The following is a 144,179-nucleotide window of genomic DNA, read 5'->3' as shown; positions in this document are numbered from 1 at the left end:
TTTTATAATTTAAATGTTTTATTTCTTAATATTCTATTCTACAAAGAAAATATTTCTTCTTTTATATATTTCGCTCTTGTCAGATTTACTGAGTTGTAGTTAATACACAGTTACAATAAAACTAGACGAGTTTGTTATCATTAATTAACATTGCTTATTAGTTAAGACATTTTTGTAAACAACAGTTTCAATTATCATAATAATCATCCAGAAAACAAGATCCAGAAAAGAATATCCTTCCAGACACGGCAAAACCACAACGTTGTTGGAAGATCAGTTTCCATCAAGATATTATTCCTTAATTCCCACCGATTATTTGTTTAAAATATTTTGTAAAAGTAATTTTAATGATTGGAAATCGATTTGGCAAGAATGTAGATGAACTAATAGGCATCTCGGTTGTAGCAAATCACGTTTATGTTAACATAAAGTATAGTTTACATGAACAAATGTATGTCAATCGCATGTGAACTTTAGAACCTAAATTGATGAGTAATTTCTGGTTTCAGTTATAGACGCATATACTATTTAAATGGAATTTAAAATGAAATCATTGTTTTTGTTTTTGAATATCTATATAAACGAAATAGTGTCACTAACTAATTACGAAATCTCAGAAACGGTATCAGGTACAGGTAGGTTCTTTATAGGTAGAGATCCGCTAACAACGGATTTTACGAAACCACACCAAAGAGAAGTAAGTTGGTATGAAATTTTTCTGATTCTGAAATAAAAGACTGGACATTTAAAATGTATGCTATATAAATGGCGTGGAGGTGAAATCATAATGTATCTTTAGAAATTAACTCCCTCCCTTTTGGGGTTAAAACAGAGGGTGGCAGTGTATGAAATATAATATATACATAATATGATCGGAATATAAATGGAATCATACTAGACTGACCGTGGTTTCAGTACCCAAAAAATATATTTAATTCTGCCAAATAATTATAAATAGTTAAAGTAAATACAAAATAGTTAAAATGCCATAATATAGATGCTCTATTTATGAAATCATTTTTTTTACTTATATAACCTTATCTAATATTAATAATTAATACATAATATTATTCAAACATTTTTTTTTTATATTCAGTTTAGTTAAATAAAAACATTTTAAAATATTTTGTAGTTCATTATAATATAGTTAGTCGTATTTTGCCCGATTCTGTATAAATGACTTTACTGAAGGGTATTAGAATCACTAGTTTTTTTAATTTGTGAAAATTGCACCTCCTGAGTTTCTAGGCTAAAACTCAGTTAGACTGCTATAATTTCGTTCCTTGGGTTTTCTGGAAAGATTATTTAAAATTGCTACATTCCTGTGCCTTGTAGAACACGTAAAGCTATAGATTAATTGATATATCTCTGGGATCGTTTTGGTTTGTCATCCAGTCGGTGGATGAGAGTTTGTACTCCTAGTTAACTCTACATCGCCTGCTCAATAGGCATCGTCACCGGGAAAGGAGTGCCAATAATTTTATGTTTTGTTTCCACTAAACTTAAGAATTTCTATTTCTATACGATTTATAGGAATAGACGCATGTTTTAACACACAATTTTCTTCACACAAACAGGCAGGTGTATTTGTATAAGTTAATTAATTAATAAGAAAATGTACTATTATAACATTAATAAGAATCATGATTCTTATTTGGACATAAAAAAAGTACTTTTAAATTATTTTTCGCTATACACGTAACGTTATATACGTCGGTATATTTACGGTCATTCGTGTAAGTGAAAGGAAACACTAAGATGTCATGAACTCTTGTTAAAGTTAAGTTGTTGCAAGAACGATTATATTTTTTTATGAATACAGACTATATACAAATTGATTATCTTCTGATAGACGATTTTGGTTTGCGAGAGGCATTGTATTAATTTTAAATCTATGACAACACGTGTCAAGATGTTTCTTCGAATTAGTTGTTATCAAAGAATAATATAACATAAAAAAATCTGTAATTTGTACATAACTTATAAAAAGAATACCACAAAAATATATACAACAATTAATTTTACTAAATAATAAAAACGATTAAAATATTTATTGATTTTAAAAAAAATATCAATTTTTATTAAAGTAATTGTCTTGTGGTTTACATCAAATCAATTTTATTATTATAAGACTATAATGTATTCCTTGAAAAGCAATTTATCAAATGAATATGAGGAAAATATTTCAAATAAACACTGTATTATCTGAGATATATATGTGTCCACAATTCCTTAGAGGAAACTACTTCATTGTTATCAATCAGATCTTTGGTTACCTTTCCCATAGAATTGATCTCAATCATAAAACCATCTGCAAAATTATATATACAATTTGTTTAGTGTTCGTGAGCCTCTTGAACGTAAAAAATGTTGTAACGTAAATTTATGTCCATCACTAAATGTCATCACCAACGTTCTTAGCAAGTTGTATTGATCAGATATTTATACATTAAATATATATTAGGAATAGGGTTCTCAATAACAAGTTTAAAAACTGACACATGACATCAAATATTGATGGATTTCATAAGTAAAGGGAACAACTTAGACCACTCGATCCTAAAGATGCTTCACGACACTACTGTTTTATAGTAAAACTAATTGGTGCCACTGATAAATATTCAATCAAGAAAATTTATAACATCATATACATTCGTTTGCGAATCTTGACATCGCGATTTAGAAATTTACATATTTTGACATAACGCCATATAGTAACTGCAAGCTACATTAATTACGTGTACAAAGGGTCTATTAACAAGAAAGAATCTGATTTCGAATACTTATTTATCCATAATTATACTCTATTCTACCAGTTTAAAGACACGTCCTGGAAGTAATACGAATAAGTATATTACTTGATAAAAAAAACACACAGTGACAACCTTAATATATGAAAAATCGTTGGATATTTGATTACGCTAGAGTTTAATAATTAATTAAAGCATCAATAGTTTAACTTAAATGACAGATAGGTTGAAGTCTCTAATTAGCACTTCAGAAATCAGCGTCAAAGATCAAAGATGATCTATCGAAGTACCCTCAACTGACAACTATAATTGCGATCATATCGGATAAAATTACGATTAACCAATCGAAAACTTTGATCTGCGATTGGCTAACCGATATTAGGGCGGTTCTTATTCAAAAGGTCATATGACCTTAAGTGTATTTTGTAAAATACTTTTCTAGAAAGAGTATATTCAATTATGTATATTGATCTCCTGAGAAATTTTACATTTTCATTTAGTAGTATTGCCTCTATTATATATTTTTTTTATAAAAATAATATAACTGATACTTGCTTGGTCTTCTCGATATAATTTATAATCTGAACCAAAAGCTTTACTTAAAATTAAATCCTGTAACAGGGTAAAATCAAAATCCGAATATACTTCATACAAATCGGCTTTTACAAGCTCATTTCAATCGTTATTTTATAGAACTATATTAAGTAAAGCTAGTACCGGTTCGGAATGTAGATTTTACCTACAAGAATCGGCAAGAAACTCAGTAGTTACTTTTGTCCCATAATGTTACTTTAATTTCATATTTTGTTAACAAACATAAGAATATTTTGTTTGTGATAAATAATAAAAGAATTAAATACTATATATATATATATATATATATATATATATATATATATATATATATATATATCGTCAGAATACATTTATTTTTATGCCTGGCTAACTAATGTTAGCCGGACATAAAAATCTAAAACCACAACAAAAATAAACTCAAACAAGATAATAGATCGATACACGAAAGGCACGAACCAATGTTTTGATTATTAAAAAAACAGCTTTAGCGAAAATGTGTCATATTAAATATTAAATTAAAGTTTACAATGATGACCATATTAATAAGTAAATATAAATTAAATGACTAGTTAACTTGAATTGCGAAATTGCTTTAGCTCTGTCATTAACTCCCAGTCTATTTGCGAATCTATATGTATTTATATATATGTATAATTACATAATGTTGGTTTTCTTTGTGCGCTATTTACGTAATTACTAACGAAATCGTCGGTAGATTGTTATGGTTATGGAATACTCAGCGATTCGGCCGGGTAAAAACTTTTCACTTATACAAAGAAATAAGCTGAAATTGAATAACCATAGCTATAACTTAATTAAGTTATTAATATATTTTTTTATGATATTGAGTAAATTATACTATAATAAAATACCTAGTAGCTACAATATCTGAATATTTCAAAAGAGTATCTTCATAAACAAGCGTTACCATTTTAGTCGAAAGACAAAGTTTTGTTTCAATATTTATACCATACGACAAATAATTAATATTTATTATTTAAAACACATATGCATCAGATTGGATAAGTGGTGTGACATACAGTTACACACACGCATTTATGGTATTTGCTTTTATTTCCGTTGGCATAGTGAATTACCGTTAAGAAAAACTATTATTGTTTTAAATCAGACGCTCACACTATTGTGCTAAAAAAATATAATCGTATTGTATTTAGCTGAAAAAAGTTATTCTATTGTTTCATATAATTAAATGTGTATCTTGAGTATCATTGTGTGATGGGATGTCGTGAATAATATATCGTATATTATAAAAGAAATCTATTTGAGAAGTTTATATTCATGGTCGACCGGTTCTACAAACTTCTGAATAATAATTTGAATTGGATATATCGGGCGCATCATTATATATTATATTATTATTTGAATAACATTATTGGAATGTTAAATAACCTTTTTGTATAATAATATACATGTATGTCTTATGGTATCTTCAAATAGAGGAATTTATTTACAAATATTATTAACTAATGGTTTTTTCTTAATGCTTTCAAAGTTAACTTAATCGACAATGGTTTACGTTTACGACATAAGACAAATAAATGAGCTCTATTTGTTAGTGTGCCGCAATGAACACAATGAGCCATCTGGGAGTAAGTGGTCACACCTATTTTCACTATCCCTTAAAATTGGTAACTAAGACGTTATGCTGATTTATTCAAACTCATAACAACTCTAGAAAGTACTGTTGGTAGAATATAATTATGTACCTATAACAAAAACATACAATTCAGTAACAGTTACTGAAAAACTATAAAAGCTCAAAAAAAATTAATTATAATTAATATAAAAGTCACAAATTTCGGGTTACTAGGTTGGAGTTGCTATTTACTACTAGAACTAGGCTAGGCTAGGCCCGAGGGTTTTTTTTACGTTAAAGCATGGCCATCCAATACCTATCACTTGTGCGTCACAATGATGGCGGTATATTTAAGATGTTTATTTATTCATTTGAATGATAATTCAACCGTATTATCAGTTTCAATCTTTAGCCATTGTCTTTTTTTGTTTTTAAATATCGTTCTCGATATCCGGGGAATTGTGATGGTATGTAAATGCTAAGCTTAGTACTGATATCCGGGATTTGTGACGTCATACTGACAGCTAAACTCTTGATCGGCTGAGGAAGTTGTATGAAAATTGATCTTTAATTCTCTAAAGGTCACGTGTTTGCGCAGTGAGTTTTTTTAAGTCGTTAATTAATATGTATATTTAATTCGTACTCTGCAATATAAAAAAACATCGTCAGGAAATCTACATACTTATAAAATATTCTTAAAATTTTCTTAATATATATAATTTGCTCCTAGCTCAGAGATCGACTAAAGGGAAACGTGTTGATAATTAAATACGTTTGCTTAGCAAGAGGTCAGACTCCGTTGAAAATAACCTGAAAAAAGAAAATTAAAACAAAAGAAGTGAAAGGAACGCTTTAACAGAGAGAATCTTAACAGGAAAATCTTGTTAAATATAATTCATTTCTGTTAATAATTTGTATTTATATAGTTATATATCCAATGTATTTAACAGTAATGTTTGTAAATTATTTTTTTATATATGTATTATAAAAATAATATTAAGATAAGATTCTATAGATACCTCACAGTTGGATAAATAACTCTTCTCTTGACGGTAGTCTAGAGCTTTTACACTGCACTAAGTTGCTTACTTTTACTTTTATTATACTAATGAGCAAAAGGTTTCCCTGAAAATGAATGATGCTTGCACACATTCATACAAAGACAATTATTGATATAAAAATTCACAATACCAGCATTTTGCCTGAAACATACACATGGTTTTTGAAGATCCTTCACCAGTTTACACGAACTGAATTTTAAACACAAATAATACACGTAAAATACTCGTCCCGGATTGAAATTTATATGCGATAACGACTGTAATCTTATACAAATAGTTAACTATCATATACAATTCACTAATTCAATTATATTCTTGAAAAAATATATAAACTAACTAATATGATTGTGAAATAAATAAGGGACATAGCTATCATAAAAAATAAACATAAATCAAGTAATCTTAACCTAAGACACAATTAATTTTATATTAAACTGTACAAATTATATGCGCATAAATTAAATTAATTATAATAAAATTAATATTTACGACCAAAAGAGATAGATTTTACTAAACATATATATATATATTAAAAATGTCGTTATGTAAATTATAAATAAAATATAAATATATATAATTTAAGTATTGATGTAAAACATATTGTTATTATGATTTTAGACGAAGGCTGGATATTTTAAATAACTTAACAAATAAATGGAAGGTCTTAATAATTATTATGTGAATACGATATGACATTGCATTCTCTGAACGAATAAACTTATAAAAAAATATATATTGGGTGGTCATTTATATAGTGTTATGTAAAAACATTTTATTGATTATTTTACGTAATAGAGGTCATTAAAGTAAACTGAGCTGAGATGGCCCTGTGGTTAGAACGCGTGCATCTTAACAGATGATTGCGGGTTCAAACCCAGACAAGCACCGCTATATATATGTGCTTAATTTGTGTTCATAATTCATCTCGTGCTCAGTGGTGAAGGAAAACGTCGTTAAGAAACCTGCATGTGTCTGTTTTTCTCGAAATTCTGTCACATGTGCATTCCACCGACCCGCATTTGAGCAGCGTGGTGGAATATGTTCCAAACCCTCTACTTAATGGAAGAGGAGGCCTTATCTCAGCAGTGGGAAATTTCTACTACTAATACTATAAAGTAAATAACTCTTTTTTAATTTATTATGATCGATGATCGGAAGATCAGAATTCAATAGCAGGGAATGGGATACATTTGTGATCCTCGTATAAGACTTGAGTTCAGTTGTAGGTTACGATTGCGGTTAAACTAATTGACGTAATTGTTTTAATCATATAATTTTTTTGCAATATTTATAATACATGCACAAGCATGTTGGTCTCACCTATAAAGGTAAGACCATCATATTAAGTTTATATAGTTTTAGAAGAAAAGTACAATTGAGAGTGCGTCTGCTTTATACAGGTTATACGTTACCTACTTCTTATTCATAATTACACACTACTAACATAGATAGTAAATGGTAACCACAGAACATAGATAATGGTACTATTAAAGTGCACTACCAATCTTGAGAACTAAAATAATATGATCCTTTAGCGATCCTTTTTTAGTTACTTGAATAACTCAGGGTGAGTTAAACTGGAACAGAACAATACTCTGTATTGTTATTTCGAGGCGGTATATAATAGCGGTGACGGGGTTGGTGATACCTCCCAGTTGGACAATCCCTACCGACGAGTAAAACGCGTATGATACCCTCTCATACACAAAGCATAATTCCAATTCTAATAAAACGTCCATTTGAAGAAAATTCTGGCCTTAGAGGGAGTTTTGCTGGCTATCTAAAATGATAGTGATAGTGCTGTAGAAAACTAAACCATGTTGTAAGGTTATGACGTTCTATTTTGGTAGAGCGATAGCTGTGAAGTATTTCCATGGTTACCTTCTAATTCTGAATTGCTCACAATGATTGTCAATTGTTTTTCAGGGAGTCTTGAAAAATTGTATGAACGCTAGTATATAGGGTCTTAGTTGTTTTTTTTTACATTACCCCAAATAATAAAAAAGCCTGAATTAGATATTCAGTTCAAAGACTATCCTGAGAATAATAGTTAGAATTTTTTTATTTCTGTCGTTTCGAGGATAATTTTAACCATCTCATATATTATATGAACAAATAATTTTGTAACCATTTTCTGACAAATTTTAAGACCATTACGAAACCATTTGACTCACTACATAAAAACGCAAATACGTGATACAAACCGTAATATGCAAAGCGCAATTTGACTTCTTAAAAATTACCAAGTATTTATAGCAGAAAAACCATGCAAATAATTTGTTTAATATTAAACTAACGAGTGTAAAAAACCAGAACGACAATTCATTGATGAGGTAATTACCCGAAATGGCTTTTCGTTTACAAATAAACGTAATACTTATTATTATGGCTTTACATTTAAATATTACGGCGGTATTCTTAGAAAAAACTACTACTACATTCGCAGATCCGTCACATTCAATCTTGTCTTATTGATAATAATTCGTAATACTTTTACTTCGTATGCGGTCGTATCCATTTCAGTTTTCATATTTCGTCTCAATCGTTTAAGTACACTTTTTTTTAATATATAAGAGTATTAAGAATAGTGTTGTGACGAATACGAATTAAAGATATCTCTATTTCGTCACGACAATTCCAAAATACCAATCGTACTAAGTCCATCGTACGCTTTATACGATTTATCGTACGGACAATTTGCGAAGAGCTTTAAGTAAATATCACGTTCTTATACATAATTAAACACAGGATGCTTTGTGATTATTACATTAAAGTATGTAAAACATCCTCTAATTACTCATTATTATAAATCATTATATATCAATTACATAGCATTTAACATTTAAAGATATTATATATAGTTCCGTGATAAATTAAGATATCAATGAGAATGTTAATATTATTTATTTCTCGACTGTGACTTGTTATTTCTATGCTAGGAAACAATAATAAGAAGGTATTTCTAATGTTATGAACCATTAAATGACCATTTTATTTAATCGCTTAATATCTTCACGGTATTTACTAGATCTAGAGCTGAGATGGCCCAGTGGTTAGAACGCGTGCATCTTAACCGATGATTGCGGGTCAAACCCAGGCAAGCACCACTATGTATATGTGCTTAATTTGTGTTGTGAAGATGAAGGAAAACATCGTGAGGAAACCTGCATTTTTCTAATTTCATCGAAATTCTGCCACGTGTGCATTCCACCAACCCGCATTGAAACAGCGTGGAATATGTTCCGAACGCTCTCCTTAATGTAACAGGAGGCCTTATTCTAACATTTACAGGCTGTTACTTTATTCTTTTCTGCTAGACCATAAAAATTAGACTTGACGAAGTCTACTTTTTTCGAAAATCTAAAATATTTTCTTTCCAATTATTTCAATTTTATATATTTATGTACATGTAAATGTAATCGTACAAAAAGACGTATAGTACGACACAACTTAGATGTAGCATCGGCAAAATTCGTAAAACTGCCGATACTGCCGATTTATACAACCAATAGCGCCATTCGACGCTATTCGTCGCTATAGATTCGCGCATCAGAGAAAACAAGTGCATGTAAGTCGACGTGTCAAATTGACAAATACATTAGATCATATGATATTACAAGTTATTACATTTGAGTAAAGATTATATTCACATAAGAAATAAATATTGATAATTGGAGATAGCCTACTTCATTCGGATATGATCGGTTTTGCAAATTTTGCCGATGCTACATCTAAGTTGGGTCGTGCTTTTTAAATGACTGATTTCGATTTTATTATAATAATATTGATTTATCGTGCGGGCCAGATCATACTAAATTAATTTTAATATTCGTTGTGATTTTATTTTAAATACTAAAAAAAGAGACCTTCGATGTTGATCTTCAAAAATAATAAATTTACTGTTTATTTCTTTTGTAAATAGCAGTCATCAATGTAGATAGGTAATAATCTTAGACGTAGTTTCGCATAATAAAATAATATAAAAATATGATTATCTTTAAACTTTAAAACACCTTCATGGCCATATCAAATGGTCTTTATTACGATCAAATAATTGAAATGTCTTTAAAAATTTAACATTACGCAAGGGTAATCGTTAACAAAATATCATTAATAGTTAAAACTAAATAAATTTGTATTAAAATCTGGTTTGACTAGTCAAGGTGAATAACTATGAGATGATCGTTTAAGTACTTAAGGACATATAGATCGATTTATGTTTAAATAAACATATTAATATATTATTATTTTTAAATGGCATTAAGAAGGTTTTATTTGATTTTCAGCCAGCTTCTCCGCTATAAAACCATACGCAATACATTTTATTACAAACTCCTTTGTTTTTTCGGTAGAATCTACATTTCCAACCGGTGAAAAATTTCATTGTATTCTTCCCTAGAATTATCCACGCAAACAAATTATGTATTAGTTCTATTTCTAATATGAACACTTACTTAAACTAATGGTATGTTACAAAGTAACTGTGAGCATTGAGCCTAACGCCGCACGTGTTTGATCTCTTGTAAATGATCTACAAACGCACTTATGCCATAAACGAATGGAAACATTTCAAGAATTTACGCGTGTGCACTATTAGTACTTCTATACTTGCTTATCGCAATCAGTTCACATGCAAATTGAATAACAGATGTCTTTTTTAAGTCCCAAACTACGCTATACAAGTCTTTGACTAATATCATCCTTCCCCCATTATCTAGATGGATTCCAAAAATTTATGAAATTTTCTTTGGCATTCGGTCAGTTGTTATTTGTTTAGAAAATAGTTCCACATCAAAGAACTCTAGTGCTACAATGTGTAATAATTACTTATCTCTAGTAGGTACATTGGACACCAAAGCTTGAATATTCAATAGTTATCTCTGCATATATATACATCAATTGGATTGAAGCCATATTTACTAATTGGTATTCCTGGCAATGCTAGATGCGTAATTTGTCTAAATAATTACATAACACTGGTACACACAGCATTATGTGGTTGTAAGTTATGAAGTTTTTGACTTACTTGGTGAATATGCAATTGGTTCTTTCGTCAGGATCTTGTATTTGAATTCATGTTTTGTACCTAATATGCAATATTATATGTGTGTTAGAGTTATTTTTTGTTACACATTGTATAACTATAATTTATTGTAATAATTTAGTTAATAATGTCGATTGACTATTTTTAGAATATTGTAATGTAATGTTTTAATTCTTCATGATTAATACTGGCCGATTGTCTGATACTGACCTGTAAGAAAGAGAATGTCAAGAAATCGAATGCGGCGGCAATGTTTGGTGATATTTATATTATTAATTTGGAAATAATGAGAATGAGAGGCTAAATTTAGATATAAAATACGGGATGTATTGTAAAACACGAATTAGTGGATAAAATGAATGTAAAATAGTGCTAATAAATGAATCTAGAAGAATATCGTTGTTTAAACTCGTGACCATCCTAAAATGTGATTGTTCATGGTCTTGAATCGTGTAATATATAAAAGTTACTGTTCATTACTGTTTTCTTTTCCTAGTTCCATGTCGTATCAGGGTCTGTTACTATATTCTGCTCGAATAACCTAGAGCTGATGGTATTCTTGTTTTTATACATTCCAACTTCCGTAATTCCCTTAAGGTTAGATTACTTACTTATTCTTAGGTGGGTACATGAAATAATTACTATATAAAGTCTATATTTGGCTATCCAAATTTTTTAAGTTAACTCGTGAAGGCGTGTGGTCTAGACCGACTACCGACCCGACCTAATAAGCATTGTTATTATTATTAGCTCTTATATCGTCTCTGTCTACTGCCGTACTCTTCTCTCTTTTCAACCGACTTCAAAAAGGAGGAGGTTATCAATTCGTCTGGTTTTTTTTATGTGTGAGCTTGATATACCTATGTATAGATAACATTATACTATGATGCTGTTATTTTATTTCCTTTAATAATAAATGATTAGTTTCAGTTCCTCACACCGGACGTCCCGTGAGGGTCATATTTTTTATTATTAATAACTAACAAGCAAATATGTAAATTTTGTTCAATATGTATTATAAATTACGCAAAGTATAACTTGAACTGACCTGTACCTCAACCTGATAACTGCTAAATGCCAATCGATATAATATGAAATCACTTATGTTGTGATGAAATGTATTATTTTGTTTCCTTTTTAGATTTTTTTATTCAATCAATTTTAATGAATAAACAAAACTAATAAAACACTGTATATGGAAAGGTTACATTGAGACGGAAAGGGCACTAATAAAAATTTACGTAATTTTTTGTTTTTATTTAAATAATTAGTTAGTTACTCTTATTATAGGGTTAAGACACGTATTTATATTTAAAGATTTTAATCGTGGGATTATTTAAGTAACGTTTTATTTTTAACATGATCGATGTCAGTACGTATGTTTATACAAATACATAGATGGCTGATTTGTCATTCCTTATAATGTTAACGGATAGGTACATGGGCCACTTAATGTTAAGTAGGACATTGGCCAAATTATCAGCGCATTTAGAAATTTATATTACACCAATCCGCTACCTGTTAATAATTGTATACATATAATAATACATAGTGATAAAAATCATCTGTTTTGTTTTAAAGTAACGTTTTTGCCAATTTTTGTTAAGCTCTCATTTATTTTGGCAAAATCGCTGTATGTAATTTGATTAACTACTCATTTACATAGAGAGCGTTTGTGTTGATTACGTTAATTATACATTTCTATTTTCTGCCATTTATTTTCATATATTTGTCTAACTTTTGTATACTTTATTGCTACATTTTAAAGCAACCTAATATCACTTCCAGAACTTTTTATGGGCCTCAAAAAAAATTTCCGGCTTTCCAGAGTACAGTAGGTTCGACTGCCACCTATATCTATTATAAAATTAGATCTTGAATTATGGTTTTCATTGCCATTCGCAGTTCATTTTCAGATATCAGAGTATTTTTTAAGTAGGGCAACCTAGTCCCCGATTGTATACATACATATGTATTATAAATTAACATGATTCTAGTTCCTCCATGACCTTACGACACTTGAAAATGACATTGCTATTTCATTGACATATATGTACAAATTTGATTGTATGTACAAGGCACCTTTATTTGTATATATTGGTGAAGCATTTAAGTTGGTACCATTAACATGAGTTCAAGACCACTGTGGTCAGCTAAATAAACACGATGGATTATTTGATTTGCTTGCGACTTTACCCGCTGATGTTTAGCTATTAAATATTATTTTCTATGTATATACATAGATATATATGTGCGTCCATATCGCGGATAAAGTCACCCAATTAGTTGTTTTATTTTGTTTTCAAGTCTTTCGTAGTTACTTGATATTATATTTAAAGAAACATTATTTTCAATTAGTCACATACATTTTAACTATTTTTTTTTTTCAATCGAATTGGGGTAAATGTTATCTGAAATATAATTATGTCAGTACATTTTTTTTAATATATAATTGGTGGAGTGTATAATAGATGGGTTTCAAATGGAATACTTAATGCTGAGAAGGTCCAACAGTCCATGCTACCGGAACTCCTTCTGCGCCTGGTCGGGGAACTCTTTCCCCACCCAGGCGAGCATGTCCCTCCACAGATGGCCCCCAGCTCCGTGACTGAAGACGCAGTGGCTTCACCACTGATCACGGAGCGGGAGTTGGAGATGGCCCTCGGTCGCTTGAGGGCCAAAAAGACGACTCCGGGTCCGGACGGGGTTCCTGGGCGTGTTCTGTGCGACCCCCTGGAATACCTAAGTGCTAGGCTTCGGGAGCTGTTCGAAGAGTATCTGTGCAGTGGGCAATTTCCGAAGTCTTGGAAAGAAGGGAAGTCCTGTTGCCGAAGGAAGGTCGGCCGTTGGTTTCACCTTCGGCATACATGCTAATCGTGCTGCTGAACGAGACGGGAAAACTTTTCGAGGAGATCGACCTCGCGGAGGCTCAGTACGGGTTCAGGGCAGGCCGGTCGACGCCCTGAAGACTCGGACGACGGAAGCGGTGGCCCAGGAGCAAGTCGTCTTGGCGGTTTCGCTCGACATGGCTAACGCCTTCAACAGTCTCCCCTTTGAGACTATACGGGAGGCACTTCGATACCATGAGGTGCCGTCTTATCCCAGGAGGCTGCTGGAGGCGTACCTTCAGGACAGGGAGATCTTCTGGGAGGCTCATCCGGCATCGAGCGGGCTGCGGCGTTCCACAAGGGTCGGTTCTCGGCCCAATTCCGTGGAATGTCAGTTTCGACTGGCTCCTGCGAGCTCCCGTCCTTCCCGGGATGGGGGTGTTGTGCTACGCCGATGACACCCTCGTCACGGCAATTGGGCGGGACTTCCGTCAGGCGGCTCGCCTCGCCGAAGTCGTAACGGCTCTCACAGTGGACCGCATGGGAATGCTGGGCTTGAGGGTCTCCGTATCCAAAACGGAGGCCCTCAATTCCGGAGGTTCCGTGAGGTCGATGGTGCTTTATGGTGCCCCAAACAGGATAGACGCCCTTACCACTAAAAATCGGGCCCTGCTGCGAAAGCATGAAATATTAACCAATTCCTGTCATCGCCAATGCCCCAATCTCGACAACTTCTTTGTTTCTGTAGTTTCACAGTCAGGGTCAGTAACCCTAAGTTAGTCTGTGAAACTGGAACAAAACAATACTGATACTGTTGCTTTGCAGGAGGACATGTGATGCTGAAATAATGGGCACTAAGCCCTAGTACTAAGTAAAAGCAAACAATTTATAAAAATATATAATTTTAGGAGTATGGAATATGGATTAGTAAAAAATATTTCTAAATATATTAATCAACCAATAGCCATGATTGATATAAATAAAGAGGCTAGACAAATAAATATGCCACAGACTTTCCTCTTTGAGGGTTGAGAGTTATTCCACCACGTTGCTCCATTGCGGGTTGAAGTAAATTCCAGTGGAATTAGATACCATGCTTCCTCATGATGTTATCCTTTATCATCGAGTACGATATTAATTATAAACACAAAAAACAATTAAAAAATAATGTGGCGCGCGCTTAGGCTTTGAACCCACAATCATCAGATGCGGCACGCGGTCAGACTACTGGTCCAAAAGTTTTTATAGCGGTCTGAGGCAAAGACATTTGACGAAAATTAAATATATTTTCGAACCTTACATACATAATTATTTAAGTCATTTTCATTAGGTACAGTCGGGTTAAGAAAATGTTCGTCATCTTAAGATCTATTTTCGTGTGCTCAGTATTAGCGATAATCTGCTCAACCGATCGAGAATGACATACTCGGTCGATGATGATTTGATTTTTAGATTCAAAAGGTATTAAGAGTTTAAGACTTGATAAAGGAATGAATGAAAATGAAAGAATTGAAGATGATTTTATTACACTGACTGTACATTGTTTTTTACAGTAATTCTAAGAAATGATCGTTTATCCGCATTTCGGCTGATTCGTTATAACCGAAAAATTATGAATCCTTGAAGTAAACCTCTTAGCAATAAAACGTCACTAATTATTCTCATATTAGTGGGATACGTTGCGAAATAGGTCGAATAACAGTGAGTAAATAAATGGAAGGTGAATATTCTTAAGATATGCGATATTACTTATAATTTTTATATAACTTTTGAGGCTGCTTATAATAAACCTAGTTCTATTAACACCATGTTTGGGCTTGATAATAAGATATATTTTTATATAAATATACAGTGGTGATCGACGCCTGTCAGTTTCTAAATATATTAATGAGTAGATGCTCACTTTGCTCATCATTATCTTTTATCAACCACTAATAACTCATCTAGTTAAAGTATGATTAATATAAGAGTCCCAATGTTACTATATTTTATAGTCAGTCTCATACGATAAATAGAATACTTCGTTGGTATGATTACAAAGGTATACAGAATTATAAGCTTTATTGCATGGATATAATAACATAACCCGTTGTGGTCTGATACAAATTAACAATCAATAACAATGTTAGTTGTTAAAGATTGTACGGGACTGAAAAAGAAAAATCAATGGGGAAAATTATTTACATTATAAACAGTTATATATTACATTCACTAGTAACTGTAGTACTAATGTGTTTATATGAATACCTAAGATCTTCTATCGAGCGAGAATCTGGTCTAAGCCAACTTTAGTAGGAGAAATTATTGCGGGCCAAAGTTTACTTGGCCATGCTTACACTCTTGCGCTTCCAAAAGCATCTCAACTCTTTGAAATCCTGTTCTATTAGAAGAGTTAGGGAACGCGCACTAGTACAATAATTTCTTTAATTTAGTAATCATCACTATCTAAAACAATATCAGTGTATGATATATTTATTGATTTTTATAAAAGACAATAGTTTAAATGTCTCAATATAGGAATATAGAAACGTATTGTATTACTCGACATATCGAATGATTGCAAAATCGACATCTTTATATAGATGTCATCACTGGAGCTTATGATCACAAACATTCAACAAGGCGTGAATAAATTTGTAGCGAGTACGTTGGTGAGGTCGCAGAGCTGACCTTTCCGGAAGCAAGGCCGTGTCTCGAATTATTAACTTGGATATTCCGGAAAATTTCATAGTAAAGATGATGCGTATCAAACAATCGACAAAAAAACCTGTCCGGTGTCAGAATATTCTTTGTTCAAGTAAGTTTGTACGAGCGCTTTTAGATCGACGTTTTTCAGAATCATACATTTATTAACATAAGAATTAATAACATTAAATGTTTAAATATATACAAATATGAACTAAAACTAGTTACTGTATAAATCTTGACCGGGTTGGAATGGTGGCAAGAATGCTAGCAGCATTTCCCTGTTGAATTGCAATTCCGATCCTCTAGGCAAAAAACGAACCAGCCCTCCTTTTCAGAATTTTTCAGAATTGTGTTACATGTAAAGCAATCACAGTTCGAAATGTAGTTTTTGTCGACATACAAGAAACTCAGTATTTACTATTTTACACGATTTATGATATGTATCTTCCTTGAATGTCAACAAATACTAAAGACAAGTTTATGTTTTGTAATATTATGTTTAATTACCATTGTAGCTGTGGTATATTCATTTTACTATTACAACGGGATCTGAAATGACTCAAATATGACTTAGGATACATGGACTCGAATTTGATGAAACGTCAAAACGACCTACTACCTACCTACCTACGTCATGGTGGCTACATTTATACTTTAAGGAAAACTGGGAATAAAAGTATGCTACCTGAAATACACTGCACCTCAACGATTGATGAAAGTCAAGAAAGTCTCATTAATCATAAGCTTGAAAGTGACACCGGTAACCCAGATGGTATGGGCATGTTATGCGGAGGTATGAGGACCATGTCGTGATGAAGATCTTGAGCATGGACGTGGATAGATAAGTATAGTAAGGGGATGACCTAAGAAACCATGGATGATTTATGTGAAAGACGATATAGCTGGAAAGAATGTTACTTGTGAAGTGACGTCAGACAGAAAAGTATGGAAGAACTGCAAAGACCCCACATAAAAGTGTCTTAAGAGCAGGAAGATGCTGATGATTAAGTTCGTATAATCCGTTCTGATCTGTCTACACCCTACAAGAAAGCTACCTTTAAATTTCTAGTTAGGTAGACGTTATAATACTTTACGCTCTTGCTCCATAGTGAACTGATTACTAGTGATTGTACCGAAGACACGTCACCAACAATATAATTAAAACGTAACGTCATATTAGATGTTGATATTTGCAAGATAAAATTAAATTCATATTAATAGTACAGATTCAATTCTAAATTTTATGCGAGATAACTATCGATATATCTTAATATTTTCTTTTTTTATAGTCCATAAATATATAAACACAGGCGAATGTCTAAATTAAACATGTGCTTTATAAAAACCATAGCTAATCAAGTTGTTATTTGTATATAAAAAAGCTAAATGGATATACGAGTTTTATATTAAGAAACGGATTTATTAATCCAATTATTATGACCTAAAATACAATTAACTGACCTTCGTAAAATTTATTACAATTCTAAGCTTATTTTATGTAAATTAAATCAAAATAAAATCGGTCTTCATCATTCCAAATCTAACACAATAGTATTCTAAAATAGACACCGTTACGATGTATTTGTTTATTTATTGTTGTAGAACAAAATAGATTTGATTTCAATGATTTCAGGTTAGGTTTACAGAATTTAAAATTAAAATATATATAATAGTATTTCATTTATATAATAAGAAATAATTTTTACATTAAATGATTATTTTTTATATACAATCAAGAATATTACAATTTAAACAATAAAGTGAATATAATATTAAGTTAAAGAGAGAGCAATTAAAAATAAAAGACAACAAAAATTGTCTACAATTTTTCCGTTTTTTATTTTACGCTACTGCATATTACACTGAATAGAATTTGTAATAATATTTCAATCAGAATGTGTAAAGTTGTGCCGATTTAATATTTTAATTTTCTTATATGTTTATAGTGTTGGTGGCCAGTATTCGAGTTCCAATATTACTTTTATAAGTGTATTTATAGTTTGAAGTTAGCGGTTCATCCGCATTTTTGACCATATATTCTCAGTAAAAAAAATTACAGACGAAATGATAACCTTCTCCTTTTTGAAGTCGGTTAAAAAGAGTGGCTACTAAGGTTCTTGTAAGTAAAATCTATAGGTTTGTCGAATCGGTGGTACTAGCTTCACATTTAATTGAAAAGTGTTGATTAAAATCGCATAACCAATTCTCTCATAGAATACTGGAAGATACAACATGCCTTAGATGCACATAACTGGCAACATTGAAACAGATGAACCTTATATCAAATGGCTGCGAAATTTCCATTTTCCAATTTACTAACAAAACTATATTAAATTATAACTTATTGATAACCGGTAACCATAAACCTAGCGCGTATAATAGAATGTGGCGCTTCCATTAACTCCTACACATTCTTTTACTACCCACGTAATACCTTCTCGATATAAACGCTGTTTACCTTTTAAACACAGTGATGACAGAATAGACTAGTATTCTACATAAATAACGTGAAGCAACGATACAAAAAGGGGTAATTATATAAATTACATAATAATAAATGATTATTACCTTTTGATATATAATGTATTGTTTACGCTTACCCCATAATAAATACTATATTATATGTAACTTGCGATTAGTTTCAATTGGTCTACATATTCTTAGCCAGGTATGTGCGTCATCATTGAATATTTTATATATCGACTCGTGAAATACATTGTTGTTACATACCTTTGTAATTTAATTCTGCTTTTAATAGATGTATAACGTTAAGCTCTATTTAAGCTTATGACATAATATAAAGATATTCATATCTTTATTTAGAGTAATTTTAAAGTCCAATAAAAAAAATACCTTAATTATATCGACTGGCTTAATTGTTAAGAAAAAAAATTTCTGCTTTTATAATTTAACATGCACGAAAAATAAGAATGTATTACGCAAGTTCTACGGCTAGTTATTTAACTTTATAATAATGTATATCCTTATAATCAACGACATTGTAAAAAAACTTAAGAAACCACATTATGGTTCTATAAAAATACCTATAATTCTTTAGTTTGTTTAAACGGTAGATGGTACACCTTGACGTAAAGAAATCTGTAATGGCGTTTTATTAAAGCAGTAATTAATGGTTAGTTAAAAGGCCAAAGCTATATAAAATGATAAACTAATTTTGTTAAAATGACAGCAGATTTCCGGGAGGCTTTTGATATTTTGATATGATTTGTGGTATAGTTCCAACTTCCAATAATTTTGCTACAGTTTATTTTTTAAATTAATGGCGTTTAAGAACTATAAAATATGGTTTGTATCACAAACAGGAAACTAAAAATTATTTTTTTAGTATAATAAATATTAACAAATATAAATAAATACATGTTAAATACTCTATGAAACTCTCGTGTGTAATATCTGTTAAATACTCTATAAACCTAGCTAAATAATAAAACCGATACAGTTTGTTTCAATAGGTTCACTATCTAAATAACCGAAACAATGGTTATTATATCTAGTAAGTAGTAGTTAGTAGGGCTCTGTGCAGACCTATTTGAGTAGATACCACTAGTCATATTTTCGTCGTCGTACGTCGTCTTCCGGTTTGCAGAGTGAGTGAACCAATGTAACTATAGGCTTAAGCAACAACATTATCGGTCCCAAGATTGGTAAGGCATTGGTGACATAAGAAAAGGCCACTTCCAAACAAGGTATGTGCCAGACTGTATACCGATTATGTGTGGCAAATATTTTTTTTGAAACAATCAATGTTTTAAACAAAATTGCTCAGAATTTTTCTGTAGGATCAGTACAATTGGATTTAAGTCCCTTTTAAAAAATAATTGCAATTTCATACAACTGTTATAACGCATATATGTTTTCAAAAGTAACTCATACATTTGTTTTTAATTATATATTACATAATTTGTTTAATAATAATTGGTAACAACTATGTATTGATATCTATTAAAACATGATTAGTTAATATTTAATACATAAACACTCGGGTGGAGTGTTGTATGTATTATATAGTAAACTTAAGAATTAGACGTAGGCAAAAACACTCCTTTATGACACATTCCAACCTCACTGAAAATTTCATCTGGAATCTACGACTTCTAATGTAGACCCATGTTTATATCGTATTCGAATACCATGAATAGGAAATTAAAAAAAAAGCCTTGAACTTGAATTATGATGCTGCCTAGGTGTTCTAAATTTGAAAGATTGGATACACCAAAGGAAAAACAAGGACATCTGGGTATCGCACTAAAGTATAAATAAATTTAAAAAAAAAACTGGCAATCATGCAAAAAGAATTTTTTCGTTGAAATGCAATTCTTCCTTGGCCGAAAATGAACTAACCTATCATCAGTACAGGCAATAAGGCGTTATATGGCAGATATTTATGTTCTTAGTTTATTACTAGTATGAAATCCCCTGTACTCAAACGTCTCATTACTGTAAGACCTTCGTAATAATGTGGAAATAGCCGTTTTCGGTCTCGGTGACAATTCTCAACGAAAACTTGCACCCACTATTCGATCACTCATAATCCAATAAAACATTAAATCGTTACGACCGGACAGAGTTCAAGCACAGGGCTAACATCTCTTCGAGCTTTCCATGGCTAGGTGTTGCTAACAATGATTACTTTCAAAGTTTCGGCTATTTCTGAGAATTTATTGACAGAATAACTCTAAATGATAATCTATGGAAAAACTGAATAATGTAGTGCCTGTTCAAACCGTTCAGGGCGTTATTTTGAAATTATCGTGATTTTTCCACTTTAATTATATCTGAATTTCTGTATATATGACCTTATTTGGCGGAAATTGGACAAAACTCTTTAATGCATATCATATATAATGAATGGGAATCACAGAATGGCAATCTGTAAACAATTAAAAATAATTTCAGACTCATTTCTCTTATTATTTATTTTTGCGTTCATTCCAACCCCTACTTACAATCAATGGTTTTTAAAAAAAATTCAATGAAATTTTATGATGACCAAATTATATTATAAAACTCAATAGTCTTTTAGATAATGTTAGTCATTTATTCTTCTTAACATTACTTAATTAGATATTGTATTAAAATAATAAAATAATTGACTGTATAAAAATGATTTATTTTTGAGATATATATTTTATTAATTTTTTAATTGTCTGTTTTCACTGTATTCATTTATCAGCAAGAACTTTGTAAATATTTAAATGTATATTGTTTGAGTAAATGTTTATGAAATTGTTTCATATAATTTTTTATGTCAAAAAATCGAGAGGTAAGTGATAAAGAAAATTAAACCTTGCATTTTATTCACAACTTATGAAATAATTAATTTATTCAGAATCAAGCTCATTCGACAAAATACGTAATATCAAAGAGGTAATATATTTTTTCTTTACTCTAGAAATCATTATTTATATAATAGTTGAACTACATTACACATAATATATAATTAATATAAAATAAGGCAAGTAGTTGAAAGCTCTATTCGTAGATTTTTTTATACAAAGAAAACAAAATATATAAAATCACTGTAAAAATAGTTGTAAATCAATTCGATCCCTTCCATCCTATATTTTAATTCTTTTAATTCTCGATTATTTTTATTCTTTGATTAATGACATATATTGTATTTAAAATGCACACCAGAATTACTAACATATAATATCGAGAGAACAGTTGAATGAAAATTATAATATGACACAATTGAAAATTGCTGCTAAATAACACAATTAATATTCTGTTAAGCGAATGAGAAAATATTTAAAAACCCTGTCAACGTATTTGACAGGATTATATCCGTAATATTAAAATTAAACTATAAATTGCATTCTTAATAAATATACTCGTAATCTATACTAAACTCAAATAATACAATACTTAGTTTATCCTTTAAATGTCTTTGGAAATCTTAAATCAGCCTCTTAATACAATCTTCGTTGATATTTACCACCAGTAACCGTGGCCGTAATATCCACCATAGGGCCAGCCTCCATACCACCCATAGCTCGGATATCCCCACCCGTAGCCATAGTGTGGATAATACCCGTAACCACCCCAACCGCCGTAACCTCCGTAGTGTCCACCCCAGTGTGAGGCTGCGGTCTGTAGATCTTCCTTCTCAGACGAGACGAGATCTTTTTCCTGCGCAGGCGCAGATAATACCACTGCTATCAGGCATACGAAAGTGAATAGGGCAATCTAAAAAGAAAATTAACAAACATCAAAAATAAAATAAAGGATCACGATTGTATAATCTCTAGGAATATGATGATTTAAAAGTTTTCGACAACTACATATATATTTATTTACTATAGCTACTTTTTAAATAAACAGAAATCAAAGTAAAAAAACGACAAAAAATACATACAATTTTTTAAAAAACTATTTGTACAAATTTAGGAGCAGTATTCAATCAAAATTATCGATAATAATAAGAAAAATAATGTAAGTGAAACAAAAATATTTTTAATATAAAATAAATGAACAACATTACATAACAGCCATATGAGTATATTTAGGATAAAATTAGGACTTACGGTTCTGGAAGCCATCTTGGTTCAGGTCCTGTGTCGCACTGTCCGCAGTTCTGAAGACGATCGTTTTATATGAACGTTGCGTCCTAGACGTGTACGGTCGACTGAGCTTCCTTCCATGGTGCCATTGACCTCCATGGTGTTTGGATTAGCACGCAATGCCGAAACGAAGAGACTACCAGGGAATGTATGTGCTGATATTATGGGTAATGATTTCTCACATTCCTTTTTCAATTTATTACAAACTGATTCCCAGATGATTTATATCATACTTATATCGTACACTATCGTACGTTCTTAAATTTTAAATTTCGAAGCATAATTTTGGAAATACATTATACTTACCTAAGTAATTTTATTTGTGGAACGAAGTAACTCATTTCACTGCTGGATCTCATTGATTGTAACAAAGAGCTCGTAAGTGTCGACTTTTATTATTATATATAAGTTTTGTTTTGTTTTTGACAAATTGAAAAATCAAGTTCAGTTACTTCAATGTCTTGTTTTATACCAAGTACCAAAATGGACACCTGATTAATTAATCACGTAAGATTAAGTTACATTTTTTGTAAAGATATAAATAAAATTATATATATTTTGTCAAATTTATCTGTGCTAAATCGCTGTTAAAAATACTTGCAAGTTAATGTCGCAGATGGAACAAATCGCATAATTTTATTACTTATTGTTTTTATTTTTACAGGACGATCCTTCATTGAGAAAGTTTTGAGCAGACAATATTCTAATCTTATTTCGCATACAAAATAAGGAGACTTTAGTTAACTTACATACATGTAGTTCTGAGTTAGTATTCTGTGTACCTGTAGAGAGACTGTCAATTACGTCAACGCTTCGAAAAGCCATAAATTATAATGTCCCCAAACCACGCTCATTAAACTAAACAACTTTAACATTGTCATTAATACGTATTGAACACTATTTTAAATGAAATAAGAGTAACTGCAAAATATAATCGTGCTATTGGCCGAGAATATAGACGATATAATTCTTCAGAGCAATAATAACACAGTTTACATGTGCTTAAATAAATCATTGTGGTAACCTGCATATCGCATATAATTCTATTGAGTGTGTGTGGTACCTGGATCATTGATCACTTTCAATAGTAGATAGGCTCTTTTCTTCAGGCAGACATCCTTTGGCAATTAATTTTAGTTTTTTACTTATATTAAATTGTTGTATCAACTGTATTGTCTTTGATATCAAGTACAATGTAGTGTATTAACAAAAAACATACATTGTAACGTCATTTCGTGTTGTTGTAATCAGGGGCGGTCCGTAATTAGATAAGTAGGGTCGTTTAACACAATGGGTGCTGTTTCCTCGAGAATGGCAATTGTTCACATACCATAGACGAAAGCGATTATATTAAAAAAAAAAAAAAAAACAAATATCGAGTCTTTTTTAAATATTTTTATTTATATTGATAATGTGTCGATCGATACATTATCAATATAAATAAAAATACCGTAACCTGTTAGGTTCAATTTCCGTTCTTTTTTTATTATATTATTTTTAAATATAAAATTAATTTTTAATTCCGATATGTTGACTACTTGTATATGGCTTATCAACAAAAAATATAAATAAGGGATTTTTGTATATACACGTACCGTCCATACAGGCGATCAATACAACCACGCAGGCCGACTGCCATAAAAGTTCGTCATTTTTTTATTACAATTTTAAAGAACATACTAAGATGAACGAAAAGGTGTTAAAGAAATTATATGATATAAATATAACTAAAAAAAAATTGAGTACTGCTATTAGTTCCATATATTATTAAAACTCTTAGATAACAAACTGCCTAGATATGTTTCCCATCTCGCTTCGCTTATAACTATATCCAGGGGTAGAGAACGAACGCAGTCGGCGGCTCCATCCTTCCTCGCGCGTTTCTCTTCATTACATCTGTCATTGAGATGGCTTTTGTTAATTTTATTCACTAATCACTACACGGTGTATTACATGCGACATTGACTATACGATTTTCGATTATTCGATTTTTTTTATTCTTCGATTTCTAGATTCGTCTAAGCTGTAAAGGTTTTTTACACTGTGAGAGGTATAAATAATCTATTCGAAAACCTTTATCTTTTAATTTTTTTTATTTCTACTTGGTAGACGGCAAATGTTGATACTTGGTCACTACTTCCCAAAGAATTTGGTACTGCAAAAAAAATATTAAATATTCCTTACATCGCCTACGTGCAACCGACCTTGGGAACTAAAATTTTATGTCCCTTGTCTATAGTTATGCGGGTTAAGTCGTCCTTCAAAACGCAACGAAATAATACCAAGTAACGTTTATGTACCATTAGGTCCGCCTGTGGACATGACGATTAATTGAATTTAAATTTATTTGTATATACCTAAGTAAGAAAATCAAAAACACTGCCACGAGTACCAAAATATTATTTATTGAATTTGGCTTATAAAAGCACTTTCAATATGATACAGTGTTAAATTGAATGTAAAGATACCACAGGTTCGGGAAGTCAATTCTACCGGAAAGAACCGACTAGAAATACTAAAGTTACTTTTTTCCACCATTTCAATTTCACGTTTCATCTCCTAAATAATATTTTTCTGAGGAATACTTAATTACAAAGATAAAGTGAAAAAATCCTAATATTATTAGTAGCTGTCTATTTGCTTAGTAAATCCCATAATTCTCATCTATACAGAGAATAAATAAATAGGAAGGTTGATATGTACATATACTAAATACGTGTTATATTACGGAATGGATAGCTAGTTCAATGATAACTCTGAAAACCAGACTAGGTGTAGGGCTTGTCTAAAAGCATTGATTACACCCATATAATTGCAATCAATCCTTAAATTGAACCATACATTTGCATGAAGGTGATTGATATTGTATTATAATTTATTCTATTAGTAACATAATACCTTGTCCATGACATTTTTTGAGTATATATATATATATAACTCAAAAAACCGTATTATTTTTTATCTGTCATTTTTAACAATGTGTAATGCTTTTCTCCGAAGCATTATCGCGTTATAATGTATTTCCAAATATATTACATTGACCGCTAAAAAATACCGCATCCATACATGTACCGAATTACCAATGAACATACAGTTGGTAGCAGAGAAGATATTTCGTAACTTATATAAGTGACTAAAGTCTTTATCACAATACAATAAGTTTTATAATGCCATGAAGTGTTTTTATGAATGTGGACTGTAATATGAAGTCGATTATGGAATTGTCAAACACGTGCTCGCGTCACGGGAGCCACTTGAAAAGTTCTCAATGAATGTAAGAAGATTCTCCGTGTACGGAATATTTATTGCTTCTAATATATGGTTGGGATTTTCGTGTGATTTTTTTTAGTAAAATAACAAATTCATTCAACTTATTCTTAAGTAGTACACATGGATGTTGGTTTCGGGTTAGTAAGTTAGTGGGTATGAAGTATGTTAAGTTGGTCAGATTCTGATTTCGTTTACCTACCCTCAGTTTAAAGTCATAAAATTGATATATTATTGTTACTACGTGATGGTACGGATTTTTGCAAGCCCTGGTAGATACCATCTACTCATACGTTCTGCCGTAAAACAATACATAGTCGTTTTGTGTTTAATATACATTGAATAAATAAATACCAAAACTATTTTCCTTGATAGGAGATAGATCGACAATATAAAGAACATCTAACCACCATCATTCACCATATCCCACCAGGACCACCTTTTATCAAAAGAGATAAAGAAACCCATGGTGACCTCAGTATTTTATGTGTAGCTAAAAGAAATATGCTCGTCATTTTGTTTGCTGACATAATATAGTTACTAGGCCTACCGTTACGCATCGTCACTCACTTGCGAGTGTACCATTAGATTACCTAAACTCAGTAATGAACGCCTGTTGGTAACACAAAACCGATAATCTGAATTTATCACGTTTCAAAACTAGCAATATGCTACTATTTTTATTTTGTAACGGATCTATTCTGAAATCAGTGTTATATTTATTATATAGTTATAAATCAACACTTTTACTATAATTGTGTAAGTACTGATGTCTGTTGTAGCGTGAAAAGTTACGTGCGACATTTATTATAATATTCATAATTTATATATATATAATAATTGAATATATACCGAGTCAGTTGTGGCCTTTTGACTAGAGCGATACGAAATTGACTAGTATAAAATCGCATTGCTAAAACTCAATAAAGTTCAATTGTGCTTATGGATAATTATTTTTAATATGTGGCGAGTATTCCCATTAATTAAGAATTATTAATAATATAGTATGTAGCTGCGCTATAATCTATGTAGTTGTATAGTCGCTTGTAATGCGTTAATCTAGGGTTTGTGTATTCCTACATTATGTCGTGATCAGTAACTTAAAGGAAGAGTGTGTAAAAGATTTAACAAAAAATCTTATACATTTATGTTTAATGCAATTTCAACTCATTATAACATAAAATCATTTACTTGGTGGCAGGGCCTTGTGCAAGCTCGTCTGGGTAGGTACCACCCACTCATCAATTATTCTACCGCCAGATAACAGTACCTACTCAGTATTGTTGTGTTCCGGTTTGAAGGGTGAGTGAGCCAGTGTAACTACAGGCTCAAGAGACATAACAGCTTAGTTCCCAAGGTTGGTGGCCCATATGCTCGTCCGCCAACCTATACCATAAAAAAATCGCAGTAATAGATTTAACCATTGCTACGATTATAATAATAATAAGTATTTTATTTTATCCGCAACAGCTTACCGGATACCTGCGGGCTGAGAGACTTCGCGTTTTATATAGCCTTTTCTATATAGATATTTCCAGTGGCGTAGCTATCGTAGGGCCAGATGGTGCTTTGCGCCAGGGCCCCGGGGTACTGGGGGCCCTCTTAACTAAACCTTAAGCTTCTGAAGCTAGAAAATCATGACCCTGAGCGCAAGATTTCTTATATGGTATCTATAATTTTAAAGACTAATTATTATTAGTTAAAGAGTGTTCGGAAAGAGGGGGTGAGGGACCGATTCTTTTTCAATGCACCCGAGGCCCTTTATCACCTAGCTACGCCACTGGGTCTTAATAAAAATAATTTTAAAACATATTTAACTATAATAAAATCTGCAATGTACATAAATAGTTGATTATAATTTCTTTTGAAACGTGCGTATCAACTGTCAATAGCGGTTTGGTCAAGAGACCATAAGTCTACAAGCATAATACTCGTATTGTATTTTGAATATTCCCACGAGTGTCCAATACTATTGTCATGTAACAAATTACATGTTAATTTCAAATCACATTGATATTTATATTGATGGATGACACTTATATTGTACATAGTTACTGGATAATGTACTTGTATAGACCAGGGACGTTTCAAAACGAAAATACACTGTAGGTATTTGTGAATATTATAAGTAACTTCGCTATGAAATTAAACCATCGCATATATTATGGTAAAAACTGCTCTCTTTGTTCCGTTAACCAATAAAAATCTTAAAAATATAAAACATATTTTTAAGATTTTTAACGTTCAAAAACTATGACTTTTCAAACTCTGTGTATGAAATTATCTTATTTCATGAAAATAACTTCATATAATTGTAAAGTAAAGCAGGATGACAATTAGCAATCCCCGCTCGCAATCAAATAAAATCATATTGAAAGACTTTTCATTGACTTTTTTTCAAATTACCCTTTGTTTCTTAGACTTAAGAAACCGGTTTTACTTAATTGTAGGATACATACCTATGTTTATAAAATGTGCAGTTGGTAACAAATTAAAATTGAATCGGAAGTAGCTGCGCGCATAAGCTTACTTAGAGATTAGTTTAAATTATTAAGTGGACACTTAATAATTTAAACTAATCTCTAAGAAGCTGTGCTAAAAAGTTTTAATGATGATCATCTTTATTTTTTTCACACGCTTGAAGTAAAAATTACAAATCACAACATCAAATACATAAGTACTTTGATTGTAATCACATAGTTTAGAGATTTATTTCTGGATAGCCAGTGAGGTGAGGTCAAGCTCTTTGTCATGTTAGAAATATGAGGAATGTCAGCTGCCAAGAAATAGATGACAGATGGTGTCGCAGCCTATGAAATATTATAAAAATAAATATACGATAATCTAGCTATCGATTTGTTGTATTGACGATGACGATGACCCCGACACAAACAATCATGCCAGCTTATAATTAATGAAATATATATAGTAAAAAATATTTTACTAAAATTATGTATATTTAACAATCACTTAATTATGTAACATGAATACTCAAAACAAATAAAATATATTTGCCGAGAGCATGAATAAAAAACTATATAAAAATAAATTAAATATATCTATTATCAGCGCCATCTATTATAAAAACTGTTCAATCGGCGCGTAATTTATTGCAGCGGCGCTGTGCAAGTTTCCTCCTCGTCCGATAGATGGCCCTTGCTGTCTGAAGTATTCAGCTACGTTGCCGCTCATACTGCCATAGGGAATGCCACCTATAAAGGTAATAAATGTTACAAATATGTTGTTTTACATGTCAGGACAGAGCTTTACTTATCCAAATATTTGTCATCTTTGTAAGAAAATTGATGAGACCGCGATGGTCTAGTGAGAAAAAATGCCTTAGCCCAGCTGTGTTAGTCTGTTACTTTTTTACCACGCTCTCGAAATTGTGGATTAGGTATTTCATTCGCTTTGTACTAAGTACGTGTAATATACTAACTATTTAAAAAGGTATGATAAAAGTATGTCGCATTATACGTTGGTAAGATTTTTAAATTTAGCTTCTGTGGTAGATTATATTAAATACTCTTAAAATAAATATTACCATATGAAAGTCCCGGTCCAGGTAGCGGAGCATGGCCCGCGCTGTCTGGTCTCGCCTCGCAGAACACGAACACAGCGTACGAAACGAAAATCAAAACCAATATCTGTAACGTATACAAAAAAATATATATGATAAATAATGAATCTTGACTCCACAAAACAGATTTCACTCATGGTATTAATCCAGGAATGCTCTACATGTTTCGTAATATCGGATTAATGAATAATAATTTAATAAACAATAATAACAAACGTGGAAACTAATGTTTATATTTCTTATAAATACGTTATACTTGTCTTGGTAGAGTCGAGATGGCCCAGTGGTCAGAACGCGCGCATCTTAACCGATGATTGTGGGTTCAAACCCAGGCAAGCACCGCTGATTCATGTGCTTAATTTGTCTTTATAATTCATCTCGTGCTCAGCGGTGAAGGAAAGCATCGTGAGGAAACCTGCATGTGACAAATTTTATAGAAATTCTGCCACATGTGTATTCCACGAACCCGCATTGGGACAGCGTGGTGGAATGTGTTCCAAACCTTCTCCTCAAAGGGAGAGGAGGCCTTTAGCCCAGCTGTGGGAATTTACAGGCTGTTGTTATTGTTGTCTTGGTAATTAAACGCTTTTTTACTGGAATAGTGTCCTGGTAAAGATGTCATAAGAGTTTCTTTTTAGAACCGTACTAGCTAGATAGGTCGTATATTAAGTAAGTACCACTATTTTCTTCTTGAAGAGAAAACCTTCAAAAAGATATCCGTGCCAATTGGAGACGGAAACTGGATTATGTGGGATGCTAACCTAGTACCTTCAAAGCCTACGAGATTTAAATCGAACTTGCATCATCCACAAGGCTAAGTAAATCATTAAGCCATTGAAGTTATATCTATTAATCGCGTGAACAACCTTTTATTCCTATATAAGGCATGAAGTGACCTAATTTCTATATTAATTTTTACATCAGACCATGAACGTACAAACAATGTCATATAACGTAACAATAAACTTACATAAGATTATATATCTCAACGGTGACGACGTGTATCTTAAGACCTTAGCTAAACTACATACAGCCTCATAGTACACAGAACAAAAACAAGTATAGAAGTAGCATTCGATATATCGATAAAGATCGGAATGTCGTACTTTATCAATATATCAAAATGATGAAAACCGATTCCCGCGTGAACACCATTATCTATAAAAACCGTAAGAAAACTTTTGTTGGCTTAAAAATATTTTTTCGTATTTGCTGTTATAAGAGCAACAGACAGTCCAGTGACAGACGGACATCGGAGTCTTAGTAATAGTCCTGTTAAGCTCTCTGGTTTGGCGCAAAAATAAGAATGGTCCCATTGACCTCTTTGGTTCGGTACGAACTCTAAAAAGAAGTCATTTTTTAACAACTTCAAAGCTATGACATTTTACCATTTGGATTAATCAATAATATAGATATTATATATACATTTTTATTACAAAACTTCTAACCAGTTAAAAAATCATAGTAGTATATATGAACGTCTTGGTGTGTCTGATTATCTTATGGTGCTACTAATACAATTATTACATTCTGTCTCGGTCCAAACGTACTTATAAAATATTTGCTGTTATTTAAACTCTATATTATTTCTATTAAACTTTTTGCGCTAAGTAAAACTCCACGAGTTAGTTAACGATTGACATTAATGGTAATGACATTTACTGGAACAAACCTTGGCTAGTTGGAGATAACTATAAGTAAAATATAAAGAGTGTTGTTTATTTGGATCAATCTTTTGGGCCAATATTTGAAAATTGTTCAATTGTAGCTGGCTCTATATCCAATAGATATGTTCCAATCTTTCACATACGGAGAGGAGGTCTCATTCTAGATGTGGAAGCTTTAAAGGCTGTTACTTTAACTGTGGTGTAATCTTTTCAGTGTTTCTAGATTTTAATTTTGACTCGTTTGTCTAATAGCTAATATAGAGAAGTGTTCCTTTGAAGCCCTGATCGGGGGAATAAGATATGAGATTGTCATCCACATATGCAGGAATAGAGATAATAATGATACATGAGCTACATTTATCTGTCAGCAATGTTTGGGGCGGCCAGGCGTAGTCGTTAAATCTTGCTAGTGCGAAAAGCACTTTTCTGGTGGTTGTTTTAGCAGAATTTGTGTAGCCTTTGACAACAATTATAACCCAATTCTAAAAACCATTTTGTGGAATGTAAGCGGTAATTGAATTATATTGACTTAACCTAGAAATCGAACCTTGAACTTAAGGCTTATGTACAATGCCAGCAACTATTGCGAATATAAATATTAATACTTTACTTCCTGCTTAAAATAATTATAGTTTCGAATTTTATTAAACATTTAAAGATTAAGAAAGGAATTGCAGCACAAAAAGTATAAGTAAATTTAAATGGAAATATAAAAAATCAACAAAAATAAATCAGAATATTTTATTGTTCTGGTTTCATTAAAAATAAATAAATTGGACGTAATTGTTTTACTTACTTTGTACGATTACTTTTCGAGGCGACGCGTCACTACATATTTTATTGTGAGTGCACTTCACACTGAGCCCAACAATTGTACATACAACAACAGCCTGTAAATTTCCCACTGTTGGGCTAAGGCCCTTTGAGAAGAAGGTTTGAAACATATGCCACCACGCTGTTCCAATGCGATGAATTATAAGTACAAATTAAACACATGAATATTCAGTGGTACTTGCATGGGTTTGAACAAATCAGTCATCGGTTCAGATGCACGATTTCTAAATACTGGGCCATCTCGCCACTACTAACTCACACTCACATTTCCGATTCTATTTCTATTTGAGTTCGACTCTCACAATAATAAACCTCAATTAATCGTAGGTGAGTACCAATTTCGATTTATTTATGTCGAAGTAGAGCTCAATAAAACTACTAAGTATCGGTAAACTTTTAAGTACTGATATGAAATATTATTTGTACTACGCTTTTTAATCTCAATAAAAAACTGTAACCTAAATTTGTACTACGCATTTTTTAAGACTCAATAAAATACTATAATCTAATATAAAAAATTAAAACAAATTCTACGAAATCTTACGAAGCTCACTTAGCTTATTATGGAAATATGTATTCGAATATAAATCGTAATAAAAATAGCAATCATTAGAAGACGAACATAATCCTCTTCATATGGACATATTATTTGACACACATACACTCGCTATTTTTGGCTTGCATTTTACTAAAATAAGGTTTTAGTACAAAAGTGGTATTTGATTAAAATTATTCATCCTCTGATATGTAATTTTTATGGTCAGGATGATTCAGATTACTTGTAACGTATTTGCACATTGCTACACGTCCCAGCCCATGAGTACAGTTAAGGTATATTACAAATTTTAGATTATTGAACAAACATAAAAAGAAACTTATTTTATTTTTTCCTTTTAATTTAATTTCTTAATGTTTCTGTACTATAACAGACATGTTTAATCTCAGAGTATAGATTTATTTTATGCTATGTACACTATGTGAAGATAATAAAAGACAATGTATGCGAAAATAATACAGCATTGTCACAATGTTAAACACTATTATAATTATAATAATACTTTTGTTATTTTATAAGATTGTCCGACCATTTCCAGACACCGGTAAAATTAAATTTTATATGAGTACATTTCTCTATAAGTGCGCGAGTCCTATCATAGACAGAATTCAATTTTTACAAGCCGACGAATTCGCGACGAAGCTTTCTAGTTATTTATGAATATATAATATTTTCGGGTTATAGCAAAACAAGTTTAACACAAGTTGCTCTCTACCCTTCTGTTTCTATAATATAACAAAATCAAATACGATCGGAACTAAAACAAGCTCACCACTTAGTCCTGAGTTTTTCAGTGCTACTAAGTATTTACTGACCCTAATTTCAATACACAGTTAGAGGTGATCAGATGAGCTCGTAAATAGTGGTAGTTTTACTCAGTAGTCACTTTACATACAAACATAATACTGAAACTCATGTCATCACATTAAACAATATTAATAAACGAAATTTCTTCCGACACTTGAAGGTTTCCTCACGATACTGCCCTTCACCATCGCACAACGTGATTAATAACACACACTTAATATATTGACAAACTCAATCGTGCCTTTCCTTTAAATCAACCTTAGATAGCGTTCCAAATGCTTAATCTGTAATGTATCATAAAAGTACAATCACAGACAGATACAGATCAGTGGGGTCAAGAATATTACATTTAGTCTAACAAACTATATAAATAGCACTAAAAGTAAGGTTGTTAAAAATAATTATATTACTTATATAATATAAATAAGTAGTTGTAAGTAGATCTATGTAATATGAAAATATAAATTGCGTTTTACGAAAAAGATAAACTTGTAAATAATCGATATTTTAATTACTCTCGGTAATGACAGGACACAAAATAAAATGATTATTAATAATAAGTTCACTATAAAATAAAACTTTAAGTCAAATAAGGGACAGTAATAAATCCTGTCCTAACTTTGAGAAGAGGCAGCAGCCAACAATGCTGGAGATATAACAATACACAAATGTATTCTCAAACGTGGATACAGTGCTTCTCTGAGTACAAAAAACCAAGTGCATAAATCTAGGCCTCTACTACGAATTTTATACATAAAATAATTCTTATTGATCCAGTTACTCAAACAGAATCATTCTTTCAGATTTATTTATACTTGAACGACACCAGGGATTGGTGTATTTAAATTCTATATTACATTTTTTTCATGTGGTCATAGAAAATGGATCCTGAGGTTCACTGACTATCGCTAGAGCTTCGCTCCTTACTTTAACACGAACTGGATTCTTGGACAATGGCTACTTAAAAAAGATACTTTACACAAAATTATATTCATTGTCGCCCTATTAGCACTGCCTTAAATTAAATATAGATAAAATTCAACGAACCTGTTTAATCGCGAGCATGGTGGTCACGGGCTGTTTATACTGACACTAGATATTAAATAAACAACGCGCGCGGTGCCTGCGCTCTATTTATACAGAAAGATGCGACCCTCGAATGAGTAACTTATTCTGATTTTCATATGCACTTATATTTAATTAAATTTTCGGGAAAATTATTCATTCATTCGTTCGTAGCAACACATTACAATATTAATTATTATTAATAGTATTTCTTAATAATTGTAATCTTACATATTAATAACGTAAGTCGAATTTTGTCCCAATGATTATGGAACGATAGCTGCACTTAAAGAACCCACTAGGCGAACTAAAAATATATATTTCAGTAGGTTTACTATATCATCGACCGTGACTGTAATTGTTTAAAATCAATCAATAAAAAAACTTGATCACGACCAATGGATACATTAACGGTTTTGGATACATAATTGGTTTTGTAAAGATATACCTATTTGATTCATTTAGAAAAATAAGAAAAACACTATGCGTGTATTTCTAAAACAAACTGCCCGACAAATTTGTATTGAAAAATTCATATTCATTCAGACATACGATTTTCCACACCTAAAGTTAAAACTTCCAAAAAATATTCATAGGTATATACCAATTTTTAAGTAGTGTATATTTGATAAACAAAACGATTTTATAAGTACAGATTTACAAAAAATAACCAACATCCAAATGGTTGTATTAACACAGCCTATATTGTAGTATAATATTTACGTTACTATAAAAATATTTCGTTCTATATTTAAATATATTTTTACAGCCTCAACGTGTATGCACTAACAAAGCTATTTTAACATTCAGAAAGTCATTTAAAAGCTTTACAAGGATTTATATGTAAATTGGATGATTATTATCCATAATCAAAATATAAATTTGAAAGTAAGTCTATCTGTCTGTTACTCTTGCATGGCTAAATCACTTAAGCGATTTTGATGTAATGAGCTTCATATATTGAGCTTTGAATAGGAGTAAGATTAAACCTCAAGGAAAGATATGTATATTTTTATGTGCCCATTAAAATAGGGATGATGTTTTGTTTGATCAAAATAATTGCTTAGAAAATTGTTTTGAATAAAAGTTTTAAAAGATCGTTGCTTAGGACAGTGTACAACGTGTATTTAATATCCGTCATCATAAAAAATAACATAACAAGGACTTTCGTTAAAGCATGAATGTTGTAGATAGCTTAACTTTTAGCTCGAGTTTGTATTCATATGATTAAATATGACGAATCACATAAATAACATTGATAAAAAGCAAACTTTTTAATTACGCTATAGTTCAAATAAACTAGCTAAATAAAATCGCTTCTCAGTGTGTTGTAAAAGGCCGCTTCTAACATCATTATGTAGAAACTTCTTGGACAGCTCAAGTTTACGATTACGTCTTTCGTTGTTCTAAGTCTGAATTATTAAAAATTATATTCTAAATGAATGACGATAGTGAACGACTCGGATTTATGAATAATTACTTTCCCTTTTTATATCGTATTATAGCGAATGTTATGTTATGTATTTTGCAGCTGTATTTTTACGATAGGCAAATAAACTGGATATATGACGTAATTAATTTTATGTAACTCTAAAAAATATTTAACGAAATCTAAGATTCATATTGTTCAGTAACCCATTGAATATAAAATAATTTGATCTATCATAAATACCCTTTGCTCGAAATTATGGTTTTGGTTGAATTTTCGGCTAACTCATATAATATTTATTCTATTTTAGGGGTCATCTCGGCTCTTATATTTATATACTAATTTATATCCTACCAATCTAAATGAAGGTTACCTAATAAAGAAATTTGATAATCTTGTTGCTTACTTACAACGCTTACTTATAATCATTTTTAACTCATAGTACATGTTAGCAAAAATCACCGCTAAACTAAGCAGCTCTCTTCAAATGAGACTTAATTTGAATAAGTTTTCTCAAGTAATGTCCACTTGTCAAGTTTACGACGCCATGTGTCCGGAATATTCTAAATTCAAAAACAAAATTCTATTTCCATTATACGATAGACTTTATTGCCATTGATTTTATGTGTCAATTACAAAATAATATCTAACTAGAGTTAAAGAACCTATGTTATTATAATATTTAGCACATGTCACTTCTACTTCAGTTATGAGGCTAGTAAAAAGCCTTGACAAACAAATTCCAACAGCTAATACCACAGTTAAGCTTGTACTTATTAAGCAAGCTCTACATAATATGAATATCAAGCGATACGAACGTTAGTTTGTTTTTACGGTAATTTAAATCTATAACAGCTTATCTGTTAATATAAACAATTTGTAGATAAAGACGACTAGTAATCACCGCCCTATACTTTGAATATTAAGAAATATTAACTTATAACTTGGTGGTAGGGCTTTGTGCAAGCCTGTCTGGGTAGGTACCACCCACTCATCAGTTATACTACCGCCAAAAACATACTGAGTACAGTATTGTTGAATTTCGGTTTGAAGGGTGAGTGAGCCAGTGTAACTACAGGCACAAGGGACATGAAATCTTAGTAGTAGGTTGGTAGCACATTGACGATGTAAAGAATTGTAATATTTCTTACAGCGTCATTGTCTATGGGTGTTGGTGACCACTTCCCATTAGGTGGCCCATATGCTCGTCCGCCAAAAAATTTCATAAAAAAAATAACATAATTAAGACGGGAATTGAGATGTTATATCCCTTGTGCCTTTAGTTACACTGGCACAACTGGCTGTCAAATCGGAATCGGATCAACAATACTTAGAATTCATGTTTGAATATGTAATGTGTTGGTTTTATATGTATTTACCATTAACGGTTCAATATATATCCGAAACCTGTATTAATTCTTACAAAGGTTTTTTTTTTTTTAAATCAGCTTATTTAATTGAAATGAAACATCAGGTCGATCGCCTTAAACTTTTTAAGTCATGCAATGTTTTTGTTCGATCATTTTCAGCCAAATAGTTTTTACCCAGACTCTTGAAATTAATAAGAAAAGTTAAGGCTTTTTCAATCGGTTCGTTTTAAAAAAAATCAATACCAAAATAAATTTTACTCACGTCGGCTTTTACAAGCACTTTTGAATCGTCAATTAACAATTAAGTGAAACCACCGGTTCGGAAAGTAGATTCTACCGAGAAGAACCGGCAAGAAGCAACATTTAAAAATACAGAGTCATGTTAGTTAATACATTTATTTAAATTAATATATCCTGCGTGGAAGTCAGCAGGTATGGTTTTGAATGTCATGTGAACTTTAAATGTTTAAAAATAGAACAATTGTCTTCGCTTAAGTGTTTCAATAAGATTTTTCGTAAATGTGATCGTTTACATTGCCACGTGAGTCGAGATGGCCCAGTGGTTAGAACGCGTGCATCTTAACCGATGATTGCGGGTTCAAACCCAGGCAAGCACCGCTGATTCATGTGCTTAATTTGTCTTTATAATTCATCTCGTGCTCAGCGGTGAAGGAAAACATCGTGAGGAAACCTGCATGTGACAAATTTCATAGAAATTCTGCCACATGTGTATTCCACCAACCCGCACTGGAACAGCGTGGTGGAATATGTTCCGAACCTTCTCCTCAAAGGGAGAGGAGGCCTTTAGCCCAGCAGTGGGAATTTACAGGCTGTTGTTATTTGTTGTTGTTAAAAAAGTAATAATAACAGTCCAATTTCCTAGTTCTGAGCAAAGACGTTGCTCCAAATGGATTGGTTTTTATTAAATATATTAGATAAACAAAATGGTGACAATCATGAAGGAGACTTGCGATATTGTATAGTAATTGTTCTTTATTAGTGTATTGTTTATACATATACACATATATGATATGTGTATATGTATAAACAATAAAATGTTATAGCCAGGGCCGTATTTAGGGGAGGGCAACCGGGGTAACTGCCCTGGGGCCTCCACATTAGTGGGGGCCACAGTTTTCACCAAGTTAACAAATACCGAGATATAGTCAAATTATAATAATGTTATTATTTAATATTTTTAAAGTTAACGATACAAGTAAATAAATCATAGCTTACTGATTGAAATAAAAAAGTAATTAATTCATGATAATATAATTATCTATTAGTTTGTTCACGCTTCTGTTTGTGTAGGACCCCCACTGCTTTGTGGCCCGGGGTCCTCCAGACAATTAAATCCGACTCTGGTTATAGGATATCTCGAAATAAACTTTTATTAATTCTAAAAATGTCACGTCGATACTCGCAACTAGTACATGCATATAAGGGACTATTTATTCAACTGAGTGAGCATAAATAACAGTTCGAGTAGTACGGTTTTTTGACAGTTGAATGGCAATCCAATTAACCAAAGAGCACGTACTAGCATTCAATTGAAATTTTCAGTAGAGCATTTCAAAATTTCAGTCGAGCATTACTGTAAGAACAAATTCGAAACTCGTCACAGAAAATGATCGTGTAATATCAGAACGTGATACTTGTACAATACTTTAACTGTATTAACGATTACAAAATAGCGTATCATCGTAAGGTAGGTTAGTTTGCAATGTTTCACGAGTGAGAAACGGTTTAAGACGTGAGCTCTGAAACAAAACAAGAAAATATGCGAGTTACTTTAATTAGTCAATTATTAAAAACTATTTATTTTTACCTACCTAATGTATATTTGCATTCGTTATGGTCTGCGTATTTAACATTGATGGTAGTTACTGTACTCAAAACCTTCACGCATGCTTTAACCAAAACTGTACAAAATATTAATTTATTAAACTAGCTTAATACCTAATGCGATTGAACTTATAGAATACGAACAAATTATGTAATTTTTATACGGATAAAAATGTATTTTTTAAATTTATGTACAAAGGAATTATCGTCATTAACTCTTCAACAACAAGAAAGAAAGAAAAATAGTTACTGTACAAATCATGATTGTAACGTACGGTGGCAAGAATACTAGCAGCATTTCCCTGTTGAATCGCTTATAAATAATTCATTATATTAGTAACTATTATAAATTATAAGCTATTCCGATCATCAGAAATGAAAGTTTTTCAATCTAGATCATAATGAAACCTAAAGTATAATAATAACATATCCATAAAATAATTACACATTTTCTAATTAGAATCTGTGGCAAAGTTAATATACAATAGGCAAAGTTAATATCAATGAGTGATACACAGTACACAGGCCTAAGTAAATATTAAATTATTATTAATAATTCATATAGGTTTAATATAACAGTGGCCTTTACATATATCTTCATTGCAAACTAGTTTTGGCCCGCGTTTCCGTATGATAACAGAGGTCGCTAATATTATTTGTTTTATAATACAATGTTTTACATTCGTGTCTGTAAAGTGTAATAAGTAAGTATAAAATAAATAATACTAGGTATTTTATAATATTTTATTTGTTATATAAGCCTATTGTGTATTTGCGTATATGATAATAGGTAAAGACCGTTTTTTGTTTAAATAATTTGATAAATAAAGTGGATATTTGTAAATTTATTTACACTTAAACGAATAAAATACACTGTATTTGATTGTATTGCTGGTAATGTATTCTTGAAGTTATTTGAAATATTAATATTATCATGCTTACGTTATATACACTGACTTTCTCATTTTGACTCTAAGTATTACCCATAAAGTAAATAATAATTATATTTGGCATTATAGTTATATAGTACATATATATAGAGTCGAGATGGCCCAGTGGTTAGAACGCGTGCATCTTAACCGATGATTGCGGGTTCAAACCCAGGCAGGCACCGCTGATTCATGTGCTTAATTTGTCTATTTGTTAATTTGCTGTTGTTGTACATATAATATATTACATCAATGCTTTCGAAGGAGCTTACATAATATGTTATCTCGAAAAATAAACCTTCAGAATAATATCTGTTGTAAACATCAACTTATTTTTTCTCATTGTTTTGAGCTATATAAACTACGTGTCAATATTTAAACACAACCTGAATACCATAATAAGCGGTTAATAAGTGAAAAGTCGAGGAAATTGCTCAACATTACATAACTTTTTATTATGAGCTGTTATCAGAAGTAAATTCATTTTAGAATCATAAATCGTAAAGTGAAAAGGGCTACATGTTGTTTTCCAGTGTAAGCTAAGCTGTAATATAAATTTATGTAATATATATATATGTACTGAAATAACTTTAATATTGTTTTCGAATCAAAATTAAGATAAAATCTACACAATCCTTAACCTCATCCTTAAATTCTTAAAACTGGATACGTGAAATAATCCAGCTTTGACAATAGCTTCGAATCAATTATTAATCCTGCTAGCCCCCTGGTGCTGCTAGCCCCCTGGTCCATGGGCGGGGGTAGTCTTTTTTGTCGGGACTTTCGATCAGGTGAACCTACAGCTCATAAGTCACAATCTCACATTAAAAAAATCACAAATAATTTCCTTTTTAGAAAATATTAAAAACTATAAATAAATAATCTCCAAGACAAACTTGTGATATCTCAAAGTGATGACTCAAAGGATTGTATCCGTAACTAATAAATCGACAGCTTGTCGCAATCGAATCGAAACGTAATCGTTGTTGTTCTACAATCGCAACGATAGCGGTTCGGCCAAAGTTGGAACTAAATAAGTAGAAATGATCCTAAGTAACGATTAAGCTGAATATAATTTATGTAAATAATAGTCGAAATTAATCGGAACAGAATAGGGATATCATTATTGTTAGACGTTAGTAGAATTGCCCCCAGTAAGTATTTTACTGACAAATATAAAAACATTATAAAGCGTTTCATGTCAGCTATACTTTCTAGATATACAGCCAAAAATGATCATCAAATTCATCTTTAATGTATATATTTCAACAGACAACGTTACATTTGATTTTGTATTATTAGTATAATAAAATAAATGAGGTAGCCCAGTGGTTAAAACGACAACCTATCTATCCTAACCTAAAACCTAACGTGGTTATCTTAACCTATAATTGTGGGTAAATTTGTGGTTGAACCCCAGGTAAACACCACTGAATTTTCATGTTATTAATTTGTATTCATAATTTGTCTCGTGCTCCACGTTGACAGAAAACATCTTAGGAAAACCTGCAAGTGTCTAATTTCAACGATATTCTACCACATGTGACCAACTAACCCACATTGGAGCAGCGTGGTGGAATATACTTGTAACCTTCTCCTGAAAGAGCGAGAAAGCCTTAGTTCAACAGTGGGAAATTTACATGCTTCTAATTTACATGTTATATGTTGTATAGATTCTCTCTATTAACGCAAGTCTTTTTTCAGTATCGCCGATAGTCTATAGACGCCCTTAGTATGAACTCTTATTTAACTCATTATAGAGCAAAAACTTTATTAACTGCAACATTTTCTTGACTTACGTTTTTCAATCAAGATATTTCGAAACATAGATTCTCTTTGGTCGTTGTTGAAATAACAAATAAAGACTAGACACTAAGGAAAATAATATAGATAAGTACGTGTCAGATCGCACGAACGATAGGGTTCCGCAGTAATATACATTTTAAGAAACCAAGTAATGTTGAGAAAACCATAGTGTGGGAAAGAGTTTTCATCCGAAATCGAATATTTTAGGAGTTTTTTATTAAAAGGCTTTTCTTTAAGTTTTGATTTTTGGAAAAGTGCCAACCGCCATCTTCAGAACCTTTGTTTTAAAGAATATCATATACACATACATAATATTTTCTTCAATATACATACGAGTATATTGTTCGAGCTATAGTCACATGTATGTAAAAAAACAGGAGAATATTAAAGATAAACTTGACTGACTCTATATCAAGTAGTACTTCTTAAGAAGAAAAAACGTATCCAAATTTATTTCATTTTATTTTTATAGTCTCCGTTTATGACATTATTTTATGAATACGTGTTTTCGGCAGCACTAGAACTCACTCTTTAAAGAAATAACTACGCTTTAAATATGTATATATTAAGTGAAAATTCTAAAAGTTGATCATGTTTTTCAGCAACAGCATTTTAATTGTATATACGATATTTAGAACATAATGTCATATTATATTTTCCAAACTGCTGAAATACTTATTACGTAGTAAATATTAAATAAGTTTAATAATTAGTATATAAGTTTTCATAAGACTATGAAGCTTTTTTGATTATAGCAAGCCTCTCAGCGTAAATGTATTATTGTGCCTTTAGTTTTAAATACTACAATATTACGAACCACCGCTTAAGAAATAAAATTTCAACAGGCGAAGAGCCTATATTTTCCTTATATACAAATAATAAGACACGACTATGGTGATAAATTAATTAAATAAATTGTTACCAGTGTCACTCAGGATAATGAATGGATTAATAGATTCTCCTGAAATCGAAATCGATCCAAATACACCCAAATCTATTTACGTATTTAAAAGTCATGTTTGGATAAGGTAACTCATACATATGGAGCTGTAAATTTACATACACACTTTTTTTAGACGGCTTTGTAAATAATCATTGTGAGGAACTATATACAAGTTGTCAGAAAAATCTTGCCTCGACCTACCAGAAGTGGAGTATCACAGCTCAGTTTCTTCTTAAAGAGGAAGGAGCCAGGAAATCTTCAATAAAACAAGTATCTGCTAAATTTCTCACGTTTATTTTTGATGATACGGATTAAATAGACGGAATTTAGAATACCTCAAGTTGATAATTAATTTGTTACGGTGTATGTACAGTATATAGTAATAATTTTTAAATGGGTGATTTTTTCATTCATATTTTATTGTATTGTATTAAAGTGATACTGTATTTTTTATATAAACTTCCAATAGGAACATTAGTAATTGTAACTAAGTATATTTTTATAGATAGAGCCTTTACAGAGACTATAATAAGACAGTTGTATCACAATATATTTCAATAGACTACATAATTATCTGTGTAACGATTTCATAAATAAAAATTACATGCATAAATTGAATACTGAAAATAAAAATGAAACGAATTTAATTGCATAAAAATCAAAAACGTTTTGTACATATTTGAATACGGATTCAAAATAAACAACCGGTCTGTACGAACTAAAACGAGAGCGGATCTAATGCATTGATACAATCAAATTATCGACGGTAGCAGGTTCTATGCAAGATTCAACTTTCGTCTGACCCATAGTAAATTGTTCTAGATGATTACAACTATTTTGTAAGGGAATCCAAGGACTTGTTTCTCGCAATTATAATTATTAAAAAAATTGCTGCGAAACATAACTAAAAAAATTGTAATATTCTAGAAACCGCCATGATCAAATGAATAGAAACCTATCGCAGTATCATTGCGATGAAAAGAATCGTTAATATTTCTTACAGCGCCAATGTCTATGGGCGGTGATAACCATTATTTTATTTTAAACAAAAAAAAATCTATCATTTATATGTCTAGATAGACTTTCAATGCTGAGAACGTATCGAAAAAATAATGTCCAACAGTGGGCCACTAAGTACATGTACACTAGTAAAGTAATATTAAGCTCTGCGAGTGTCAAGCGTATCTATCACGTATACGGTATACCAATGTAATGAAGTTTAGTCGTTTCTTTTAGTTCGTGTATAGTACGAGAATCTATCTATATATTTAAAATATTATAAAAAATGTAGGATTCTAATAGTTACTGTAATTTATCTGTTAAACAAGAGGAGTACTAGAATACTGTTGAAGATTTTCTAATTTAGAAATCAGCAATAATAAAATTCTAAAATAACATTTTAATATTAATACCACCAAAGAAATTAGATACTTTTGGTATCTCAACTTTTTTTCTATACCTTGTTTTAAATGATTCGCATTAAATTGAAGTTTGAAGTCGATTATATGAAAAAGATCTATAGAATTTTAGCCTTTAAAACTAGCCTACTTATATTAAGCACTATGACTTAAGTTTTTTAAACGTCGGAGTTCGCGTTTACATTATTTAAATTGCACATTTTTTTTATATACAGTATTTAATGGTTTCTGTTTTCTAATCGATATCAAAATTAAGCAATAATATTGTAATTGTAAATAAATAATTATCTACGGAATCTAACCTAGACCCCTCGTCCGGTTCAATGCCACAAGCTACGATCTAAAAAATAGATTTATTATTAACATTTATATATATTAATATAAAATTAATGAATGAAAGACAGCTGCATGTAGCGGATATGAAAAGATTGTGAAGAATGTTTAGTTTTAGGCGAATGTATAGAGTAAGGATAGAATTCTGAAAGTGGCACCGGTAACCGAGAAGTTATGTGGGAGCTGGCTGTCATGGTATGGGCATATTATGCGGAGAAATGAGGACCATGTTGTGAGGAAGGTCTTGAACATAGACGTGGAAGGATATAGAGGAAGGAGATGACCAACAATACGATGAATGCATTGTGAGAAAGACCATATGGCTGTAAAGAATGATACGTGGGACATGACGTCAGACAGAGAAGTATGGGAGAAGACATGCTGCGTTGACCCCAAATAAAATTAGAATAAGAGCAGGAGAATGGATGGAGATATTTATATAAAAGTCCACCTGATTACAAGAACGTATATAAATAACAAAATTTTACTTTCAAATGAGCTTAGGATTTATACTAAAGGTTTTATTTGAAACTTCAATTGAAATGAGACCGACTCATATACCGTAACAGCAAAAGGCAGGATCAGGTCTTATATTTTACCGTTTCGCATATTTCATACTGCTTTGTGTGCGCATATACAATGTACCTACTTCGTTGCTGTATATTATTCTATAATAAGAAATATTTAACAGTTTGATTAGGGAAATACAACCTCTTTATTTATTTTAGTGCGTACTAATTTATTACTTCTCTTGGTCATAAATTTCGATATTTTAGTGAAGACGATTGTATATAAAGTATTTTAAAAAATCTGTCTGTTATTGATTTTCTCCATATTATAATCACTGGATGGACTGTTTGAAATTCCATCGAAATCTTCGATTTTTAAAATTGAAAAGTTTAATTTTGTTAATTTACACAACACTTATGACCGCTACAGTTATTAATGTACTAGTGACTATAGATGCTATGGTTATGATAATTCTAGATGTGGTCCGTGACTTCATTTTGATGTTGAAAACAGAAAACAAGTTCTCAGTTGGCTAACTTAGTTCTCATGAAATAAGCTATATAAATTAAATCGTTCACAAAACTAAAAGGTGTGTCCTTTATCGGTATTTTATGTAGTATTTATTATCATTGCATCTGAGAGACATTGTTGTGAAATCAATTCTGAGTTAACGTCCATTTACGTTTACTCTATAAACAATTAACATTGCGACTCGGGTCCATGGGAATATAATACAATCTTTACGAATAATACAATACAGAATAGCATACCAATTGCTCCACCACTGGACAAGAAGGTAAACCACCATACTGCCCAACTGTAGTTTAGTAGATAGACATATGCATAGGTGTAGTACTTTGGCAGAATTTCATTCAAGACATCTAGGTTTGATTGCGATGTTAAATTAAAATCTCGGATTGTAAAAACAAAAACTTTGAATTCGTTTTTACTTCACTTACATTACCGGTATCATTAAAGTTAATTATGTCATGTGACGAAATGTTTTTGACATTTTTGAAAAGGATTTTGGAAAGGTATATAAGATAATTTACTCGATTTGAAAGACAAGGTCTGCTTTTTTTATTTATTTTAAACTGAAAACTTATCAATGAAATCGTACATTAACGAAAAAATTCTAAGCTACCTAAAATCTAATTAGGTAATTCAATTGGAAATGTTTGATTGAAATTTACGTGTGGGAGCTAGTGAACAGCTTGACCCACATTTATTAATATTTAGCAAAATTAAAGCTCCCACCGCATCTATATATTTGTATGATTGCTAATCTCAGAAAATGCAAGACCAATTTACTAAAATTATTATAATTTATTTCATAATTGTTGAATATTATACCAAATTAGATATTTTTATATTGAATACTTTCAAGACATCTGCTTCTCAGTCCTGATTCCAAGTACTCCTAAGCAGGTATTAAAAATATAAAAGAAGACACGGGTTGCCGTCTGTTGTAATATGTTACCATATGGACCTCCTCACTCATTCGAAGTAAATGAAATAAATGTTCTCAGATGTTTCTTTCGATCTCCTTTATACTATTGATAAACGATACATTTCAGATTTGAACAATCCTAAAGTAATTGTGTTACGTCAATTCGATCAATTGTCCGGCCGATTGCCAAGTACCGTTACATAAAGGAACCCTGGTTAGTTGTTGGTTGCACAAACTGTTACCACTAAAACTTGTTGCGTCAAACCTGTTAAGCTTTTTGGTTTAAATTAGGCCATGTGTACAGAGCTGAAATAACTATAAAAAATAATATGTTTTAAATAACAAATGTTAAATTTTAGACTGACAGTCGATTGTGTACAGCCGTCTTTAGTTCGTTTTTTAGTATCGATAAAATTAATTATGCAAACTTTTCTTTTCTTTTCATTACATTAATTTAACAACCTAACGTTCCTTTGAACTTATGTAATTTTAATATTTGCAACTAATTATATATTTTATATTGAGAAAATTACTGATCCATATCATGGTATTAGAAATCGTAATAATGAAATGTTCATTGTTACGTCTGATAGGACGATATAATGCTTAGTTTTCTTTGTTGCAAGTTCTATATTGTCTCGCTCCGTTTTACGCAAATCGATCAAAAAATTTGAAGATGCTTGGTCAATGATTGTTTAACGAAAGAGTCCGTTGCTTATTTAAAGACGCTCAACTTTTATCTTAATTGTTTATCCGAGCGACTATAATTGTTGAACATTGCTTTAAAAAATTATTGTAAATAATGTTTTAAGTCTCACATTTATGTTATTTATTGTCATTATTTCATGTTGTTTTATGTAATAATTGACATTTTTATATTAAAATTGATTTTTAATAAGATTGTTTTTGTACGACCTAAATAAAAATATGTACTTTCCATTAATTTTGTTTTCAGTTCCTCAATTTTTTTTAAACTTATTACAGCTATTTTACAAAGCATATGTCACTGGGATCTTAGTAAGTCACGTAGAATCATACAAGTAGCTTTCACAATGTATCCGGCTTTGTATTCAAAGAAATTATCTATTTCGTTAATCGTCAAAGTTGAACATGATTTTTTATCTCAATTTCACTAAACTACAAGTAACTTGGTTCAAAGCAAAAGCCACATGACCTCAATACTCATATACGGGCATGTTAGCTTAAAATAATACAAACGTGTATTAAAATTAGCTTGAAATAATATGTTTTATTAAAATATGTACCTTATATTATGACATATCCAGTTTTATAAAGTATTTAATGAATAACTGTATCCGTGTAAGGAGATATTTTTTTACGTTGTAAATGTAATAAAATAATAACGACATTAAGTATTAATGTATACTTATAAATTGATATCAAAAAGCTTTTGCTTTTTTTGACGCTTCCATTCATAATTTGGACCAAAAGGTTTAAACAAAGTGCACGATCACTAGCTATCGGTCGGCAATGCCTGACCGAGGAGATAAATACAGTGATCGGCGCGCCGGCCCGGTTAGTTGACCGCTGTATTCGCCCGCGATCCGTGATGTGAACAATGCACAAGAAAATAGTGTTCACATTTCTAGTGCTCCAGTGTACGCTCTGCCTAACCATCCGAGTGCCCGTGGACTGGAATGATGATAGTGAAGTGAAAGATGGTCAGTTTGTGGTAACAAAAGACAAAAGTCAAACGCCACAACCGCCGATATATAATGAATACTTTCAATACACTGCGCATAAACCACAATTCGCGATTGATGTTGCTGCCGCACACGGCGCGCAGTCGCCGGAAAAACACTTCGAATCGCATCCCGTTAGACCTCACACAGGTTTGACGAAACCTGTATTGGGACAGCATCAAATTTTAAATCCCGATATGAATAAATATGAATCGTACCAACCATTCCTTCAAAATGCTGGTTACTCGAATTATGTAACCCCCGCGTCTACATCATTTGAAGTATACCACCCATATAAAGATGAACAGCAGGCTTTGAAAGAAATATATAAAGATCCCGTTTTAGATAAAATAAGAAATGATTTACGCGATAGCAAAAACCGATTGCAGAAATATGAAAATGAAGCAGGAGAAGTGGATAAAGATGAATACCTAGAGACCCCTGAACAAACTGATCGTAAAAAACAACCACAAAAAAATATACCAGCTCAGTTTGAAATACATAGACCGCAGCGTCGTCCCGTATATTACCGTATGCCATTTAGACCTAATTATAGGGAACAAGTATTGAATCATAAACTAAGACATCCTTGGAATCAGAATATTGCTAAAGTAACGCCAAACCATTATCGTCCTGTTAAAAATCATTTATCTAGACTGAGGCAGCAACATGCTATGAAATATGACGACGAACATAATGAATATCCTCAATTGCCCGCTCCAGAAGGTTATAACGAACGTCCAGATGGTTACGATATATATGAAAAAAATAAAGGAAAATATGTACAGCTCAGAAATAATTTTGATGAGACTATGAATAAGGTCGTCCAGCAAAATAGACCCTATACTAATAATAAGATAGAGCTACAAAGTGGATATGCCAATGATGATTTAAATAATGGTCAAGATGAAGAACTCTTTGTACCCATTAAAAACTACGCACAGGTAAGAAAAACTGAAACTACCAAACATCTTCCAAGAAAAGCGGCGCTTCAAGATGCTCAAAATATTGAAGAAATCCAAAATGCACCACGCCTTCGAGAAGCCATTAAAAGCACAAAGGCACAAATAGTTTACTCAGAAGAGGGCTACGAAGATGCTGCCTATGACCATGCTGGTGAACAAAAACATGCATCTGATCATGAAAGACATGGTGGTTATCTTAAAGAAAATGAAATAAGTGGTGGTAAATATAAAACACCGTCTGTTAGTGACAAATACGAGGATAGCAGAGGCTTAGTACACAGGGATCAAATATTACACGGAGAAAAATGGAAAGACAGTAAAAAGGAAACTGAAGACGAAAAAGAATCTAATGACTACTCTGAAGATGAAAATGAAGAGGATCTTAGTACTGTTATTATAGACAACTTAAATATCGATAACGATAGTGATCGCAACAAGCGAAACAGTGACGACTTCGAAACGGAAAGTGCTGCCGAACGTCTTTTGGAAAATGAAAAAAAAGAAATCCCTGATAACTCATCTGCAAATAATTCGCAACATGAGGTTATAAAACGGGAAACGTCTTTTAAAATTCCAGAATTTGATTTCAATTCAACGCTACCTTCAGATGATGAAATTTTAAAGCTTTCTAAAACTAACGTGACCCTTCAAAAACTAAAAACAGAAGACTTAACTAAAAATAATAAAAAAATTAAATATCCCTATTATTCAAAAAATATTAAAATCTTAAATAAAAATTCACCTCTTCGTTACGCTGAAAATATTGATTTCATTCCTAAAAAATCTAAGGGCGGGACTGAATTCTACGACTCACGTTCGAAACATGAATGTTCTGAAGTTGAAGATAATGTAGAAGTTATACCTGAAAAACTAAATAAAGATGGTGACCCGGATGATGATGAAAACTCAGATGGAGAAACCAACGAAAAGAAAATCGATAACAATCTGAAGAAGAAACAGCGACTCAAAGGACTTGGTGATAAAATTGATTGTTTCAAGGTGAAGTACTTCGGTGAAAACCCATTAGACAGCCCATTTTTTAATGAAGAAATAATTGAAAACCCAGAGCCTATAACAAAACCAAACTTGAAAGTATTTGAAACCAAAAAACTTAACGATAAGTCAAATAATAAATTAATTAATTATGATACTGATATATTTACCATCCTAGAAAAGGTACAGAATAAAAATAATAAATTCACGAATCCATTAAAAAATGATTTATCAATTAAAAGGAACAGCACATTAACAAACAATACTTTACTCTTACATCAATCAAATCCTCTTTTGGAGGTTTTGAATGACACTAATAACGCTTTACAAAAAAATGTTAAATTATTAGAAAACATACAGGATTCTAATCTATTAAATAGACCAATAGATTTATCAAATGTAACGTATAAACATTTTCAAAATAAAGAGGATGTTACACAACCTCCTCTATCTATTAGAAAAAAGAGAGCAACGCCTTTTTTGTATGAGCCTTACAAAATTATAAGAGACAGTCAAGTGCAAGATTCGAAAAAAACAACAACTTCAAGTAATATAAGTCCTTTGATTAAACAATTACAATCAAGCAGAGTCATCGACAAAGTTACAACAAATATAGATAAAGATCAAGGTAAAAAGAATTCAAAAATTTACAAAGATATCGGGAAGGTCGATAGACAAAAATTTCCTAATGAACAAATCGTTGATACTAAAAATTCAAGTTTCGTAGATATTAGCTCAGGTAAACGTCGTGGGGAGCCCCGTTACGAATTGCGACCAACAAATCATAAAACTACTTACTCGCCAGTGGAAAACAAAAGAGCAATATCAGCCGAAGATTATAAATCACAAATTAGTAATGATGCCACAGAAACAAACACAAAACAAGTACATTCCACGACACCAAAACGATCTATATCATCGAAAATGACCTCCAGACCTTACTTTGATGTATCTAAATATTTACCGGAAGTTATAGAAACTCAAAATATTGCTGCATCAAATACAATACGAAAAGTTATTCGTACAACCACCCCAGAAGTAACAACAGATAAACAAAAATATAATGATGAACATGATGAAAATGAGGAATATGATGAGTATGAAGATGAAGATGATGATGAAGATAATGAAGAAGAAATTAATATCACAACAACGACAACAACGACAACGACTACGAGAAAACCTACAACAAGAAAAAGAACAAGAGGTACAACCACCATTAAACCAATTCAAATAGAAAAAGAAACTGAACCACCGAAGTTACGTTTGACTACAAGATTCCGTAATTCTCCATCTATGATGAAATCTTCTTCACACCACCATGAAGAAGACAAAGATCCTATTCAAAAGGTATCCAAAGCAGAAAATGATTCTGCAAATTATACAGAAAAGAAGAGAAAGTCAACAAAGAGCACATTAGTTACAGATACAAAAAGTTACGGAGAAGATGATGATGATATGACAAGAAAAGAGGTAGATGCCTTATTACGTGTTAAACAAGATATGGAGGAGTATATGCCACGTTATGAAAAAGAAAATACTAATGAAAATAAAAAAGATAGAAATCACTCTGATGACAGCGCTGATGAGGTTTCTGATAAGAATGAAAATGAAGAGGACGAGGAAGAAGATGAAGATGATGAAGATGATGATGATGACGATGACGATGAATTTGATGATGAAGAAGAAGAAGACAACGACCAAGATGATAAAGATGATTCCAAACATAAAAATAAAAAAAGTAAATTAGAAATTACAACTTCAGAACCTACTAAAAGAACTCTTATTAGAACAACAGTGGCTCCTGCAACGACAACTGAATCAAGAAGTGCTAGAATAGAATTAAAACCTACTGTATTAAAAAAGAAATATGAAATGCATCAAGAATTGCCAATCAATAGGTCATCTCCACATATTACTCAATTTAAGCAGGATATTAAAGAAATTGAAATTATTAAAGAAATGAAACCGAAACTTAAGAAAAAGAATCATAAGAATTTAGAAGCTTTAGATTTGTTTCGAGATGAAAAATTAGCTGAAGAGATAAATAAGTTAGGAGATGTAGAAGTTTTTAGAGAAAATTTGAATCTGAAATCAGGACCTAAACATGGCGGAAACTATAGAAGTCTTACGTCAGAAGATATACAAAAAGAAATAGGTGCCAATAAAGTACGAAATAGTGCAAAAATGGACGACGTCGAGACTTCCCCGACACAACCTAGAAAACGCATAAAATTAAATGAAGAACGCACCTCTAGACGTAATCAAAATTTTGCCTCAAGAGGTCAGTCATCTTCTAACGATAATGCTAAAAATATAAAATTAACTGATGTAGATGTTATTGACACACGTTTGAATACTGGCAGCTTAAAATCAAAAAGCAAGGATACAAGACAGAATAATAAAAGTGCAAAATTAATTGAACTTGATGTCGATGACGAAGATGATACATCGAGGATGCATGGAGGCAATTATAAATCATATGAAAACAGAAATACCGGTCGTCAGATGCATGGAGGCAACTATAAAAGTGCAAAAATCATTCAACCCGAAGACAGTAATAAATCAAAATCTAGAAGCAATATCAGAGACGCGAGAACTAATGCAGCATCTCTATTAAATGACTACGCGCGTGCCGTACCTATACTCACAACAGCTCCCCCTTTCATTTTAGATCCTAGTAAGCGTATGTACTATTACGTAGATTCTTAAAAATCCTATGGTGTTCTTTAAATGTACTTATTTAATGCTTAAATATAACATTTAAAAGTAGAAAGTGCCACAAAATTTACTTCGAATCACTTTCGTGACAAAAATTGTGAAAGTGTTTTTTATTACTTTTAAAGCTTATTAGATGTGACAACGTTAAATAATAACATGTGTATTATAAAAGTATTAATTTTAAGATTCTGTGATAAATATATTGTTAGACTTTTTTACTTAAAATTTATATTTATACTGTTGAATTTATGAATAAAGATCATTGACTTGTATCTTGTATTTATTTATTAAAAATATGATGTAGATCATTTATTTATTGCGTGTCTATAGTCAATGGTTGCAAATCGCGTAGTTTTCAGTTAAGCCTTACAACTCATTCAATTTGTTGAACTACAATATACATTTGTCCATCGATTAAATCCAGACAGGTCAAGCCACAATTTCAACATTCAAAACGAGTAATATGTAATAGTTAACTGTTCAAAGTAAGGCAGTGTAAACAAATTATTGCTCTAGATTCCATTTTGTCTCGAACGTTCACCTTATTACAGAAACTCCACTTTCACTTTTGATGGCATTTAAAGAAAAAATATTGTCACAATTCATACGCGCAAAGTCATTGTATTTCCTTATAACGTTTCATTACATGCTGTTGTAGATAGATTCCTTTCTCTGGATACTATTACAAAAAATAACCATATTTGCTCGTAGTACTATATTTTTTTATTTATGTTACCTACATGATAAAAAGGGAAATTAAACATAAATCAAACTTCAAAGTTTTTATTTTAATTGGCAAGTTTTTAAAATTATAATAAATATGTATATAAATAGTAAAATAACTTAATATAAATAAAAGCAATAACTTAAATAATTTACATTGCAAATTAAATTTGGCTTCGTTTTTGTTTACAAACTATATTGCCACATGCACTTAAAGCTAGTTAAACAATAACATTCGTGGTTCACAAAGACAACAAATGTATTGTGATTTTAACTTATATTTTATAGCTCACCTAAATTAATTTAATACTATAGTATTTAAAGACAACTACTTGTGCTTTTTTCGCTCTATTTTGTTTGTAGATTTAACATCTGAAGTTGGACGGCTTATGGGTTTCCATTCCGATTCGGGGGACACCTCATATGTTTCAACGTTATCTTCTCTATCGATTGGATCATCTTCTTTATCGCCTTTGCCAAAGAAATCAATAATAGGATGATAATTATAATTAACTTTTTTAGCATGTGCTGTTTCATCATTTATCATTTTAATTTGATCAGAAGTAAATGTAGTAAAGTTTCTATCAGTCGTGACAGCATAAAGTTTTGGAGCTATAGTTGCTCTTGGGTTGAAGCTAGAACTAACATTTTCTATTTCAGAGTCTTCTAAATCCTCATTAAACTCTTCCGCGGTTTCCAAATCATCACTAACATATGCACCTATAGCTGATGTTCCTGATGATACTAAGTCTTCCGGACCACTAGATATCTTTTTTCTAATCGGCCTTCGACTTGGTCTGATAGGACCTCTTTTAAATTGACTATCAATTATTTTATACTTGTTTATATTATCTTTCGAAAATGAAAATGATGATGATGATGCAGATGGTGTAGGCGGTTCTAAATAACTGGGTAATGTAACCGAATCTAATCCGAGTATTCCACCAGGGTTACGAGGTCCAGGCCTTTTCATGTTTCTTACGGAACTCGCCTGATTAAATGAATCAGGTAAATACGTGTTTCCATAGGAGTCCATAGTATTTGACGGTATGTTATTAAATTCGTCGTCATCACTTAGTTTGGCTTTATTGTGATTTGATCCTGGTATTGAATTATGATTATCGACGAACGGTGGGAATGTTTCTAATGGCTTATTAAAACTAAATGGTGGTGTTTTAGATATACTTGGTCTTTGTACACTAGATTGTATAGATTCAAAGGCCTGATTTTCGCGTTCCGACGACAAGTCTTCGCCTGGGAAATGTTCAGATGACGTTTCATGAACTCTGTGACCGACCGGTGGAAAAGATACACTGTAGCCTTCGATGTGACAGGAACAGCAAGTAGGCACCTATAAACCATAATATGAAATAAAAAATTAATAAACATTATGATATCCAGACTAATCTTAGAATCTAATATTCAAAATTTAAAAAACATATACAATGATTTGATATGAGCTTTAACTGATATAAAATGATCTCTTGTAAAAGTTTAGATATATCTTTTGTCCTTTTTTTATACGTAAACTCACTTTGAATATATCCATATGTAACCCATTTTGTTGATCCCAAGTCAGAAGTCTATGGTAATTATAAACTTGAACGCACTTCGATTTAAAATTATCAGTCAAATAGGTGCACGATTCTTTTGGTTTTCTGAAACAAAAAGTTGAAACTCTTAAACAAAAGAATTCGCAAAATCATACACTATTATCCTAAAGAAGAATATCATTACGGGTAAAAAAATGTACTGACTTATATTAATCAAGATATTGTTACAACTAAATCTTGTAGGGTAACAAGATCGTATGTACTCACATAATCAAACCTTATAATATTAGAATAATATAACACCCATAAATCCATACAAAAATATAATTGTTATTCATAATTAACCAAATTTTATTCACTGTCGACATACATATGTAACTACGCCTTAAAGTATTAAACATGAAGCCTACTTACAAACATTTCTCTAATCGCAACGTTTGCGTGTGCTCCCCAGTATTTACGATGTATTTCCATTGTCCTGACGTTGCTCTAGCTCGCTGTGGTCTCGCGTATTTCACAGTGCTTGGACACATAAATCCAGCCTCTCCAGCTCCGGCGAAGTCACGGTTGGCTGTGTCTCCTCGCCTAGTGGTAAGATCGTTATGTTTGAAGACAGAATGTATAATATTCTTTAAGTAAAAGTAAAGTAAAGTAACAGCCTGTATATTCCCACTGCTGAGATAAGGCCTCCTCTTCCATTAAGGCGAGGGTTTGGAACATATTCCACCACGCTGTTCCAATGCGGGTTGGTGGAATGCACATGTGGCAGAATTTCGATGAAATTAGACACATGCAGGTTTCCTCACGATGTTTTCCTTCACCGCCGAGCACGAGATGAATTATAAACACAAATTAAGCACATGAATCAGCGGTGCTTGCCTGGGTTTGAATCCGCAACCATCGGTTAAGATGCACGCGTTCTAACCACTGGGCCATCTCGACTCGTATATATATATACTATTCGATAATATTCTTACTCATTGTATATAGATCTATATTTATATTTAGATTATATACTTTTATTTTATATGTATTGATAACATAATTTACTAATTGATATATAATTTGTGTATTCTATATTTACATTTATACATAGTTTTAATAATAGACTTATGTTATTTTATTTATTATTACAGCACCAACCACCTCATATTCTATGAGCTATCCTAACCAACTTCCGTTGTCTGGAAGATATGTAGCGATAAGGTCGCCAAAATTGTATGCCTGTTCTATTAAGGCCAAATCTATGTATTATTTATTTTTATTTTTATTGGTGTACAAAAAAGAATACAAACAAACAACTAAAGATATAATAAAAGTCATCACAATACATAATTTGAATACTAGTAAAGACATTCTAGTCGAAACGTAGGAAATGGTTTATTGATCATACTACAATAACAATTTGTATAGACGAGAACGGATGGTCTAAAATCATTTACCTGTTCGATACAAGATAATGGTCAGCGGTATACTTCGCTTCCTGAGCAGCTGTGATCCCATCCACAGCACCTTCACCTTGGTCCTTATAATCAGCAAGCAAGGCTCCAGCAGCTGCTTTGTTACGGCGGATTGACTGCACTATTGCTTCTCTATAAAAATAAATTATCTATATTAAAATCTAACAAGCTTAAACGATTCAGCTGAAATCAGCCATTGGTTTAGAATACTGTGTGTCATTTGTTTATAATTTCAGAACCTATTAGAAACCTGTACATATCAGGTGAAAATAGTTCGGTTTTCTCAATGAGGATAGGACTTCGTAAAAGACATATCAGCTCAGATGTTTATGAACAGTCACTTATTATGTTCCAATAGAACATACTATTTATTTATATTTTATTATTACGTGGTTACGCTTCGTACTTCATCGGTATTATTACATACAAAACTTGGTCATAAAAACTCAACCACAAAAACCGTTACTTTTAAAATTCCCTACATTCCAAATCAGGTTTTGCTTTTCAAACTGACCAGTGACATATCACTTTCGCTTTTGTGCGCCGCTCCGACGCGGCAAAATTCTTTTTTTTTTAAACACTTTTGCCTTCGTTTGTGATCTACTTCATAAGTCGTTGACCTATGTTTTTTGTATTTGCAAATGATTTGTATAATTTCTATTGCTGTATCGAGTACACATTCGAGTATATTAAAAATAAAGAATATTTAGATAATTATTTAAGGTTCCAGGTCTCATGAACATAATTTAAATAGACTTTATGTAGGTATTACTCACGTAGGGTAATCATCGGAATGTAAGCACAAGGTGTTAGTGAATAGCTCGCATTTCGACTGATCGCTGACTACAGGTAGTTTTCTAGCAGGCATCGGTCTGCGACGAATGAGGGGGCCAAGCGTCGGTTCAGCAGTTGTCCGACGTGATGCAGGCGAAGGCTTTGGATACATGCCACGGCGTACTATGTTACCTGCGAAATAATTAATAATTATTATCATTATAATATTATCACTTAGATGCAGAGTTCTGTGCTAGATCATTTGGTTAGGGTACTATCCACTGATCATTCTACCGCAAGCAGCAGTACTACTCCACTTAACCTTCAAGCCAGACACAAAGAAAGCACCTAAGATTGATGGCGCATTGGAGTTATGACGAATGATTAATATTTCTTACAATAATGTAGAGGTAGGATGAGTAGTTAGGGTAGAGGTGACCATTTACTATGATGTGGCCAATTTGCTACACTGTATACTTTTCAGCGTTTTTTTTTTTTTTTGATGACTTTTAGTTTAACTTTTTACTTGTTGAATATTTTGTAAAATCGTATAGATCAGGTGAAGAACAAAGAATTTAACGTACCTTTTCTGTCCATATATCTATTTAACGAACGAAGCTTCTCGGGTACAGGTAGGTCTTGAATAAGAGTCATGTTCGTCGCATCTGCTGATAGGTCCAAAGTGCTGTTATCGAGAACACGATCAATATCGTCAAATCTTGATTTAATAGTCGCTTCTGTTGTCAAATATTGTGCTCTTGTTTGATTCCTCTGGAAAAATTGTTTTCACAACATACAATAAAGTGCAATAAACTTAAAAATTAAATTTCAATTAATTTAAAAGATACCATTAATTACACTTTACAAAATTATGACATATCTGCCCAATTGGGATATCTGGTAACACTACATTCAACTCGACTACACTAACAAAAAAATTAAAATAGAATGAGTAATTTGGTCGGAGATGAAAAAGATTGATAATATGAAGTGGTATATAGAATATAATTTTCAAAATCGGCACAATCAAGTGACAGATTTATGTAACATAATGAGTTTAATATAAACAAAAAATCCTTTTTTTGTAATCGGATGAATTGTTTTTGACCTAGTAACATTAATGCTAAGCATCGCTGAGCACAAAATGAATTTTTATAAATATAAAAAAAAAAATGTTACAAGCTACAGACACTGTCAAAATAAATAATTTTAAATTACAATAATTAACAAAATAAGTTAGTACCTACATATTCTGGAAAATAACAATTTAAGGAGTAAATCATATCTTGCAATGGTAAAAGTTGGTTCTTAATTTAACAGTCTCGTAGCATGCGATATGGAAAGTTCAAATATTGACTCATTTTTAGTAAATAGAACTAGTCTACATATCTCTTTCCAGCTTTCATCTCATACAACTTAAAGTAACTATATAAATGAGCCATCTCTTTCGATAACTTCGATGTGTAACATCTGTAATAATATTCTTGTATAATAGAAGATTTTGTAAAATGTGTGGATGTTTAATATTTACTTTTTTTATCGGCAATTTCAAAAGGCATTTATTAACGATGAATAGCCAATGATAAGCATAAACAAATTCTGAGACATTTGTATAATATTTATTTTTGCACAATTCTAATAGTGATTAATCGATCAGAAGATAGATATTTGAGATCAAATTGTATTAGCATAGTGTGCGTATGGTCTACACTCACCGCTTTTCCTAAAAACTTAAAAAAATATGTGTGCAGCGACTCGTAACTAATTTATGACCGGCTAGATTAGATTTTACCTACTTTTCAATCCTATTATTAAATTATATTTATTAATATTCGCCTCACATACTTACATTCTCATCATTATCATAACCATCGTGTGTAGTGTCTTTAAGTTTTTCGTTTTGCGTGTCATTTGTAATTTTACTATCACGTGAATGTTCTTTGATTGGGTTTGTTGTATTTATTTTAAATTGTACTCTTTGTGATCTTGTTCTGAAGTTACGATATTTTTGTATGATAGATTGTGTGGTTGTGCTTGATTCGTCTTCTCCACTATCGAATAAATCACCGTTCAGTGATGTGTCTTCATCAAACGATCTTCTTTGGAATTGTGTTTGTGGGGTTTTTACTTCTCGCGGTTCTTTACCCGGTCTCATCGAACGACGAATCAAATTAGCCGTGTCCAATAGGATTGGTAACATCAAATCAGAAGTCGTGTTGTTATTGAACATTGATCTCACCTGAAATTAAATTAAATATTATTAAAAAACAAATAAATACAGAATTGTTTATTTAAATACATAAATTACGTAAAGGAAAACATAATTGCAAAAGATTTTCTCTTCTAGTCATATTGATGTTGAAAGGTGCAAATGAAACAGACAAAAGAAAGGATTTATAAAGAATTCGTAAATAAATCTAAAAAAGTGAATACACACTTTTGTTCTAATAACAATAAGACCAAAACAAATTGACTCAATTGCGACCACAATGAAAAGGGGAAGAAAGTGTTTGAAGTTTATCAGTTATACCCTAAATTATATTGTTTAAAGTTTAACTAGATTAATCATTCATTAATTTAATTATCATTATATCATAAAAATAAACATATGTATATATCTTATTCATTTTCCAATTAATTGTAAGCTTGTTTACGATAAAAATTTATGTAAAATTGTGTTTTGAATTGTCTAATTTAAGCTATTGTGCATAAAACTATTCAATCGTCATGCGAAAAATTACTTCAAATTGTGGGACAGCTTTCTTGAGCTCATTATCCACACTACAATGTAAATTTGATTCACATTTTTTAGAATAATAATCTTAATATTTGTTTAATTAAGGTCTGTTATTGTATGATTTATCTCGGATGGCCTACACCGCTAGTTTGGTAAGGTCATTTTTATCCAAGATTCTAGTTCAAGTTCTGAAGTATATTGTTTTATATTATAAAATACTACAATGGTTAAGCGTGAGAGGTCAGTTAGTTTTAAAACCGTGAGATTGATTCCCGCCGGTGCATAATTTGGCTCTGTTTGATAACAATAACATTGTGTTATCAAGGTCTTATCAACATATAACACATAGAACTACACATTTTTTAACGTTAAATTACAAAAAAATAATAATAATACAGTTACATTCATTTGAAAATCGAATAGCTATTCAACGAAACAGTACTTCTGATTAATTTGTTAAATATGTTGTTATTTATTTTTTATTGTATATTATATATGGCGGATGTCATCATCACAGACATTATAGAAATTTTAACCCATTTCTTACAACGCCATAACTCCAACAGCCTTGGGAACTATAAGTCCTTTTTTAAATTTTGGCGAGTAGTAGAACTAAAATTAAAATTAAAAAAAAACTATTCGAACACAGACATTTTTTGCGTGAATATGTCAAGTATGAAGTCTTATTTGATAAAAACGAAAAAAGAGCATCTGATTAAACTAACACAGCCATGTCACTATTTCAATTTTTAAAAGTGTTTAATACAAATCATACTTTAAGTCTCCTGAGTAGAATATAATATTAAAATTCATCATACAACAACAGCCTGTAAATTCCCACTGCTGGGCTAAAGGCCTCCTCTCCCTTTGAGGAGAAGGTTTGGAACATTTTCCAACACGCTGTTCCAATGTGGGTTGGTGGAATACACATGTGGCAGAATTTCTATGAAATTTGTCACATGCAGGTTTCCTCACGATGTTTTCCTTCACCGCAGAGCACGAGATGAATTATAAAGACAAATTAAGCACATGAAACAGAGGTGCTTGCCTGGGTTTGAACCCGCAACCATCGGTTAAGAGCGTTCTAATTACTGGGCCTAAAATATTTAATAAAAAATTAAAATTCATCATATTCAAATTTATTTATCCCCTAAATGTAATCGAATCTAGCATCGATAATCGATTAATTTATTCGAAAGAACTAACATTTTTTTGTCAAATAAGGATTTCTTATATTACGAATACAAATTCAGGGTATTTATTTGGTAATTGTGTTTAGTTTACCGCCATTTTACGTTCTCTATTTCTTTGTTTACACATATACAATTCTACCTACCACAAAGAAGAATAAAATAGGGTGGGCAAATTATAATTATGTAGAGTAAAGACTGGTATACGACTTCTGTCTGATCAACCACTAAAAATATTATACGAGTTAATATCTAAATAAAAGTAGACTAGAATCATTATATTTTACAATCATTGATTTAGTAAGTCGCTTTTAATTACTTCGATATAATGGAATTATTATTCAAAGTAATCAAAAGCTATCGAATAGATCGATTTACGAAATATTATAAATACAATTGGCAATTCGAAAACTGCCCTGATTCATACAAAATATTAGAAAAGGCAATTATAAATCAATACAATTACTATTTTCAATGCGATATTAACTACAATGTTCGGCTGAGTTACGTTAGATGCAATAATTATTAGTTTAATTTATTAAAATAATCTACATATGACATTTTTACTACAAGGCAATTTTGAAGCGAGAGAGAGTTCGAGCTCAGGTTCAACGTACTTGAATACGACACGGAACACTGAAAACTGTACTGGCAGATATATTTTAGTGACCCTTATAATGAACCTAGAACCTGCGAAACCGCAACCTTATATGCTAGCCACTAAGCCAACGAGACAGTCGGATATTTCTATTACGTTATGAAATACAGCGGAACTCAATCTTCCTTCGCTGCACTCACTGGTCATCTTAATTATCGTGTAAGTATATGGCTGAATATTTATGGGAAGAAAATTGTTGGACGCCGCTCATCTGTGTCGAATGTGACACTTCGGTGTAAGAATTTTTATTAACAATTTGATGTCTTACAAAGCAGTAAGCTAAAATGCCTCAGTGTAGATACCAGCTCAGTTATTTTTTTTTTTAATAATAATCATATAATAATAACGTTTTAGGGGTTTGTTTGTAGGATTAAGCAAAAAAGTAGCCTATGTACATCCTTGGAGTTCTAGTTTTCTTTAAACCTCATCAAATTCTGTTCATTGGTTTCGTCGTGAAAAAGCGATAGACAGACAGACAGATTATAAACATATTTGCTTTAGATCAGGAGGAATAAGCGCCGTACATTTGCCTTAAAAAAACGATCTGAAGTCTTAGCCAAGCAGTGTGAAATTTATAGACTATTTCTTTTTAAAAGCATGATAGTCATTTAATTTAATTTCAAAACCATTTCTTTTTTTAAAAACACTTATTATGAAAATATACCGTAAAAATAACAACATAATTGCACATTTCATAATAGTGATAAAAACTGACAAATGCTTGTAAAACCGTTTTACAACAGTGAATAACCTAGATTAGATTTCTGAAATGAGAATTCTTTTTAAGAATTCTGTCTGATTAAAAAATGTTTCATGCACTTTACTAAACTAACAGTAGCAAATTTTAAATTAACATGGCTTTTTTTCTGTGCGAGAGTCTTGTGAACAAGACATTCGTAGATAATGTCGAAATATCGAGTTCCACCGAACAAAAATAAAAAACATGGTAAATATCCCGAAATTAATACCTTTAGTAATAACAGTAGCAGTTTCAATTACCGTTCATTAAAGCTATATACATAGATCATCATCCTCCTGCCCTTTTCCCAATTTTTATTTGGGGTCAGCGCAGCATGTCTTCTCCTTCCATACTTCTCTGTCAGACGTCATCTCACAACTTACATTCTATCTAACCATATCGTCTTTCACACAATCCATCCATCGTTTTCTTGGTCGTCCTCTACCTCTATATCCATCCACATCCATGCTCAAAGCCTTACTCACAATATGTTCCTCGCTATATACATACATATTTCTTGTATTTTCAAATTAGGTGAAGGGGTACAGACATTGGCGCTGTAAGAAATATTAACAGTTCCTTACATCGCCAGTCCTTCAGTATCTTTGGTACATAAAGCTTTATGTCCTTTGGAACCTAACAATCCTAGTTATTGCTGTTTATCGGTAGGATAACCTACCCAGAGGAAATTACACAAATGTTACTAAGTGAACATAAGAACACTTCTCTGTCTAGATGCACGCGTCTCTTCTTTGTATATTTTTTTAAAGTCATTGTCGAAGAAGAGGTAATATTTAAAAATCTTTAAATGAATTCCTTAAGTATTACATTTTTTCCTTAATTTTCCTCAAGTTTTCACTAATGTTTACTGTCAAATTTTGTCCGCTGAGCGAAAAATTGCATCGATAAATGCATAACTTCTCGGTTGCGCCGGAGTCGCGTAATAAACAATCTTACTCGGTCCAATTGCCGCCGTACAATACATGTGAGAATTTACATCGCGGGACAAAAAAACGACCCCGTTCCGGATCTCGAATGAAACTTGCGGATGGAAGATAATTCGATACACTCTGTTGAACAATGCGTTTATGTCGAAACGATTTATTGAAATTGTGAAGATTTTTAGTAAATATTGATTGATTGACTTTCAGAATTGCTGTTACATTGCACCAATATTTTTGCAATTCTGTTTTTCATTTATAGTGAAACTATGGAAATATCTTCCGCAATTACAATGCAATTATTTCAAATACTTATTATATCCTAATCGAAAATATCAACCTAAATAAAAGTAAAACATAAGTCAGTTATCATTACGAGTAAATAAACAATAAAACTCCTGAGCCTCAATAGTAACTTATTTTAAATTTGATATACACTGCTTGTTTTATTCTAGTTTAAAATTCTTTGGTTAGAGAAAACGAACAATCGTTATTATATAAGTAGGAACATCAAATTAAAAGAAAAATTGTCATCGATCGCGATTCGCGTTTCCAATTCACACAGAGATTGCAACATGATTAAATGTTGAGAGTAAAAAGTTTAACACTTGTGGGAATAGATTTCGCTGTTATAAATGTTGTAAAATAGAAGTTTTTATTTTTTGTCGGCCTGCCGTGTAACAAATGAAAACCTTTGTCACTGTTAAATTTACACAAGTTGTAAAAGTAATACTTGTCTACATTTTTACTTTTCGTTTTATTAGCTTACATAAATAGAATTATTGTATTTAATATTTTATAAAAATGATTTATTTTGACGACGATCTGCCGGGAAGTGTTTCGTTAAAAGATATACATATAAATAAAACTATTTATATATCGTATAGGCAAGTGGAACATTTAAAATAGATAAACATAATAAACGATGGATCTGAAAACTGTGCTTATTAAAATTTACGTTAAATAACGAATGTTTTTAAATAGTTGCCCCTGCAAAATTATTAACTTACTGTTAATTATGAATTATTGTATTAGATAATATTATTCTCAGGGATAAGTGGGATATTCAGGCTATGAAAATACTTGATACATTCTAAAACCGTCCATTAAAGTCAAATCACAATCCCTAGTTTCAAGTCTATCCCCGATAGAACGAAGTATGGTAGATAACATAGATATTATAGCTTCCAAAGAGGTTCAATATATTGTTTCGAATTCAGACGCTAAATAATTATTTGATTAGTGTGAAGCTTTCACATAAGAATACCTTATTGTCAACTCAATGCAATTACGTTCGCTTTTCTAACGAGCTCTGGGAAAAATAAAACAAATATGTATAAAAATTTCAAAAGAAATTCTCTACAAAAAATTCTAAGAATGAAAATTTATAGCTGTAGTCATAATGACTATATTCATTATAAAAGCTGAAATTAAGATATTAATATATATACAGTAATCTTGATAAGATATATTTCACGCGTGTGTACATATCATTATATAAGAAGAGAGAGCAGTTCTAAATTGTAAAAATATTTAAACTGTTAATCATATTTACTGTTAGGATCGTATTTAACGCATGTTCGATGTTAATTAGTCCAGTTATGAAACATTCTTTAGTATAATTATTATATAAATTGGTGTTTCTAGTTCGACATAAATACAATACGACATATTTTATATGTGTGTATGTGTGTCTGTGAATCTGGATTATTTAGAAACGTGGCTAATCCCACTTGTAAAATACGCTTCAAGAAACGTAACACTTTTTGTAAAATAAAATATACTATATTTATTTATGATAATTTATTATCCATAAATAACCTACTAATGTTTTTTATACTTTTTCTTTTTTTTTTTATTTAATAACTTATTTATTTATGGTTTCGTGTATGATTACCGATAAGATACGAGTTATCCGATTCTACTTTGATAGCCTGAACAAAAGTATGGACAATAAATATACTACAAAAACCAAGTATAGTACGTCTCAACTTAGATGTAACATCGGCAAATTCAATAAAAACGATTACTGCCGATTTACAAAACCAATAGAAATAGCTCCCTATCGCGCCATTCGACGCTATTCGTCGCTATGTATTCTCGCGTCATTTCAACCCGAAAAGCAAGTGCATGTTAATCGCGTGTCAAATTGAATATTTAATTAGGTCATATGATATTACAAGTTATTACGTTTGTGTAAAAATCTAATGCACATATACAAATAAATATTGATAATTTGGGATAGCGGACTTAATTGTGATCGGTTTTACGAATCATGTCGATGATACATGTAAGTTGTGTCGTACTATACGTATACAGCTTTATGTTCTTCTTTAGTTCTCATTTCGTAAGTTCGATGCAATTATTATACGCTAATAAGAAGGTATTTATCCAACCCGTAAGAAAAAACCAATAATTATTTGATCCGTTATCCGCGATCCGCGATTACAAATATCAGTCAAATAATGTCGGTCTGTAGTTGGCGAGGTTCTGAGATTTCAATCCCAGAGTCTCGCCGACTACAGACTTTTATTCCTACGTATTGCACAAATGAAGGAGCCGGTGAAATACTACCTGTACTAGAGTACGCGAACAAGCAACACCGCGAAAAATATTTTTAAGTCAGCTGCTTTTTTTTATTATACAAAATTAGTTTTGATGGGATATTTGACCACTGTGAGGGCAATTTTATTTGACATTGAACCCACACTTTGACATAACGGTTAAAATTCCTTAAGTTCGTGTTCTAAAGGTATCTTCGGCTACCAGGTATAGATAATGAACCTATAATGATATAAATGACAAATATATAATGAATAGTCAGTGTATAATAGTCAATTTGACAAATATTTCAACATATAGGAAATATAAACAAACATAACGAATCAGAAATCATGACACTGTTAGTTATTTTTGGGTTATAGTGGGAGTCAGTGCTAATTCAAAGATTACCCTTAACAGAGGGGAAACTTGAAGCATCAATAATAACGAATGACCGAAATTTCTTTTATAATTATCATCAGGAATATATTATAATATACGATTTTAAATTGATCAAAACGTATGCAATGTTTTAATGAAATGCAATCTTCTGTAATTGGTAATACTTTAACTGTAATAATCAGTTTCTCGATACGCACATTGGTGACAATTTATATGTGATTATATAAGCATGCTTTCCACTTGAAACAGATCGCTAGTGAAAGTAATCATATTTTTATTATTTTCATGTTGTTTAATTACATAAATGTAAACCTATGTGGTTCATTTTATTAGTAATTATAAAATTTAATATGCAAACTTAAGCACACAAGTCATAAAAAGTCACCTTTTCACCAAAACTGTTTAATTGGTATATTGGATCTTTCATATATTATATTTTATATATATAAGACTTCAATTGTGTATTGCCATTGGCAATATGATTTGATGTTGTGTCAGGAAAATAATTATTTATAAGTTACTTTATTACTCCTCTCTCAATCCTGACCACACTCAAAGAGCGTCTTACTAATATATTTATGAATACATAAGCATATATTTATGAATAAGCTGATTAATACGTAGGTCTCTGGTTTGCAGAACTTTGAATCAGTTACGAATTCCGGTTCTTTATTTGGTAGGCCAGAATTTCTGTTAACCTGAGCTTGTTGTTTATCGTCTTGTATACTATGTGCACCGGTGGCCGGTTTTGACATTACCTTTTGTGGCCAAATATCTTGTAAATAAAAAAACAATGCACATTACTAAAATTTAAAACCAATTTATAACCCTATATACTTCTATTATAATGCTGTTTGGTAATAAAATGATACAGGCTTATAAATAAAAACTAAAATTGACGAATACGATATGAATATAACAAAAAAAAAAATCATAAAACAACGATAACGAAATACCAACAATGTTTAATATATTTTTTAATTAGTAATATTTTATTCGATAGTTTTTCATCATCTTCCCATTATTGTGGATGTGCACTACATTATATCATCTTCCCATGATGATATAATGTAGTGAAATAAATATTCTAATATATAAATACCTCTTTAAAAGCTATTTATGAATACGAAATATTAAAAAAAAAATTGGCGTGTTTAACTTTTGTTACATAATGTTTTGTTTAATATGACCTATAATATGTTGTACCACAGACCTACATATTATTCAGCTCTTTAATATATAAGTATGTAAGATGCTCCTTGAGTGTGGTCAGGATCGGTAAAGGAGAATAAACTAATGTATAAATAACTAGCTGTATCCGCGACCTTGTACGCGTTTGAATTTAAGAAAAAAAATATTATAGCCTAAGTTACTACCAGCATAGGTTTAATTTTATGTATCTGCATAGACTTACTATTCATATTTGTCCCTTCTTTATTATTTAAGTTGATCAACAACAATTTAATAACATCTACAGACTATATATCATGAATTTATACTAATATTTATATTACCTAAATGCGTGGAGTTTCTGCATAGGATTTTAAATAAGGAATACTTATATAGATTACCTGAGACAAACTGAGGGGCTGTCTACCAGGTGGTGTAGTAACTTGACTGGCGACCAGTGACGCGAGTGCCACCCGCTGGTTTCCAGACATCGCCCTGATGATTGGTAGGATCTGCGCGAACTTCCCAACATGGTCTTTTCTCTCCAGTGCTCTCAGCACCGCATCTCTTATCATTCCATCCTTGTTCTTCTTACTTTTATAATTCTTTACCAAAGCCTTCTTTGTTGTCACATCATCGTTAAATTGTGAACTGTCTGCTTCCAAAGAATCTAAATTGTACTGTGGTCTATGCGAATTCGTGACGCCGTTAGGCTTAAGGATCCTGACAGGTGGTTTGACGACCGTCTCGTAATGCCTAGATTCCTGTGCTATTAATAGTTCATTTGGCTCAGAAAACTCAAAATCTTTTAAGTCATCGGCTTTTGAAATAGCCAATAGCGTTATCAATAAATAAAGCTTTAGATTCGCCATCGTATTCAATATTAAACTCTAACTGCAATATGACATTATTACATAAAAACACTAAACACAGCACACTGCCAATTCACATGTCAGTCTTTTTTTTTGTTTAGGCAGAGATGCGCGCGCGCAGCTTTCTGCCTCGAAGCCGAATGAGCGCGTGCGCGGTAACCACACGCATACAACTCTCACGTATTTACAGGTGTCAGATAATACCGGAACTCACAACTTTCTCCCATACAAGGGTCAAAATGCGACCTATCAAAAAGTGCAAAATCACCCTTAAAACGTACCTCGACAAAATTATTGTCTAATCAATTCGAAGACGGCCAATACAAAACAATACGACCAGGCTGAAATCGAATACATACGATAATGTATCATATTTCTTACAATATGGAAATCAGTTTTGTTTGGCTCAAAGTATTATGTATCGTTTTTAAAGAGATGCTTTCACACAGTTACGTCAGTTATGAAAGCCTTCTATAGGTCGATAATATCGAAACTATTATTAACTATTATTAGCTTTGTCATTCATAAATGGATATGTGTTTAAAGTGTCTATTATGAGTACAATAGATTTTAGTGGATTATATGCAATATTTAAAATGTACATGCTTACGCTAAGGCGTTTTTCCTTGTTAAAAAACAAGAAATATAAAAAAAAATAAACTTTAGTAATATAATAATAGTACTAATATTCATTTTACTATATTATACATATAAAAATACTAGCTTTAAGTAATTATTTAAGATCAAATAAGTGAAGATAAAAAAAAATATAAATATCATTAGTAAGAAAGAAAATACAAGTATTTTAGAATACTATAATTGTACCTCAAACATATTTTTATGATATATGTAGGCCACCTGATGGGCCACCTGATGGGCCACCCGATAATAAGTGATCACCACAGCCCATAGACTTACCTTTCATCACTAATGTTATACTAACTCTTATTAACTCTTATTATTAATTGATTTTTTTGAAAAGAAGAAATTTGATGTCAATGTCAAAATAAATTTCGGTTTTAATTTTATTATAATAAAATTATTTATCGATCCATTTCTTATTAAATTGACATCAAGTTTATTCTTAACATCAAATTATTCGAAATAAATATTTAGAATTTCATGATTTACTGATTTCGCTTTTTGTTCTCAGGGGTCGTGACGAGTGAGGCGATGCCGAGCAAGTCAAGCGTCCCTACGATGAGCCGCTTGCTGTAATGCTGTGCTGGTGACACTCTAGCGGCATAATAGTGACTTTATGTGTTTATAGTGTTTATAAGTTTATACAGTTAAATGTTATATTCTAATAATGATAGGACAATCATTAATTCCCAGCCGGACCTCTTAACATGTCCCCAATGTACTAATGGGAGGCTATTCAGAAGCCAAAAAGGCTTAAAAATTTATACAACCCGCTGTCATAGCCTTCCATTAGAAAAATCAAATGATACTTTTTCTATTTTACCTACAAATTCGAACAGTGATACAGATTCAATTAATTTTGAAAATCTATTAACAAAATGTCACAAAAATATACCTTTAGTAAAAAGAATCCCTAGGGGAGCGAGAATATCTCTAGCTAGATCTTTATTCATTGTACTTAAAAATTGTCTTTCTAATAGTAATTCGGCATGGCAAAATCTTTTTACGTTTTCTTTTAAGTTTTTTCATGTCGATAAAACCAAAAATGGTTCCTTATCGACCAAATTAAAACAAAATAGTTTATTAGATAAACAAATTTCAATTCCAAAATACTCATCACGACCTCAAAAATTTAATTTAAAGAAAAATGTTGAGAATAAAGCAATGGATGGAGATTTTAAGAATGCAGCTCGCATTCTTTTTTCTAGCGATACCATCGCACCTTTTAATGATATAACGTTAGAATCCTTGCAAGAAAAGCATCCTTTGCCATACCCAACAACTGTGCTTCCGCCCCCGCCTACACAGAACAATTTTTTACAGGTTAAGGATGAAGATACCTATGCCGCCATTATGTCATTTTCTAGCGGGTCTGCTAGTGGCATTGATGGTATCACTCCACAACATCTTAAAGATCTTGTGAGTGCCTCGGCCGGTGACGCTGGCAGGGCCCTATTAAGTGACATAACTAATCTTTGCAATTTTATGCTATCTGGTAAGGTGATTTCATCCTTTTTACCACATCTTTATGGTGCAAGACTTTGTGCCTTTAATAAAAAAGACGGAAGTATCCGTCCAATAGCAATCGGGACCACTTTTCGCCGTTTGGCATCTAAATTAGCATGTAGGCACATAGTCTCCACCCTAAAAACCAAATTTCAACCAATTCAACTCGGTTTTGGAAGCAGAGGTGGTTGTGAAGCAGCAGTACACTCTACCCGTACCTTTCTAAAAGGAAACGAGGCCGAGGTACTTCTGAAAGTTGATGTAAAGAATGCTTTTAACTCCTTAGATAGAGGAACCTTGCTTAACGAAGTCTTCTCTAATCTGCCTGAAATTTACCCATACGTTTGGCAATGTTATAGTTCACCTTCCAAATTATTTTTTGGTGAAGATACAATTCATTCTAATGTAGGTGTTCAGCAAGGAGATCCATTGGGTCCTGCTCTTTTTAGCTTAGGTATTCATAGCTGCATTTCGAATTTAAAATCTAAATTAAACGTTTGGTACCTAGATGATGGAACTATAGGAGGTAAAGTAGATGACGTTATTGAAGATTTAATTAAAATTAAAGAACAATTTGATAAAATTGGTCTTAAATTGAATTTTTCAAAATGTGAAATTTTTTTTACGGACAATTTAACTCACAAAAATATTAGTTTGGCAATAGATAAATTTAATAAAATTGCACCTAACATAAAAATTCTTCATAAAGATACACTTTGCCTCCTTGGTGCACCACTATTTGATGAGGGCATAGAGCCTTCTCTTAACGAAAAAATTAAAATATTTTCGGACAATTTTGACAGACTGGGCATTTTAAATTCTCATATAGCTTATACAATCTTAAAACATTGCCTTTTCGTTCCAAAATTAATGTACATTCTACGTGCGAGCCCAATCTGGAAATATCCTAGTCTTACCAATCAAATCGATGCCACCCTTAAAAAAGCTTTAGAAAAAATTCTAAATTTATCTCTTGATGAATATTCTTGGACTCAAGCTACACTTCCCATTCCTTTTGGTGGCATCGGCGTGAGAAAAATATCAAGTGTTGCCCTCCCGGCCTTTCTCTCTTCTGTACATAGCATTTCAGACCTTTGTTCAGAAATTTTAAAATCAAAATCTGTAAAAATCATGAATGTTACTGAGGCGATAGAGACCTGGAAGGTAAAGTGCCCTAATGATGATATCCCTAAGGAAGTTACAAAACAAAAACTTTGGGATTCTTCATTGGTTCACGCTACACTACACAGTTTGACACAAAATTTAACAAGTGCTCAAGACCGTGCCAGGCTTCTAGCGTTATCATCTAAAGAGTCTAGTCACTGGTTGAATTCATTACCCTCTAAAAATCTTGGGACACTTTTAGATAATGAATGTTTTCGCATATCGATTGGTCTCCGACTGGGAACACCTCTGTGTTCTGAACACAGATGCCCGTGTGGAAAGGAGGTAGACTCTTTCGGTTTACATGGTCTCTCTTGCCCAAGGAGTTCAGGTAGGCTTTTCCGCCACGGTTCTCTTAATGACATAATAAAAAGGGCTCTTGCCACCATCGACGTTCCTGCTCTTACTGAGCCTCGTGGAATTAGTCGTGATGATGGTAAGAGACCTGATGGATTAACATTGGTTCCCTGGGAACGAGGTCGGGCCCTTGTGTGGGACGCTACATGTGTTGACACGTTGGCCCCATCTCATATTCGAGAAACAATGTTAAGAGCCGGTGCCGCTGCGGAAAAAGCTGAAGCCAAAAAAATAACTAAATATTCGTGTATTATGTCTAATTACTTTTTTGTTCCATTTGCTGTCGAAACGCTTGGCCCTTGGAGTAGTGGTGCAAAAAGCTTCATCAAAAGTATAACACCTCGCCTCATTGCCTCCACTGGTGACAGGAGGGCTGGTTCGTTTTTTGCCCAGAGGATCGGAATTGCGATTCAACGGGGAAATGCTGCTAGCATTCTTGCCACCATTCCACGCGGTCAAGATTTATACAGTAACTAGTTTTAGTTCATATTTGTATATATATATTTAAGCATTTAATGTTGTTAATTCATACCTACTTATGTTGACTCAAACTCAAACTCAAATAACTTTATTCAATATAGAAGCATTACACTTTCTTATTGATGATCAATTGAAACACTACCACCGGTTCGGAAAAGAAAATACCCTGACCTGAGAAAAACCGGCGAAAGAAACTCAGCGGGTTTTTTTTTGTTTGTCTCGTATATTATATTAACAATTTAATACGAAATGAAATAGCCAGGAGCCGATCGTTTCATTCCTAAGGTGTGCTATCGATCATAAACTCATTAATTGTATAATAACCTTTTGCACACAAGCGTTCCTTAATATTTTTTTTTAATTTGGCAACAGAGGCGTTTTGAACGCTTTCTGGGATCCTGTTGTAAAACCGTATACATTGCCCCACAAAGGAGTTACTGACTCTATGCAGTCGAGTAACAGGAGTAACAAGTTTGTGTTTGTTCCTTGTACCAATTCTATGAGTATCACATTTTCTCATGAAATCATTAATATTCGTACTTTTCGTACGTACATAACATTGCAGAATATATATTGAGAAGCAACAGTGAATATCATGATTTCTTTAAATTTATTCCTTAACGATTTTTTAGCTCCTAGGTTATAGATTGCGCGAATAGCCCTCTTCTGTAACACAAATATACATAGTATGGATAGCGGCAGCGTTGCCCCACAGCACAATACCGTATGACATAATACTGTGGAAGTAGCTGAAATATACTAAGCGAGCCGTATCAACATCGGTACATAATCTAATTTTTTTGACCGCGAATGCCGCAGAACTCAGTCACTAGCACCAATCCGCTAATATGGGGGCCCCATTGCAACTTGGCATCAACAGTAAGGCAAGGAACTCAGCAAAATCAATTGGATCCATCGATTCCCCGTTGATGAGTACATTGGCTTAGAATATTATGATTTTTGCAGATGATGAATGTATGTACATTATAGTGAACTACAAGAATGTGATTCAACAATATTTATGCGATTTATTTTTCAAAATTTAATTATTATAAATTCGTTAAACTTATTAACACTCTCACCAATAATTAAAAACTAGTAACAAATCATGGAATGGAAAAAAAATTCAAAAACAAACATTTGTATAGTTTCTTGTCAAATGAGAGATGGTTGACATTACCACTAGCAGCTGGGCCGTATGTGTTTCAGTCCAAACGGTAGCATCCATTTCTTATCGCGAAATGCTTAGTAATCAAACCAGAATAACATTATCATAAGAATCATTGGAATTTCTGAATACAGCTTGCATGATTAGCGATTAGATTATGAGGTCAGTAGGTATCAAGTCCTAGAGAGAAGATCACTACTCAGCAAATGCCGCATAGGACATCCTTTGACAGGTAGACCGATGAATTAAAGAACATGGCCGAACTGACTGACTGGATGAACCGAAGAGAATCTTTTAATTAATTATCAAAATTAAAATTACGATGAATGTAGTCATGATGTAACGACGCATGGATTGAAGAAAAAAACTTACATTTAATCAATATTATCATAATAAATTATAAGATAAGTAGTTAAAATTATATTTATATAAAAAAATTTACGGGAGTATGCTAGATTATTAAATACAATACATACTTAATATATAATAATACAGCGTATAACTATTTAAAAAAACTAGATTTTAAACATTTTTAACTAAAATGTGCATAGTTTATAGTCCTAATTCACTTTAAATCAACCTGAAAAAAGAAGACTGAAGCGAGGAAATTAAAAAAAAAACTAATTTCCCGCGCGTCGAAAGGCGCGAAGTTGGGTTAGATAGTTAGTTTCGTAAGAATCTCATGAAACGAAAATATAACTTACATGGAACGTAAAAACATAAACTAAATAGAAGCTAACAATTGATTTTCATTTCAGCACACAATAGATTATAAGTGGTTACGCCACTTCGCACTTTCCTTTTAACCGCAGATTGACCCGACCGCATTATCTGAGTTTGTAATTTGTTTTGTATACATGATGCTTAAAACAAATATAAGCCCTGAAAATATTAAAATGTGATATGACAATAGACTACAGCATATACATAGTCCATTTTTAAAATATTAACATTAAAAATATCCATGCAAAAATATCTACAAATTATACCTACGCACTAGCACTAATATTGGTGAGATCTACCACCTTTTAATTTGTCAGTTAAAAATAATACAAGGTACCTATACTTATTATACCTGTTACCTTTTATGAAGAAGGGAAGTAGGGAAGAAATAGGAACGCAATAAGAAAAAGGAACGCAAAAATTACTTTTATGAGTTAGTAGAATTTCTCTGGACTATTAACTAATTAATAAACTGTAGTGTGTGAGCACCGTAAGGCTTTTAATATATTTGTAAAAATAAAGATAAGATTCCGCTGAGCCCCTAGTAATCGATTCCAATACAAACGTACTAACATGCTAGTATCATTAAAAACATACATCGCTCTCATTTTTTTGGCAACGCACGAGCGTATTTGTGTTTAGTGTTTATCGTTAATGAGCAACGCATTTGCAGTAGTGATCTTGAGTTTAAGTTTTAATGAGTAAGACAGTAAAATAGGCAAAGGGTCTGCTTAAATAGGGCGCAGTTATAGCTCGCACACTGCGCAGAAAAGGCTATTTACGGCAACCAATTGATTCCAACCTTCATTTCCAAATTCAACAACCTTTATCTTCTTAACATAGTAGGTATAAAACAAAGTCGCTTACCGCTGTCTGTCCCTATTTATGTTTAGATCTTTGAAATTACGCAACGGATTTTGATGCGGGTTTTTTAAATAGATAAGAGTGTTTCAAGGGGAAGGTTTTTTTATATAATAAATGTACAATATAATAAAAAAACGCCGACAATTTTAGGGATTTCTAATGTGATGTCGTATACAAACAAATTCTGTTGTATTGAGTTGTTACTGAGCACCAGCATTACACCCGTGCGAAGCCAGGGCGAGTCGCAAGTATAATGATAAAAACCATTATATTATTTTAATATAATATAAAGAAATCACTCTGTAAGCGGATAACAATTCAGTGAACAATGGTTCAAAGCAAAGAAAGTAACAAGTCATATCTTTTAACCGCAGGCGTTTAATTTTAATATCTTATCGCCTAAGGTTTGCTATTTTGCTATAATGGTAAATGAATTGGCATAAGCAAACTTGAACCCTGCCAGTCAATTTATAAAGTTTAAATTCACATGTATTTGTTATAAATGCTTCTAAATATTTCGAAATCCGGCATTACTATAAATGATTATCTTTGACATTTCAAGATTGAATTAAATTATCTTTTAAAAAGTATTTAAATTAGTCAATGATTTACCTAATTGTAGTTTAACGTTAGTTTCGGAAATTGTTTTATTTTTGCATCATCATTCCCTGTCTTTGTTGTCTTTGGTTACTGCATTATTTAATATTCGCTAATTTATTGGCAAATTTTGTCTAAGAAATCAGTCAACTTTTATCGAATATTTGAGAATTTAATCTAGGCATAAATTCTTAAAGTAATTCCATTCCAAATTGTCACTAAGAAATATGGGCTATTCACCCTTTACACCAGAACACAACAGCAGTAGGTATTACTGATTGCTGGTAGAATAGAAGATTTAGTGGTGGTGGTATATATAATATACTTTTTTTTTTTGGTAGTAGAAGGCGTGATTATATAATATAATCTATATAATAATATAAACTAAAAATAACATACAGATTGGAATATTTATTATAGGAGACTTCGAAAGGTTAAAACAGATATACTTTATAAATTTGTGCAATTTATTAGATCATTCCTGATATAACGGAACAATATGAGTAGGAGCATATTTATATTTTAATATTATTAATCTATAACTATAAAAAAACTTTTATTAAAAAAATATTACATAAAATTTATTCCTAAGAATTAATAGTAGCAGCATCTTAAAATTTAACTATAAACATTTGAATGATCTTTAACAAATACAGCGACATATATGCCGACAGCATATTATAAATATATGACAAAATAATTCATCTCTATTTCATAAATAAATACAAAACATCCTGTAAACTCTCAACGTGTTTTAGTCCCCTGACTAAGAACCATAAATTAAATATAATTATACTTAATTACACGACTTTATAAGAGATTTTGTCTCAAAATATCAAGCGTAATGGAGACCTTCAACTAGTCATATGGCACGAAAACGACTATAGGAACCAAATGACCCCACGATCGAACTTCAGGCGAGGCTGAGGAAATAGAAGGCAAGCAGCGACAGCGCATAGAATGCGCCGCTGAAGGCGAGCAGTGCGCGCACCGCCGCCCGCTGCGCACGCGACCCACGTCGCCGCGCACCGTTGTTGTATCGTTCCGTATTCAGAACCTTGCGGCGAAGCACCGCGCTCACACCCCGCGGCCTTTGCACCTCCTCCTTTGTTGGTGCGCCGTACGCCTCATAAGTCGCATAAGCGCCCGACACTTGCGACTCCCTCGATACGCCGTATGAACGCTCGTCAGCGGACGGCGCTGCGCTCGGTGGCCGTGACGGGGACGGCGCCTCGTCCGGTAACGCGAACTCGGGGCGCGGTGCCGACTCAGTCGCGGAAGTACGCCGACTCGTCGGTGATTCACGACGCCACCTACGCTCAGCGGCAGACAACCGCGTGCCGAGCGGCTCGACGCCCTCCGCCGGTTGACGATAATCGAGCGGAAGGTATCTTGCGGGATACTCGCCTGGGGCAGACTCGCCAGGACGAGTCTCTAGCGACGGCGCGAAAATGCGAGGTAGATCCCGCCGACCACGACGCAGCGGAGCGTAGCGAGGTGAGAGACGGGGGATCGAGGAACTCGCATCCAGCAATACGCCGGCGCGTGGCGCCTGTGTCGGCGGAGGCGCGCGCAGTGGCACGTGATGAGCGCGAGCACGCGGAGAAGCGGGCGGCATCACGCGAAGGGGCAGACCGTAGCGGAAGTAGCGGTCGCTGTACACGACCGTGGACAGCGCGCCGACGCGGGCGGCTGGCAGTAAGTTATAGACGACGCGCGAGAGACGCGAAGTGCGGGCGCGACGGCGACGTGGCAGCAGGCGACGCAGGGCGGCGGCGCGGCGTACGGGCGGGGGCGGGCGCTCGTATGGCTCGGCGTATAGTCGGCGTGGTGAAGGTGAGCGCGGCGCGTGGCGCACGCGGCGCGGGCGGCCGCGGAGGGGCCGTCAGTCGGCGGGGAGGGGACGCGTGCGACGCGCTAGCTCGAGCTCATGCAGCACCTCAAGCACGCAGCCCGAGCTCCATGCCTGCGTGCGACACGAGTCGGCGCAGAAGGCGCCACTAGCATTAGTTAATTCAGGCAAACCGCGCCAGGGCGATGAACGTATTTCGGCCACGTGGGGCGCCAGCGCTGCGTAGACGGACGCGATCGTCTTTGCATATTGTCCGTTCTCATGAGCGAATGCGAGGCGGGCTCGTAGATAGAAGCCGATCGGCCACACCCACTCGGGGCCTTGGTGATAGTTGAATCCGTGTGCAACGCTTGGATCGTCGCTGTTGTTAGAGTTGTCGTAGTCGCTCCGATATGCCCAGTCGGCCGGATCGAGAGTCTTCACACCGAGCGGACCGAGCAGAAGTCGCTCGACGCTATCGAGGGCGAGCCAGGCGTGTTTCGGGTCGAAGAGATCGGGTGCAACTGCCATTGCAACGGGATAGTTACAGCGAAGCTGGTAGTCCGCCCAGGGCCGCGTGGCGCCATGCGTATCTTTATAGATGGCGCGACGGTGAACAAGGTCGGGGCGCGCGTCGGCCGCTGAAGGCGCGGCCGGCACCCAGAAGTGTCGCTCGAAGGAACGATGGATGCGGTCAGCCCACTGCGCGAAGGTCCACGCCGTAAGGGAGCCATCGCGATGTCTGCGCGCCACGCCAGGATAGGGATAGCGCCCGGCACGCTGCTGCGTCGCCAGCCACGACGCGGCGCTGTACGCGAGCGCTACAAGCTCCACCGCGCTCCCGTCGCGGGGCGTAGCCGGTTTGCCGCGAGTGCCGGCCGCTTCGGACGACCCCATCTTGTCCATCCACGTGCCGCAGTTGGCGTCGTTACCTCCGAACGGGAAACCCGTTTCCGGATCCACGCCGATTTGCAGGTTGAAACCTTTATCGGACATGTGCGCGTCTATCTGCCGACCAGCGTTGCGCTCGCGGAAAACGAGACCCTGTGAAAGATAATAATCTCAATGAAGCTGAATAATTTAATATAACTAACTATAAATCTAAAATACTCTGTTGAATTTTATTATAAAATCAAATAACCTATCTATAATCAAAAGTCCTAATTTTTTCAACGCTACTATCACCTCGACCGAAGTTGGTACGCAAAATGTACATTGATTGACAAACTTGAACATTGATTAAACCTAAACAACGATTTAGATAAAATTTACTGGACTACCTGGAAATGAACGTCGAGAGCCTCCTGCATGACGTCGTGCAAAGGCTGGTCTGCGGCGCCGGGGGGTGCAGGATCGCTATCATCTTTGGGAAATATTCGCGATACAGGATCCGTCAGCAACGCGTATCCCTGAGGCGCTTCGGTGCAGTACTGAAATATTTTCATAAAAAAATGTATAAAAATGATAAACTATATGAAATGATGTAAATTATTGTTTAATATGCCATTAGATCGTTTACCTGTTTTATGCTCTGCAACCACCACCAAACTGCATCGCGACAATTAAAACGCGCATTTCGGCCTCCGTCGAGTAAATTCGGAATGAGTCCATGTCTGAGACACGCCGCAAAACCGAGGATGTGGTAACGAGCATCCTACAAAACGAAAATCATTAGTAGAAACTACGGTCGCGTCATGTTGTCAAAGCTGAAAGTGCGTCCTTCGGACGTACCTGAAAACGGCCAGTGAGCAGAAAATTGCCACGCAACGCGATGAAGGTGTCGCGACCCCAGCAGCGCATGTAACCGACGGCGAAGTGCGGCAGGCCGGCCGACAACGACACCGAGTGCGCGGGCCGCGGCGGAGGTAACGCCGGAGACAGCGCTGGCAGCCGCGCTGACGGCACCGAGCCCGCCAGCTGCACGCTGGTTAGAGCGAGTGCGCGCGACAGACTGCAGCCCCGTGCCGCACCGCTCATGCGAGAGAGTGCCGCGCGTTCCACGCCCGCGTGCAAGCCACGCATCACTGCCTCGAAATACGCGGGCACAAGGAAACGCGGCAGCTCGGCCACCACGCGCAGTACTTCTCGGTAGCGCGCGCCGACTGCTACTAGCCTCGGATCGCTTTCGAGGCGACGCCACTGGTACTCGAGCAGCCAGTCGCCAGCGCGCAGGTTGTCGCACAGCGGGTGGCCGAGGTCGTCGCGCGGCGCCACTTCATCGAGCAACGACAGCACGCCCTGCAGGCCGGCGTACACGAGCGGTCCATGTCCGGGCACGTCGTAGGCACCGCCACCGCATCGCTCACGCTCCTCGGGCTCGCAGCAGTACAGAAGAGCATTGAAGTCTGCGAGGTCCAGCTCGGCGAGTGCCGGCCCAAGGCCGAGTGGATCGGGTCGTCCCGCGTGCAGCGCAGCCACCGTACGCCGCAGCGAGGAGAGGGCGGTGGCCTGCAGACGAAAAAGTACCTTTCGTTACTTTATAATAATAAATATGAGACAACATCACATACATTACTCTGATGCCAATGTAAGTAGCTGAAGCACTTGTGTTATGGAAATCAGAAGTAACGACGGTACCACAAACACCCAGACCCAAGACAACATAGAAAACTAATGGTAATCTACATCGACTCGGCCGGGAATCGAACCCGGGACCTCAGAGTGGCGTACCCATGAAAACCGGTGTACACACCCCTCGACCATAGAGGTCGTCTTCGTTTCGTTAAATTCAAATCGATGCCCGTTCGGGTATATTTAAGATTCAAAGGCATTGATTTAATTTCGCGCAGTTAGGCATGGGGAAGGAATCCAACCTGCGGTGCGTGCGGGGACACCCGTACGGCGACGATAGTGCCGGGTGGTAGCGAATGGAACTCAAGCACAGTCAGCGGCCCCTCGCGGCGCTCGGAGGCGAACACGGACGACTGTGCAAGCGGGACGCCACATCGCACATGTGACTCATATTCGCTCAGTCCATTAATGTACTGCGAGTGTCGGGTGAACGCACCAGGCGGCTGGAATACGCGTCCCGTATTTCTGTAACAAACAACATAATTTGTGTCAATGAAGCTTATTTAGAGTCTCATAGTTATTTACCGGTGATTAGGTCACCTGTAATCCTTGTGTCGAAGACCGGCCTCGAGTATTATTTCGTCAAGTTGCCCTTCGAACCGTAAAGGTTTCACGTAGCGTCCACTGAACGATGCGTCCGGTGAGGTGAAGGCAGTGAAAGCCACCATAATCACCGACTGCAGTAAAATACATTTCTTAAATACTAATCATTAAACAAAACAGTATCATAAGTACATATTGAAACGTCGTCCTCACCTTCCTAGAGAGAGGTTCGTGTCTAGTCACCGCTACTACGTCGGCGTCCATTTGGTCAACGTAAACCTACAAGAAATCATAGTAAGTAAAATAAAAGTACATGCTATTATAGCACATCATCAGGTTATAAATAAAGCCGACCTCGCTGTAACCGGCGGCGGCCAACTCTACGTGCAGCGCGTTCAGTGCGCGTCGCGCAGCCAGCAGCCCCGCCCCGCCACACACCCGCCCCTCCAAACCCTCGTCCGCCTCGGTCTCCCCCCACTCCGCATACAGTCGCGTCTCATCAACAACGTGAATCTGCAAATACACCAACATGGTTAGGGTCACATAATGTTGTCTTAAATTTTCGCGATTATTACACATTTAAATAAAACTAGTTATTACGGATTTTAATCGCGTATATTATTCGTCAGCCGTGTCCACGAACGCTGTAAAGTGCTCGAAACGTCGGGATGTCCAAAATAATTAATATACGCGATTAAAATCCGTAATAACTTGTTTTATTTAAATGGTTAGGGTCATCGCCACCTGCTTCCATGCCGGCCTGCGTAAAGCGATACTCACGTGGTGGGGTACCAGCTCATCGTAGCCGCGCGTACTGCCCGTCGCACAGCAAGCCATCGCCACGAGTGCGGCCGACGGCAGCATGTCGAACACGCTCCTGTGAATTCGAAAACCGCACAGTGTTACTCGTACTACCAAAATGTCGAAAACCGCGCGTTATTTCGACTTCGAAGTCGATAACGTTAGTAATAAAAACTCGTACTGCCGATTTTAGTTCCTCTGCGTTTACGCTTGGGGCGCTGATAGGATTTGTATGAAAAGAAAACCGAAAGTAAATTACATGAAGTTAACTGTCAAACTCGTACTAAGGGTACAGGTAACTATCCCGAGCAATATCGATGTTTTTTTCAAATCAAATCAAATCAATTTTATTCAAGTAAACCTCACAATGAAGCGTTTTTGAATCGTCAATAATCAAATACTACCATAATAACTACCATAATATTGTCGGAATGGTGGCGAGCATACCTCTTCTCGAGTGGTGAGGGGTTGTCGTGCGTGAGGTCGAGGAGCACGGCGTGCGCGACGCGCGGCACTGCGAGGCGGCGAGGCGCGCGCAGGAATGCGCCCACAGCGCGCCCGCCAAAGCGGTGCACCAAGCGGCCCTGCTCGTGAGAGTCCCACGCGCTCAACGCCTCTGCAACAAGAGACGGATGCTCAGTTCTGTCACTCGGTGAACTCGTGGTAGTGGTAGTCAAAGGCATGTCGACGATATTAGTAACATTTCTCAGCATCGCTTTTCAAATATAAACACCTATATACGACGACCTCCATGGTCGAGTGGTGTGTACACCGGTTTTCATGGGTACGCCACTCTGAGGTCCCGGGTTCGATTCCCGGCCGATTCGATGTAGATTACCATTAGTTTTCTATGTTGTCTTGGGTCTGGGTGTTTGTGGTACCGTCGTTACTTCTGATTTCCATAACACAAGTGCTTTAGCTACTTACATTGGGATCAGAGTAATGTATGTGATGTTGTCTCATATTTATATTTATATTTATTTATATATATGACGGCGTTTCCGTCCTATATCAGGTTGACAAGCTGTCAACCTAGCGAAGCGTCATTGTCGTTGGAGGCGAGCAGCCATCTTAAAAAAACGAGACGGCGCCCGTTCACCACACTTATGACGAATCGCTGTGATTGCCGCCATATTGCCGTTTTGTTTAAACTATCTTAGTTGATTTTTATGTGAAAGTGCTGTGTATTCGAACTATTCCTGTGACTACAGTGATTATTAAATTGTAATTAACATTTTGGACTGGATCGTTTATTTTACCACGCCCATCTACCCGCTCTAAATAAAATGAGTTCTGGTGAAGGCCCTTCTTCTGGTGAAAGCCCTCCTGGCCTTTCATATACCTATAAATTTCTAAATATTGTCATGAAATGAGTTCTTTGTTTGGCTGAATAATAAAAATAAATTGAAAATTGGCTTCCATCCTATGTTCCCTTAGTTCAGCAACAAAAGCTTAAGTTATAATTAAATCAGTGTATCTTGGCTGAAGAGCAGAGATGGCCCAGTGGTTAGAACGCGTGCATCTTAACCGATGATTGCGGGTTCAAACCCCGGCAAGCACCGCTAATTCATGTGCTTAATTTGTCTTTATAATTCATCTCGTGCTCAGCGGTGAAGGAAAACATCGTGAGGAAACCTGCATGTGACAAATTTCATAGAAATTCTGCCACATGTGTATTCCACCAACCCGCATTGGAACAGCGTGGTGGAATATGTTCCAAACCTTCCCCTTAAAAAGGGAGAGGAGGCCTTTAGCCCAGCAGTGGGAATTTACAGGCTGTTACTTTACTTTACTTTTATCTTGGCTGTGTTACCTCTTATGAGCGACGTGATTCCGAGGCGGTTCACGAAGATGTTGTCAACGTGGTCCGAGTTCGTAAACAGCTCAGCGACTACATACAGATCCGGCTTCACGTTTCGCGCACAGTCCAGCATGTACTCTGCGACCTGGTATGTGCTTTTGATAAATACTTTTGACACATATATCATGGCACAAAAATTAACAATAAAAATAATAATATTAACATTGTTCCTTAATTTGCTTTTTTTAATTATATCAAGGTTAGTTTCTTTTTTTTTATTTGTCCTCAGTTTTGCATTTATATACTGAATATGTTAAAAGTTTTATATAATTCAATTAATTATATAATTTACTGGTGAGAGAAGGGCAGGTTCGTTTTTTGCCCTGAGAATCGGAATTGCGATTCAACGGGGAAATGCTGCAAGCATTCTTGCCACCATTCCACGCGGTCAAGATTTATACAGTAACTAGTTTTTAGGGGGGTGCTAAGAATCACCGGGCTACGGGAGGCCACCACAACCGACTGACCCTTGCGACGTACAACGGACGCACGCTACGGCTTGACTCGCATCTAGCGCAACTTGAGGTAGAACTTGGGAAAATTAGGTGGCACATATTAGGGCTATGTGAAGTCCGTAGAGAGGGAGAGGACACCGTAACCCTCGAATCAGGCCACCTAATGTACTTCCGAGAGGGTGACCAACAATCCCAAGGTGGCGTTGGGTTTCTGGTAAATAAGTCCCTAGTTGACAACGTGGTGGAAATCTCCAGTGTGTCGAACAGGGTAGCGTACCTCATTATAAAGCTCACCGAGAGGTACAGCCTCAAGGTGGTGCAAGCGTACGCACCGACCTCGACACACTCGGACGATGAAGTGGAAGAATTATTCGATGACATATCGAGGGCCCTCCACTTCACCACGAAAACCCACTACAACGTTGTCATGGGGGACTTCAACGCTAAAGTGGGAGTACAGAACTGCAGCGAATCGGTAGTAGGACCCCATGGACTTGGAAGCAGGAATCATAGGGGGCAAATGCTTGTCAACTTCCTCGAACGGGAGGGGCTCTTCTTGATGAACTCCTTCTTCAAGAAGCAGCCGCAAAGGAAGTGGACGTGGCAAAGCCCCGACACTATGACGAAAAACGAGATCGACTTCATAATGACGGACAAGAGGCATATATTCAGAGACGTCTCAGTGATTAACAGGTTCAATACCGGTAGTGATCACCGACTCCTCCGAGGCTCTCTGAATATCAATTTTAAGGCCGAGCGCGCCCGTCTGATGAAGTCCACGCTCCGACCAAAGCTGCTCCAAACCATTGCGGGATCTGAAACATTCCAGTCAATCCTGGAGAACCGATTCGCTGCCGTGGAAACCACAACGGACGTAAACCAGAACCTCGAAAATGTAGTTCGAATTCTCAGGGAAGAAGGCACGAGATATTGTGGCATGCAGCGTAAGGGCAGGAAGTCGAACCTTTCGGAAGAGACTTTGGGGCTCATGAAGAAACGACGTGAAAACCCACCTGTCACTTCGTCAGAGAAACGGCAATTAAACCAAGAGATCAGCAGGCGCGTACGACACGACCTCCGGTGCTCCAATACTCTTGCAATAAAAAGAGCTATTGAGCAGAATCGGGGGTCTAAGGTGTTCGTACAATCTCTTGGAAGGAGCCACCTGACGAAGTTGACCACAGCAAGTGGAGAAGTCGTTTCTTCTAAGCCGGCAGTACTTTCGGAAGTAGAGGACTTCTACGGCCGGTTATACGCATCGCATGCATCTCGACCTGATCCCGAAAATGAGGATCCTAGAGCTACATTAACACGCCATTTCTCCGAAGACCTGCCTGAAGTCAGTATTGGCGAAATCGAGACTGCTCTTGGACAGCTTAAAAATGGAAAAGCCCCTGGAGAGGACGGCGTTACCACAGAGCTATTAAAAGCGGGAGGTAAACCGGTACTTAGGGAACTTCAGACGCTTTTTAACTCTGTCCTCTTCGAAGGGAGAACTCCGGAGGCGTGGAGTAGGAGTGTGGTCGTCCTGTTCTTCAAAAAGGGAGACAAAACCCTGCTGAAGAACTATCGTCCCATATCCCTACTGAGCCATGTCTATAAGCTGTTTTCAAGAGTGATCACGAACCGTCTTGCGCGAAGATTCGACGAATTCCAACCCCCGGAGCAGGCCGGGTTTCGGACCGGATACGGCACCATAGACCACATCCATACAGTGCGGCAGATTATACAGAAGTCCCATGAGTATAATCGGCCCCTGTGTCTTGCATTCGTGGACTATGAGAAGGCCTTTGACTCGGTTGAAATCTGGGCTGTTCTGGAGTCCCTGCAGCGTTGCCAAGTTGATTGGCGATACATCCAAGTGATGAGATGTCTCTACGAAGCTGCCACCATGTCCGTCCGAGTACAAAATCAGCAAACAAATCCCATACCATTGCATCGAGGAGTGAGACAAGGGGACGTTATTTCCCCCAAATTGTTCACTAATGCAATGGAGGATATGTTCAAGACGCTGAACTGGAAAGGACGTGGCATTAACATCAATGGCGAATACATCTCTCACTTGAGATTCGCAGACGACATCGTCATCGTGGCAGAAACGCTGCAGGACCTACAACAAATGCTGAACGAGCTGGCTGATTCTTCTATGCGTATCGGCCTACGGATGAACTTGGATAAAACCAAGGTCATGTTCAATGAACATGTTCTACCGGAACCGACTACGATACACGGTACCGTTCTCGAAGTTGTTCAAAAATATGTCTACCTCGGGCAGACTCTGCGATTAGGTAGAAACAACCTTGAGGACGAGGTGAATAGAAGAATTCAGCTGGGTTGGGCAGCGTTTGGGAAGTTACGTCGAATCCTAACATCGTCGATCCCACAGTGCCTTAAGACGAAAGTCTTCAATCAGTGCGTCCTACCCGTCATGACATACGGAGCCGAAACGTGGACACTCACGACAAGGCTGGTCCACCAACTTAAAGTCGCTCAGCGTGCTATGGAAAGGGCTATGCTCGGCGTTTCTTTGAGGGATCGCATCAGAAATGAGGTTATCCGTCAAAGAACCAAAGTCATCGACATAGCCCACCGGATTAGTAAGCTGAAGTGGCAGTGGGCTGGTCATATTTGTCGTAGAACCGACAACCGTTGGGGAAAACGTGTTCTAGAGTGGAGACCGCGTCTCGGCAAACGTAGTGTAGGACGTCCTCAGGCACGGTGGAGTGACGATATACGCAAGGCGGCAGGCAGGAGCTGGATGCGAGTAGCCGGAGAAAGACCACAGTGGCGTGCACTGGGAGAGGCCTATGTCCAACAGTGGACAAAAATAGGCTGTTGATGATGATTGATGATGAGTTTTTGTTCACATTTGTATATATTTAAGCATTTAATGTTATTAATTCTTATGTTAATAAATGATTAATTAAATAGAACAAAATAATATAAGGTAGAGAGAGAGAGGTAAAGTCTTACGTGTAAGGGCGTCGAGTGACAATTATCGAGTCGGACACCGTCAAAAACTTCAGCTGTCAACTCAACGTACTCGCGCATCTGCCCCCAAAGGAAAGGACTATCTTCCGGCTTGTCTCCATACCTGCGAAGGATAATAGGATAGGATGAGGTAACAATAGCGTCGAACAAGAGTTAAATTTTCGAGATTCTTCATACGCACCTGAGTTTAACACTGTCTCCCCACGCAATCAGCTCACGACGAATGTAGACGCGTCCGTCGTGCTCGCGAGCTGCGAAGTCTTGGAGGGGGTCCGCATTCATCACCCAACCGTTGTGTGCCATTACCAAACGGCCAGCCTCGCCGTAGATTATTGCTTCCATATCCGCCAGTGAGCCAACCGCACTCGGGAACGTGAAATACCTGCGATACAGTACTAGTGTCACTAGCCGCTGTGCACACTTAGTTCAAAACGAAAACGAACATTATGGTTCCAGAATTAATAAATAAATTACCTATAACATTAACAAGAGAACTTAATAAAGAAAATATCAAAAGTAAACTTAAAAATCACTTATTAAATTTTAATTAATTAATTAAAATTACTTATATTCATTTTGTAAAACTTTCAATCATAAAGTAAATTTGGATTGTTTGTAACAGCCTGTACAATACACTAGGCGGGACGACCGGATCGTATTGTTTTCATCTTGCGTCATAATGATTGGATGATTAGAGTGTTTGTCGCTTCTAATTTATCTGTTTTGTATAATTTTCTTTGCCTACCCTATTTTTGTTCTCTTTCTTATTATTTTTTTTTTATTGATATTTCTTTATATAAATAAAATACGGTGACTGTGGTACACGGTAAAGTTTATAAAACTTATGCTGTACTATAATAATTTGTTGCTATTTTGTATCATGCTAAACGAATAAATAAAAAAAAAAAAAACAAATACCCACCGTTGCCCGCACTCACCTAGGTACCAAAGGATTTTTGGCGCTCACCTCCTCGATCTTTGGCCCGTCGGACTGGAGTCGGAAATATCTGTAACAGTAAATTTGTTAGACTAAGTCTTCTCCATTCACTGATGATGGCAAAGTAGCAAAGAGGCGCACCGCATGCCAGCCACGCAATTATCGAGGGCAGCGCAGAGGTGGTCGCGCATGCAGTCAGCCGCCGCCTCGTTAAGCTGCTCGAGTCTACGTCGCAACTCCTCGCACGACCTCTTCAACCGCGACTCCTCATCGTAACAGTCAGATCTGCGAGAGATCGAAGCTTATATTCAAAATCTACAACAATATACTTCGTATAATAATTGTTCTACGAGGTTTCTTACTAAAAGAATGGTGTAACTTAAATAATACATAATTTTTTATACATAATTATTTAACATACGTCTCGCATATTTTTTTCAAAATAATAATTAATTATTACGTCATTTCAAAATCTAGATATCATACAAGCTCATAAAAGTACTGAATTCTTACTGCTGAGGAAAGATAAATAAGATAAATTATCTTTCCACTTTCTTCTAGTAAAATAGGTCTGATATTTTTGATTGAACAATATCGAATGAAAATGAGCGTACACACCATCTGTTCAAACCATTCCGATATATTTTTCTCGTCAAAAGATTTATTTATTTTGCCTGTTGACAAATATAAGGGAGCGTCCAACCTGTAAACATTATAGATCTGCAACGCAAGGTCGAGGTCGACGGTTGCGGCGCAGCGGCGGCGCTGGGGGTCGGGGGTCAGTCGTAGTGCGTCACGCGCACCCTCACCAACACCCTTCACGGGCGGCACCCTGCAAGACGCAGAATGTCACACGCGCTCTGCTCAAGACGAGGCAATACGACACTACCTCCGAAACTAACTTGTTGCGTGCCATGTAGTAGAATTTCTGCACGGTGTCGTCCACGTCACATGTGAACATCTCGTGCAACCGCGCCTCCGGGATTCTCTGCGTCTGCAGTATGTGCCGAATCGCCTGCGCAAGAGGGAAAAGATTTAGATGACAGAACTAGATGTAGGTCCGCCTGACTAGCTACCGACGCTACCGTGCAGCCATTCTGTATATAAAGTAAAGTAAAGTAACAGCCTGTAAATGTCCCACTGCTGGGCTAATGGCCTCCTCTCTCATTACGGAGAGGGCTTGGAACATATTCCACCACGCTGTTCCAATGCGGGTTGGTGGAATGCAAATGTGTCAGAATTTCAATGAAACTAGACACATGCAGGTTTCCTCACGATGTTTTCCTTCACCGCCGAGCACGAGATGAATTATAAACACAAATTAAGCACTTGTATATAGTGGTGCTTGCCTGGGTTTGAACCCGAAATCATCGGTTAAGATGCACGAGTTCTAACCACTGGGCCATCTCGGCTCCATATTCTGTATATAAAGCTACTAAAATGAAAAACACAAGGCACGGATTCCATGGTGAACGCTAACCTCGATATGGTCGTGTTGCGTGACGCGTCTCGGCACGGCCGGCTCGAGTGCGCCGCGCGCGACGTCGTCGCTGAGTCTGGCGAGCACCGCGTCCAGCAGTGCTGCCGGCCGCAGGTGTGGACAGTTGTAGCAATTGTACGTCGCCTCTGGATGCTCCGCTAGCCACGGCGTCTCGTTAGCAGTGTGGTTCAGTACTACGTCGCATATCGACAACATCTGCAATAGATGTCCATTTTAGATTAGATATTAACTCAGCCGATCGGGGAAAGCTGTGCGGACTCCACTCGCCTTCCAGTCACTGCGCATCTTGGCGACGATATTTTCGATGTCAGCGAACGTCGCCTCGCGACCGGAATTCACGTCATTAAAGCGCGGGTCGACGCGGAGCTGGTTAGCGATACTGTAGCTCGAATTTGAGGCGCCCAGCTCCTGCAACACCAAGTCTTCATTCGATTATGCAGTTACAAGATATCTCACAAGATAATGCGATGATCGCACCTGTACGGGTGTGAAGTGTATCATGTTGTAGCCGGCCTCGTGCGCGACACGCAGCACGCGCAACCAGCGCGGCAACGGCCCGAGGCACTTGGACAACACAGTCTGACACATGACACCATCGAGCGGCACGTGCGAGCCGCCCGCCGATAGTGTGGGCGCTACGTGGAACCAACCTGAGCCTTGGGGGCCCACGCGCGACTCCCTAAAAACGGTACGGATACATTCAGCGATACAGTCCGATTGGTGATGAAGGATTGTGATTAAGTAAATGCACTGACGGGCTGTCATATACGAAGTAGTAGTGGAAGGATCCAGCGCGTGCAAGACGAAGCTCGCAGTAAGTATCGGTGTCAGTCTGAAGCAGACCCGAGCCGAGTGTCTCGTTTGCGTTCTCACGTTTCCACTCCAGTCCGTAGTATTGATTGCGCACGAACTCCCCCTGCTCGCCCTGTTCGCCCTTCTCTTCCGCTGCGACGATACGCAATAGCATCAAATAAATTGTTTTACCATAGCATCGTTGTCATAGTCATCATGATGATAATAATACTTACGATTGTCTGAGACTACATAATTGGTGTAGAGAAAGACCTTGCGACCGAGTAAGCTTGGTCCGGGGCAGAATTGTAAATAGCAGCCTTTTTCAAATCTGAAAATAAAAAATGAATGGTTTTTAAAGTTTGACGAGAATAAGTACAAATATATTTTCCTAAAAATATTTTTTTAATGCCATTTCAAATACCGGAAAAGAGTTGCATCCTGGTGTTCGCCGTGGTTGAGTGTGAGCGTGCGCACAACGGGCGCCTCTGCCTCGCTCTCGCGCGCCTCCTGCGCCTCGCGCCGCTCCACCGCCATCTGCCTCTGTAACACACCGGGAATAATCCGTTATAAAAATATACATAGAACGAATGTCATCAAAAACTCCTACTACAAGTTAAATTAGCAATCGAAATATATTATTTGATACAATGTAAATAGGAATTCTTAATTTAATGACTTATGTAACCTTTTCGATGACAGCCTTTTCGTGCACCTTTCGGCTGTAGTCGCTTTTCTCGCGAGTAAGCATTTTCTGCATGACGTGCGGATCTGCACGACATGAGCGCACACGCTGCAGTCGCAGTATTCGTACTGAGCTTGCCTTTATAACCGCGGGATACAAGGAAAATACGATCTCACATTCGGGATACGGTTACACACTTTTGTGATTCTCGCTGGCAACTAACCCGTCCTCAAACAAAGCGATCATCTCATGCGTACGACTATTATATCCTTTGTGTGTTTATGTGACGTTATAATTGTGCGGTTAACAGGTTGTCTTTAGAGCTATAATATTAGAAAAACTGGCCTAGCGTTTAACAAGCGTAATATTCACTCATGTTGATGTTCTTACAATATTTGTGGTGATACTATAAATATCGTATCAGCATTTTTCGACGGCGACGGTAACAAAAACGTGACATAGACAAAGATATGACGATTTTTAGTTTGTTCTATCTTATTATATATTATTATTATTCTATATATTTTTGGAATATGAGCTATCATTAAATTATTTAACTATTATTAAAAAAATATATGTATGAGTTATAAAATATTTGCATTATAATGTTACAGATTACATCTATTACAGATTAAATGTGCAAAAGTTACAAAATATATATTTTTGTATATATGTATAATAGAGATTGGAATGAGATAAGATGCTGCACATAATACTAACCGATGGTGCAGTGGATGAAAAATAGCTGGATGCCATACTACTTGGGGAGCCTCAACAACATGATCAGGTTTTGGACCATCGGTGAGTCAATAAGATTTGTAAGAGACTCTAAGATACATCCGACAATGTTGATGGATGATGAAATGATAAAAACTAATATTACATATTGTTTTTCGAAATTAATTTTGCTTCTTATTCCTATATATTTTACATGATGAAATTATGAGACTAATATTTTTTGATTATATCAATAAAAAAAATGTTGATTACAATTTCTGTTAAATTATACAAAATAATATAAAATTTAAGTTAATATTATTTATTTTAATATTAATTTATACATACAGATTTAAATATTTTAATCTCCTACAAAACATATTTAAGGGCAGAATAGACAATGACCTAGATGTTATTTTGCCAGTGCTGCCAACAATGACTGCCAAAATAAGTCGTAGCTAGTGGCTTTATTTACCCTTAGATGACTCATTTGCTGATCATCATTTAAATTATTTAAAAGAAAACAAATTAAATATAAATACAGTAACTCCATGGTAACTAATATTTTAATTTTAAAAAAAATTGTAGTATACCTTGAAGCATGATCTCTTTGCAGCTTGCTTGGATAAACAACAAAATATCATGTCTTAAGATGAAATGATTATGGCATATTTGATAAGAGAACTGAGAGTCAGTTTCATGTAATCCAGTTTTGTCATGCTAATTTATCAGATATGCTTCCATTACAGTTCAATTTCATTAGAAGGATTTTATTATCGGCATTAATGTATATATGTTAAGGATAAACATTTCCTCTTATTTTCCATTTTAAAAAGGTTTCAATTCAACAATAAAAAAAACATTATTTTAAGAAAAAAATATGTTATCTGAGGTTTATAAATAAAATGCAATTAAAATCTAAAAATATATTCAAAAAAGTTAAATAGAACTACACGTTGTTACAAGTTGTTAAGTACGACAAAAAAATATAAAATAACTCGCACAAATTAATAAAAAACAAACCACATATTCATGAAAATGATTTAAAAATAAACTACTTACACTATATATTATCGGTTTTAACTGGCCGGCATACAGCACTATTTAAAGCCTAAAACAGTACTATACCATTAGCAAGAAGTATCTAGTGCATATGTAGTCGTTATTATTATTTATTACATCGGTATTGGTAAATTTGAATTGAATTCTAATTCCCTCTCTTAACTTAATAAACAGAAAACTTTATGACAGCAGTGAACTCAAAACGTCCTCTAAAATTTATCAATGTCAAGTTTGACAGAATAGAAAACAGAATATCAAATTAATAAAGCATTATAATTAGATTATTTTCATAATGCATGTATAGAAGTTCTAAAAAATAATTTATTTGTATGTATTTGGAGTTATAATAAAACTCTTTTATAACTTAAATATATTATAATGTAATGTTATTGCATACCAATAATAGATCATGTCAAATTATTTAATTCGAAAATGTAAAAAGTATAGGTAAGTTATAAAGTAAATTAGAAGTTGCTTAATATATATAATTATGAAAAATTAAAAACCAGCTTTAAAAAAATATTTGCAATATCTGGCTGAGTAGGTACGTACTCCATAAAACTGGAGTACCTGTGTATTATAGTGATACATTTGTAGGGCAACATGTTGTCCCCGTGCCTCGCGGATTCACCCGCGATATAATTTTAAATATATTCATTATTACAATGAAAGAATCATGGTCTTAGCATTTATGGATGTTGCTTTTAATAGTACAAATCAGAAAGTTGCATAAACTACATATTATGTATGCTAGGGTAGCTCATTATTGATGATATCTCTACTTTTTAAAATAATATGTCTTCCTAACTCCTGACTGTTTCTGGTCACAGCGATAAATCTCAAAAAAGACCAGCCGACTACGCAAGATATATTTTAGTGCATAATTGTGTACCAAAGTCCCAAACCGAAGTGCAAGTATTTATTCTCTCAACCTCAAAACTCCGATGGAACGGCAAATACATAGACCGATAGGAGTTCAGGTATACTACTGTAAAGCGGTTGTTGTTATTACACAATTTAAAAAGTCCTTTAGTAGCTGAGAATTTTTCAAAAGAAGAACTCAATAAAATGTTAATCGACGCGATCAGGATTTTGGACTCAGAAAACTTAGGGATCTATGGTCTTATATCTAGCAATTAGACCATACAAGCAATCATCAAGTACGTAGGTACCTGAAATGTACACTCTAGTAACGTACTTGATGATCTACTGAAATTATAAAGCGTGCGTGGCTCGTATTGAAAATGAAGAATTTAAAGGACCCCAGCAAAATATATTTCTAGAAAATTCATTTCATACCTTTTTCTTAAAATTAATGCAAACGATATATTAATCATTTTATATTGTTAGTAAGCGGAAGTATAGTAACTCACGGTTAAAGTTATTAATAGTACTCGTTTGTTGTTGATTTCAAGTTATTCACACATTTTGTTAATAGAAAAATGGAGTCACTCAAAAATTAAAAAATAAAAATTAAAAATGCACCAAGGACCCAAACATGTCTGTCGAGATATAAATAAGAAAAAAGTTCAATTCAAATCAATAAAATTACCAAAAATTAACGAATACCAACGGCGATTAGGTTGCCCCCTGCCTCCCCGATCACGTTACCCCTTGGTCATAGAGTAAATACGCCACTGATTTTAATTCGAGTAAAAGTAAATATAATATCATTTCGTATTCATTTATTTTTGTTATTTGATACATTTCTGTTATCATTATATTTTTATTTCCACCTTTGACCTTAAAATTTATATCTTATCTTTTACCATTTAATAAATCTGTAGGAGTGTATGTCTGTTCGTGAATGAAAATTGGTTTTGGATTGCTTCATATTTTTTTAGACACTGGTAATTGCATATTCCAATGAGTTTTGAAAACAAAATAAATGAGCTTATGGGATCGAGCTAACTAAATAATAGATACCTACTGCACATATTAAATATGTTGGATGTCAGTAACTTATATTATTAATAATAATCACATCTTTTACGTCGGGAGCTACAACACCTATTTAAAACTGAACCAGGGCGAAATCGCGAGGCAAAACTATTATTTTTAATGATATAAACTCACGAATAATAATTATAAGTTAACAACTCATTTAGAAACTAGTTGTATTTTGCACTATTAGTAAAGAGTTCGTCAGCAAAATGAACGTTGTAATTACCGGTGCAGCAGGATTTTTAGGATCGCGATTAGCAAATGCGTTACTAGCAGATAATTCAAAGATACCTGTTGCGCGGCTAGTTTTAATAGATTTAAATCAGCCATCTCCATATAACGATCCACGAGTTACAGCACTATCAGTTAATCTAGCTGACCCTTCCGCGGCTGATCTAATCATTCAACCCGATTGTCATATATTATTCCATTTAGCTGCAGTATTAAGTGGTCAAGCTGAAGTTGACCTCGACCTCGGCCTTTGTGTTAACTTCGATGCAACTCGAGCTTTAGTCGAAACGGCAAGACGTCGGGCCCCAAATCTTCGATTCGTGTATACAAGTACAATTGGAGTATTTGGAGGTAATCTTCCATCTGTTATTAATGATCTAACAGCTGTCACTCCCGAAAATTCTTATGGCTCCCAGAAGGCAATGTGTGAACTACTTTTAAATGATTACGCTCGCCGCGGTTATGTCGATTCACGAATAGTAAGACTACCAACGGTAAGCGTTAGGGCTGGCGCTGCAAACCGAGCGGTAACATCGTTTGCTAGTGGGATAATACGCGAACCACTAAATGGGAAAGTGAGTATTTGCCCGGTTGGAACGGCGCAAAAGCTGTACCTAACAAGCCCCCGTACTGTAGTACAGAATATAATACACGCAGCCACGATTCCGGAAGAAGCTCTGGGTTCATGGCGAGTAATTAATTTACCTGGCATATGCGTATCGGTTGGAGAAATGATTGAAGCGTTGCGGGAAGTAGCAGGTGATCAAACAGCGTCGTTAGTGCATTTTGAGCAAGATGAAATGATTGAACGTATTGTTGCAAGCTTTCCAATCCAGTGTGATTACTCCCGTGCTACAAGTCTCGGTTTTACAGTTGATAAAAATTTTATTGATATTATTCGTTATTATATTCGAGATGACTTAAATGCTTCAAATTAATTTGTTGTAGTTTCATTTTGTTAAATAAAATAAAATTAAATAAAAAATAAGACGGTGTTATTTTGCCACAGATTATGTTATTGTAATTATAAAGTTTTGTAATTTTAGTAAAATAAATCAATTAAGGCGTCATACATAAACAAATATTTAAAAAGAACACTTAAAATATAGAACATAATAGAGAAAAGTAAGCCAAAAAATATTATTCATCTTAAGACAATGGCAAGATGTGAATTTTGTAATATTTTTTTCCATTTTGGAAAAGTAGCATCCTTAAACTTATAATTTAATTAGATTTTTTTTACGATTATGTATAAAAAAACAATACAAGAGTTTATTCAATGGCATGCCAAGTATCTTATTAAGTGCTAATTTATTTTCTTTGTGATAGAAAAATAGTTCAAAGTGTATCTTCCTGAACTATATGCTGCTGGCAGCCGCTCGTCCAGACATATACGCTTTTGTACCCTATATATATGACGACGATAGGTTCCTGTACGTGACGAATCAGTTATATTGTATTTGTATAGGTTTTATATGAAGAGAAATTTAAGATCAAAATAATTTTTATACGTTTTGAATACAATAAAATCGTTGCAAGTATTTAGTCATTTTTAACATTAAAAATAACTTATTTTGTAAAATAAAAATTGTAACACCAGTTTCTTTCTTTTAATGTTAATTAATAAAAATATCAAAAATCAAAAAGATTTTTTTCTATAGCTTGTTCCGAGTCCCATACGTCAGTGGAATCTGGTTCATTCTTTATATACTTAGCTTTCTTTGCTACATGTTCATCTTTCGTACTAGATTTTCTTTTCCGCTTCTTTTTAGTTGAAACAATGGATATAGTTTCAGTCTGAGGTTTTATTTCAACTTCTGATTCAACTTCGACTTTGCTCTTTTCTTTTTTATGTTTCTTTCTCTTCTCCTTATTTGATAGTTCTATTACAGTATTGTTTAATCGCTCATTAATCGCTGGTGAAATTTTGGTAGCCTTTTTGTAATTTATTCCAAATAGTGGATGACGACATTTTGTTTCCGGTAAAGGAATAAAGTTCATCTGATTATTGACTGTTACATTCTCTTCTGGAATATGTGCTTTAGGTATTCTTTTTCGTAAATTGATTGAATAATTTACTGGAACATTTTTTACAAATAGTTTATTTTTATTATGTGACAAAATTGGGGCTTTCATTATACAATTATCAATAATGGAATCATAAGATTGGCCATTAAATTTCAGCTTACATTTTGTGTCTAATTTTATTCTAATACCTTTAAAATCTTTAACATTTAACTCATGAGGGCCATTGATGATCCATATTTCATCATCTTCTGTAATAGCAGACTCTGCATGAGCTTTAGGAGTTATCAAAGATAAATTTTTATTAGCATTAAAAAAACTTCTTAGATGTTTTGACAAGTTTGTTTCGTCATCATTTTCTTTAGGCGCTGAATCTATACTATCTTCATCTTCAAATCTCAATCTCTCTAATATTTTAGGAACCTGTTTTGTTGGTTTATTGTTAGATGTAACTGAATGATCTGTATTCGGTTCTATCTTTGTTGATTCAAAATTTACATCACCATTACTATTTTCTTTGATCTGCTCATCATCTATGAAATTATTATTTAAGGCTGAATTATTGATACAGCTTATTTCTTCAATCTGTGAATCTTCAGTTCTATCGAAACTGTTGCTATTAATTTCCACATCTGATTTTTTCCTTTTTATTTTTTTCTTTGCTTGGAAATTTTCATCAGAGTTTTCATAATCATCATTTAACACAGGAGCGTCAATTGATTTGTTTTTACTCTTTTTCTTTTTTTTCTTTTCTACAACCTCTTCTTCGAGGGGGTTTGATTTATCACCAATTTGAGAATCTTCAGCTTCAGCTTTGAGAAGCTTAGGAGTATCAGTATCTACTTCTTGACTTGTGCTATCTAAATCTTCAGAACTAAATGATTCTGAATTCTTTTTAGCTTTCTTTTTTTTTTTAGATTTAACTGGAGCAGGTTCGAGAAATGACACTTGCTCTTGCTTTACTTTGTAATTGAGATAACTGTCATCAAAATCTGATTCCTGTATCTCTTCATTTTGGTTATGATGCTTTTTCTTCTTCTTTTTCCTTGGTGTATCAATATCACTGTCTGGTTCAGATTTTATAACCTTAGGTTTTCTATCGATTGTTCCATTAAGTTCATTCGATTCCTCATATTTCCTTTTCTTTGCCTTGTTTTTTTGTTTATGAGACCTATCTTCAACTGAATTGTCGTCTTTATGATTGTCACTATCTTCTTGTTTTATGTCAAAATCCCTGAAACAGAGATTTCAGTTTTTTATTTAGTATAATTTATCTTTGTTAATGTATGTTTGTTACAAAAATATAATAAATAGTGTTACGAATAAAATCAAAACACCATGTAGGGTTAAAATTACTTGCTGTTTATGTATATTCTTTCTTTGCAGACAGTATTTAATTTGAGGTCGATAATGGATAATCTTTTCATATTATTTAAAAAGTTCACATGAAAGTTGTATTTTCATAAATAAAATTTTCAAAATATATCACTCTGGTATAAAGTTATAGTGACATAGTGTATACACTTAAAATATAACTTAGTAGTGTTTTATTGCAAATTACTTGTATCATTGGCGGGAATGTTTTAGGTTAAAATTAAAATAATAGAACTAAAAATTTAGATTAAAATAATAGTTGAAAGCAAGACAACAACATAAACTCTAATGCTATACTTGTTTTTACCATTCAAGTTTCATGAACTATAATTGTTGTAATATATTTTACTTATTATCGTACAAGCCAAAAATAAATATAAATCAAACATACATAGTATCAGAGTCTTTGGATGCATCAGACCAAATAAAACTATCATCGGAGAACTCCATATAGCATTTGCAAATTTATATATTGACTTTATTACGCCTAATTTAAGTTATAATTAAAAAATATCTATGTATATATAACCAATATTCTAAGTATTGCCTTCGGCATGGTACACATGACAAATCTCTTAACCTCAAACTTTGACAAGTTGGTATTTTGAAATGTTGTTGTCGCTTTAATCATAATCAATGATTATAAAGCTTGATATAGGCAAAGATCTGTACAATACAGCCTGGATTAAAGTAGCGTGCGTTCATATTATTTTATTTTTTTATTAACATATTTATTAAATTATAATTTATTAATATAAGAATTAACAACATTAAATGCTTAAATATATATATACAAATATGAACTAAAACTAGTTACTGTACAAATCTTGACCGCGTGGAATGGTGGCAAGAAAGCTAGCAGCATTTCCCATTAACATATATGTAATAATTATAAAAAAATATATTATGTTAAATATTGATTTCAATTTATAGTGAGTCAACTAATGTTTTTGTTAACTTTTTATAGAGAACAATAACGTGTATTTCTAACGATCTTTTAGGTTTCTACCAAATTTTTTTGTATATTTCAGGTTTGTCTGGAGAAACCATCAGCACCAACTTAACAATACTTTTAGTAGAGTTAATGATCGACATAGACTTTAAAGGTGATCGTACCACATTGTAAACAATTGTGCGGAAAATAGGATTTCGATAAAAAATACTGTGGCTACTCTAAAGACATAGCTATCTGAATATAGAGGAGAAATTTTACCAGAAAAGTACGTAGACGATGAAATTGTGACATTTATGAGTTGCAATATGTTTATGACAGGTATAGGCATTGTTACAAATATATGTATGACATACCATGTCGCGTTTACATTTACAGTTCCCTACCACCGATAGTAACAATTGATGTAGGTATATAGCCACCACAGCATACGGGTTAAAATATATAATTGTTTATTTGGCTCAGGTAGAAATAAATAAATTTTATACATATATTTATGTAAGACAGCTACAAATGTCATTCTGCCCGTACCACAAAATATACCTCCATCTATCATTATTTCCTAATTGTATGCAAAGGAATTTTAGAAACTACTTACCTTAACAAACTTAATAGCCAGACGTTAAATAGCTGAACGGACTGTACATAATAAAGGGACAATTTATAACATCTGACAAGAAAAAACAATATTATAATTTCTTCTAAAATTAAACATCAAGATGTGAATGCAAAAACATCCGCATCTGTATACTCATCCGTGGAGTAATATACAGGGTTATGTTAATTCACGTATTCCCGTTAGAAGAATATATTTATTTGCAATAATTTTAATCCCCATATGCATGGGGGCAATAATGAACCAATTTGAAATGAAAAATTTTTTGACTTTCTTCAAAAATTTATTTACAACAACAGCCTGTAAATTTCCACTGCTGGGCTAAAGGCCTCCTCTCCCTTTAAGTAGAAGTTTTGGAACATATTCCACCACGCTATTCCAATGCGGGTTGGTGGAATACACATGTGGCAGAATTTCTATGAAATTTGTCACATGCAGGTTTCCTCACGATGTTTTCCTTCACCGCTAAGCACGAGATGAATTATAAAGACAAATTAAGCACATGAAACAGCGGTGCTTGCCTGGGTTTGAACCCGCAATCATCGGTTAAGATGCACGCGTTCTAACCACTGGGCCATAAAAAATTATTTAAAAAAGTATAAATTCAAAACTTTTTATTCCTCCGATTTATTAAAAAGATTAAACACTGGGAATTTGACATCATTAAAATTTAAAACTGCGTAACGGAATTGATATTTTGTCAATTTTTTTCCACAAAAATGCTTTTAAAACAAATATGAAAATTATTGTTCTTGCCCTGCAGATTATTTTAAAAACATAACTGTTTTCTTAGCTATACAAAAATGTATAACGACTAAGAACTTTTCAAAGTAAACAAAATAATCGCATTTTTAAATTTAGATTGATAAATATTGTTTTAATATTGACCAATATTCAGTGTTTAATCTTTTTTTGGAATCTGAAGAAAAAAATAGTTTTAATTGATCATTAGAAATTTAGAATTATCTTTAGCATATTGTATTACATTTTAAACGTTATTAGGAATGATGTAGATGTGACTGCTTATCATAGACAAAGAAGATAAGAAATATTTAACACTTATTTATTTTATACTCTGTTCTCTGTGAAATAAAGAGTTGACGTACGTTTGACGTTTACATTCTTTCTTGTTAAACTTTGTGTCCAACATGGTGAGTTAAATTTGAAAAACCGCGTTAAATCCGTTTAAATCTATGAATTTCATAATAAAATCAATTGTTTTTAGTGATTAATGCATAGCTTAATTCTACAACTGATGTGTTTACCTATTATTTTTTGAGTTCATGCAATATTTTAGCAGAAAATTAGAATACAACATAAACATTTTGTGAAGTAAATCCGAACTTTATTATCATTTCTTTACAGCAATTCAAGTTATACCTGCTAATATTTTGTTGCTCATGAATAATATACATTTAATAAGTTTTATTAGTGATGTTTTATTATTTAAGGTTATAGTTATTTAAATTTTGTTGTGGTAATTTTAGGCTCGTGGACCTAAAAAGCATTTGAAGCGTTTAAACGCTCCCAAAGCATGGATGTTGGACAAATTGGGAGGTGTGTATGCACCTCGTCCATCCACCGGGCCTCACAAACTGCGAGAGTGTCTGCCACTTGTGATTTTCCTCCGTAACCGTCTAAAGTACGCGCTTACCGGCAATGAGGTGCTCAAAATTGTGAAGCAGCGCTTGATTAAAGTTGATGGCAAAGTCCGAACTGATCCTACTTATCCAGCTGGTTTCATGGGTAAGTCAACTAGAATAAAACCTTCATCGTGAGATTTGCATATTTATACTCTTAACATTATATTGTACTATTTATACTGATTTAGGACTATTCAGTTCAGTTTCAAGTCATTAATTGGGAAGGCTAAAGTGTTATTGCTAAAAATGTTGTATTCATAACAAGTAATATAATTTACTGATGCAATTATTTCAGAATAAGACTATGTTAAAACTAGATATTAAAATTTAGTTTCAATTAACACCCTTTGCATTTGAATGTTTTTTTTATTGAACATGAGATTTTACCAATTTTTATTTTCAGATGTTGTATCAATTGAGAAGACCAATGAATTATTCCGATTGATCTATGATGTTAAGGGACGTTTCATTATTCATCGTATCACTCCCGAGGAAGCTAAGGTTTGTTTTGTTCATAAATTTAGTTTTACGGTCTTAACTTTCATCTTTTATTAAAATGAATGTGTTTTATTTTCTAAAATATTATTTTATGTATATGTATGTACATACAACAGTTATAATTTTATTTGAATGATTTCTGTAAAATAATATTATATACTATTCCATATAGCTAACCACCATTTAATTTGTTGATATTGTTGTAACAACACAGCAGTTAAGTTAATTTTCTGTCTGATCCTAAACAAAAGGAATGAGAAAGTAACACATCTTTATCGATGTATGTATGTAAACTATGTATCCTACTACATCAGTCTCAATTTGAGTGTATTTGAGGTACTTTAACATTATTTATGGAAATTATAAATATATTTATTGATCAAATGGGTGATAAATTGCCCATTGTGATAAATTTTGTTAAAATATTGGATAGTTTTGTCACAGATTGGGTCAATCTTATGCTCAATACCCAAAGATTATGCGAACTTGTGCTAAAGATCTACTGACCATATCAATTTATTAGTTAGTAAAGCTGTGTTCGTTAATTTAACATCTTACTATTTCAGTACAAGCTCTGCAAGGTTCGTGCTGTAGGAACTGGGCCTAAGAATGTACCTTACCTAGTGACGCACGACGGCCGCACATTGCGCTACCCTGATCCCCTTATTAAGGTGAACGACTCTATCCAGCTGGACATTGCCACCGCTAAAATCATGGACTTCATCAAGTTTGAGTCAGGTTAGATTGTTTCTTTCAAAATGCTATATTAATTACTACTAGTGCTTTTGTGAAATTATATCAGTAAAAGGTATTACAATTTCATACAGAGAATCAAGTCAAGTTTGAATGAAGATTTCTATAATTATACAATCTATTCTTGTGGGGACTTCGCTTGTTTAAAAAATTATGATTAATTTCTCCACAATTTTCAAGTTCTGGTTTTTTACTTTCTATTTCCAGTTGGTTATATTAATTTTGGAAGACTATGTTAATAGTACACATGATTGTAATCAGTCAAAACTCCACAGATATTAGAAAGTAAAAAGTATAAGATATATATATTATAATATAATTTCTCAGTGTAATAGTGTCTCTTAACCAAAGAGATTATTTTGACTAAAATTGTCATACTAAACTATGTAGAACTATGTAGGCATTTTTAACATTTTTTACATATTTTGTTGTATGGTATCAAATTGTTAAGAAATTTCATTTAGTAAACATGTTAATATATTGAAAGTAACGTACATAGTAGTAATAGTACATAGATATTAAATACAGTTTAAATATATTACATATTTCATTAAATTTAACATGTAAAAAAACATTGTGTTTGTCATGTTGTCTAAGAAAAGTAGTTGATACATATTAATAAGTGAGATGATTATATGAAATTAATATATAATGTAATGTGTAAAATTTTTTTTTGTTAATTATTGGTGTATGTTTGCAGGTAACTTGTGCATGATCACGGGAGGTCGTAACTTGGGGCGAGTGGGCACCATCGTGTCGCGCGAGAGGCACCCTGGTTCCTTTGACATTGTACACATCAAGGACTCCACAGGACACACCTTTGCCACTAGGTCAGTTATCTGATTTTATACTTTGTTCCTACATTTGTTACATGATTTAAGTAAACTAATGTTGAATAGAAAAAAAACAAAAATATGGACCCAGTAGAAATGAAATCCATTTGTTGATTATTATATCTGATAACTCCATGTAATATAGTGGAATTAATAATGTCTGTTTTACTCTTTTCTCAAGTACAATATACACTAAACTAAACTTCATTACTTTGAATTTTTTATAGTCTTCTTTAATTAATGTTGTGATATATTTTTATTAATGTAGTTTTAATGCAGAATTGTCAATATTTAACAGTAGCATTATAAGAAATAAAAATTACAAATATTTACCACTAATGTTATCTAACGACTCCAACAAGTGCGAAAAAGAAGTCAAAATACTTGTTTTTATTTTATAATTACAAATACACTAATTAATTCAAATTTCGTCCTATAGGCTCAACAACGTGTTCATCATCGGCAAGGGCACGAAGGCGTACATTTCTCTGCCACGCGGCAAGGGTGTGCGTCTCACCATCGCTGAGGAACGCGACAAGCGCATCGCCGCCAAGGTCGCTGCGCACTAGCCTTAGCTCTAATATTAAATATTAAAACCTACTTCTGACCTTTTATTGTTTCCATTATCTTTTTTTTTTTATGGTTAGGTAGTTGGTATAATACAAATATATTCATTACAGTAGACTGCTCACAGACAATATAGTCTATATTATAGCGCTTAGAAATACTCTAAACTCTATGGGATCCGAATAGGAGTACCAAATTACAATTAGAGTTAATAATTAATAATACATTTAGCATACAGAAGTGAAATAGAATAAAGGAAAAGACGAGAATATAAATTACTTAAAACAATTTACTCACAAACAAAAATGGTTTCCTTCGACTTTATCTTAATATAAATAAAGCACCAATTAATACATTTATTAAATTACGTACTCAGTTGAACTTACAATCCAAAAATATTCACAAATAACACTTAACAAATTACAAGTCGCGCCAATATTGATTTTACTGTTCGCGCCCAAAGGAAAGAATAATGACTGGTGTTTTTTTATTTTATTTTTTCCAGCCAGTTGTATTGATGTATATTAAAGGAATCTCCCGAATATACATATAACACTACTGATCTAGGTCTGCGCTATCAATTTTTATTTCTGAAAAGACTTAATATTTGGACACAAATTATTTGTTGACGCACTATTATTTAATGAATTGAGAGCAATTATTGTACCTTGATTATAATAAACATGGACACTTCGCTTCGGTATTTTTCGAATAAAGAGGAGAAGACCTCCATAATTTCATGCATCATTGTAGGCACATATTTCCTTATTAACTTTGCATTAGCTTCAGCGGCCGCACTTTGGTTCGTACACACTATTTCCCTTGCGATTTATGTATATTCTGAGCAGGGCCGTAGCCAGGATTTCATTTTTGTGTTTGAGGTCCAGAAATAAAACGTTGGGGGGGGGGGGGTTCTTGCAGGTGCGTTGCCGGCCTTTAAGGAAGGAGTACGCTCTTTTTTTAAGGCCCGAAATCGTATTGGTTCGGAAAAGCCAACGGCGAAAGCTGGTTCCACAGAATGGTTGCCTCAAATGGTTACCTCGCACTCTGCACCAACAAGATATTTTCTAACGCGGTTAGAAAATATCTTGTTGGTGCAGAGTGATCCAACAACTCTACGCAAATCGAAAGGATCGAGGACGGAAAGGGCTTGATCATCGATAATTCGAGCCTCTCTGCAAATGGAAGGAGATGGTACTTAAGAGCACCTACATAAGTGTAAGAGCAGTATTCCATGTGGGGCAGAATTTGCGCCTTATATATCTTGGGCGATGGGCCGACGTGAAATACTGTCTTGAACACATCGAGATTTTTTATGCCAATTTGGCTTTGAGTTTCAATTGACTGCGGAACTGAACGAGGCTCGAAACATCCACGATCAAGTATTCCGATACCAGCTCTGGCGACCATCAGAATGTTCTGAAATCGTGGAGATAAGACAAAACGTTATTTTTTTAGCGGTTAACGCGCAAATTTTTCTTATTTTGGAGTTAAAGTGAATTAAGTTTAGCCGGCCTTAGTCCAAGGCTTTGTTTAATGAAGACACGATTTCAGACACAATTTTTGCTCACACTTTAATGCTCCGATCTGCCAAAAATCTGGTGATCCAATTGCACAATTTCCCGGGAATAGGAAAGGATTTGACTTCGCTATGTCGAAACTGGCCGCCAATGCCTCCCCCTTGCTCTTAATTTCGCCCATCTGTGATTAAGGTAAACTAGAAGATCACCGCCTGAACGACCCCGATGGTACCGCAGAAGCTGGCAGTTCATAATTGACTCCACTTGGAGAACAAGAAGGTGATGGCCTATAATTGGAGGGGTCTGAACGATTACCCTATTTAGGGAACGGATGCGCAAAAGCAGTCTTCCATAAAATATATACAGAACGTATCAGAAATTTTACAATCTGTCTTACACATTCCAAAATGTAATGGCTTATGGCAACTGTATAACAGGTTTATCCTCTTTAGTACCTAAAACTACTAACATGATATTATGACATAAAAAATAGTATCTTAATAATATGTAAGCTGTATGATTATTATCATGCCTCTAGTCCTTGCGTAAAATAATTCATTTTATTTAGATTTATTGTCGCATTCTAGACTATAGACTAGATGGCCTACATTTTTGAAGAAACCAATAAACACTTGCGTTTTGTTTGTTTATTTAGCGCAAAACATTTTTTTGATATTGCGATAACCGCGACTTTTCTTGACTTAGCGAAAAAAATTCGGGGGGGGTTTGAACCCCCAAAACCCTCCCCCTGCCTACGGCCATGATTCTGAGCCATAATAGCTTGGTTTTGGGAGGTAGGTCTATATATCACATTATATTCGCCGTGAATAGTGAAAAACAAACAGAAAAGACATTTCAATTTTTAAAGGACTATTAATTATAGAATTAAAAAAAGTACCTTTAACTAAACTCGTATAACTAGAATATTTCTTTTTATTTAGGTAATTGAAAATTTGAATAAAAATTAATATTTACATTTTTAACTTATAAACTTCCGAATGTGTTTGCCTTAGGATCAGTACCTACCTATACGGGTAAAAGCATTTATGTCGGAAAGAGCGAAGGCCATTTTGTAATTAAACACTTTATTGAAATACCCAGTAGGTATTAACTATTATATTATACTAAGTATTATATATTTTTTTAAAAGTCCCAGGGAGTACATTATTTATGTTAGAACACTTGTAAATAAATAGAAGAATATTTATTTAATAACTCTTATTTACAATGAATATTACTAAACGACGATTAGACAAAAATAACGCTGTACAAACGACGTAACATGAAATATCTCTTCAAAAAGAGTCTTAAATTATATTAGCGTATCTCCGCATACGCAGTTTCGCCGGTTTCTGGTAGTGAAGAAAGTTGTTGGGGGTGGTGAGCGCGCAGGTGTCGCAATAAGTCACGCCGGCGTGCCAGCGGCTTGTGGCACAGCGCGCACGCGTGCGTCAACGCACCCGCGTCCCCCGTCCTACTCGTATCCGCCGCGGCGTGTAAGCGTACATGCTTGTTGAGGTTGCTGGGGTCTCCGAAGGCTCGTAAGCAGTGGCGACATCGCAGTGGCTTGTAACCAGTGTGCGTGCGGATGTGGATTTTTAGCCCGTACTTCCGCGAGTACAGTTTGCCACAGTAGACGCAAATATGACCGTCGCGTGAGCGTCCCCAAGCCGCCGCCAGAGCTTCGAGCTGCGCGGGATCTGCAATCGGTGTCGCAGGCGGCGGTACTGATCCGAGGCGCAGGGTCGACGATAGTGGAGAGACTAGCGACGGGCCCAATGGGGAAATAGTCGTAGATGTCGTAACTGAAGACCGTAGCTGTGAAATACACTGCTTCCAAAATGCGTCAGGCTCGAATTTTCGACACGAGAGGAACATGTGTATCTTCAAAGGATTTGGCTGTTCAAACTCTGCGTCACAATTGTGACACGCGTAGTTTTTCTTTCCTGTTGAAAAACTTGATAATTAATTAATCGATTAAAAAATGGTTAAGTTAGAGAAATGCATATTTCATACGTTTGTAAATATTTAGTCCTAATTATGATCAACACTTAAGCTGAGATTTATTATCGATTAAGTACCTACAAATTTGCCTATATGTATGCTACATAGTACGCATAAAAATATTTGTGATATAGGCAAGTAGGTACACACATGTTTTAAAAACAAACCAATTTTATGAACGTTTGTCAATTACTTATATTAATAGTAAAAAAAAGATGATTACCAGTGATATTGCGTAAAGTCAGGAATGGCATATTAAGGTGTGCCAGTGTATGTTCGTCGAACCAAAGAAGTAACTCATGTAAAGGTGGAGCGTCGGTAGTCAAACGCAGGCATAGTCGCAGATCATCGGGTGAGTTAGGTGCGGGTCCTCGTTCGAGGCAAAGCAAGGCCGAAGCATGGGGAGGTGCTGGCGCGAGGCGAGCTAGACGTGCAGCTCGCGCTGGACCACCGCGAGCGGTCAGCTGGCCGGATGCATCCATTTCCATGTAAACCTAGTGAAAAACGTTGTATGATAAAAAAACTTACAGATCATTTTTACATATAAATCAACTTCATAAATACGTGTCTAAAATATATAAATATAATGTTATGTATATAAAAAACTGTACAATGATTATACGAACATTTTCTTCTTGGTTTGTTTGCTTTATTTCCGCTAGATCGGCAAGTGAGAAATTTCGAGAACGGCAGCCGTTCTTGAGACCGCGTCGTGACATAACACGGCCCCACTGTATTTCCGACATCCTGTAACACTTCACCAAGGAATTCACCAGCACTTCAGGTTACACTAGAAATTTTCAAATAATCCAGTTTTGTGGTTTGATGAAGAAGTTATGATGTGCGGGCGCAGGTGGCGTGAACGAGTGACGGCAGGTTCATGGGCTGAATCTATATATATGGAGTCATTCGGAGGGCGGAGGGTGCGCAGAGGGCTGTCGCTAAAATCTGCGGAACACCCTCCGCAAATCACTCTGTGATTAAACAATTGTTATTGAATCGCGCAAGCCGGGCCTCGCTGATTTGACAGAGGATACGCCTCCCCACATACCGAGACTAAATTGGTGTGCGGGGTAGAGTCGTCAGCTGAAAAAGGTTACTAGCAACAACAAGCCAGTTGTATAAAATAAGGATAATAAATTTTGTATATTTGTTATTTTATTTTGAAATAAGGTAAATAGGTATACGTGGTTCAAGAGTCATCAATATCTAAAAAGGATAAATTAAACGTAATCAATATCTATTGAAGACTTTTATTTTAGAAACTATAACAAAATGTTTAAATAATACCTAAAGTATACAATTTACAAACGTACGAGTTATAAAAGTTTCCATTGCATAATGTGTATAGTTAGTTGTACCTAATAATGCTGATTACAAATTAAAATATTAATTATGTATTGATTTTATTAATGTTGCCATTACATGTTCGTTTACATACTTCTATCAATTTATATGTATCTTATAAAACACAAAAAATATTTCAAAATGACAATATAATAATTACTACGTAATTTCCTATTATTAATTAAACAATCGTAGTGCGAACAATCCCATATTGTGTTATGAGCATTATTTTATTAATTTACAACTTAATTTATTATTAAATAAGAATATTGTAACACCATAATATTTATATTTGTATTCGATATTTGTACAATACAATCAGTAGCTAAGTTAATAAACAAAAAAAATATTCAAAGACGATTATTTGAACATCACAAGTAATTCACAACAATGTCGGACAATGTCGGATAAGCCATTTTTATAGCACTTCAAATGTGCAAAATATGTCGCCACTATAACATTATCATTCTAAACAAAAGTAGGAAATTAAACATTGTGTATGATGTCTTTAATATCATCGTCTTATGTTATTAAAGAGTTATATGCTAGGTTATATAATAGGCATAATAAAATTGCTATGTATTTTTACCTTTCAATCACGAGTTAAGTTTGGCGCCAAATCATATGTCAAGTAGGAAACCTAGGAACCGTCACACGTCTTAAAATTGACTAAAACCTCTAATGTAGAGCCCAGTCCTCATATTTAAGTTTGAAATAATAAACTTGAATAAGAAAACTTTTTAATTCGGGTACTCATAATGCGTTAAGAAATGCAGAACATTCTTAACTATGTATGTAGGTACTAATAATTTTATCCAGATCCAATAGACGTAAAGCGTTTACTCCTCCGGTTCTGTAATAAAAAAAGTAAAATTATGTTTCTAAATTATTATAATGACTCACATTCTTAATACAAATAAATAATATGCTAAATAACATTATGTTTATTACTAATATTTTGCTCATTTATATTTTGTATTTAAATGAGCAAAAGACATAAGATGAATAAAAGACTTAAAAATATATATTTAGAGCTTGGCGATGGTTTGTATCTTTTAATTTTTTTATATAATTATTTTTTATAACAGATTAACCATGACTATAATAACAGGACTCTGAAGAGCTTTCGAAGAATAACATAAAAGTTCACATTTAGAAAAAATAATAGAAATTTCAGAAAAAAATGGTTACAATAATAATAATTCTCAAATTATGTTTAAAAAGTGTTTAATACGCTATAAGCGAAGTGACCACGCGTATTGTACACTTGACATAATCCGGGCATCGCTGTCGAGCGCCCGTACCGCGCGGGGCTCGACAGCGCTTTTGCTTGCACAAGCTATAGTGATTTGTCGGACAATAGGGAAGTTATTTAAATTTTAAAAAGATTAATCTGATCCAACCACCATGAGTGTACTTGGATTGAAACAGTTTTATACTTCGAACATTTTCTTATGATTAAATGAAAATTTTACCGAAATATGAATTTTAAAATTTAAAAGTTTATTTTATAACGAATTTCTTTTGGCGTATATGACATTTTGTTTTTCGAATAACCGCCTGATAGATCAACATGTAGTACCTAAAAATAAATGTTAGATCATAGCAACATTTAAATTTAAAAAAAAAAGTTAAATATCGATATTATACTTCAGTTAGTTTTTGAAAGACTGTTACTATTTTATTCTAACAAAACCAAAAGGTCGTAAAATGTATATGCTTAAAACCAAACGTTCGCAGTATAGAATCGTAGCAAGTGTTTTTATGAAGTACTTCTAATAGCAACGTTTAAGCTCTACATTATTATCGTATTGTACGGAGGCGACGTAAACTGCGCTCGCGTCTGCAGCTGCACAAACAACTTTATTGCGATCGATTTTGAACTTTATTCTGTTAGGTACACGGTTTATAATAATTTAAAAGGTTTGCTAGGTCCGTCTAATTCAATTACAAATCTAAATTTCCGCTATGCAGTGGAGATGTGTGGAGAGATAGTGTTGCAAATGGCTAAGGGTTGGTTAAGGGACGGTCGATGGTAGCCTATAATTGTTTGTCAGTACCGCTAATGTGGTGTGAGTGTTGCAACAATATTGACGTTGCAAAATGTATACTCGCTGATTTGAGTCAGATGTAACTCGATATTACATTTCGTATACTCTGCGAAGAGTTTATTAAATGTAACAATTTGTAGTTCGCAATCATTATATATAAGTAAAATTGATATAACACCTTTTAAAATTAATATATAAAAATAGTTATTCATCGGCAACATAATTAGAATTACAAGATTTGGCAATATGTTTAGGGTTTTGTAGTTCCGTAAATTATTTATTCAAGAAAATCTCCATCAACTTATACGTTTGTGCTTGGAATATGATATAAATAGTATTAAATAATCATACGAATGTTTGTGGTAGAAGTTTGAATTGCTTAAAAATTTTGAATGAAACCTTACTTAGCATACATAAAGCCTTAAATAAATATACTAACTTCATGATTTTGTCATAATAATCTTAATTTTTATTCAGGATTTATATAGGTGGCCTAAAGTAGGTGTCGTCTGCCTATACACACGATAAATAAATACCATTCCTTACATCTCTAGTGCGCCACCAATCTTGGGAGCTAAGATCTTATGTAACTTATGCATGTAATTATACCGTCTTACTGACCCTTCAAACTGAAATACAACAATACGTACTAAGGAAAAAATAATAAGGATTAATTAATTATGTAAATTTTCCAAGATTTAACTACCAATAAGAAGTTGTCAAGGAATATATTTAAAAATTAAATTAATATTAATAGAATCAACGCAACACACATTATTATGAGTTATATACGAAATGCAATAGTTAAAACATATATGTATTTATAAAATGTAATTGTGTGCGAATGCGTCAGGTGTACGCAGCTCCGCACGCGCGGGAGCGAACACAATACATGCTTAATGCTTTTACACTCTTATCGCCGCAGTCAGATGTGATCAAGATAAGCTATTGTAAGTGCGAAAGCCCGGCTGCGTTTGCATTTCGGATATATTTAATTATTAAGTACTTATTTTATTTATCCGTACTATATATTCAAATGTTTTTAATTTTGGTCCGCCAGTAGAATATGACTAGTCCTGATATTTTTTGGGAGAAAATTCCTTGTCCGTTATTATATTTAGCAATTAAATTAAGACAAGGTGTAGACGCTGTAGACAAAAAGAAAATAAAATATGTATATATAACTTTACAAAAATCATAAGATCTTTTAAAACATAATAATTTTAACAGATACTACATTACGAAAAGAGACAGTTTAGTCACAATTGTTATTTATTGTAGGCAATTGAATAATTCTTATTTAAAAAGTATTTACGATTGCCTAAAATCGTAGAAAAGAGACGTTCAATTACCTTTCACCCGCACTTTGATATAAAACACGAGGACAAATTTTATTTAATTCGTTTTAATAGCGCCGTCCTCGAATAAACGTCCAAATAAATTAGTTTGAAAAACTTTGTACAATAGCGAGAATGGTATCGCACGTGCGTGAGCGGCGTTTCGTATCAAAACGATATTATAATGTCATCACAGCGTATCAATCTTAATCGTCCGCGACCGCAGTTCAATCTCGACCCCCTATCTGTATTAAGCTTAGCGATTTCCACACCAGTAGTTCAATATACATAAGAGCTAAAATCGTTCGTGTTGGGCGTCGATAGGATAATATTATAAGTAACGATTTCCAGCATATTGTTATTATTAAGCAAGGTCGAAATGGTAAGCTAATAGGGATGGCATATCGCTCTAATGAGTGTATTCATTCGGAGCGGGGTGCGGCGCGTTCGCTGCGCTGCGGTGCGGGTGCGGCCGCACGTGCGCCGTGACCAATGTGCGGGACGGCGACAGGTTGCACTTGTTGCTCTATGTGGCGTTTTGGCACGCGTCACGTACACTCGGAGTACTTCTTATATTATACGAGAAATGTATTATGTGTGGTTTTAAGTTAAATTTGCTATATATAAAAGGTTAAAGATTATAAAGTAGGTTTTTATACTAGCAGTAGTACCAGTATATATTTTTTTATCCTTTTAATTAAAATTTAAATAATTTTCAAATTAGGTTAAGATGTAAATGATGATTGTTTTCTTTTTGTGCTTGCTGTTTTCTCCTTTAAGCAATTGTGACACTTAGATATAATTTACCTTTGTTATATTATATTATTATAATCAGTTTACACATTGTTGAAGAACCAAATAAAATAAATACATAAGTATAGTCTATATCTGCTGTAATATATTTGTTATTATTATTTCATTTATAGATCGTATCCAAGATATAAATTCGACACGTATTTGATACGCAAGACAGTAAATACCGTAACTCGAACTATTTTCCATTTAATTATTTTCTATATTAATAAATTTTTATAAATAAAAAAAAACCGCCTTCAAAAATGAACTAAAAAGAAAAAAATAATCAGTTACATCCATATCCAATTTACGATTTTTTAATCACCTCTCAAAGTCGGTGCCATCATTAATATAGGTACAAAATACATAATACATACATACAAAAACGAAATCTATTTATTGTATAGATGACACCATTAGACAAACCTTACTATCGATACAAATTAAATGATTTCAATATAGGAATTTATTTACTTTGTTGGCACCGACTTCAAAAGGTGATTAAAAAATCGTAAATTGGATATGGATGTAACTGATTATTTTTTTCTTTTTAGTTCATTTTTGAAGGCGGTTTTTTTTTATTTATAAAAATTTATTTACTGCTTTTCAGTGTTGTTTTGTTATTTATAATTACAATTGGTAAACATTCTATTTTTCTTTTTAGTTCATTTTTGAAGGCGGTTTTTTTTTATTTATAAAAATTTATTTACTGCTTTTCAGTGTTGTTTTGTTATTTATAATTACAATTGGTAAACATTCTTATTCTTATATATAATAGTTGTTCATAAAGAATCCCATTATTTGGCTTTCGACTCTAAACATAACTCAACGCCGTTTCAATACGATGTGGACTGCAACTCAAATTAAGCGTTACCTAAGCTACAATAATGCCTGCCTAATGTTAACTGCTCATCGCCAATTAGACAATACCATTTTTCCCGATGCAATGCCGTTAATCATTGAGGAGTTCTCCTTGTAGTCCACCATCAGCTAGACTTCATCATAGGCATGTTTACTAACATCAATTGCTTGACGACTATCTTAAAGAAATAGAACTAAACCCGTAAAATAGTTACTTACTAATAGGTTCTGATTACCAGTTGTGGTCTTCATCATCAGTTCCACTTCATCAAATGTCACTTTTCGTGAGCATATGACCAAGGCACTTTGAATAAAACCGAAATCACTATAGGTGTGCCTATAAAATTTGAGGAGTTCCCTCGATTTCTCCAGGATCCCATCATCAGATCCTGATCTCCTGACAATGGGACCACCTGTAAAACATGCCCTTTCAAACAAAAAAAGAATTGTCAAAATCGGCCCAGCCATCTTCGAGTAATTCGGTAACATACATAAAAAATAAAAAAAAAAAAAAAGGCCCCGACGAATTGAGAACCTCCTCCTTTTTTTGAAGTCGGTTAAAAATAATTACCTTCCTCCGAGGGTGCGGAGGGCGGCGTGATTGATTCAGGTGGAGATACACGTTGAGGCGAGTCGTGTTCATCTGTGCCGAGCAGTTCTGCGCGCGTTTCCACCACGTCGCGCACGATCTCTGCAAAGTGATTTGGGACGTCAGTATTGGAGAGGCGATGTATGATGTATCATATCATGTCTTACGCTTATATAAAAAATACATTAATTTCCTGCACTTCTAACATTGAATTAAAAATAAGGCCAGCTATTAGCACGATTATTCCAAGACTAATGAGTTTATTGAAAAATGTAAAGAACCTAAAGTTGTTAACCTTTGCCTTAAAATATTTTAAAAGGTTATAGATCAATTATTTAGTTTCTCGTCGGAAGAATCCAAATTCCAAGATGATAGCAGATTCATTAGTACATTCAATTTAATCGTGTAACATGACAAATCAGAAATATAATATATAGATGTAGTACATTACCCGCAATAACGTCTCTACTTGTTATTATTGATTCGATCTCGTGGGACACTTCTTGTATCAGCCAAGGCATAAACTCCTCTTCAACTCCTGTAATAAATAAACGTTTTATCATTTATATTTTGTAATCTATTTTAGTGATAAAAATAAACACCCTGTTGTTCCGGCTAAGAAGAATATAGTCTCCAACTCAATTATCTAGAGCCAATCAAACACGTATGCAATCAAGCCTAATCAGATTGTAGGTAAAACATTTCCCAAATCACCTTCTCTTCACTGTTAGTTATATCTAGTGGAATTAATATTTTCACTTTCAAGTGAAATTTGTGCTTAAATTTTTTTGGTTTATACCTCGTCGCATGCGTCGTACGAGGTAGCCAGAGTCTCTCAGGCCAGCAAGCACAGCCGGCAGGAGCTCCGCGACGTAGCCTTGCACCAGCGTCGCGGCAGCTACCCTTGCGCGCGCCTCTTCGCCAGCCACTCGGGCCGCACGTGCTTCCGCCACACGCCTTTCCTGAGTTCATTGAATAAAATCTTCTAATCTTATCTCAATACGGTTATGTAAAGAAAAATTGATAGTTCACAGACCCGTATAAAAAAGGTCTAAAAGTTACAACAACAACAGCCTGTAAATTCCCACTGCTAGGCTAAAGGCCTCCTCTCCCTTTGAGGAGAATGTTTGGAACATATTCCACCACGCTGTTCCAATGCGGGTTGGTGGAATACACATGTGGCAGAATTTCTATGAAATTTGTTACATGCAAGTTTCCTCACGATGTTTTCCTTCACCGCTGAGCACGAGATGAATTATAAAGACAAATTAAGCACATGAATCAGCGGTGCTTGCCTGGGTTTGAACCCGCAATCATCGGTTAAGATGCACTCGTTCTAACCACTGGGCCATCTCGACTCTAAAAGTTACAGCTTGTTTCTTAAAAGTGAATGTAGCTTTAGTATGACTAAAATAACTTAAATCTATTTTCAAGTTTTAATTCTGATGTGCCATTTGATAATTAACTTTATCAGCAACAGTAGTAAATCTACCTTCTCTTGGTTTAATCGCTCGTCCCGCAGTTCAAGCCGCTGTCGCTCGGCGAGCTCAGCATCACGCAGTTCCCGGTAGCGGCGTTGCTGCTCACGTAACGTTGCCAACTCTTCTTCCTGGGCCACTTCCGCCAGTGCCTGCTCTGTCGTCTTCCCAATTAGCACCTCTAGTATCGGTTGCACTTCCAAGTCGAAGTCGAATAGCTGCATTCAAATATTATTGTCAATGATGTTGTAGTAAACAGATATGTTATTAACGCGCAAAAAGTGAAGACTAGAAAACGTCCTAATTGGGACGTTTGCCTTTAGTTGTTTTACGTAGTAATACGTTATCATAATTACGTAGTAATACGTTTTGCGTAATTAAAACATCTAGTTATCCCTTTTACTTAATGTTTTTATCAAGCTATCCTTTTTACTTTTAACGAAATGTAAAAATAAACTAAAATAAACGGTGCCCGGCGCGGCACACTTTTTTCTGTTGTTTAGTATGGATATAACATATCTGTTTATTAGAATATCATTGATTATTGTTCAATAATTTAAAAAGACAAAATAAATAAATGGATAAAATATTATCCAAAAATTTGTTTTTCTTCTTTTGAATCGTGTATTTTTTATGTCTATCCATTACTTCTATGGTTTCAAGTATTTTATTATTAGTATCATATGCATATTGTTATTAGTTTACTCACATCTCCAGGCTGTATTTGTGTTGAGGCATCAGCACCAGTCTTCGCAGGTACGTAGATGGGCGTCGCGGGACGATCTACAAACAGGTCCGTTTGGACACCTACCTCCATTTCTACACCCTTATCGAACAGCTGAAATTGAAATAACTTCTACTTAGTACCATTTATTAAAAAAGAAATAGTAAAAAAGTCATTGTAAAAATTCATAGTGCAATATAATGTAAGACTTAGTAAATACACAATTATCTTTCATCAATTCTGGCCGTTGTATTCGTCAATTATATTTTCATGACATATTTCTCTAGTATAATTGAGGATAACAATTACCTCTTCGAGGTAGTACTCTGTTTGTATCGGGTGATGTCGGCGACCAGGTGCAGGGGGTGGTGTGCCGGGCCGAAGGCGAGCCAGGGCGGCGCGTCTAGCGAGCGCGCGTCTTCTCGTCTTCGCTGCTCGTGCGGCACCGCTCTCCAAGCCATCGCCCTGACAAATCAAAATGTTATACACACTTATCAACGTGGTTGTTTCTTAAGATCACCATCGTCCATAGATATGGCTCTGGAAGATATATTAACCACTACTAACATCGTTAAGGGGCCACCGACTTTTAGAGCTAAGATACTATGTCCCTTGTATCTGTAGTCACACTGGTTAACAAGGCCAGGGAATTAACTTGTCAAATAAACGTCCTAAACTTTACCTATAAGAGCAAATTAATGCGAATGTGATTTTGGACATAATTAAATCGTCTATGTACCTAATGCCTCAATCAATCAAATATTTCATATATCTCATTTGTGTAAAGCGATGTTTTTACACATAATAATCATGTCATTCTGTTTACCGTCCACACCAATACTTAGTATCGATTATTTACTTCGTTTTGAGGGGTAGTTAAGCCAGTCTCATTGCATTAACAATGACGTGATATCACAGATCCTAAGGCAACTATGTTCTTAATGTCTTTGGGTTTTGATGATTAAATTAGATGATTAAATACAAGTAAAACGCGCGTGTATCAAAAATTGTCAAGACCATATTTTGCATTATGTACGTATGTGAATACTGTGGAAATACTCGCGCTAGTGTGTGTAGGGTAAAAAATATACCATATTTTTGTTAGGGAATCATACTTTTTATTTTACAGAAGTCTAGTAATTCGGTATAATGTTATTAGTCTGATTATACCATGAGATTACCACTTTATTGATTATTATATGCCACCGAATGATTAATGTATTAAATCGAATATATTATAAATTAATCGAATAGTACATAAAAGTCAAATAAATGACTATACCGAGAATTAAAGCATACATAATAGTAAATTATCTATAATTTTTATATTATTAAAAAAAATTGGACCTTAAATGCACATGTACTTACATTATTACTCAGAATTTCGAAATTGGTCATCCATATTCAGTTGAAAAATTCATTATTTATTCTTGGTACGATTATCAAAAAAAAAATCAAAATCAAAATAAACTTTATTCAAGTAGGCTTTTATAAGCACTTTTGAATCGTCATTTTACAATTAAGTGAAGCTACCACCGGTTCGGAAAGTAGATTCTACCGAGAAGAACCGGCAAGAAACTCAGTAGTTACTCTTTTTTAACATTTAAAAAATACAACGTCATGTTAATTAAATACAATTATTTCAATTAATGCATCCTGCTTGGAAGTCAACAGGTATTAACTCCACGCTTTTTTATCATCTACAAAATCTTGTATCGAATAGTATGCTTTTTCTACCAATGTTTTTTTAACAAACGATTTGAATTTACTAAACGGCAAAGTTAAAAATTTCTGCGGAATTTTATTATAGAAACGGATACCTTGCCTATTATATATCTTTGTCTATAAATTATGCATGCGAACTTAGTGTTTTGATTTGATAGTTTAGAAATAGTAAAAAGGTACCATGCTTAGAAGAAAAATTCTTAAAAGGGCTTGGATTTGGTTTCTATATGGTATGGTATCTATAGGGGGCAGTATTTCATAGTTCATATGATGGTTTTTGTTTGTTTGCTTGGCCGGATATGGGGATATGACTTCAGTACGTCATCATACGTCGTCGTACATGTCGCCTCATATGCGGTCAAACTGACCTTATAAATCCAAACGGCGCCGCGCGCCTTATTTAGTCGCTTTGCAGTAAACAAATGTCACATAATGTCATAGAAATGACGTGAAATTATACGTTTTCATATAATTTTTAGATTTCGAAAAATGTTTTCAATTTGAACCCAAATGCCGCTTTTAATTACTAATTAATACTTTAGGCGGGTGTATTAATACGACACGATATTACGAATCATTAATGTCTTAAATTTAACGTCTATTTCTAAAAGTCGTTTCATGTAGTTTTCATAGTATTCAAATTAATGTATTTTCAATCATTCTTAAAATGAATTATATAAAAAAAATATTCCTTTAATGATTTTAAAAATATTTTTTCTAAAAACTAACACCGACTTGAAAGTGATCATTAAAAAGTAATAAAATAATTTGATTTAAACTCTTATTATTGAAATCGGCCGATCGTATGAAAATATTTCTACATTTTGAGTGAAATACAAAATTTATTTGTGTTATTTTTTAGAAAAAATATTTTATTTTACTCTTTTTAGTGTTATTTTCTCAAAATATAAATTAAAAGTCCTTATGTAACAAATGGTTTTTGTTGATTTTTTCAAAAAGCGCTGAACCTATTTCAATAAAACTTATACAGGATCACTTCTGGAGCATGATATACCAAACAATAACATAACAAAAGAAATGTTTAGTGAACCTGTACTTCTCTTCATAAAAGATACGAAAAGGACTATAAATCCATATATTTTATAATTCCTATTGAAAGAACTATTTCCTAACTCCTAGTAATTGAGGACTTATTATATAATATATATAATATTATAAAAAAAAAATAACAAAAATATGTGTGTGTTATTAAATTGTTACAAGGAATTATTGAAACGCCTTCTTAAATCATGCCGGGTCATTAATAGACTCAGTATGATTTAGGCAGGCGTTTTAAAAGCAATTATGGCAGGGTTCTTGAAGTAAATTTCATTTCTTCGTAGTTGTGATTAGTAGGTAAAATGTCAAGGTCAATGTAGAGACTAAGCATTCTTTCAAGTATCAAAATGTCTCGATGTAAACAGATATTATATGTAGTATTTATTGAAAATACTTTTAACAGAATGTGATAATCTTTATCTTTTTTCACTACAATTTTATTACAACTTCTATACTTAATTTTAGGTATTTTAAATTCCAAATTTAAATTCAATGTATATATTTCTGTCAGATTTCCAAAACTAATTTTGGTTTAGTTCAGTCTAAGTTATATTATAATTAGTTAAGGACTTTGTTTTTCAGGAAGAAATGTTACGACTATTTCCGAATTATTTTTAAAATTAAGAGACACTGGATCTATTTTAATTCCTTATATTTAATAAAATTAAGTAGGTACTTATGACGAAATAAATTGACCGTGAAAAATAAGTTTCTTGATTTATTTATTATAGATTTAAAATTTCAAATTAACGTGGTTATTTTTATTATTACCGTTATATTATATGGATATTTAACATGTTTTTTAGTTTCAGTTGGTGGATCTCAATATTTCGACATTATCTACGAAAGATTTGTATGAATCGATCGTATATAAAATAAAACATAAACGACAACTATTGAAACTTTTTCAAAGAAAAGTCATCGTAAGCCAAGAAGATGAACTAATTATTTAAAGTGAAATAAGAAATGAAAAACAAATTAATAAATACATTTTGTAACTGACTGTTATGCATTAAACACACACACTATGTGATTGATTCGATTTCGATTGCAAGATTTGATCTAAAAAACTAACAAAAAATTCAATTAAAAATTAAAGGTTGAAAAAAAGCTTTTAAAAACAAACACAAGGCGTCTTATTACCGTGTAAGCGATTAACTTAGAATAACTTAACCATTATGGTACATAATGTAAACACGACCGGGTTATGATCGACGTCACGATAAGTATATTGTAAGTATGCAGGGCCAGATTAACCACGGTTGACCAGAGGCAATGTCCCTTATCTTTTCTATTTTCCTAAAATGTATTTTTTGGACAACAAGAATATGTTACATCGAAATTTATTTTTACCGTATTACGAAGATATGTAATTAATCCATTTAAACAAGGGAAATATTTGGCTTTGATATTCCAGTTAAGATTTTTATTTAACCTTTTTTCCTATTTTTTGGTCTACCTACAATCACTATCCATTGGGAGGACAATCTGGACAGATGCTCATAGGTAGTGTTTGATGGATAATTCAGCCTTGCAAATTTGTAGTTTATTTTTATTTAAACTCGATACTTTCTGTTTCACTGAACTAGCTTATCAGGACAGAATTTATATCCTGAATCGATGATATTTTAATAAACAGATATGTTATATCCATACTAAACAACAGAAAAAAAGTGTGCAGCGCCGGGGACCGCTTATTTTAGTTTATTTTTACATTTCGTTAAAAGTCAAAAGGATAGCTTGATAAAAACAATAAGTAAAAGGGATAACTAGATGTTTTAATTACGCAAAACGTATTACTACGTAATTATGATGTATTAAAACGTATTACTACGTATAACGACTAAAGGCAAACGTCACAATTAGGACGTTTTCTAGTCTTCACTTTTTGCGCGTTAATAACATCATCATGTTTACTACAACATCATTGTCCTAAGTTGAGTCAATACAACGTACGTAGTACGTAAGCTTACTGTCTTTGATACAAACCATGATACCTTAGATGTGTATGACCATTCCGTGGACCTTAGGAGGAGGTTATAAGGTATGGCTATGAGTTTAAAGTTCCAGATTCCTTGAGACAGAAAATTAATTATTATATGGTATAAAATTATTATTATGTTAAATATTAATGTGTTAACGATATACATTAAACAGGCACTATCAGAGTTCATCGACAAATGCCCGCATCGAACTCCATACCTGAATACAGCATTGCCGCCGTCGCCCCGCATATACAAACCACATACAAGGTAAAAATTGCATACATTAGCATACATAAAAGAACAGTTATTAATTTTTTATTCTGAATATTACTAAAGCATTTAGACTACTTCGTTAGTTTAATATTAATAATTTTTGCTTGACTCCAGATCCCGTGGTTCTAGGTTTATTTCCCGTATCGGACTATAAAATACTGAGTGAGATTTTCCAGACGGCGGAAAAGTTTCTAAATTGCCTTTTATTCGGCTTTATAGTATTGAAATAAATGATAGGTATTTATTCTAATCTAAAATCAATTAATTAAAAATCTTTTTGGAATTTGAAGCGAAGTTTAAAATCGCTCAGCTCTCGTAATTTAATTTCAAAGTTTGTCACAAATCATCTTGTTTGTCATATTTTACAGATCGGCGGATTTCGTTTTGAATCGAGTCAGGTTTTGCTTAGCACTGGGACTAGAAGTATGGGAATATGCAATATTTAAAAAATATAACAGCCTGTAAATGATAAATCTACAGATTAAGAATTCCTTTTTTATTAATGAAAATGTTTCCATTACACCACATCTTTTCATCCGAGTACGTTTTTCTTGCGATTTTTGCTTCACGACCGAGTTACTCAAGCATTCAAGGAGTTTCCGTTTGTCTGTTTCGATTCGGAAATAAATGTGTACAAATTAAATGATTGTTTTTTACAAAAATGATACTTTACACCGACATGGAAGAATTAATTCGAACATTAATTATCTCGGTTACTTGATTCCATCAAAGTCGGGGAAAATGGCGACTATTTGTAAAGGTAATAGATACCGTTTACAGTTAATTGCAGCGTTACAAATGCGACCGAGTTGACAGCGTTGGTATCAACAGTCAATATTTATGAGGTACTATTATTGTGGAGTTGTTTATTCTGTTTCATTATTCGCGTAATTACATTGACGATAGGAAGCGTTGGTTCAGTGCTCACTTTTAGCAGCATTTCAATTTCAAACTATTAATTAAAGATATACATAGATCTGCGAAAAAGAACGCAGAGAAACCAAATTATTATCCTGAATATTTGATTGTGAGGCTGCTTGGAAATAATGACACTGCCACATCAAAGTACTAATAGAAATAGGAGGACACTCCACATCAAAGATACGGAGAATACGTACAAATAAATAAGTAGCTTGTTCAGCGTCCATTTTTTATTTTTCGTATATCATGTATTCATTGGTTACTGTATCAAAAAAGCTGCCGGATTATGTCCTCTTTTTCATAAGTCCTCCATTTTTCACCTAGTAAGGTAATACTCAAAAATCCATTTTCAGCGTGGTAGTTAACCTTAGAAAATAAATCAGGGATATTACGGAGCTTTGAAACTATTGGATATCGAAATCGCATATTTTTGTACTTATTGTTGTTAATTGTAAGTAGCTTATTTGTTTTAACGCTTTTTTTTTCTGTGCTATAAATTAAACCGACTAATAATAGCCTACAAATAAACTCAAGTTGATATGTTGTCATTTTCTCTTTACCAATTTCTAATCTAATATTCGTAACCTAAACTATTCGAAACAATCGGATAATCCGAAATAATTTCGTATCCGTAATCGTATCTGAAATCGATATATTATTTCACTTATCCTTATTCATATTCAGATCCGATATTACCTATAATAAATCTTCCATTCGTGATGTAATAAACCTATGTTCCAAATTTTACCTTTTTAATTTCAGTACTTCTGGACTTGACTTACGTTGACAGCCAGACAAACGATTTTATAGATAGATTGGACCTTAATTCATTTTAATTCGATAATAGTTCTTCAATATTCTATTGATTAGCGTTATATAGTTTTTGAGTTACAATCAACAAATATAACCGATAAGAATCTTAGACTTTTGAAGGAATTGGACTCGGCCATCTAATTAACCCAGTTTCGAGGGAGGTCTAGTAGAACAGTCGACCGCATTCGATAGCTTGAAGGTTGAATTTAGCTTATTCTTATATTTACGGCTACTGACCTATACGATGTCAAATACATACCTCTAGAATCGGTTTGAATTTATGTTTACAATTCAGCACATTCTTAATATCAAAAATAAAATAAAAACAAATTCCGTGTATGTTATAAAATATAAGCAACTTAATATGTAGAATGCTATGATTACAGAAGATATTAAGATATTTTAATATACTTTGAATAAAAAATAATGAATAAAACTTTTTGAACACCAAATTTTGGTATTGTAAGAAAAAAATACTGTCAAACACGCCAACTCCTTTGAGCACTAAGGCGTTTTATCCCTTGTGGCTTTAGTTACACTGGTTTATTTCCAATACTTAGTATTGCTGCTTGGTAGAAATTGTGATGAGTAAGCGGTACCGACCCATATAAGCTTGCAAGTGTCCACAGCTCAACAAAGTTACAAATTAATCGGATAAACAACCCGCAAATGCACAATGTAAACTAAAAACATAGTAGCGGTAAGTTGTATAAATTGTCAGTTAATATGACATTTTAAAATCCATGAGTAATTTGCTTCATAAACGACAATAACCAACGGTCAGTAGTATTCTACGTGACATGATAATTACATAATATGTAAGTCTATTAACAGCCAGGGTTGACCTTTTATTAAACGACGACCACTCGATTATCAAACATGTACGCGGTAATGTAAATTAAATAAAAAAAAAAACAGTTTTTAAAATTCGAATTCTTAAGACAAACAATAATAAGTCTTGTTGTCAGTAGGGTAGGTGTAAAAATATCCTAAAAATATTTAATACAATATCGTTCTTATCGTTAACACTATAATGGCTAATATGCTCTACACGTGATTATATATCAATTAAATTGATGACGTTATTTGAATCGTTAAAAAGAGTCTATTTAACAACGTGAAACAATTCGATCGTGTGGAAGTTTAGCTTTAATTTCAACCTTGTAAAATTACAAGACCTTTCTCGAACAAAGTTTTCAACTTGAGCTGTAGCGACGTGAAACTTCGAAATGTACTCGTTTTCGATATTAACCCGTCATGTTTGTCTATACCGCAAAAGAACATGAGCCTTATATTTATTTATTCGGGTGACCTAAAGGAAAATAAAAAAACAATAACCCAATACAAAATGGAATAAAACTTAGTGAACTAGTTTATATTGTCACCAGAACAAATAGATAAACAACTGCAAAAATTTACCGAAAATGACTGGACTGGACGTAATGAAATGAAATTCACTTACGTGTGACTGACATATATGTACAAACAGATTAAATAGAAACTTTTATAACGGTACAGTCAGCAATATTCATTGTGTTTTAAAATTGGAAGGCCCTTTACATTAATTTTATCTGTCTTTCTTTTTTCATTACTTTGAATTTCAAAAAAGGAAGACAATCTGTTAAACTAATCTTGAGCAACATTAATTTTATTACCTAAAATTAATTTCTGTGAGTTGGAATTAAGTATTTTGGAGGTTTACTTACAGCAGCGTGAGGATGTGCCCCAAAGGTACTGCCGCGGACAACACGCTTGTCGTGCATGATATTGGAGTAAGTTGTGTTGCCCGTTGCAGCAGTCGCAGCCGTCGCCATACTACCACTGCAATCAAAAATATAGTCTTGTATACAACAACAACAAACAACAACAGCCTGTAAATTCCCACTGCTGGGCCAAAGGCCTCCTCTCTTTAGAGGAGAAGGTTTGGAACATATTCCACCACGCTGTTCCAATGCGGGTTGGTGAAATACACATGTGGCAGACTTTCTATGAAATTTGTCACATGTAGGTTTCCTCACGATGTTTTCCTCACCGCTGAGCACGAGATGAATTATAAAGACAAATAAAGCACATGAATCAGAGGTGCTGGCCTGGGTCTGAACCCGCAATCATCGATTAAGATGCACGCGTTCTAACCACTGGGCCATCTCGACTTGTATAGATGATGATAACATTAACATCTGACATCTCATCATGGAAATAATTAACGTTACATAATTTTCTGACCTTGCAAATGGTCGGTGACATCGGATGGCCCACTTAAACACGTAATTGTATAGATAGAGTATATTATATTGGTTTGTTATTGACATACTTTTGGACGTATGTTCGAATCATTCGTGTATCTATAGGTTACAAATGGGGTGTCTAGGGGTTATATAGTTGGAAGATTAGAATATTTTTTGGGTTAGAAATATATATGTATATAGGCAGCGACAGTTCAAGACGTTTTTATCTTCTATTTGCCAAGCAATTTATTTTCGTTTGATTGATGAAGTTTAGAAAAATTGACACTCAAATTTCATAAGAAATTCGTAAATATTTTCTCCAGATTCTCAATAACGATTACGGTTTAATATCGAGCACAGAGTGACAACAGTATTATGTAAAAAGTCGTAAGTGGACTGCGAGCTGGTTGCTTCGATTAGTAACTAATGGATTATCGAATATAAATAAATCCGAAGCCCTGCAAATGGTATAGGGTAAGAATATATTCATGTTTCGCAGGTCATTATGGCGAAACATCTAAACGATTGACAATGTAAAGAGGTATCGTCAGTCTGTATTATCAAATTGACTACTTATTTAAACATATAGGCAGACTGGCATATAAGGCCAGATGCCTTATGGTCAGTCACAACCACCAATGTGTGCACTTACGCTATTAAATAAAATGTTATACTGGTGATACTAAAACTTAATAAAGATTTACTCGTTATTTCATCAAAAAACTATGTTTTATTTTATAACTAGCTGCGCCCGTACCTTCGTACGCGTTTGAATTTCACAATAAATTTATTGTTGTAGACAAGGAACTCCTTATTATATGAGCTTTCAGTTATTAAAAGTTCTGTCCAAATCGGACCAGCCGTTCCAGATCTTAGTCGGAACAAATAGAAAGACAGACACACAAAAATAAAAAAATATATATATTATTTAGGTATATGTACCGCGTGTACATACAAAAGCATTTACTAAAAAGCGGTTATTTTAATATTACAAACAGACACCCCAATTTTATATTATGTGTATAGATTTATTAATTAAATATTTTTGATTTTATTATATTTCTATATCCACATTTGGCGGTGTCTTAGGCGTTTTTGATCTTCAAATTATACTAATATAATATTAACGTTGTTTTAATTTTTAATCAATAATTCTATACTATTGTTTGTTTTTCCTAATTCCCAAATTACTGATCCAATTGATGTGTAACTTTACATTTTGATTTATAATAGTTTCAGGACGGACGAAGGCTAGACTAAAGGTTATATAACGTTGAATTAATATAGTGTGAACAAAGCGTTGTCAGATACGGTTCTAAATAATGCTGCCAAAACTACAGACATAATAAATCGTTTATGTGATATTTTTTAGATTTTTCCAGAAACAAATAGTATCCATATGCTTACTGGGTTACTGGTACTGATACTGTTTATGTTAAACTGAATATGATAGCAAGAAAATAATATTTTATAACTAATTGCTAATTACTTGTCTGGAAAATACCAGATTTTAGAGTTTTAGATATACTTAGGCATTGCGGTAGATTTATTTCGTACACTTGCGGACAATAACGGCGATTGGCTTGTTACTGAATTATTATAATAATTAATATTTAAATTATATATTTTACTGACTTGATGTTAAGAATAACCTCATTACAATAAATGTTGTGCTCCGCTTTGAAGGATAAATCTACTGGATTATATTCTTGTGTCCTTCGTTGGAGATGGCCCAGTAGTTAGAACGCGTGCATCTTAACCGATGAGTTCGGGTTCAAATCCAGGCAAGCACCACTACATATATGTGCTTAATTTGTGTTTATAATTCATCTCGTGCTCGGCGGCGGTGAAGGAAAACATCGTGAGAAAAATGCATGTGTCTAATTTCATTGAAATTCAGCCACATGTGCATTCCACCAAACCGCATTGGAACAGCGTGGTGGAATATGTTCCAAATCCTCTCCTTAATAGGAGAGGAGGCCTCAGCCCAGTAGTGGGCAATTTACAGGCTGTCACTTTACTTTACTTTTTTGTGTTCTTGGTTGTTGGGCTTCGTGCAAGCCTTTCTGGGTATGTTGTCCACCCAAACATCTGATATGATACCGCCCAACACCAATACTTATTATTGTTGTGTTAGATAACTTCAGGTACAAGGGATATTAGGTACATCCTAGTTGCCAAAGTAAGCGGCATATTAGCAATGTAAGAGATATATAATAAATAATATAATATAAATAAATAAATATGAGACAACATCACATACATTACACTGATCCCAATGTAAGTAGCTAAAGCACTTGCGTTATGGAAAATCAGAAGTAACGACGGTACCACAAACACCCAGACCCAAGACAACATAGAAAACTAACGATAATCTACATTGACTCGGCCGGGAATCGAACCCGGGACCTCGGAGTGGCGTACCCATGAAAATCGGTGTACACACCTCTCGACCACGGAGGTCGTCATATATAAATACTATAAGAAATGCATATTTTCTTTACAGTATTTTTGTATAATTATGAGCTTTTTAATACCTATTTAATATATTATTATTTTATAAAATAAAAAAAGATTTATAACAAGGCTAGTCTAATCACAATTACTAAAAACATTATTTACAGTACCTAAAATATGAAAGTAGTAGTTGAATATTTATAGGAAAAAATAGTAATTGATGTAAGAAATTATTGATAATTTTTGATTGCTAATTAATTTCATGTGGACTAAGAGATAAGATAAGGTCGATCGCTCGCGGGGGTAGTTGACCTCCAGCGAGCGGCCAATAGCAGCGGCCGGAAGTAGACCGCGGCGGATCCCCTACAAATAGCTTGACCTCTTTACTAATCATATTAAATTATTTTTTCTACTCGTTTCAGCATTTTCAGAATTGAATATGGAACATAAACTTGGTTTTATCCTTTAAACGAACTATTTTATAAAAAAAATTAACCGTCTCTAGTGTATAACTATAGTGTGACAAAAATTCACGAATTAAATAAAAAGCAACACGACACGTATTGATTCTCTTAGTTAATGGTGCCAAAGAGGTCGGTATTAAAAAAAAAAAAAAACTTTGACTATGCCCAAGATGACAGAATATATATGCCAACAATTTTATTATCAGTAAGTAACTTTTGTCATTGATGTGTGCACTGTTCGCAAGCGTCTGTAATCGATACCAAGCGATAACGCGTTGGGTTCCACAAATAAATATTAGAATATATGAGTAATGCATTTTCATATATAAATGTTATATTCATACTAATATCATAAATGCGAAAGTAATTCTGTCTACTACCTCTTTACGTTTAAACCACTGAACTTATTTAGATGACTTAGGAACTTAATTAGAGGAATTTTGTTTGGAAATAGTTTCAGTCCCGGGCAAGGACATAGGTTATTTCAACTACTACTTATTTAAATAATCATTTAGTTTGTGTGCGTATAGTTTGTGATGAGTTTAAGGAGTTGTACTAACACATGATCATGCTCCTCGAGGAGATGTTTGACACCGGCGACACCTGCTATCAGCGCTCGAACTCCTCTGAAAACTTCGCCGCCGCTTATTCTCTTCTCGCTGTTTATCCCAGGAGGCACTCCGTTTGGTATCGTTTCTCCTTTCTTTTCTGCCACGGACCGTTTGCTCCGGTTCGTTACAGCTTTTGGTTTACTCGCATAGGAATATACAATTTTCTCTCTTTCCTGAGCTGGATATAGTGTCTCTAATCCAAGAAGGCAAGCGACGTCCGGTGGTGGAAGGAGAAACTGTCCAGTTTTCACGGTAGTTACGAATCTCGGTTTGTCTCCCTCGCTCGTCCCAGAGACTTTGCTACGGTTTTTATTTGTTGACGGAGATTTAGCTAATTTTGGAGATATTTTCGTCCTCTCATAGTCACTCGATATTATATCAATTCGAGGTTGAGATTGACTCAACATTTTTTTTGGAGGTGTTTGATCTTTCCACGTCAGGTTAGGATTGGAAGTCGCTAGGCCTCCGGCGCGACGGCGATGGCGAGTTGGCCGTCGAAGATTGGCCTCCAAAATTTCTTTCTCTTTCAGGCGACGGAGTTTGAAATCGAGCGCCCGAGTGAATTTGGGATCGAGAATAGTCTGCGGAGCGACGGCTGCGACCATTTTCTCCGTCAGCTGCTCCTTTGTCGCGCTCGGTAGGTGTGTGCGGCCGTCATCGTGCTGGAGCGGCTTAACAACATTTACAATGCGCGGTAGCGGCACGTGTTTTACAATATGCTTTTCGTCCTCATGGTTTATTACGGTAAATGCATTTGAATTGTCAGTAGGAATATCTAACGATGGCATCGCGCGTCACATGACTTTCCGTTGTAAATGAAAGCGACGGTGTCGTTTTAAATGTTATTTTTGATTAACTTGAATATTCACTTCAGGCGGCTTGTCGCGAATGTATCGTGATCCGTTTGATGGTGGCCGCGTGGTGCGCGGGTGGTGGCGGTGGCGGCGGGCGGGCGAATGTCCGGCGCGGCGCCCGGCGGTCAACACGCTCACCCCCGTAGAACATAAGCGCCTAGTTTTCTCACGTCGCTTATGACTTTTAATGCGGAAACATCAACTAATGCGGTACATGTAATCGCGCAAGCGCCCACGTGGACTCAAGACGGTAAACATGAGTGTGTCGAGGTACGAAACTCTTTTAAACCGAAAATCAGTACAACGATATAGAAATACACATGAATTAAAACAATTAAACGAACACGGATTTTGTTTGAAAATAATATAAACAAATTCAATGAAAGGTAACGCGTAAATCATTGAAACGAACGAAATAAAAGCTTTTGATATACGAAAGCCATTACAAGGCTACTGAAGTTATAGATTCACTTTTTAAATAATTATTTTCATATTGTTAAACATAATGACGTAGAACATTTGTCTACACTAGCGAGCTCGGTCATGAAGCAGAGAGTACTAATCGTTTTCCTAGTACACACGAGGTGCGATGTATAAGGCTGTCACGGGCGCGCATTGTAGATAAGAAGACAACGCGTAATCATCAGCAACACCAAACTGATCGTGTTTTGTCGATGAACGGAAATACCTAATTCATAATTAGCTTAATAGTATATTAGTATTTGTAAAATGAATAACAGGTTCGAAAATTTATTTTAGATGTTAAACTTAGGTTATAAAATCGCATATGTCTTTATAGCAGGCTTTGACAATGTATACATATAATAAAATTGGAGTGTCCGTTTGTAATATTAAAGTAGACCTTTTTTACTCAATGTATATATATGTATACAGTATACACGTATATACGTATACGTGTATACGTATATACGTGTATATACGTGTATACATACATAGACTAAAGGATCATTTTTTAAAAAAATTGTCTGTCTGTCTGCCTGTTTGTTCCGGCTAATATCTGGAACGGCTGGACCAATTTGAAGGAGTAACTTAGGCTACTTTTTTTGTTAACTTCAAACGCGTCGCGAGCACAGCTAGTTACTTATTATGTTAGATGATGTGTCTTTATAGTATTAACTAGCTGAGCCGGCTTCGTGCGCATTAGAATTTAACAAAAAAGTTGCTGTTCAGTTCATAGATTGTACTATAACTTATTAAATCTATTAAGTAGCTTTTGTGGCATTAAGTCCTTGGTGAGAGGCACCCGACGTGATGGCGGAATGATGACACGTGCAAGGGCTACGCGCGGTACTGGAGAGTATCGGGACACTGTATCGTGACTTTATTATTATATTATATATAATTCTAAAATAAAAGTAGCCAAAGTTACCCCTCATTACATCAGCTATCAACCAGTGAAAGAACCATAAAAATCAGTCCAGCTCTTCCAAAGATAGACAGACAGACAGAGAAACAGACAGTCATACCGACAAAAATTGTAAAAATGTTATTAAAATATGCATTTAGTAAAAAGCGGCTAAATTAATATTACAAACTGACACTCCAATGTTATTATATGTATAGATGGAACTCCAGACTATATACTATTTACAAATTTTTAATAATTTAATTTCAGGTAAAGTTTAAAATTTATGAATAAAATTATTATTGAAATACGATAGCGCTTCATCATTTATGTATTATATTTAAACGCTTCAAACACATCAGTCTATATTTTTAGATCTGGTATTTTATAATGTAAATAAATCTTGGGATTTATCTACAAAATTATATTGCTAACGATATAAAATTGTACCGAATATATATTAAATATTTGTAAAATTAGTAACAAAAATAAATGTAAAATTAGATATTTTGTTCAATATAGTAAGCATTTTATTTAATACCGTACATTCAAAATTACTACTATTACAAATTAGAAATAAATTTAAGTAGTATAAATAAGAGACGATACAGTTACATACAAGTTGATGGAACTTTCAATCTTATCCGAAGGTTATACGTCTAAATCCGGACAAGAAAAAGTGACTTTTTTTAATAATAATAATTATTATCTGTAAATTAATATAAATATTGGAAACCATGCAATACTCTGATCCCAATGTAAGCAGCTAAAGCACTTCTGTTATGGAAAACAGAGGACGGTATAACAAACACCCAGACCCAAGACAACATAGAAAACTAATGAAATTTTTATATCGACTCGGCCGGGAATCGAACCCGGGACCGAAGAGTGGCGTACCTAAGAAAACCGGTGTACACACTACTCGACCACAAAAGTAGTTTTGTGTTCATTATTCACGTATTCAAGGAAAAAATCATGATCAAACATGCCCGTTACAGATGATAATCTACCCTTGTATCTACAAACGTGGTTGAGTAAGACCTATCCTTCTTAGAGCAGCACTTTATGCAGCAATTGGACTTTAAATGACGGGCTGTTAATATACTTTAATAAAATAATTGTCATTTTTCTTTGTCAAATAAAACACAAATTTTATTGCGAAACCCATTAACGATAATGTGTGTAATAAAACATTTCGTGTTTCAGTTATGTACTAGTCTTAACGTAAAAAATATTTAAGACCCTGGAGGTCAAATTTTAATGTTTTCTAAGTAACCAAGTCACATCGGTTAAGAACCGGACGTGCGTCATCGGGTGCGTAATAGCAGCGTAGAGCGTAGAGCTACGAATCGTTATAGCTCGCACGCCGACACAGCGCTCACAATCTGATAAAACTTATGGTCCCTAATAACACAGAGCGGACACTACGGTGAAAAACAATTCGATTTTTAAAATTTAGTTATACAATGTAACGAAATTATTTAATTCATACAGGCAAACACCGCTCCGTTTTTATATACATATATAATTTTCGGATGATATACTACTACATAAGTACGTATTCACTATAACACAGAGTAGTGTAGCCGAATTAGCTTTAAATTATCTTCGTAAATCATTAGCCTTTCGCTATATTTAGTGATTTACAACCGTCATAAATGTATTGAGTTAATAAATGAATGAGAATGCTTGTTTAGGTAATTTATTATCGTTGTGACCCCAAACAGATGAAGAAAGCTACAGTTCGGATTAAGCTAATTTCGACGACGTGTATTTTCAATCACTCTATTTTCGATTTGAAATTAGCGGTTGATCAAAATGATGGTTTGAATGTATAGTAGCACCCATATTTTAAAGAGATTTAAATTATTTTCTTGTTCTTCTCAAATTAAATAGATGAACATGGAAGGAAAGCCGAAACTCAGTAGTCATATCATTTTAACCAGTCGTTGCGGTCATTAGCTTTCTTAAAGAATTCTAGTCAAGGAGTTGTATGGCGAAGTGGAACGGAAGCGGGCGGCGGTTGCCCGGACTACGGCGACCACGCGGTACGCCCTCCCACAACCCTCGACTCTGTCAGTGACTCAAGGTTAAGGGCAATGCTCCTCTCACTTATTAACTTATGCTTTGTATTATTTAATCCTTATCTTAACCTATGATCCTTCACGCGATCACTTGACATAGAAATTAGTAGGTACTTAAAAAAATATTGCCCATTTAGGGTTGTGTATTTTAATGAAAAATATATTTATTTATTTAATTACAGACTGGTATTTCAATTATAGGTGAAATTTGATTTATGTTATGATGTTATTAAAAAGTAAAGTCAATATATGTACATAATATACTGTACTTATACTGTATACTGTACTTATACTGTACACTCATACTCATATATATTTGATTCAACGTTAGTTTAACGAAGCTTACGAACTTCACTTTGGAAGACATTGCCTTTAAAATTGTTGATTAAAAAAAGGATTCGTTCGAAATATTCATTGTCTATGTTTAATTTAAATAATAATAACTATCATCAAGATATTTATTGACATATTTTTGGAACGAAGTTCTTTTACGTGATTTACAGTAAAGTGAACTGGCGGGAATCGTCACATAAGGAAAAATCGTTCTGCCCTTCCAGACCATATTTCCATTTCTTTAATTTTTTATTCCTGCTTTCTTTTATGAAATACTATTTAGTATAATATTATTAAAACTTACTCTTTGTTGTTTTAATTCACACGGGTATTTTCATAAATATTTAATTTTAAACAGTATCTGAACCAACTAGAAAGTACGAACAAAGAATATCAAACAAATTGCCTAAAACTTGCATTTAAAAACTAAACCTTCTTCTTCGCCTAACCTTAACTAACCTACCTTCAAGATTTGAGGGAAAGGTCGATTATGTATGTATACAGGAAAGGTATAACTAAGCTTGGTGAGAAAATTGACTCTGATTTAAAATGGCCGAAATAGAAAAGATTACACATATCGTTAAAAGAGGTTAGGAGTCTAAGACTGGTGTAAAGATTCTGCATCAGGGCATCATGGGTGGCATGCAAAGGGATCCCGTGACGCCCCAGAAGGTACCCATGGTTTTTCTGGTTTTCCGATGTTCGAGAACGAGTCATTTTTATCTCATATTCTATTGTGAGCTACGTATACCCCAATTCATGTAGGAGGAACGTTTAAGGGTTTTTACCAAAATAAATTAGAAGCTATTAATTTAAATTTATTAATAGACATATTTAAAATTCTCTATTATACAGCGATTGTGATAAATTAACCTGTGTCAAGAAATAACTTACATTTTTTATTTAGTGTTAAATTATAATGAAATACCACTTGACCTTCAATTGACCCTACCCCCGGTTGGCTGAGAAATAAAATGATAAAAATAGTGGCGAATTTTTTTTACTGTTCAAACTAAAAGACTGATGATATTAAAAGCTAAAGTAGAGTCAATTATTGATGCGCTTTCAATTTAATTTAACTATTGTTATGCAAGAAATACGGCGGTTGGAACAATATGTTTTGGAAGGAAATAGATGAATACGAACTAGTTGATAATATATATGTATATACATAGATATTATCAAAAATTTTTCAGTCCTATAGTGAGGCGACCCTATGTCGCTCAAATTTTTGTAAAGATCGTTTAAGTTTCAAAATTCAAAGAATTCATTATTTCTTGTCTGTAAGAAAAGAAAACTAATTGTTATCGTGAACATAAAACTTAATTATTTAGCTTTGTTAATTTTACTATCGGAGATCAACTTTAACCTTGGGATAAGATCGTCTGTCGGTCGTTTAATATGGTCACCTCGCGTCGCGTTAAGCACGCGACCATAAGCTCTTTGTGGGCATCTGTGCTTGGTAAAATGACTGAAGCAATACATTTAAAATAAAACATTTCAAAATACTACAATAGGTGAAGCGTTTATTCAAAATGTTAGAACTAGCGCGCACTGGTAACTTTTGTCACGGTGACTGTTTCGTCACTCTTGTCAAGTCCGTGAATATTTACAGATGCAGACACAAATGTCACGTCGTAATGTGCGCGGCACCTCCATACAAATTCATTAATGTTATAATAACAATTTTATTATTTCCGCTTAGTCATTGGAGAAACATTTTTTTATATGTGTTGAAAAGTATATAAAGTTTGGTTTTAGTGTTAAGTTTCTAAAATATACCGTTGATTAGGAAAATATATTTTAGAGTTTTACAATGAATATACCTATGTTTTAAAATAATCCTTCTCGTGAGTTACAATAAAAAAATAGGTAAATAACTTTGATATAATAACCTTTACAAATCGTAATCTGTTAAAACAATCGAAGCTAATGAAAGTGCATGTTCACAGGCTATAAAGGCAACGTCGCATCACTATTTATTCGTATTCTTGTCACTAGAAAATTCCAGTTAAAATTTGATCGATTATTTTTACGAAATGCTACCGGAAATGTGGATGACGTATGTTACAGTGTTATTGAAAAGGTCTCATAGAAATTGATATTCTAGAACAATATTTTTAAATTTAAAAGGTTAACGTGTATCAATACGGCGTAAATGTTTAATGTGATGCAAGTCGCTGTCAATTTCGAATCGAGTTCTCATTACAAATTTATTTCTTTACTAGCTATTTGGGGCTTCGCTCTAGTCTAAAAGTCTTCATATAATATTTATGTATTAAAAAAGTAGGTATTGGTTGCCAATATTATTAATGTTTTATTTAATTTAGTTATTCAAACTATTAGTCTATTCGAGAAAGCAGTATTAAAATCTGTCGTACAGTTGTAAGTCATGCATGACCGTTTACTTTATAACATTTAAAGATACTATACAAGGAGCTGAGATGGCCCAGTGGTTAGAACGCGTGCATCTTAACCGATGATTGCGGGTTCAAACCCAGGCAAGCACCACTGTATAATGATATATAGCGATATATGCTTAATTTGTGTTTATAATTCATCCCGTGCTCGGCGATCAAGGAAAACATCGTGAAGAAACCTGCATGTGTCTAATTTCATCGAAAATCTTTGAAAATCGACCCGCATTGGAACAGCGTGGTGGAATATGTTCCAAACCCTCTCCTTAATGGAATAGGAAGCCTTATCTCAGCAGTGGGAAATTTACAGGCTGTTACTTTATTTTACTACTTACTACTGTTTAGTGATATGCTAGCTCACGAGTCCTTAAGTGATTTGGATGGGGTTCGAGTAATGTTGAATAGTTTTTTGTTAATCTTATGTGTGTGTATCTGATTATCTGTGTCAGTGGACTAAGTAGCACAAGAATTGGAAGGACATAACTTCGTAGAACGCAAGGGTATTGACGGTGTTAGATGTGGTTGACAGTCAATTTGAAGAGGGGTGAGAATGTATAAAATTATTCATTTAAATTAGGAAACCTCAAATTTAACACTAGATATGCATTTTATTCTCTCATATATTATAACTCATTTTCGGGCATCATATGCCATCGCCATCAACTGTACGCACTATGAATTAGGATTTACGATTCTAATTTATACAAATAAGATATTTTATATAAGATAAGAGTAGATGGATAGATAAGAGAGAGATGGCCCAGTGGTTAGAACGCGTGCATCTTAACCAATGATTGCGAGTTCAAACCCAGGCAAGCACCTCTGATTCATGTGCTTAATTTGTCTTTATAATTCATCTCGTGCTCAGCGGTGAAGGAAAACATCGTGACGAAACCTGCATGTGACAAATTTCATAGAAATTTTGCCCCATGTGTATTCCACCAACCCGCATTGGAACAGCGTGGTAGAATATGTTCCAAACCTTCTCCTCAAAGGGAGAGAAGACCTTTAGCCCAGCAGTGGGAATTTACCGGCTGTTGTTGTTGTTGTTGTTAATATATTTTGTTCCAATTACAAGAGGAAATTAGTTGAATTTATTGAAATAAAAACCAATTAAATTAAGAGATACCTATGAATCAAGTGAATGGATTTTGATAGATTTAATTTTATTTAAAATAAATAGTTAATTTAAAAAGACAGTAGTAAAATATAAAATTCATGTACCTATATCACGTGATGCAGATTGTACAAAATATATGGTTGGCAACTAAGTGATTGCCGATTTCAAACAAGAAGGAAAATTTTAAATTTTTCCATAAAACGAGTTTTTGATACATCCAAACATTTTTAATGCATGTGTGCGATACATTGAGTTTCTGTGCAATATCACGACGTGTTGTGCAATCTGAATCGATAATGGCCCTGATATGGGTACCATCGACTTCGACTGGGCAGCCAGATCGTTAAGCATTTTCCGATGAAAAATCACCAGAACGAATTCTGGCAAACCAATTTTGACACTGCCTTTCTTTCAAGGCTCCATTTCCGTATACGGCATATAACTTCTTTTGTGCTTGCGAGGCGTTCTTGCCTTTTCGGAAGTAATACAATAAAATGTTTGAAGTGCACGTCCTGTTCTTCTATTTTTTAATTGTGATAAAAACAAAACTAAGGCACTAATCGATATATATTTTTTTACTAAATTAAAGTGAGAAGTCTAAACAATTAGAAAAAAATATAGGTTATTGCTTTGACCACTTTCACAAAACAAAAAAAGCCTAAAGTTCACCTATCCACAAAATCGGCAATCACTTAGTTGCCAACCCAATACATTTGAAAAATAATGGTTAGTAAAGTAGACTGCTCAGTTTTATATACTTAATTCGCGGTCCAGACTCGGGTTGAAGCCCGTAGATTGTCACCTGGTACATTTAATACGGTTCCAATGTACTTAGGCGACGGTGACCATATACCATCATATGGCCTTTGACTTTGCTGACAGAAATAACATTAAAATAAAATATTTGTAATTCAACGTCAATTTAATTTGTATCTATTGAATGCAAAATGCATTGGACATGGCATTGGAAAATAACGAAGCTTTGTACATTTAATATTAGTATGTAAACAATACCATTAGTGAAAAATATTGTAATATGTTTTTAAGTTTGCTACCAATTTAATTGAAAGAGTAGGTATTTAGTGGATGATTGAAAAAGAGGGATCGCTCGCTGTGATGTATTTGATGGATAGCAAGTACTACGATTGTATGGTATTTCCAATGACGTATACTTGTTTCACTGTAAAGTTGTGTACATTCGTCGAAATTATAACAGTTAATTTTTAAATTACGTTTACAATTTCAACTCACCATGAGGGATCCTTTGTGAGCTTTGTATTATTGTACAATGCCCGTGGCGTGTTAGCATACGTGTACGGTCCCTTGGCGCGAGGGGCCTGCGGGCCCTCGACCAGCACAGCCCGTACCGAAACACTCATCAGCTCGGAGCCGTCTCGCCGCGCTGATCAACAGGAGGAAGCACTCCTCGCAAGCTGCGACCACTAGACAGCACATATATATAGCACAAGAGACACAAGCCGCGTCTGTCAACCGCCGGACGCCACGCCGCGATGACAGACGACACATTTGAAAATGGAATCACCACACGTCATTTCACTACACGACTTCATGGACATGTTATAATCGTTCAATATCGACCATCATTTGTTTTATTGACAGAGTCACTGTCCTTTCTCGAAAAGATTCCACATACGATAGTAAACCGATTATCGGTTGCCATGGTGACAAACTATCAAGCCTTTCCGGTCATCAACTTTCACGATAGTGTTTATTAATTTTTGTACAAATTAAGTAAAGATTACTGTAATATTGCGGTTATACTAAAAAAGAAACATAGCGTAAGATATGGTCTTATATAAATTCATATAACTTGTCTGTAATACATTTGCTTCTGAGCACGTGGCATCCTCATGATTTAAGGCAGAACAATCGTTCTTTGTGCTTATAAATATTGTAATATGATATGTATGTTTGTTACACAAAATCAGTAATTATTTTAAAATCAAACTTCGCAAGGTAAATAAAGTAACTCATAATAGGAATTAAATCTTAAGCTAAGCGCAAAGCTAAAGTCATTTAATTTTTTGATGACTGAAGTGATGAATGAAATAAATTGATGTATTAATGTAACCCTTTAATTAAATTTAATATGTATACATTTATATATGACAATATTCCTTTTCCTTAATTAAATAATGTTTTGAAAATAGTTTATAAATTTTCACTAGCGACATCTCTTGAATAGCCACTGTACTATAACAGCGGAGAATACGAGAACTATTTCTATATAATAAGTGCTTGTTGCGTTGTTGCTTCTGTTATAGTACGGGTGCTCTACGCTAGATGGCAGTGTATTATTTCTTAAACAAAAATATTTTTCTCCCCCTAATGCTTAGTAGTTGTATATTTTGATTGTCAATTTGAATTTTCGATATAACGGCTTTATTATACATCTTTCTCTGGAAAACTAAAATTAGTTTAGTTGAGGTATAAGTTTCAATGACAGTAATTTTGTTTCTTAATAATGACTTAAACTCAATAGTTTATTGACATAATAATTATTAACATCACCATTATCATCAACAGCGCATGTACGTCCACTGCTGGTCTCTCCAATACGCCACGCACGCCACTACGATCGTTCTTCTTCTACTCGCATCCAGTTAACATAAAGTCCTTAAATATATATGCAAATAGGAATTAAGAACAGCAACTGTGTAATTCTTGACCATGTACAATTATGGCAAGAATGCATACATAGCGTACCCCCTTTGAATCGTAAAAAATATAACGATAATTATATACGGGAACGAGCTGTCAATGTAAAAAAAAATCTAAAATTTGCAAAATTTTGTCATGGAAATAGTTTAAGTCCCGGAGAGGGACAAAGGCTGCTTGTTTTAAATCACCCTTCGATTAAATGAAATAGCGTGACAATTTCTGTGCTGTAGATAAAGTTTCATAAATTTGCTCGGCTGAAACCGCAGATCTAGCTCGGTAAGGTAATATAAACTAAAAGTCATGCAGAAAATGACATAATTCTTACAATTAAAATATGAAATAAATTTAAAGGTACAAATACTAATGACAAAACTTCCTTAAAGTTTTTATTCAAATGATGATGACAAAAACTCAGTAAATTGTTTATATTAGGTACTTAATATGATCTCTTTACGTGATACATTTTGTATTTTGTTATTTTAAGCTTTAAAAGTAACAATAAAAAGTTTTTCTTTATATTGTTTAATAATTTAAATCTAATTTATCCAAAAGCAAGAAAAAATGTTGCCCATCTTTTTGCTCATGTGTATCAATAACTATATTTATATATTTAACAGCATTACATATCATGAAAAATTAATAGACCTTAACAGTTAATAAGTTCGTTAATTAACCCATTAAGTAAAATGACACAAAGACATTTAAAGTACTACAACAAGTAACTACATTGATATAAAGTTGGTACGTACCTATATAATTTAAGGCTGATGGTTAAAAGTATTTTATCGGCAATAAAAGGTTTTGTTTAACACTATGTTACTATATGCATGTTCTATATTATTAAGAATATTTCACCAAGATGCCAAAATTATGCTTTTTTATGCTATAGGTGGCAAACTGGTAGAAAGCTCACCTCACGGAAAGTGACTACCACCGCCAATGGACACCTACAACCACCATCATCAATTAGCAACATCAAAAATGAGTACCTAGGCTCTTTTCTTGAAGGTTCTCAAGTCATATGGGTTCTGAAAAACCACCGGCGTACTGGTTCCATAGAGTGGTAGAGCAAGATAGAAAATGTCTTAGAAATCTATTGTGAATTTTTGGACATCTAGGTGGTGCAGATGAAACTTGTAATTTTGACGATATGTCCGACAAAATTCAGCAGCCAGCATCTTTTATCGACTCCGAAAAACGAGGACGTTCCCAATTGATGTATATGGTCATATTTTTTAGGTATGTTCGTCGTTCGGACCTTACTCTGATTTATATAGATGAATTTGCGAAATACTGTATTGTTCGAAAGTACTTTTTATTCGATGTTAAGTTTCGAAGTCAGTCAACGGAATTCTCCAATAAATATCAACGCCCGCGATTACTGCTCTATAATTTCTCTATGCTTGAAGTCGATTGTTTTTGTTTTTTTTTTTTAATACAAATGTTTGTTTTTTATTTATAATAAAAAGTATAAAATTGTATACTTCATTTAATATAAATCAAAATCAAAATAACCTTTATCCAAGTGGGCTTTTTCAAGCACTTTTGAATCGTCAATTAACAATTAAGTGAAGCTATCACCGGTTCGGAGAGTAGATTCTACCGAGTAGAACCGGCAAGAAACTCAGTAGTTACTCTTTTTCAATATTTAAAAATACAAAGTCATGTTATTTGAAACAATTATTAAAATTAATTGCATAATGATAAATTATAATTATTTAAAAGTTAATTCAAATATCAAACTGCATATATTATTACCTATCTAAAATCTACATATAAAACGGTAAACAGGGCGGTCTTTCAACTAATAGCGATTTGAAGAATTAGTCTCAATACTAGTGAGTGAAGCCTATAAGAAAATAACTATTAACTATAACCACAAATAACTAAAGTTTCTGCGAATACTCACTAATTTTAGGATACTTATAAAAGTTTACTTATTTAATAGGTTTAGATGTTTAAACTGCAAAACTCAAGTTGTATTTTCATTCCTTACATTTTGTTTTTATCGATAGTATTATACATGTAAAAGTTTTTAATTATAATAACGACTAATAAAATACAATAAAAATAAATAAATGTACAACATAAGTTGTTTTATTATATTTATGTATGTATTATAATTATATTGCAATTTACTATGAGGATAAGTAGGTACGTGTAAAGAATAAAATAACTATTGAGTAATTTATAACAATTAAATGTAAATAGGACTTAAACAGAAATTCAAATAAAACAAATGAAGCTCGATACAATGTAAATAAATCAAGCAATAACGCCGTTCAGCCCTCTTTGAAATCTATCCTACTATGAATTTACACATTTCCCCGTCGTTGACGCGCGCGCCGTGTCCAATGCGCCGATGAAGACATCATAAAATAATGACAATATAACTTTCCAAAAGATAATTCTCTCAGTGACAACCCTGGGGAAATACGTCGCGAGTCATCGCTGCACCGCAATCAAATATAGACTCTATCTGTTTTAGTTACGTGCGATATTAGCGTGCATAATTCTCAGGCAGGGGCGTTCCACAGAGTGCGGCCACCGGACAGGGTTGTCAAGGCGTAGAGTAATAAATATAGTTGCGCTTTCACTTAGGAGAGGAGAGCGCAGTTTAATGATCTGTGCGTAATGTCCTTGAAACATAACTTCCGCACTCTTTTGTCGTAAAAAAGTCGCCGTCGCGGGTCGCAGCCGCCGCGTGCGCTCGGATTGCCGCTTTCCGTTCGAATATACTAATGTCACTTTTTTAGGAAATTATTAATGAGAGCAAATAAAAAGGGCAGTGCAATAAACATCTCAGACTCGACTATTAAATGTTTGAATAGGGTATATTATGAGTGAATCTGAAAATGGATTTTTTGCTGTTGCCTAATAACAAAACGTATATGTTGTGCTGTTATACAATTTACTGGGAAATGATGATTTAAAAGCAGGGTATGATATATTTTGAGTAAGTTAAATTGTATTAATAATTGAGATAACTCGATACGATATTCCATTACTTAAAGTAATAAAAATAACATTAATAGATTTTTATGTACTAAATGAAATAACGATATTTTAGAAAACACATACTGAAAATTTTAGGAATATAAAGGAAATATTTTGATCAGTAAAATAATATTCGTCATTCAACTTTCGAAATTTCGGTAGTTGTAGACTTATTTTTTCAATGCAATCTATGTCTGTTGCATATTTACATGGACAAATATGAATAGGTATAACTTTTATTTAATCTACATTTTTCCCCTCGTATGCTAAAACTTACTACTTACTTTACGTTACTTCTATTATCACCAAAATAAGTTTTTT

General features: G+C 33.9%; 10 protein-coding genes across 10 annotated transcripts; 3 read left to right on the top strand and 7 right to left on the bottom strand.

Annotated features, from left to right (window-relative positions):
• Nucleotides 1-22,484: 22,484 nt before the first annotated feature.
• LOC124530418 (shematrin-like protein 1) lies at nucleotides 22,485-23,188 on the bottom strand. The gene is made up of 2 exons (XM_047104585.1): nucleotides 23,093-23,188; nucleotides 22,485-22,754 (listed from the first exon to the last, which is right to left on the bottom strand). Exons 1-2 carry the CDS (start codon nucleotides 23,105-23,107, stop codon nucleotides 22,500-22,502), a joined length of 270 nt encoding a protein of 89 aa, XP_046960541.1. The 5' UTR covers nucleotides 23,108-23,188; the 3' UTR covers nucleotides 22,485-22,499.
• Nucleotides 23,189-29,333: 6,145 nt separating this feature from the next.
• LOC124530455 lies at nucleotides 29,334-35,004 on the bottom strand. The gene is made up of 3 exons (XM_047104628.1): nucleotides 34,887-35,004; nucleotides 29,940-30,042; nucleotides 29,334-29,607 (listed from the first exon to the last, which is right to left on the bottom strand). The coding sequence occupies exons 1-3, from the start codon at nucleotides 34,902-34,904 to the stop codon at nucleotides 29,474-29,476; spliced, it is 255 nt and encodes an 84-aa protein (XP_046960584.1). The 5' UTR covers nucleotides 34,905-35,004; the 3' UTR covers nucleotides 29,334-29,473.
• A 13,451-nt stretch (nucleotides 35,005-48,455) lies between these two features.
• LOC124530543 (intracellular protein transport protein USO1-like) lies at nucleotides 48,456-53,525 on the top strand. Its single transcript, XM_047104742.1, has one exon. It carries the CDS (start codon nucleotides 48,517-48,519, stop codon nucleotides 53,308-53,310), a length of 4,794 nt encoding a protein of 1,597 aa, XP_046960698.1. The 5' UTR covers nucleotides 48,456-48,516; the 3' UTR covers nucleotides 53,311-53,525.
• Nucleotides 53,526-54,171: 646 nt separating this feature from the next.
• On the bottom strand, nucleotides 54,172-75,338 carry LOC124530655 (neurotrophin 1). Its single transcript, XM_047104905.1, has 9 exons — nucleotides 75,101-75,338; nucleotides 68,609-69,325; nucleotides 59,679-60,068; nucleotides 58,414-58,600; nucleotides 57,832-58,021; nucleotides 57,038-57,187; nucleotides 56,010-56,180; nucleotides 55,577-55,700; nucleotides 54,172-55,393 (listed from the first exon to the last, which is right to left on the bottom strand). The coding sequence occupies exons 2-9, from the start codon at nucleotides 69,077-69,079 to the stop codon at nucleotides 54,371-54,373; spliced, it is 2,706 nt and encodes a 901-aa protein (XP_046960861.1). The 5' UTR covers nucleotides 69,080-69,325; nucleotides 75,101-75,338; the 3' UTR covers nucleotides 54,172-54,370.
• Nucleotides 75,339-78,465: 3,127 nt separating this feature from the next.
• On the bottom strand, nucleotides 78,466-91,657 carry LOC124530672 (glycogen debranching enzyme). The gene is made up of 24 exons (XM_047104923.1): nucleotides 91,552-91,657; nucleotides 91,288-91,406; nucleotides 91,100-91,194; nucleotides 90,827-91,016; nucleotides 90,549-90,750; nucleotides 90,339-90,479; nucleotides 90,051-90,266; nucleotides 89,473-89,585; nucleotides 89,274-89,402; nucleotides 88,712-88,855; nucleotides 88,572-88,640; nucleotides 87,815-88,015; nucleotides 87,616-87,736; nucleotides 84,140-84,272; nucleotides 82,774-82,942; nucleotides 82,306-82,402; nucleotides 81,880-82,038; nucleotides 81,739-81,804; nucleotides 81,523-81,659; nucleotides 81,225-81,447; nucleotides 80,143-80,859; nucleotides 79,931-80,065; nucleotides 79,692-79,841; nucleotides 78,466-79,455 (listed from the first exon to the last, which is right to left on the bottom strand). Exons 1-24 carry the CDS (start codon nucleotides 91,621-91,623, stop codon nucleotides 78,466-78,468), a joined length of 4,788 nt encoding a protein of 1,595 aa, XP_046960879.1. The 5' UTR covers nucleotides 91,624-91,657.
• Nucleotides 91,658-95,417: 3,760 nt separating this feature from the next.
• On the top strand, nucleotides 95,418-96,913 carry LOC124530671 (D-erythronate dehydrogenase-like). Its single transcript, XM_047104922.1, has one exon. It carries the CDS (start codon nucleotides 95,481-95,483, stop codon nucleotides 96,438-96,440), a length of 960 nt encoding a protein of 319 aa, XP_046960878.1. The 5' UTR covers nucleotides 95,418-95,480; the 3' UTR covers nucleotides 96,441-96,913.
• Nucleotides 96,914-97,098: 185 nt separating this feature from the next.
• On the bottom strand, nucleotides 97,099-99,506 carry LOC124530670 (WASH complex subunit 2-like). Its single transcript, XM_047104921.1, has 2 exons — nucleotides 99,293-99,506; nucleotides 97,099-98,761 (listed from the first exon to the last, which is right to left on the bottom strand). Exons 1-2 carry the CDS (start codon nucleotides 99,349-99,351, stop codon nucleotides 97,135-97,137), a joined length of 1,686 nt encoding a protein of 561 aa, XP_046960877.1. The 5' UTR covers nucleotides 99,352-99,506; the 3' UTR covers nucleotides 97,099-97,134.
• Nucleotides 99,507-101,488: 1,982 nt separating this feature from the next.
• LOC124530558 (40S ribosomal protein S4) lies at nucleotides 101,489-104,796 on the top strand. The gene is made up of 6 exons (XM_047104761.1): nucleotides 101,489-101,620; nucleotides 101,957-102,215; nucleotides 102,516-102,613; nucleotides 103,177-103,348; nucleotides 104,064-104,193; nucleotides 104,636-104,796. Exons 1-6 carry the CDS (start codon nucleotides 101,618-101,620, stop codon nucleotides 104,763-104,765), a joined length of 792 nt encoding a protein of 263 aa, XP_046960717.1. The 5' UTR covers nucleotides 101,489-101,617; the 3' UTR covers nucleotides 104,766-104,796.
• Nucleotides 104,797-107,600: 2,804 nt separating this feature from the next.
• Nucleotides 107,601-109,033, bottom strand: LOC124530478 (zinc finger protein 333). The gene is made up of 3 exons (XM_047104661.1): nucleotides 108,914-109,033; nucleotides 108,511-108,781; nucleotides 107,601-108,229 (listed from the first exon to the last, which is right to left on the bottom strand). Exons 1-3 carry the CDS (start codon nucleotides 109,031-109,033, stop codon nucleotides 107,601-107,603), a joined length of 1,020 nt encoding a protein of 339 aa, XP_046960617.1.
• Nucleotides 109,034-109,609: 576 nt separating this feature from the next.
• On the bottom strand, nucleotides 109,610-131,396 carry LOC124530757. Its single transcript, XM_047105025.1, has 9 exons — nucleotides 129,955-131,396; nucleotides 125,952-126,066; nucleotides 117,779-117,934; nucleotides 117,455-117,583; nucleotides 116,760-116,963; nucleotides 116,067-116,229; nucleotides 115,719-115,805; nucleotides 115,250-115,369; nucleotides 109,610-110,487 (listed from the first exon to the last, which is right to left on the bottom strand). The coding sequence occupies exons 1-9, from the start codon at nucleotides 130,791-130,793 to the stop codon at nucleotides 110,474-110,476; spliced, it is 1,827 nt and encodes a 608-aa protein (XP_046960981.1). The 5' UTR covers nucleotides 130,794-131,396; the 3' UTR covers nucleotides 109,610-110,473.
• Nucleotides 131,397-144,179: the final 12,783 nt, after the last annotated feature.

Source organism: Vanessa cardui, chromosome 6 (genome assembly GCF_905220365.1).
Source record: "Vanessa cardui chromosome 6, ilVanCard2.1, whole genome shotgun sequence".
In the NCBI taxonomy this organism is placed as follows: Eukaryota; Metazoa; Arthropoda; class Insecta; order Lepidoptera; family Nymphalidae; genus Vanessa; species Vanessa cardui.
Note: the sequence above shows the minus strand (reverse complement) of the source record. Positions and strands in the feature narration are given on the sequence as shown.

Bases quoted from the DNA above. Each gene is read 5' to 3' on its own strand.
- LOC124530478 (XM_047104661.1), bottom strand. From the start codon at position 109,033: ATGTCGGAAATACAGTGGGGCCGTGTTATGTCACGACGCGGTCTCAAG. The intron at 108,782-108,913 runs GTTCGTATAATC...GTTTTTCACTAG, and splicing joins AAACAAACCAAGAAGAAAAT to GTTTACATGGAAATGGATGC. The intron at 108,230-108,510 runs GTAATCATCTTT...GTTTTTCAACAG, and splicing joins GACTTTACGCAATATCACTG to GAAAGAAAAACTACGCGTGT.
- LOC124530757 (XM_047105025.1), bottom strand. From the start codon at position 130,793: ATGCCATCGTTAGATATTCCTACTGACAATTCAAATGCATTTACCGTA. The intron at 117,935-125,951 runs GTAAGTAAACCT...TTGATTTGTCAG, and splicing joins GGGCACATCCTCACGCTGCT to GGCGATGGCTTGGAGAGCGG. The intron at 116,230-116,759 runs GTAGATTTACTA...CAATGAACTCAG, and splicing joins AGCGATTAAACCAAGAGAAG to GAAAGGCGTGTGGCGGAAGC.
- LOC124530672 (XM_047104923.1), bottom strand. From the start codon at position 91,623: ATGCAGAAAATGCTTACTCGCGAGAAAAGCGACTACAGCCGAAAGGTG. The intron at 89,586-90,050 runs GTTAGCGTTCAC...CCTCTTGCGCAG, and splicing joins CGCAACACGACCATATCGAG to GCGATTCGGCACATACTGCA. The intron at 89,403-89,472 runs GTTAGTTTCGGA...TGCGTCTTGCAG, and splicing joins TACTACATGGCACGCAACAA to GGTGCCGCCCGTGAAGGGTG.
- LOC124530543 (XM_047104742.1), top strand. From the start codon at position 48,517: ATGCACAAGAAAATAGTGTTCACATTTCTAGTGCTCCAGTGTACGCTC.
- LOC124530671 (XM_047104922.1), top strand. From the start codon at position 95,481: ATGAACGTTGTAATTACCGGTGCAGCAGGATTTTTAGGATCGCGATTA.
- LOC124530455 (XM_047104628.1), bottom strand. The intron at 29,608-29,939 runs GTAATATTTATT...TTACCTTTATAG, and splicing joins TGGACCGGGACTTTCATATG to GTGGCATTCCCTATGGCAGT.
- LOC124530670 (XM_047104921.1), bottom strand. From the start codon at position 99,351: ATGGAGTTCTCCGATGATAGTTTTATTTGGTCTGATGCATCCAAAGAC. The intron at 98,762-99,292 runs GTATGTTTGATT...TCTCTGTTTCAG, and splicing joins TCCAAAGACTCTGATACTAT to GGATTTTGACATAAAACAAG.
- LOC124530655 (XM_047104905.1), bottom strand. From the start codon at position 69,079: ATGGCGAATCTAAAGCTTTATTTATTGATAACGCTATTGGCTATTTCA. The intron at 58,022-58,413 runs GTACGTTAAATT...ATTATTTCGCAG, and splicing joins TAGATATATGGACAGAAAAG to GTAACATAGTACGCCGTGGC. The intron at 57,188-57,831 runs GTGAGTAATACC...TTATTTTTATAG, and splicing joins CATTCCGATGATTACCCTAC to AGAAGCAATAGTGCAGTCAA.
- LOC124530558 (XM_047104761.1), top strand. The intron at 103,349-104,063 runs GTTAGATTGTTT...GTATGTTTGCAG, and splicing joins CTTCATCAAGTTTGAGTCAG to GTAACTTGTGCATGATCACG. The intron at 104,194-104,635 runs GTCAGTTATCTG...TTCGTCCTATAG, and splicing joins GGACACACCTTTGCCACTAG to GCTCAACAACGTGTTCATCA.